Source organism: Arvicanthis niloticus, chromosome 7 (assembly GCF_011762505.2).
Source record: "Arvicanthis niloticus isolate mArvNil1 chromosome 7, mArvNil1.pat.X, whole genome shotgun sequence".
Classification (NCBI taxonomy): domain Eukaryota; kingdom Metazoa; phylum Chordata; class Mammalia; order Rodentia; family Muridae; genus Arvicanthis; species Arvicanthis niloticus.
In genome coordinates this window covers 4,412,494-4,542,974 of record NC_047664.1, presented here as the reverse complement: position 1 = coordinate 4,542,974, position 130,481 = coordinate 4,412,494, and the positions used below count along the sequence as shown (strand labels likewise).

Below are 130,481 nucleotides of genomic sequence, written 5' to 3'. Positions count from 1 at the left end.
TCTAATAAAGAGCTGCAAAAGATGTTTGAGTGACAAGCCTCCAAGGTAGCTAGTTGAATAAGAACACACCAAACTATGTGTATAGGTTCTGGTATAGCTGTTAAAATACAGACATTAGTTTACAATCATATCTTGGTTATAGAATTTCATCAATATACCACAGTGTTAGAGTTAGGAATAAAATTATTACTAACTTCTTTCATTTTTGGGTTTAACAACTTTACATTAAGCTCACCTCTCAGATTTCATACAAAATGTTTCATACAAAATTCAAGGATGAAGTTGCTGTTTAGAGTGATTTCAAGCATTACCCAAGAGAAGTTATAACTGCCAATCACTAGAGCAAATATACTGACTATGTTTCCCATTTCTGTTAAACCAATTAACCTTAAACTGATGTGTACATGACTACTGGGATGTGTTTTGTTTGCATGACTTGATTGTGTGCAATTTTTATTTTGAGTTGGGGTTAAAAAACAAAGGTAAGTGGCTTCAATTTTAACTAAAAGTTAGAGCTTCCAGTGATGTAACTGAGCAGTCCAGCACATCACATAAAGAATGAGAACATTAGGAAAACTGTACTCTAAAATAGTTCAATGAGTCTTAGATGCTCTTAAATCATGTAAGCCTTTTAAACTTTGTTTACAAAGTTTGAGGAAGCAAAACTCGTGGTGCTGTGAAGAAGGGATAAGCTGCAGAAAGTTGTCTGATTCCTAACATTCTACTTCCTTGGTAGCATAGATTTGCCGTTGGTATAAATTAAAAAAAAAAAAAAAAAAAACCCACAGTTTTTCGCTCTTTAATAGTAATACTCCTTGAGTTTTTTATAACCAGGAAATAATAGGTTACATTTGAACGATCACTAAATGTTTATAGTGATCCTGCACATTGGCAAAGTTGAACAGAGTACCTGTAATGATCAATAATCAATAACAAAAAAAACGGCATAAACGGAGGAAAAGAAAACTCTACCGTGGTTAGTGCTCATGGGGTTTGCTGTCAAAGTAACCCCACAGTTAACATTTCCCAGTACTTGGTCCATGGAAATACAACCCTGACAACCACTTGGCAAACCCAAAACAGTCACATCTGAGTTTGACTTTTCCAATTACTCCAGTTTTAGGGAACACTTGGCTTTCTAGAACTCTCTTTAACTTTCTGTTGACTATTTAGAGGTCACATAACACCTGCCTGCCTTACTTCTTAAGAACCACAAAACAAGAGGGCACCCTCCTCCTTCCTATATAGGGGGCTGTTGTGAGTAGTTTGATAAATACGTACAAAATTGTAAATGTTCCTATTTCATTCAACATTTTGAAAGATGTCAACCAAGCACAAAATATTTTAAGTGTGTGAATTAAAATGCCTTTTACCGATAGCCTCAGATGTTTCCTTACGAGATACTGTGCCAAGAACAGGTTTATGTATTATCGGTCTTTCCGGAACGCACAGATATCACATTTCATAATAGCTTGGTATGATGGTTGCTGTCAAAGTCGCCATAGAAACATCCCTGTCCTAGAGTGACATACTGTATTAGCGTGACAGAAGACTAAAAACAACAGAACAAAACTGGGCACTTGAGGAGAGAGCCGGTTTGGGACACACTGGCCGACTGAGGGACAGCCAACCGAGCTGAAGGGACTCGTTCCTTCTAGCGGAGCGTCCCTTGGGCGAGGCGGGGGACCTTCGAGCGCTCGCGAGACGCCGAGGACAGCAATTTTGCCCAATCCAACCCCATCCAGCTGCTCGGCCTTTGGGTCCATCTGCTCCGCCGTCCACAGACCCGCACACACGTGAGCTGGGATGGCCCGGTGGCGACCCCGCAGTGGGCAGGGGCAAGGGCCTCATACCCAGGGGTGGCCCGGGCCAAGCACCCGAGGCTCGGGGGCAGTAGCTCCGGCCGTGCGGACCCGGGTGAGTCCCGAGGCGGCTGAGGGCCCGGCGCAACCCCGAGGCTGCGCTCGCCCCGCACCGCCTTCCCGCCCGTGACAACTCTGCTCCCCCCGACCGCACGCGGGGCTGAGCACCCGCCCCAAGCAGGGTCCCGGGGGCTACGCTCACCTCCGAGGCCCGGAGCCGCCGCCTGCAGCGGGAGACAGCGGCCGGGGAACCTCGCGCCGGGTCGGCTTCGCGCCGACCTCTCCGGGTAGCCGAGCAGCCTGCGCCGCCTCCGCGGAAGGGAGGCCTCTACTGTCCGGCCGCGGAGCTGCAGCGCGTGCGCCGCCGCCACCAGGCCCCGCCCTCACGACGACTACGCCCCCACGTTGGCTCCGCCCCAGGACCGGCCTCTCACTGCTCAAGCTCCACCCACCGGCCGCCTCCACGCGGGTCCCTCTCCTTCCCCGCCTCCCAGCCCGCCGGGTGTAATCGGCCCTCTTCCGGAGATGAACGCGAAGCGACGTGGAAACCCTTCCACCAAAATGAGCTGTGATATCCTTTTGATGGCTATAATTTATTCCAAATCGTCCCTGAACTGAAACGATCAATTAGCAGCCCGAAACGCACTGTGAAGTAAATTGTCACACTCTCTATTACAGGATGGTTATCATATATTTATAAGGTGTGTTTTCTGCAATCAGAACCAACAAGGTGTTGAGCGATCAGTCATAAACGCACTTCTTCAAAAAAAAAAAAAGAGAGAGAGAGGAAGAGAAGCTTCAGCATTGTATGGCAGGGGAGAAAAATCCTTATGACAGTTATCCCTCCCTCCCTCCCTAGTGATGCTTCCTCTGGCAACTGGGAAGAGCAGCGAAGGCTCTGCACCGACTTCTCTCAGACACTCACCGCCCCCGGAGCACTGGGGGCTGTGAACTAGGAGAAGAATGGTAGTCCTCAGAGGAGAGGTTTCCCTACTGTATACGCACAGACTGGACAGAAGGATTACTCTTCATATTCCCTCCATGCCCTAGACTCTTTCCAAGTGTCCAGTCTTTCCAAGCAACAGAATGGTTTCGTTCCAACCACAATGTCCCTTCTTCCTCAGGCCTCAAGGTCTTGTCCCCTCTCTGTTTAAGTGCTGGTGTTCTATAGAGGTAGGTGCTGGGGCCATGTCGAATACACACTGTATTCTGAATTGGAACCTACCAGAACTTCATCATCACTCATAAATAACCATGGCAAACAGAAAATCATAAAATAATGGCCCAATCTGGACCAAACCATGGAGACATTGCTGTTTTCTTTATCTTTGTTCCAAATTTTCAGATCTATCTAGATTCCACAAATTCTGGATTTCCCTTAATAAATTTTTCAGTTATGATCATTTTTTGCAAGGGTCCTGCTTTGCATCCAACTAATGTTCTTTTTGCTTGAAAAACAACCCTAGAGACACTTAGATTTCTTACAAATCCTGGGTTTCCTTTCTCAATGCACCAATTTAGAAGGTTGAGAAGGCTTAGGTACCCAGAAGTCTACCTCTGTGGTCACAAATGTGATAATGCACAGTAAGTCAGCGACTGTAAGGGGGAGAGGCAGAGTAACTGCCACCTTCCCTGCAACTGATGAAGAAAGACTACCTAGAAAGGAAAGCCAACAGGGCATTTGGATTGCAGGGTACCTGGAACTGTTAGGCCACCCCTGGCATAAAAGGGGTTTCCATAGTCCTCTCTCAGAAAACAGTGTGACCAGGGACTCTTGTTTCCTTTGAAGATTGGCACAGCGAGAAGCCAGCCCATTACCTTTCCCCCTGTGCTGGTCACTGTTACTAACTTCGTATGCGTTAACTCCTCACTAATATTATTGAGCACTTAGTCCCTGCCAGGCAAGCTGGGAGGCTGAGGCAGGAGGAACACCAAGTTAGTAGTCAGTCTGGACAACACAGTGAGTTTCAGGCCAGCCTGGGATGACTTTCTTCTGTGTTGGGCTGGGGGCCTGAGAATGAATTGATAAACAATTAAACAGCTACTTGCAAGAGAAAGCTTCAGTGGAAATCCCCTGACCTGGCAATGTCTCTTCTACTTTCTAAGTTCTAAGATTTCTTTTACTGAGTTGTCACCTGCTATACACCCACATCGCTTTAGCAAAGGTCTGTAACAGCTACTAAGCTGGGGAGAGGGGGAGAGCCTATAGGATGCAAAGAAGAGCATTCTGGGAAGCAGCCGCAGTGGAAGGCAGCATGGGCCACAGGCCCTTGTCCCAGACACCCAGCTCTGAGAGTGAGACTCGGCTTCCTGATGAACACTAAATTACCACCATCGCTAAACTCTCCCTTAATAGACTTGTAAAGATCTGCTCACTACCTTCCCCCTTCATGTAGAATTTGTAATCAAGAGCCCAATTTTGTCATTTGGAAATACTAATTATCTAATCACGGAATGCCGCATAACGCACTTGTCTGCCCAATTAGCTAGGACAATTATTAAAATTCAGAGGCCTAATTATGTCTCAATTTAATGCTGGCAAACTTGCATACAGAGCAGTAATTAAAATCCTCTCTTTTCCACTGCCTTTAGGGCACAGGATGATTAGGCCCTGTCAGGGGGTGTACTGAACCAAACCAGTGAAGCGCATTGTGCGGCGTGACCCTGCATTGTTAAGTGTGTCAACATATTAACCTGAATTCCCTTCAGCCCCCACATAATCACATTTGGTGCAGGAATAAAGGAGCTAAAACATGAAGCATTTTATTAAAAAAACATAAATTCTTTTTAATTAATGCTATGAGGGTTCTGGTGAATTCCAAGCTTCGAAAGTGCTGGAAGACATGACTGGCTCATCTAATTACTACCAAATTTGCTCTCGTTATAACTCCTTAAAAAGAGAAAGAGAGAGAGAGAGAGAGAGAGAGAGAGAGAGAGAGAGAGAGAGAGGAAAAACCTCGTTTAATGAAAATGATTTGGGGGTATTAGAATATATTGGGGGGACCAAGCTCTCCGGCTACCAGCAATATAGTGGAATGCTAGCTTTGCTTAGAGAACACAAGTGAATTGTCAGCTTCCAAACGGTTCCACCCAAGACCGTAGGAATCGAGGAGGTATAGACTTTAATGCTTGAAAAACGTTAACCAGAGTGGGAAATTAAAAATCATAATATTGAAACAAATTCAAAGTGTTTATCTTTGGAGTTCCTAAAGTTTGATGTCTGAAAGCCAAGCAGCGTGAGGAGACCTTCATCCTGGAAAACTCCATGATGCGTTGGGTGCCCCTCAGCATGCTGAACCCCGGCAGCCTGTCACCTCCACTGCCTTTTAAGTCCTCTCCTCTGTGAATTAAGGAGAGGTACAAACCCCACTGAGACTTCCGAGCTGTGTTCTGAATTCTACGTTTCATTCACTGTGGCCTTTTGAGCGCATTGATACATTAAATCAATGGTTCTCAACCTGTGGGCCTCGACCCTCTTGAGGTCAAATGACTCTTTCACTGGGGTCATTTATCAGATATTTACACTATGACTCATAACAGTAGCAAAATTACATTTATGAAGTAGCAATAAGACGATTTTACGGCTGGGGGTCACCACAACATGAGGGACTCTATGAAAGAGTCACTGCATTATGAACATGGAGAACCACTGCATTAAATGAACAAGGGACAATGTTCAATCTAGCCTCTAAATAGCTTATTTATAACAAGGTTTGGTACATTTGCTTCCAACCTTTTCATCACAAGATAGAGAGCAACACACACATACACACTCACATGCACAGATACACACATAGACACACACATACATATACATACACATACATACACCCAGATGCATACAAACACATGCAGACACACATACTGTGGTGCTTTGAATATGTATGGCCCAGGGAATGGCACTATTAGGAGATATGGCCTTGTTGGAGTAGGTGTGTCACTGTGGGCGTGGGCTTTAAGACCCTCATCCTAGCTGACTGGAAGTCAGTATTCTGCTAGCAGCCTTCAGATGAAGGTGTAGCCAGGCGGTGGTGGCGCACGCCTTTAATACCAACAATTGAGAGGCAGAGGCAGGCAGATTTCTGAGTTTGAGGCCAGCCTGGTCTACAGAATGAGTTCCAGGACAGCCAGGGCTACACAGAGAAACCCTGTCTCAGAAAAACAAAAACAAAAAAAAACAAAAAAATATGTAGAACTAAAAGCTCCTCCTGCACTGTGCCTGCCTGGATGCTGTCATGTTTCCCACTTGATGATAATGGACTGAACCTCTGAACCTGTAAGCCAGCCCCAGTTAAATGTTGTCTAGGAGTTGCCTTGGTCTTGGTGTCTGTTCACAGCAGTAAAACCTTAACTAAAACACACACACACACACACAAACACAGACACACACAGATGCACACAGATACACGCACATGCACAAGCACAGACACACACAAGCACACAGACACACAAAAGCACACATACACACGCAGACACACAAGCACACATATAGACACAAACACACACACACTCACACACACATATACACACATACACACTGTGGCAGATTGAATGAGAAACACCCCATCATCTCAGGCATTTGGACAGTTGGTCCCCAGTTGGTGGCACCATTTGGGGAAGTACAGTATTGAGAGAGGCAGCACGCCACTCTGAGATAAAAGCCCCTGGTTCCACCTCCAGTTCACTCTGTCTGCATCATGCTGGTTGACATGTGAGCACTCAGCCACCACACCTTCTCCTTGCTGCCATCCTCCTTTGACATGACAGACTCACTCCCTGGGAACTGTAAGCCCAAAATAGCTGCTTTTTTTTCAGGGTGTTTTACCACAGCAACAGAACTGTAACTAGCACACACCCTTGCATCCCCAGAGTTCTCTCACTTGATCTTGCATCTCATGACAACCTTGGGACATAGCAGGCCTCCTTTTGGTTATATAAAGCTATTGAGATAGCTGTTCCAGGATCACCAGTCCATGTCCCAGTTCCCCATAACAGGCAAGGCAAGACTGACCTAGCCACAAACACACACCTCTTCAGACCTAGGGCTGTGGACGAGAAGTTAGGCAGAGCTGCTTAGTTTGGTTACTCTCACACTGAGACCATGGGTGATGTTATATTATCTGATAAGAGAGAGCCTGTGCAACACGCTAGAGGACCCTCTATCCTCAGTCAGTAAGCATGCAATGTGCTTAGTCAGATTGGCCAGATTGGCCCATTTTCTCCCTCTTTTACCTTTTAAAAACATTATGTGTGTGCATGTGGTGTGTGCATACGTATTCTCATGTTTACACATGGGCATGTGTGTGTGAGAGCCAGGCTTCAGGTGTCTTCCTTTGTCAGTCTCTACTCTATTTGTTGAGACAAAGGTCTTCCATTGGACCTGCTGTTTTTGGATCCGTCATGCATAGCTTGGGGCTGGAAAGATGGCTCAGCAGTAAAAGCACTGGCTGCTCTTGCAGAGGACCCATGTTCAGTTTCCCACACCCACATGGAACCTCACGACCATCTGAAATTCCAGTTCCAGGGGGGGTTGCCACCATTTTCTGGGCTCCTTGTGTATTACATACACGTACAAGCAGGCAAAACACTCAGACATGTGCAATAAAATTAAATCAATCTTTATTAATAAGGAAAGGAAAGCAGGGCAGTGAGTTCCCAGAATCCTCCTGTCTTTGCCTCTCCAGCACTAGAACTGCAGGTGAGCAGAGCACGCCTGGCTTTTCACGCAGGTGCTGGGGATCATTGTCCTCATGATGGCCTAGTAAGCAGTTCCTTTACCCACTGGGCCATCTCTCTAGCTTTCTTTCAGTGTTTATATTCTGAAATTATGTATCGCTTCATCTGAGTCAGCAGCAGAAGGTTCCTTCCCCGGCCTTGCTCGGGATACCATGAGGTCTGTTTAAGGACAGCTCTGGCTGGTCCCCTCACCTTCAAACAGGTGCAGACTACAGATAAGTCTCTACAGAAGCTGCTTGTCTAGAGCCAGGGCAGGCCTTTAGGTGCTTGTGCAATGAAACCATGGGGCTCAGGCTGCCCCAACCTCCTGAGGAGTGTGCCCTATGCCCTATGTCTTGAAAATGGCTTTGCTCTGAATCTCCTCGGATGGCAGACTGAAGTGCAAATCTGTGTTCTGACTTGTCCCCGTTCCTGTCAGCATGTTTTCCTCTTGTCAGCAGCAATTGACTGGTCAGGCTCACCCCTGTACAGCAATTGTAACAGCTCATTGACAGACCAGTGACCCAGCTGGACCTGATAATGGAAAACTATTGATTTTTGTGGGTTCCACGGATCTCAAATGAACGACCGATGTAATGTCATCAATTGTCTCAGACTCTTGATAACCCAGGGGGAAAAGTTTCAGGGTTGCCTGGATTTTCTGACAATAGTGTTTCAAAATCTCACAGAGCGTCAGGAAGCAGCAGCCCGTTTCCTGGGTGGTTTCCTTAGATGATCCCTCTTCGTCCACCAGGCTTATGAATATATTGTCAAACTGGGGGGTTAGCAGTTAAGTAGTTAAACTGAAATGTTATACATCACCAAGTAAAGAAACTTATGGGGAGAGCTAGGGAGGGCAGTGTTTAAAATTTGTTTTTGCAATGTTAAGTGTAAAACCCGGGACCTTCCACTCAGTAGACATCTTACCAATGAGCTACACCACCTGCCCCTCCCATGTGTTACAAATCTGACACAGGAAAAAGGAGGAATTGAGAGAAACCCAAAATATATTGGTTCTCCAACATCCTGATGAGTGAAATTGTGACAGAACCATTCCTTCTGCTTGCCTTTGTTAATTTGCTTGGGGTAGAAAGAAAAGCATACAGCCGTGCAGTTAGATGTCTTGTATGGGGTCTGGAAACCATCATTTATTTAGTTTTGATTTTCAAAACTTCCTTTCATCTTATAAAAGCCATCAAACAGGAGCTGGAGAGATGCCTCAGCTGTTAAGAGGCCATTGTTCTGGCAGAAAAGAACCCTTGTTCAATTCCCAGCATGGTGGTTCTCGACCATCCATAACTCTAGTTCCAGGGGATCCCACACCCTCCTCTGACCCCCCTCAGGCAGCAGGCACGCATGCAGTGCACAGACATACATGTGAGCAAAATGCTTATACCTGTAAAATAAAATAAATAAATCTTTAAAAATTTTTAAAAAAAGTAAAAATAAATCCATCAAGCATTGCTTTGTGCATTTGAAATGGTTATTTCTTTTTAAGCCAAATTAGCAGATTTTTCCCAGTAGAAAAATGGAGAAAACTCCATCTTCTGTGCTGAGTTCTCACAGACAGAATGTCCGATAATGGCCTTTGTCAAAAGGAGTGCCCCTTACAAAACGAAAGGAGGGAAAGCTATTGATCCCCAGTGTGGACCCCGTGCGTTTAGTTTTCAATCACTTGTTGTGAGAACATAATCACCTCATGTTCCGATCACATCCAGACACTGTAGGAAGATGGTTCTCAGGGAGCTATCAGAGCAGATCACAACCTGCAGAGATAACAGACTCACCTCGGAGGCTGTGGCTCAGAGGGGGGTGGAGAGAGAAGTCTCAGTGGGGAGCCAGAAGACACGGACCTCAGGGTGATAAGCCAGTGTGGCAAGGCCTCATTCACAGGGTTCTGCTGTCTTCACACTCTCTCCTAATGGTCTCTTTATGGCCTGTGATTACTTCACCCCTAAAACACTATACCTGATCTTCCAGGGCCACCAAAGCCAACAACACTCACTGTCTGTCACTTTGTGAAGAAATACAAGATGGAGGCTTAAAAAGAAAGGAAGCCGAAGCCGGACTGAAGACAAATTCAACAGTATTCGTACTTTTATAAACCATCCGGCACTTGGTAGAGAGAGCTCGCAATTATCTGATACTGCCAAGTAGCTTACAACAGTAGGTCAGAGGTCGGGTCTAGGTAATCCAGGCTCTGGGGCTCTCTGGGGCAGTACAGAGTATAGACGATCCGACAGCAGAGAAGACCTTTTTCACTTGTTTACATCTACTGCATTTGTTCTTTGGAAATTTCACACACATACAACGCATTTAGGGGAGTCCTTTTGATGAGACTTCTTCTTTTTTTTTTTTTTTTTTTGCCTTAGGAAACAGTTTTCAAGAAGCTGTCCCAACTCTACTCCCAGTTTTATCTGGAGCTGTGTCCCAAGTCTATTCCTGAAGGTAGTTGCTGTCAGGTGAAACATAGGGTAAGTCTGACTTGGGTATTGAGTGAATCTCTACTCATCCTCTGGCAATAGACACAGTTTCCCCAGAGTGCACCATGCCTACAGATCAACTATCTGCTGGGGTCTCTGTGGACAAGGAAGCAAATGGGACACATGAACTCAGGATAACTGTGACTTACAATGGCTCTAAGAAGACACTCGGCGTCTAAGAAATTTAGGGCACCATATGATAAGCAAGCCTGAGCCATATGGACAATTGTGGACCAAGGTACCAGTGAACTGCATTGAGACCTGACTGGACCGCCCATCTCTGTTACAGATGGAAAGGCACACCAGTGACCCACAAAAAAGGACCAGAACTGCTCCCCTGATCACTGCCAACACTTTTAACCAAAGAGTCTTAAGAGAGAAGGTTGGACATGGTGGTATACACCTCTAATTCCAGCACTTGAGAGGCAGAGGCAGGCGGATCTCTGTGAGTTCACCGTCAATTCCAGGAGAATCAGGGCTAAACAAATAAATAAATAAATAAATAATAAAAAAGATCTTAAGAGATGGATAGTTGTTTTAAGTCTGTAAGATTTGGGGTAGTTTATTACACCGCAATAGACTAAAGCATACTAGTGTAAGTCAAGACAATTTAACTATAAAGGCACCAATAGGTTTAGAGTCTGAACCCTCCTAATGCTGAAACCCTTTAATACAGTTCCTCACGTTGTGGTGAACACCCCCCCCCATATAATTATTTCTGTTGTTACTTCATAACTCTGATTTTGATACTGTTGTGAATCATTATGTAAATATCTGATATGAGACGGTCTTAGGTGACTCCCACGAAAGGGCCACTCAACCTCAAATGGGTTGCAACCCACAGGTTGAGAACCACTGCTTCAAACTAAAAGAAGGTGAAAGGTAGATTATACAAACAGCAAGCACATGACAAGTGGGATTTGTAGACTAATATCAGACTAAAACAAACTCTCAACAAACTCCATTGTGTCTTCACAACAATAGAAGGGCCAGTTCATCAGAAAAGTTTTACAACTGTGTATCAAAATTAGAGTTTCGAATTACACTATGCAATAACTGCTAAAACTAAAGAGAAATAGAATATTTGGAATTTTAATTGGAGATTTAATATCCTCTTACAAGTAGGCCTTGCCCAAGTCATTAAGAACACAGAAGTGAATGGCACAGTCAAGCCATGTTGACACACACCATTGGACTGCATGTGACAACAGTACCCCCTGAGGTAGAGTCTGCATTGCCTTCAAGGGCACGTGGAGGACTCACCGTGGAAGATCGTATGCTAGAACATAAAAGATGTCTCAATAAATCTGAATAGACTGAAATCACACAAAGTGAGTTTCTTAAGTAAAATAAGATGCTTTGTAAAGGTCCCAATATTTAGAAATTAAGTGACAAACAGCCGATCCTTTGTATTAGGGCTTATGTGTCTTGGATTCAACCAACTGAGATTTAAAAACCATTTGAAATGACATTGTATCTGTGCTGAACGGACACAGGGAGGGGCTGGGATGTAGCTCAGTCGCTAAAGTCCTTGCTTGGCATCTGTGAAGCCACAGGCTCTGTCCTTAGCTTCCGTGTTCTGGGTGTGCTGACACAGTGCACATCTACAGTACCAGCACCTGGAAATCTGAGGAAGAGGGTCAGAAGTTCGGAGTCATCCTTATCTACAAGACACCCAGAATCAAAAAAAAAATCAAAAAAGGCATATGGGATTATGTGCATATACTACATGCAAATACTATAGCAGTCTATGTTTTGAGCAAATAAATGATGTATTATGTCTTCTGCTTTTGTAGAGTAACTTAGTTTTATTAATGTGTGTACTTGAATTGTGCCACGTGAGTACAGTTTCTTTAGAGCCGAAGAGGCACTGGCTCCCCCAGAGTCACAGTTAGTGTGTGAGAGGCCTTAGGTGCTGGTGACTGAGCACTGAACTCTTTAACCACTGAGTCATCTCTCCAGCCCCAGTTACTTGTGTCTCAACAGTAGCCCAAATGAACGGTTGAGACTACGCTGATAGAAAACAAGAAAACACAACAGCAGCTTGTAAGGAGCCAGGTCATGCAGGACAGTAATTTTAAACAAGAGGTTAAAGGTCAAGGCAGTAGGGAAGAACTGGGTCTGAAAGCACGCCTCCTTCACTTCACTGAGATGGAGTTTACACACAACGCAACCCAGTTACCCACATACAGGAGTTTCTGGATTAACCCGTGTCCCACTTTCATACTCAAGGTACAGAATGCTTATTGTGCAAAACTTCCCTTCATCTCTCTGCAGTTGGTGCCCCCACCTCGCCCCTGACACACACCCACATGCTTTATGTCATTAGTTTTCTCTATTCGGTACTCTCGAATAAACTGGAACTATTGTTTAGGGTGTGTGTGTGTGTGTGTGTGTGTGTGTGTGTGTGTGTGAAAGAGAGAGAGAGAGAGCATGTATGTGAATGTGTGTTGTGTGAGTGTATGTGTGTGTGACTGTGTATGTGTAAGTGTGTGTAAGAGTGTCTGTATGTGCATGTAGCTGTGTGTATGAATGTGTGTTGTGTGAGTGTGAGAGTGTGTATGTGTGTGAGTGTAAGAGTATGAGTGTGTATACGAATGTAAGGGTGTGTGTGAGTCTGCATGTGTGTGAATGTGTTGTATGAATGTATGTGTGTGTGAGAGTGTGAGTATGTGTGATTGTAAGAGTGTGAGTGTGCGTATGGGCAGATAGGTATGTATGTGTTTGTGAATGTGTGTTGTGTGAGTGTGTATGTGTGTGAGTGTAAGAGTGTGTATGTAAGTGTGTATATGTGAGTAAATGTGTGTTGTGCAAGTGTATGTGTGTGTGAGTGTAAATGTGTGTGTGTAAGAGTGTTAGTGTTATGTACATGTAATTGTATGTGTCCATGTGATGTGCATGTGCATGTAAGTGTGTGTGAGTGTGCATGTGTGTGATGTGTTGTGAGTATGTTTGTGTGAGGGTATGTGTATGTGAGAGTGTTCAGTGTGTGCTCCTCTACTTGTTTGAAATTTCCATTTTTGCATGTATTAGTAGTCTACTTTTTCCAAATACTGTTCCATTGTTTGTATAAGCCAAATTTTGTTTATTTCTTGCTGTTAGTGGACATCTAGGTGATTAACAGCTTTGAATTTTCATGAACAAACCATCATATGCGTGCACAAATGTTTGTGCAGACATGTTTTGTTCCTTTTTATGTCATGCTCATAGGAGCATGACTGTCATGGAATGTCGTGAATCATGGTTAGATGCTTAAAATAAGTTGACAAAATGTTTTAGCAAGTGGCTGTGTTGTTTCACATTCTTGTCATCAATGGGGGTTCAGCTGTTCTGTACCTTGTTTATTTCAGCCACCCTGATGTGTGTGGTTTGGAATTACCTGCCCAGGACATTCTCTAACATATCCATCTGCCTTTCAAAGCCAGCTGGCTAAACGGACTCACTTTAAGCTTTCATCTCTGCCATCTTTTACACACCCAGGATGCTCGTGGATATTATTTTGCTATAATGATGGGTGTCTATTAGGCTGCTTCTAGTTTGGGGCCATTATAAGAAATACCAACTGTAAGATTCATCTACACAACTTTGTGGGTTGATGTTTTCAGTTCTTTCTTTTCAAGGAACCAACAGAGTCTTTGCTGCAGAGGAAGCTTTTTGTTTCACTCCTACCAGCAATATATGAGGTTTCTAGTTTGCCAAGATTCTTTATTGTCTTTTTAAAAATTTTTAATTTTAAAATTTCAACCTGTGCATTACCTCACTGCACAAACAGGACTTGCTCATGGCGGAATGTTTGGGGAGTTGGTTCTCTCCTTCTACTATTTTTTGTCCTAGGGAGTAAACTCAGGTGGTTGGCTTGGCAGCCAGTGCTTCTACCCATGGAACAATTGCACACTGATTTTTCATACTTTTAACCCACTTTCTGTCATAGTGTATACTCTTCCTTATATATTGCTCAATTTTGCAACATTTGGCTAAGATTTTCATGTGTATACAAGAGGTATTCAAGAGTAATTTTTATATTGTTTATTTGAATGAATTATAAAGCGTTTCTCTTCTTCCTCCTCTTCTATCTCCTTACTAAGATTGAGGATTACATCAATATTCTTCAAATGTTTGGAAGAATTTACCAGTAAAGCCATCTGGCCCAGGACTTCCCTTGTTGAAACTTGTTTTGCTTACTAATTGTTAACATAAACAAATATATTTAATTTACTCAGAAGTGCAACTAGAAACAGGATTGTGAGCATTGTGGTAAATTGTGTTCTCAGGTATGCAACAGGAGAGGAGAGGTTTTTTTTTTTTTTTTTTTTAAAAGAATTGTTTGTTTTATTTATATGAATACACTGTAGCTGTCATCAGACACACCAGAAAAGTGTACCAGATCCCATTACAAATGGTTTTGAGCCACCATGTGGTTGCTGGGAATTGAACTCAGGACCTCTGGAAGTGCTCTTAACCACTGAGCCATCTCTCCAGCCTGATGGGAGAGATTTTAAGGTCAAATGAAGAGGATGGCAGAAGCTGTTTGCAGCAGTGACCCATCCAGCAAGGATGGGTATCTTGGATGACATCACTGAAGGACTGACAGACAATCTCCAGGCAGATATTCTCACAGAAGCAACTATTGTGCAAGGCCATGGTCTGCCAGTCCCCTGACAGTTACCGCCAGACCCGTTCCTAAGCCTTTGTGCAGGAACAGTATCAAGGATCTTTCTCTGGTCTCTCGAGGTTGTAACTGAGCCTTCTTTACTCTCTTTTGACCAGTTGTTGATTTAACTGTTACGCGTGTTGACTTTCTTTGAGTTTCTATGAGTTACTAGAGGTGTATTGATTTTCACATATTTGTGAATTTCCCCAATTTTCTATTGTTACTGACTTCTAATTTTATTGTAGGAGAATATGCTTTCTATGATTTTAATGTGCATATTTTTGAGGCCTGTTTTCTGCCCTAACATTTGGTCTGACTATTCTGGAGGGTGTTTAATGTGCCCTTAAAACGTGTATTCTATTGTTGAACAAAGCACCTTTGAGCCAAGTAGCATTTTGGTTTTTGAGAGCAGTTCTCACTGTGTAGTTCTGGCTGGTCTAGAACTCACTATGTAGACCAGGCTGGCTTCTAACTCACAAAGATCCACTCACCGTTGCCTCCTGAGTCCTGGGATTAAATGCATGTGTCACCATGTTTGTCTTCAATGGAACATTCTATAGACCTGTCAGATCTGATCAGTATTACTCAAATCTCCTCTCTCCTCACTGATGTTCTGTCTTGCTGTTTTATTTATTTTGGAATGTGAGGTATTAATAGTTTACCAACACTACTTTGAATTCTTTATTGCTCCCTTTAATTCTATTCAGTTTCTTCTTGAAATCTGAGATCCTGTTAGATATACCATATGCTGTTTATATTCATAAGTGTTATTCTTGATGGCTTGATCTTTTTTCCTGCTTTGCCTCTAATAACAAGTTTCTGTCTTCAAGTTTAACATGTCTGACATTAGTGACATTAGTGTACACTCCCCTGTAGCTGGTTTTTTCTACTTGGCTAGTTTCTTCTTTCTTCCACCTTTCTCCACCACTTTTCTTCCATGGTTTCAAGCCCCTAACACTAGATAGGAGAGAAAAAAAGACAGAGGGGTAAGAAAAGAGATCCCTGAATAAAGTCAAGGGTCAGAAAGGGGGCGATGCTATCGGTAGACTACTTCCTGCTGAGTTTCTTGAGGCAAGTTTGATCTTTGCCATCAAGAGATGTAATTTCTTCTTCCTCTTCTTCTTCTTCTTCTTCTTCTTCTTCTTCTTCTTCTTCTTCTTCTTCTTCTTCTTCTTCCTCCTCCTCCTCCTCCTCCCCTCCTCCTTCCTCCTTCCTCCTTCCTCCTTCTCCTTCCCCCTTCTTCCCCCTTCCCCCTTCTTCCCCCTTCCCCCTTCGTCCCCCTTCCCCCTTCCCCCTTCCCCCTTCCCCCTTCCCCCTTCCCCCTTCCCCCTTCCCCCTTCCCCCTTCCCCCTTCCCCCTTCCCCCTTCCCCCTTCCCCCTTCCCCCTTCCCCCTTCCTTCCCCCTTCCCCCTTCCCCCTTCCTTCCCCCTCCCCCCTTCCTTCCCCCTTCCCCCTTCCCCCTTCCCCCTTTCCCCTTCCCCTTCTTCTCCCTTCCCCCTTCTTCCCCCTTCCCCTTCCCCCTTCTTCCCCCTTCCCCCTTCTTCCCCCTTCTTCCCCCTTCCCCCTTCCCCCTTCTTCCCCCTTCCCCCTTCCCCCTTCTTCCCCCTTCCCCCTTCCCCCTTCCCCCTTCCCCTTCCCCCTTCCCCCTTCTTCCCCCCTTCGTCCCCCTTCCCCCTTCCCCCTTCTTCCCCCTTCCCCCTTCTTCCCCCTTCCCCCTTCCCCCTTCCCCCTTCCTCCCCCTTCCCCCTTCCCCCTTCTTCCCCCTTCCCCCTTCTTCCCCCTTCTTCCCCCTTCCCCCTTCCCCCTTCTTCCCCCTTCCCCCTTCCCCCTTCTTCCCCCTTCCCCCTTCCCCCTTCCCCCTTCCCCCTTCTTCCCCCTTCCCCCTTCTTCCCCCTTCCCCCTTCCCCTTCTTCCCCCTTCCCCCTTCCCCCTTCCCCCTTCTTCCCCCTTCCCCCTTCCCCCTTCTTCCCCCTTCCCCCTTCCCCCTTCCCCCTTCTTCCCCCTTCCCCCTTCCCCCTTCTTCCCCCTTCCCCCTTCCCCCTTCCCCCTTCCCCCTTCCCCCTTCTTCTTCCCCCTTCCTCTTCCCCCTTCCTCCCCCTTCCCCCTTCCCCCTTCTTCCCCCTTCCCCCTTCTTCCCCCTTCCCCCTTCTTCCCCCTTCCACCTTCCCCCTTCTTCCCCCTTCTTCCCCCTTCCCCCTTCCCCCTTCCCTCTTCTTCCCCCTTCCCCCTTCCCCCTTCCCCCTTCCCCCTTCCCCCTTCCTCCTTCTTCTTCCCCCTTCCCCCTTCCCCCTTCCCCCTTCCCCCTTCCCCCTTCCCCCTTCCCCCTTCCCCCTTCTTCCCCCTTCCCCCTTCCCCCTTCCCCCTTCCCCCTTCTTCCCCCTTCCCCCTTCCCCCTTCTTCCCCCTTCCCCCTTCCCCCTTCTTCCCCCTTCCCCCTTCCCCCTTCCCCCTTCCCCCTTCCCCCTTGCCCCTTCCCCCTTCTTCTTCTTCTTCTTCTTCTTCTTCTTCTTCTTCTTCTTCTTCTTCTTCTTCTTCTTCTTCTTCTTCTTCTTCTTCTTCTTCTTCTTCTTTCTCCCCCTCCTCTTCCTCCTCCTCACACAGCTTCACCCCTCAGATCAGTGGCATGCTAATCGGTGCCCTTCAGATCTCCAAGGTTCCTTTCACTTCATTTTTAGATATAATTTTCTTTCCCAGTTTTCCCAACTGATCTTTTCACCAATTATTTTTCCTGCCACCTCAATTCAATTTTTTTTTTTTTTTTTGGTTACTGTATCTTTCAAGTATAGTATCTCTGTGTTTACTTTTAATTTATTCCTTTCAGCAATACACCGTCTCTAAGACATCATTCTCACACCTCTAAAACATCCTTTAGAAATGGTTACCTGTGAACATATTTAAAGTAACTGATAAGAAATTTCTGACCAGAAAGTCCAATGTCTGAGCTTCTTGGGACATTTCCTGTTGTTAATTTTTTTTCTACGCACAAGTCATCTCTTTCCTGTTTCTTTGCATGCTTTGGAAATTTGTTGCTGGAAACTGGACAAGTTGGTAAACGTAAGTTAGAAAATCTAGTTCTCCCTTTTCTTACAGTCTGTTGATTATGGTGGCAGGTGTTTAGTGACTTTCTTAATTAAGCCATGAAGCTGCATCTCTAATATTGGAAATAGCTGTAGTATTTTCTTAGTTTGGTGGTCAGTCCTGAGACTCTTAAATCGGTGGAACAAAAGCCACCTGTGTTTGCTGAAGGGGTTGTGATTGTGTTTGTGTCTATGTTTATTTCATGTTTAGGTACAACCTCTAAGCTGTCAGGTAGTTACAAATTCTCCCTTAGTGGGCTAGAGAGATGGCTCAACAGTTAAGAGCACAGGCTGCTTTCCCAGAGGACCAGGGTTCAGTTACCAACATGACATGAGGCAACTCACAGCTTCCGTAACTACAATTCCATTTAATTAAATAAAACTTTTAGATCCTTCTTAGGCCAGGAAGTTGACCCAGACACACTCAGCAGTTCCTCTTTCTGTTGCTGTAATAAAACATCCTGCAAGGAAGAAGGGATCTGTTTTGGCTTACAGTTCAAGGGTTCAGTCCTTCATGGTGCAGAAGCCATGGTGAGGATCCTGAAGCAGGGGGTCACATGACTCCACAGTCAGGAGCATGAAGCAGCGGGTTTCGTGGCTTCACAGTCAGGCAGAAGGTCATGGGCCTCCCCAGTCAGGAACAGGAAGCAGTAGGTCATGTGTCTCCACAGTCAGGAGTATGATGCAGTGGGTCACATGGTGCTACAGTTGGGTACAGTCAGAAGCAGAGTGGATGTCAGTTCAGCCCACTTGTTTGTACTCATTTGGCAGGTAAAGTGGGTCTTCCCACCTCAATTAGTCTACTCTAGATAATCCCTGTCTCCTAGGTGATCCCAGATCCTGTCAGGTTGACCATATTAACAACTACACTCACCTTCTCTTATGTGCAAGAAAAAAATGAATCCTGAATTCAAGAAAAAAATGACAAAGAGCCCGGGAGGAGCCAGGAACTGGACTAATTCCCACATAATAACAGTGGGCTCTAATTTAGGCCATGGTAACACGTGTGTGCTGGATTTCAGAGTGGACGGGACAACGGCTTTTGTGATCTCCTGTCTCTCTCTCTGAATAACATATTCTAGGGTGTCATCCCATCCCACGGCTGTGTGGAGGTGAGGAGAGAGAATCAGTTTTAGTTCATAGGTCTTCAGATGACTTGTTTCTGTTTGGAGGGCACCCTCTGTGCCCAACTCAGATGGTACATTCTTTGAGCCTGACCCTGATGTTGAAAACTATAGGGTCTTAGGAGAGGTGTGTGGGGGGTGGGGGTTAATGAGTGTATTTCGGGGTGCAAATAACTTGTGGCAGATGTAGCTGCTTTTAAGGCTTTGATATGAATCCCTCCCTTTGTAGACAGACCATCCTCAGTGACTGACTTCAAATGCAGAATAAGACATTATATGTCCTCTAGGGCAGGAGTGGAGCAGCTTCTAACTGGTCTTGACCCTTGGGGTGCTTTGCTCTTGGAACCTAGCAGTGTTGACGAGAATCTTGGGTTTCTGGAAGGGCGATGTGAAAGTGTTCAAACTGTTTTAGCTATCATCTCAGCTAACAGATACCACCAACTGCCAAACAGAGCGAATGGGTCTGCAGACAGTCCCAGCCCCGAATCCAAGAAGGCTGAGCCAGTGCCAAGCGACAGAGGTGAGTTGTCCCTTAGGCTGTCCCAGTTGGCAGAGATATGTGTAGAAAACATATTGTCGTTTTAAGCTACCACTTTTGAGGCTGGCTTGTCACATAACACTAGATAATTGGAACAAGATGGTAGTTTTTAATTTGCATTTCCCTGATGACTGATGCTGTTACTTTTTCACATGCCAATTGGCCCTTTAAAATCTTCTCTGGTAAAGTAGCTATTCACATTTTTGCACATTTTAATTAAACACTTTATTTTTTAGTTAGTTGTAAGAATTCCTTATTATTCTGGATTCAAGTAATTTAAAACCGTCCAATTTTCTTCCTCCCTACCTGCCCTTTTTCTTTTATTTTTCTTTCCTCCTCCTCCTCCTCCTCTTCCTCATCCTCCTCCTCCTCTTCCTCTTCCTCCTCTTCCTCCTCCTCCTCCTTCTCTTCCTCTTCCTCCTCTTCCTCCTCTTCCTCTTCCTCCTCTTCCTCCTCTTCCTCCTCTTCCTCTTCCTCCTCTTCTTCCTCTTCCTCCTCTTCCTCCTCCTCCTTTCCCTCCCCTCTCCTCTGCTTCCTCCTTCATGACAGGGAATCACTATGTCATCTATGCTGGCTTCAAATTTCCAGTCCCCCTCCTGACTCCACCACCTTCATTGTGCTGGGATTATAGAACCATGTTACTTGGCTTAGAAGATCATCCATTTGTCTGTCTGTCTGTTTGTCTGTCTATTTTTAACATTATCTTTCAAAATAACAAATTTTAATACATATTTTAATAGAATTTTGGCTGATTCTCCTCTCCCTGTCCCTGTCCCTGCTCTAGTCTTTCATCTGCAAGCCCCCCTCCTACTTTGCCCTATTGTCCTCTCATCTGCTCCCTAACAGTCTTTTTTTTCTCCAATTTCATGGCCTCTTCTAGTTTCCTGGGCTCCATACGTGCTTTCTACCACCTGGCTATTTAACAGTTAGAGGTTAGGATCCACATGTAAGTGAAAACATATAGTACTTGTGTTTCTGAGCACATGTTACCTTGCTTAAAATAGTTTTCCAGTTCCACGCATTAACCTCAAATCTTGATAATTTCATTTTCTTTACAGCTGAATAAAATTCCACTGTATATATTACCACCACATTTTCATTATCCTTGCTATTATGAAAGGAACCATGTGATGTTTAGTTTTGATTCTTGGCACAAATGTAAAATCACTCAGAAAGGGAATATCAGTGTGGAACTGTCTAGATCAAGTTTGCCTTAGTGCATACCTGTGGAGGATTATATGGATTATGTTAATCAAAGTAGGAAGGCCTGCCCATCGTGGGTAGGAAGGCCTGCCCATCGTGGGTAGGAAGGGCTGCCCATCGTGGGTAGGAAGGCCTGCCCATCGTGGGTAGGAAGGCCTGCCCATTGTGGGTAGCTCTATTCCCTAGGCAAGGCATCCTGAATTGTATAGGAGTAAGTAAAGCATGCTGATGGTGAGCCTGCATGCCCCGACCTGCTCCTGTTTGTAGCTGTGATGTTCTCTTACACTCCTGGACTTGGAGTTCTCCACCATGACAGACTTTAACTTGGAACTGTGAACCAAAATAAAGACCTTCTCTCTTTTTGTTATGATATTTGATCATAGCAAGAGGAAATAAAATTAATATAAGCAAAGATAAACATGGACATGCAACTGTCTTTACAGCAGAATACAGAATCCTTCAGATATGTCCAGGAGTCATACAGCTAAATTACCATGTAATTTGAGCGCTCTCTCATTCTCTCTCTCTCCCCCTTCCCTCTTCTCTCTCTCTCTCTCTCTCTCTCTCTCTCTCTCTCTCTCTCTCTCTCTCTCACACACACACACACACACACACACCAGTGGCTCACTTCTCCCACATCCTTATCCACATTTGTTTCCTTAGTGGCCCACCCTTACTGAGGCAAGATGGAATCTTAAAGTCGTTATTTGCATTTCTCTGATGAGTATAGACACTGAAGACTTTTGAAAGCATGCATGGCCATTTGTATTCCTTCTTCTGACAACTGTTCAGATTTTTGGCCCATTTGTTGACTGGAAGATTTGATGCCTTGGTGTTTATGTCTGCAGTTCTTTATATATGGTAGATACTGACCCATCTGAGATATGCCTGGTGAAGATTCTCTCCCACTCTGTAGGCTGCCTGTATATTCTGTTGATATCTTCTGTTTCTGGGCAGGGGCTTTTACATTTCACATAGTCTACTTGGGGCTGTTTCCTGCACTGGAGTTTGAGTCAGAAATCTGCCTACTTTTATGCCCCGAGTGTGGGGTTCATCATGAATTGATGTTTGTGCCAGTGACAATATGGATAGAACCCCACTCTTCTGCAGGGCCCAGTTTGCCAGCAGCACTCATTTAAAAGGCCTTTTCCCCCAGTATTGTTTTTGGGTGCATATTCTTAATGTTGAGTCTACAAAGGCAGACGACTTAATGTTTTTATAAAGCACAATTTACCAACTTTTGAGTACCTACGATGCCCCGTGTATTTTATTTTGAATTCACAGAAGTGTTCCAAATGAAGAATTTTCAAGACTGTAATGCAACTGAAAGTCAGGGGGATGAAACTGGTTAAGTGTTAAGAACTGAAGTAAGATTATAACAAGCAGCACTAGGCATCAATCCACGCATGCCTGATGCCAGGGCACAGATTTTCTTTTCCCATGGAATAAACTTCAACAGAACCCACACTTGAACCTCAACTCTTTATCTCATTAATTAATCTATTATCTGGAGATGGGACTGAACCTCTAGGTCTCTAGATCTCTTCCCTATACATGGACCTGGGCTGGCAGCCTGAGCGCAAATGTACAGCTTTTTTCTTGTGTTCTCCAGACTTGAACTCAGGTCCTCCCACTCACAAGCACTACTGCCCACTGACCTCTCTCCCCAGCCTAGAAATCGTGTAATTTTGTTCGGTAATCTTTCCAAACACTAAGCCTACTTTCTTCCAGTGTTTATAACCAAAAAGTACTCTTTTTATTATCTTCTATGGCCTTTTAATATGTTAGTAAACACAGAAAAATGGTCACATGACATAGCTGACATGAGAGAACGAGGGAAGGACAGACACAAGAACGGACAGACACATTCTGAAAAGCTGGGACTGACCTGGTATGCTTTGAGCTCTGTTGTGGACACACCAACACCAGCCTCAGTCCAGAAACACAGCATGCTCACTGAATGCATCTGAATCAAGGAAGCGGGTTTACTGTACACAGCTGAAGAGGGGGCAGACTAGTTAATCTCAGTTTTTATAGGAGAGCAGTTCCAGGCTGCAGTAATTGAGAGGAGGAAGCCCTGGCTGGTGCTTAATGTACACTCATTCAACATTCACACAGGGACAAGGAAAAAGCCTTGCTAGTTCTATGGGTCTGAGGCATTAGGATCCTCCACATGTGTTGGAAGCCTACTCCTAGCAGAAAGCGTCTATCATCTTTACAGCCATCTCAAGCCATATACCCTGACAAGAGACTTGTTTTTCAACAGCCTACAACAGCTGAGCACACTGACAAACATCTTGTTTTTCTCAAGTATCTTGTTTTGCTGTTTAATGCCTCCAGCTGCAAGGCACATGTGTCAAAATGCCTTCAGCTGTGTTCCTCTGACTGTCCACAGCTGCAAGGCACATGGTAAAGTGTATAAATACCCAGGATTTCCTTTCAATAAGGGGGACTTGATCAGACTCTCTGTCTTGTCTCCATTCTTTGAGTCTCTTGCCCCTCCTTCCCCACTCTCTCTCTCTTGCTAGACCCTGTTGACTGACCCTTGGACCAAAGCACTTGGCCCCCAAACATGGGAAAGAGTGGAGCAGCACAGACGGGAACATCTGGCGCCCAACATGGGCATGGGCCAGGTTCTCAAGAGGTATCGAGCATGAGAGACCAGTGAGGGATGTTACTGAAAGAAGGACTGACTGAGAATTCAGAAGGTGATCGTAGCAGGAAACTGCTGCTTCAAGACCAGTAAATCAGTAATGAAAATGGGGCAAGAAATAAATCAGCCTGAACTCAACTCTCTGTTTTTGTTTTGTTGTTTGCTGTTCATGTGTGTCATTTGATTGCTTTTGTTTCGTTGTTTGAATGCTGTGTTTCATGTTGAAAAGAAAAAGAAACACATATATGCAAAATTAGAATCCAAAATATGACCAAAGGTTGATGATGATTTGTTGGAGTCAGACTGGGGCAACCTAGAGGAAGAGGCAGCCAAATATTATGACCCTGAATGGCCCTCTTCCCAAAGGCCCTCTCCCTATGCACCACCACCTCCAGGTGGCCTGCTATGGGAATGGTGGTTGTAGATCCCAGAAAGGAGTTACGGGACAAAATGTTTCTCTTTAAACAACAAATTTCTCTTCTTAAGCAACAAATAGAGTTAGAGAAAGACTGTCAGGATTTAATTAATCAGCTACAAAAATTAAAGACAGGGAAGAGGTCTCGAGAGGGCAAGGCCACCCAAGAAAATCCCCCGGGGTTCTTGTGTTCCTCAACCTGGAGTTCAAAGATGGTCCCTGTCCTTTGGTTTTAGTTCACCCACAGATCAGCCAGAGGAGGAAGAGGCTGGGGATTTCCCTGTATCAGAAACCAGAGATGCTCAAGGGATTGCTTGGAGACATCACACAGGGTTTAATTTTCAAATTATTAAGAATTAAAAAATGTAGTGTCACAATATGGTGCCACTGCTTCTTTTGCAATCTTAGAGTTTGTTGCAGAGGAGTGGCTGACTCCTGGCAATCGGGATACTTTAGTGAGAGCGGTTCTTAGCAGTGGAGATCATCTTATTTTGAAATCGGAGTATCATAAGAATTGTAAAGAGACAGCTAGGAGGAACATTTAGGCAGGCAATGGTTGGCCCTTTTATGTCTTAGTAGGAAGGAGAAGGGCAATTTGCTTCTAGTAATAACCAGATGCAATATGACCTAGGCTTATTCACTCAAATTCAAAATGCAGCCATGAAGGCTTGGCGTGAACTCTTGGCAAAGGGAGACCCTGGTGCATCTTTGACAGCAGTCAGACAAGGGCCTGATGAACAATTTTCTGATTTTGTCCATCGATTAATGACAACAACAGAGAGGATTTTTGGTAATGCAGAGGCAGGTATAGATTATGTGAAACAGCTTCCATATGAAAATGCCAATCCTGCCTGCCAAGCAGTCATTAGACCCTACAGGAAGAAAGACAGACCTTACTGGGTATATCTGACTATGTTCCAACATAGGGCCCTACCAACAGGGCTTAGCTATGGTGGCTGCCATGCAAGGACAATCAGTATGAGATTTCTTGGCAAGTAGAGATAAAAAGGCTTGTTTTAAGTGTGGCAAGCCTGGACACTGCAAAATATTGCAAAGCAAAAAATGAGTTAACCCAGAGACAACCCAGCAAACAGCCTGGGCTATGCCCACATTGCAAACATGGAAGGCATTGGGCTAATGAATGTAGGTCCAAGACAGATGCACAAGGAAACACCCTTTCCCATAATCAGGGAAATGGGAACAGGGGCCATCCCCAGGCCCCGAACCAATGCAAGCCAAAACAGGCTTATGGGGTGGTCAGTTTCATACCAGTAAACAACAACAACCGCTTTCAGAACTTAGTCGAGCAACCCCAGGAAGCGCAGGACTGGACCTTAGTTCTGCCACCCACACCGTATTTACCCCAGAAATGGGACATCAGGCCTTACCCACCAGAGTGTTTGGACCACTCTATCCAAATGGGTTTGGCCTGCTAGTGGAAAGAAGCAGTGCTACTATGCAGGAACTACAGATTTTTCCTGGAGTCATAGACAATGATTATCAAGGTGAGATTAAAGTAATGGCCAAAACAATTCACAATATAGTCACCATTCCTACAGGAAGGAGGATCGCTCAACTATTGTTACTTCCATTGTTTCCTACTAATCATAAATATAAGAGTCCTAAGAGAGGGGATCAAGGCTTTGGTTCTTCTGACACATACTGGGTACAGCCTATAGTTAAACAAAAACCTATAATGACAATATGGCTTAATGGAAAGGCATTCCAAGGCTTAGTTGGTACAGGGGCTGATGTGACTATCTTAAAACAAAGTGATTGGCCTGCTACCTGGCCTCTGACCCCAAAGTCAAAACCCACAACAAAGCTCTAAAGTGCTGACGTGGAAAGATAAAGAAGGAAATACAGGAAACATACAACCCTATGTCATCCCAGGCCTTCCCATTAATCTCTGGTGCTGAGATCTGTTATCCCAGTTGGGATTGATTATGTACAGCCCTAATGAAGTAATCACAGCTCAAATGATAAACTCTGGATTCTCCCCAGGGAAAGGATTAGGAAAAAGTGAAGATGGGATTACTCATCCTATTGAGGTCCATGGCAACACTGGAAGAAGAGGCTTGGGGTATTTTTGATGGGGGCTATTGATTCAGCTGCACCCTCAGGTTGTTGTTCAGATCCCATCACCTAGAAAGGGGACTCGACCATCTGGTCCCTCACCACCAAAAAATTACAAGCTTCTCAGTTGCTAGTGAAAAATTAATTTGAAAAAATTAAAAAGGGGGAATGGTACCCTACCAAGGGATCACCCAGAAATTTTAAATTTTTTAACTTTGGATTCTGAAGGAAAATCTGCTGCAGATAGATTTTGGCATCCTGATACCAAAAAGAACTTTGCAACAGTCCTCTGGAAAGACCCATTAACTGGAACCTGGAATGGGCCAGATCCAGTGCTTATCTTGGGAAGATGCTCTGTCTCCATATATTCCCAAACTTCAGATGCTGCACGCTGGCTGCCAGAGAGACTGATTAAACAAATAGGCAACAATAATAAATCCAGGGAAGAGAACCCCCCTGAGAAGCGTAACTTTTTTTGTTTTGTTTTGTTTTTGCAGGAAACATGAAGATGCTTCACAGTTGCCTTCCAACTGGGACAGATCAACCAGCAAATCTGACTTGGGAAGTTCTCAATGCGAAAGGAGACATCACCACCCGCACCTCCAGGGTGGCTCTATTGGACTCCTGGTTCTCTGACTCATAATTTAGTGGGGTACATTGTTTAGACCCAAGAGAGAACCCATTACCACAGTTATTATAGTTGGTTTTTGGGGGTTGAGATTGACTGGGGCAGGGACGAGGATTTCCTCATTTGTTTTGTTAAGATCAAAGCTATGATCAGTTCTGTACTTCTATAGATTTAGATTTAGAAAGAATGGAATCTGCTATAATGCATTTGTAAAATTCATTTTCCCCTGTAGCTGAAATAGTGCTACAGATTAGAAGAGGCTTATATTTTTTTACTCCTCTGACAGAGGGGGTTGTGTGTTGCTGTTAAAAAAGAGTGTTGCTTTTATACCGACCATTCAGGCATTGTTAAGTCTCTTGTCTCTCAGGTTCATGCTGTTCAACAAACTGATGGCTTTTGTACGAAAACAGATACACACTATTCAAATGAAACCCATAGAGGTCCGTTATCACAGGCTGAAAGTAGGGACTCTAAAACCTTTGTCATCAAGACTGACAAAGATTAATCCCTAACTTATACACTAAGCCGGATAGTCAATGACAGGTAAGAGAACACCTAAAGACCCTAACTGAGAGGCCTCATCATCCTAAGAGAGGAGCTCAACCAAACGGCTATTGAGTATCCAAAGATGGGAAAGAGAGGCTAGGGTCCTTTGTTCCAAACTAAGACAGGCATGGTTTTCATAAGCTTTCTCAGCCTTCCCTTTTGAAAATAATTTTAAAAGAGGGACCTGTTGGGAGCAGAAAGTGGCTATCATCTTTGTAGCCATCTCAACTCATATACCCTGACAAGAGACTTGTTTTCAACAGCCTACAACAGCTAAGCACACTCTGATAAACATCTTGTTTTTCTCAAGTATCTTGTTTTGCTGTTTAATGCCTCCAGCTGCAAGGCACATGTGTCAAAGTGCCTTTAGCTGTGTTCCCCTGCTTGTCCATTCAGTAAGGGGAACTTGATCAGACCCTCTGTCTTGTCTCCATTCTTTGTGTCTCTTGCCCCTCCATCCCTACTCTCTCTCTCTTGCTAGACCCTGTTGACTGACCAGAGGACCAGAGCACTTGGCCCCCAAACGTGGGGCAGTGTAGAGCATCACAGGCCGGGACAGACATGGCTGTGCACATGTCAACAATGCACAGCCATTCAGGGCTTTGTCCATGCCTCCCAGTCTCACAGGTCCTAGCAACTAAAGATGAGCCCTGCGCAGATAATATGCTAATGCACTGCTCAGGCAAAGTGCAGAGCTGTGAGGTGGTTGTTATGGATCCCCTCATGTGCCGGGTAGCATTGTACACAGCTGAAGGTCGGAACCATCCATTCAGTAAGACTGACACTAGTGCAGGATCCCTCCTAGGGTCAGCTTTCTCCAGATTCTGAGTAGGCAACTCTGTGTTGGGGCAAGTTCCTTTTTGATTACTAGGAAATGCCTGCTTAACTAAGCTTGCTTGCTTTCTGAACTTTTGCTTCTCAAACTGTTCCTACGTATATGGGTAGTGATTTGAATGAAAGATTATAGGCTTTGAGGTTAACGAGTTGACTATATAATTTAATCTTTTTTCTTTAACATTATCATCATCATGTGTGCACATAATCTACTTGTGGTTATGAATACCACAGTGCAAGTGTGGAGGTCAGAGGTCACCATCATAGAGTTAGTTCTCTCTTTCCACATTACAAGGATTCAGGAATCCAATTCAGGTTGTCGTACTTGGGGGGCAAGCATGCATACCCATTAACTCATTACCATGTGCGGTGGCTGGAATATGCTTGGCCCAGGGAGTGGTACTCTTAGGAGGTGTTGTAGTGGGTGTGGTCTTATTGGAGGAAGTACATCACTGTGGGGGTGGATTTTGAGACCCTTCTCCCAGCTGCCTGAAGATAGTCTGCTCCTGGCTTCCTTTGGATGAAGATGTAGAACTCTCAGCTCCTCCTGCACCATGCCTGCCTGGATGCTGCCATGTTCTTGCCTTGATGATAATGAACTGAACCTCTGAACCTGTAAGCCAGCCCCAATTAAATGTTGTCCTTTATAAGAGTTGCTTTGGTCGTGGTGTCTGTTCACAGCAATGGAAACCCTAAGATAACCTGTTAGCACTGCAGTGGTTTAAAAACTTTTTAAAAATATTTTGTTTTATTTAGTTTGATTTCATGTGTATGAGTGTTCTGTGTGCACATATGTATGTGCACCACCTGTGGCAAAGATGGAGGTGAGAGGAGGGCTTAAGAGTCCTTGGAAATGGAGCTCTGTCTACTGCAAGCCACTGTGTGGGTGCTGTGTTTTTGTTGTTGTTGTCATCGTTGTTTTGGTTTGGTTGGTTGGGTTGGTTTGAGAAATAGGGTCTTACTTTCTCTGTGATGCTGGCTGCCCTCAGGCTTACAGAGATCCATCAGTGCCTCCCTCCCGAGTTCTGCTTTTTCCAGGAACTGAACTGCCCTTTGAGTTCATCTTTTGAGAGCTACTCATTTGCTCGCCCACTTGCTGGTCTGGTGAAAGCTCACAATGTACCGTTCTTGTGCATTCTCTGTGCTCTGCCGTCTTGGGTAAATAATCTTTGTTACCAGCTTGTCTTGCCGGGATTCAGAGTGACATGAAGCCCACCTCTGGATGTGTCCACGGAGACCAGGATCTGGTTCTAAACCAAAGGAGAAAGTGAGCTCCAGGCAAGGGTCATTTCCCATTGCTTCCTGACAGGGGACAAAGTATGACCAGGCCCCCTGGAGTCCTGAACCACACTGCCCCCACCATGAACTGCATCCTCAAACCATGGGATAAAATAAATCCTTCTTCTATTAGAAGTTGCTTTTTAGTCAGGGATTTCATCAAAACAAGGAAATGAACAAATGAGTACTGGAGTTATCAGTTTAATATTTTTCATTCCAATTTCCCCTGGTCTCCTTCCCCATGGCAACTTAATGATTACTTACTTCAGTCTCTCTTTGAAATCACTTAAAGTATCATAGTTTCTAGAAGATCCAGCCATGAGCTGGATCACACTTGCCAACCCTACAATGACTTTATCCACCATGCACCCTCAGGCTATTTCAAAAAGCATCCTCTGTGGGCTTGGGAGATAGCTATAGTGTTTGCTTGCAAGTGTCAAGGATATGGACCCCAAGATCTCACAGGAAAAGAAGGGTGGTGGCTACCTATAATCCAGCACTCAGAAGGCACAGACAGCATCCAGGACAAGCCTTGGGTTCAATAGGAGACACTGCCTCAATAAGGTGGAAAGAGATTGAAGATCTCTGACATAAACTGTGGACTTATACACACACACACACACACACACACACACACACAGAGAGAGAGAGAGAGAGAGAGAGAGAGAGAGAGAGACATACAGAGATAGAAATACATACATACAGAAAGAACAAGACAGAGCATATGCCAAAAAGAAAAGAAGAGAAGAGAAGAGAAGAGAAAAGAAAAGGAGAGGAAAACATCTTTTGTGAACTAAGAAGGAACACTCACCATGCAGAGGCTATGTGCTCTATTCGTCCACACATACTGCCATCTGGTGGTTCCACACCCAACCATGGCCTCCATCTGTAAAACTTGGATATTAGAAACAGAATTACAGCTCCAGACTTGGCTGTATCATGTTTGGAAACTATATACCTATATATAACTACTTACCCTGGCAGTGGCCCACCTAACCACACATTCTAGAATTGAGGGAAACTGCTTGTTCTGAAACACCTTCAGGCAGGCAATGCCTTTGTGTGGCTTTAAAAATACATATATGATGTACATGTGTTTGCCTGCATGACTCTATGTGCACCACATGCAAGTAAGAACCCTTAGAGACCAGAAAGGGGGAAACTGGGCCCACTAGAAATGGAGTTACAGGTATATGTAAATATCTCTCTCTCTCTCTCTCTCTCTCTCTCTCTCTCTCTCTCTCTCTCTGTGTGTGTGTGTGTTTGCAGATGCCAAGAATTGATCTTGAGTACTCTACAAAGGCAGTCAGCCCTCTTAACTGCTGAGCCTTCTCTTTATCCCATAGCTTGACTTGATAGAACAATATCCGCTAAGGATCAAGAGAGGACAAGCACTCAGTGCTGCCAAGATCATCAATACAACCCTCGACACCAAGGAAGGCCAAAGAATGACTAAAATCACCCAAACCTAACATCAAAATTGCATGTGGACCATGGTGGTAATTTTATTTGCACATATATTCTGTCCGTGGAATAGACAAGAATTTCATGTAGTCTGATGTGTGTTTCTAACTCCTGCCCTGCCCAAATCAAATAGACCCCACCAATGGGAAGCACTGGTCATTTACGTATATATCACATAAGGGCATCTGAACAATGGCAGAATCTGAGTCTGGGCAAGGCTGTTGTTATTCAGTACTATATGGCAGTGGGAAGACATATCTTTAAGAGTCAGGGGATACAGAAGAAAATCCAGGATGAATGAACATTGGGCTGGGACCTTTGCTTTCCTAAAGCCTCCCAAGCCTCTCTCATGATCTGAAAATGTCACCTGAGGACTGTTCTCAAAATCGGTGCACAAAAGTGGAATGCGTTACTATCAACATTATCAATAACTTAATGTATCAGCGTAGATATGCCGGTGATCATGTTCTCAAAATCCATTGCTTTCTCCTCCTGTAAAGTTGGGGTAGGTTTTTGCAGATACCGAATGATTTTATCATTTAACTACAGAAAGCAGGAGTTCAGAAGTAAATGGACGTGCTGGCATGTTTTACTTCAACTTGAACACAGGACAGTCATTTCAGAAGAGGGAACCTCAACAGAGACAACTCTCCTACCAACCTAGCACGTGGGGGGGGGGGGGGAGCCAGTGATGCATTTTCTTGACTGATAATGTGGGTGGGTCCATGCCACAGTGGGTGGTTGGTTCCACCCCAGGCCCGTGCTCCTAGATGTGGTAAGAAGGCTGGCTGACCAGAGCCATTAGCACCACGCCTCTGCATCAATTGCTGCCTTGAGTTCTTCCTGAGTCTTCCCTGCGGATTACAAACTGTGAGCTGAAATAAACCCTCTCCTTTCAGGGAGTAAGACAATGAAGAAGCAACTGGAAGTCCCAGTCCTTACGTGAATGATTTGTAGAAGCCACTTCTGGGCAATTGAGAGATACACCTCTGCAGTACCAAAGCTACGTGCAGGCTTAAAAATGAAGACACAGAGTGCCCTGTAAACGATAACCAGTTCTACCATGCTAAACACAGACAAGCATTCCAGACCTGCCGCAGCTAATGTGTTTCCAGGCCGGCTTTTATTCAGGGCACTGTTGGTCAGTGTGTTACGGCTCTTTTTAAACACCAACATTTTATAAATCCAAATAAAACGTGTTTCCAAGCCTTTTGTTGTTGAAATGGGGTCTCCCTATGTTGTTTACACTGGCCTCATTTTGGGGATCCAAGCAATTCCCCTGCCTCAGCATCTCATGCTTTCTGCTCCTGAGCATTGGATCTTTTGATGTGTAAGTCCATGGTTTCACTTTCTGCAGACACTGGAAGGGCATGGGTGATTTCACCACAAACAGCAATATGAAGGAACATCCCCTCAATAGAGCTGGTAGGGTTTAAAGAGCAGATCTCTCAGAGGAGCCGTGCGTTTGTAGTTTTGTCACCAGTCAGGAAGACGCTCCACTCAGTATGGACCAAAGCAGCTGCTGCTAAGGTCGCCACTCTGTATACATTGTATACATGACAAAGGACACCTGTATACATTGTATACATGACAAAGGACACCAGTGAACTTTAGCAAAGACAGGTGAACCTACCCAACTTCCCAACTCCCCTGGTTTCATTTTCCTATCTTGTAATCAGACACAGTGGGAAAGTACATGACTAAAATCCGAAAATGCTACAGACAGGGTACCTGTAGCCACATCAGAGCACCAGATGGGAGGAAAACCACACATTAAATATTTACTAGCACACTACGGCATGGGACTGGTTTCCTGATATTGCTAGTCTCTAATTAGTGACTCTTAAGATAGAAGATGGTAATAGATTGCTTGTTTGACACCCAAAAATTCTAACACAAATATCTCCCTGGATCCAAAGCAGCAGAAACTGCCTCCTTGCCGGGCGGTGGTGGCGCACGCCTTTAATCCCAGCACTTGGGAGGCAGAGACAGGCGGATTTCTGAGTTCGAGGCCAGCCTGGTCTACAGAGTGAGTTCCAGGACAGCCAGGACTAAACAGAGAAACCCTGTCTCAAAAAACCAAAAAAACCAAAAAAAAAAAAAAAAAAAAAAAAGAAAGAAACTGCCTCCTCTTGGGCATCAGAGAGATCCAACGTCCTGAGGCCCCAAGGCCTCAAAGCTACACCCCTGGCCCTGGCTGCAAGGCTTACAGTTCTTGGTCCCGAAAACTGTGGTTCTTATGGAGTCAGTGGGCATCCTGGGAAAAGTATACAGTTCAGGGCAGGGCAGGGTGGGAGAGGGGCGGAATCCAGAAAAAAAAAAAAAAAGAAGAAAGAAAGAAACTTGTAGAGGTGTAAGTGCAGTTTTCATCTCTCATCAAAGCAGCTATATGCAGTGGGTGAGATCACCACAGAATGTTGAACTAACCATGAGGTGCCCATCCCCCAGTGGGTACATCTACAGCACAGTGCATACACCTGAGGCTCAGGGAACATCATGGAAACGGAGGTGGAGGATGAGGATGTCTTCTGGAGAGCCACACCCGTGAAATCAAACAATGCGGGTGTCCTAAACAAGCCAGCACCAGTTGACACAATGTGGACTGAGAAAATCTCACACAGCCTGGTCTCTAAGGGAAGCACTATAGGCAGCCAACAGCTGAGGGAGAATCAGTTTCCCTCAGGGATGAGCCCCCTACTAGTTACCCAATACCACATGTCATCCCTAAACATGTATTCAGATGAGCAACACTGAGTGGGCCTAGCAGGTTGTTTTTACACATTTATATGTGTGGGTCTTGGTACCAATTCTCAAAATTAAGAGGTCATCAGTTTGAGAGAGAGTAGGGGCACAGGAGAAATTAGCAGAGGAGGGGAAATTAAAATAACTCTTAAACCCAGATTCTATCGATATCAAATGTTTGTCTAGAAATAACAGGCAGGAGGAAGCTGCTCAAAACTGTACACTAGGAGATGTCAACAAGAACTAGATTTCATTCAAAACTGTCAACCAAGAAAGGCAAAACCGAAGACTCTGGAGCTCTCCAAAAGCAGTCTCCTGAGAAGTGAATTAGCTAAATGCAAGTCGTGAGGCTGACCCCTTGTTCCCCTCCCTTCGCCCTGATGTGGGCGTCTGTACTGACTGCCCGTACGACAGATTTCCCAACTCCATGTAACTCAGCATCCCTCCTGTAAGACTTTGAGGGAGAGAGTCTTTTTTTAAAGATTTCAACAGAAACTTCAGTCACTAATAGTCTCATTCTTGGCCCAAATCACTGATAGTAAGCACACACGCAGTCCTTATTGTTTGGAACTCAGGGGAGATGGAGAACAGCTGGTCACCCTCCTCTGCCTAATGCCCTTCACATTTGTGAGGTTTACAGGCACAGTAGAAGCCTCGGGGCTAAGATCGTCTGGCCAAGGCTTTATTCAGAACTGCTATTACACAGTCTCCTTGCTCCTGAATTTCAAGTGTGTTATGAATCCCCCGCCCTCACCAAAGTCAGTGGCACTGCATGAGGACCCCCTTTGCCACCTCCATCCACCCCATCAGCTCTGTTATCATTTGGCTCCGGTTATTTGGGTTAGTTCTGTGAACGTAGTAGATGAAGCAAGCTATCCGTGCCTGTAGCTCCAAAGCAGGCCAGCATATGCAGGCTTTCTCCATGATACTGGTCCATTGACTTTATTAGTCATGGGCTCTAATGACACTGTCTCGTAATCAGCGAGTCACATAGAGTAAATGACAGTAAACCTTGTTAAAAGTTGTTTTTCCTCAGATTGCTTCTTGCCTCTTGCGACAGTTTTCTTTATGTCTGCTGCACTTACAAAAAATCCTTTTTTTTTTTTTCCTTTGCTTCTATTAATGGCAGCTCGGCTCCCAAATAAGGTTTCCTTGTACCCCAACAAAGGGTCACAGTTTCACATTACATTATACAATAAAATGGTTCATCTTTCCCTTCAATGTGCACATATTACTATTTCTACGACATCTATCATAACAGGAAGAGCATAACAGACAGACAGGAGAGAGCATGACTCAAAGGCTTTTTAAGAACTATCTAGGGATCCTTAGACTTGGGGTGCTCCCTAAATAATATTGATAATATAATTCCACTCCTTTAAGCAGTCAAGTCAGTAAGGTCTTCAGCAGCTGAAGGAAGAACACTTTCCATGCAGCAGATCACACTGCTGCTTCTAGAACACAGAAGGAAGCCCAGAGGAGTACATCTTAGGGACTGCAGGAGTCTCCCAAAGCCAGTTGAAGGTGTTTAGGGACAGGCTTGGCACTGTTTCCTGGAAGTTGTCTCAGTGAACCGAAGACTGAGTTCTTGAATCCTCTGTTTAACCTCTGATGTTTGAATGGTCAGACTGCCTGGTCTGAAATGGTTTTGTAAACAACCTTTTCTATATTTGACCTCATAAAGGACACATTTTAAAGCACGTGTAAGACCAAGGGGTGCCCACAGGTCTACCAGAAGTCCCCCATTGTCAGTGTTGTCTTAGTAATTCCCACAACAAAGCTTCCACAAAGCTGGGGTAATACTCAGACCTTGTAATGAGAGGAAGACAAGCCTATGTTTAAGCGACTTTGGTGCATCCCACTGGGGTCCAGCCACTCGGTGAGCCATGTTCCCTGAATGGGAGACAGATGGTGGCCGCAGTAGTCTTTTGCTGGAATATATCTCCATAGAGGATGATGTCGCTTTCAACCCCATGATTGGGCTGACGCTGACTGCAACTCAGTCACGGTATCTAAATCACATTAAGGCCTCTTCTGTCCCTGGCTTGCCTCGTGATTTTGTCTGGCTTTTTAATATCTAACTGTGGGCCTCCATGTGGGGATTATGTTGTGCTACTGGCTCTGTGTGCTGTGCTATCAGCTCTGCTTTTTAAATTTTTGCCAAAATGAGCTTCTGAGCCTCTTTCAGAATAACCACGCCCCCCCAAACGCATTACACAAACCAATTATAATTAAATGCAAACAATTACAATTAGGCCTGAGATCAGTGAAAAGATACTTTGCTTTTCGTAAGCCATTTTAAATACTCCTGATGCTGTTTTAATGGCCTAATTTTGGAGGAGGAAAGGCAGGAAGACGTCTTGGACAGTCCTAGTGTGAGAGGAACTAACAGCAGCACGGATCTGAGACTCTGGCTAACACAGGAGTGACACAAACGTACGAACCAGGTTATGACACCTGATTTAGTAACCCGCCTCTCCTTGCAGGCTTTCTCCCAGCAACTGCCATCAGACTTCCCAATCCTCCACCAACAGAACCACAGTCACCTTGTCATCTTCTCAGCAGCAGCAGACCACAGCTATGTGTATTAACTCTGCTTTACGCTGCCTCACATAAGAAGGGATGGGGGTCCCCATATACCCTGAGGGAGGGCTGCCTGCAGGAGTCCTCTACTCCACTTGTTCACCCTTTAAAGCAAACGGAAAACAGGAACTAGAAATAAGACTTCAACACAGGATGAGAGAGATACTGGAGAACTGGCTAGAATTGCATTTAAATGCAGGATTTTGCTGGGGCGTGGTCACACTCACCGCTAGTGCCAGCATTCATGGAGGCAGAAGCAGAGCCTGGCCTAGATAGCAGAATCCAGTCCAGCCAGGGATACAGAGTGAGAAACAGCCTCAAAGACACAGGAACAAACAAGCAAACATTGACAGCATTTCTCAGGATTATGGAAACAGTGTCTTAGGACTTTAAAACAGAAGGGAGTGAGGTCACTGTCACGATAGCACCATGAACAGATGCTGGGGGTATGTTAGACAGAGGGTAGTAAAGTTATTGAGTCTGTCTGTCTTGCCAGTTATGAAACTATAACAAAATGATGGCAGAGTAAAGGGGAGGTGGTACTGCCAACTGTTCCCTGGGAAGGAGACAGGCGTGGACTCCTGTGCCGTAGGGTAAGCAACGCACTGCAGGCCACTAAGGATCTCAGGAACTTTAGAAAGCATGCATCTCAGATGAGACTAGAGGTGTTTCTAACTGTGTGGCAGGAACAAGCAAGCCCAGCTAAGTCTCAATATAAATGGGAATGTGCTTTGTCTCAAAGGGAGGGAAACAGTAAAATCAACATATGTGTCCATGATATAAGGCAAGCCTAGAAGACACACAACAGGAGGGAGAAAAAGACAGCTTTTTCTTTTGGTATCTGAAATATCAAGCAATCTACCAAGTAGATTAAATACTTATCAAATTCTATACACTTAAAACAAAGTCTGGAAATGTTAGCAGTAACGCTGAGGCAAGGGGGAAACAAAGCAAGCAGCACCAATACCGAGGCCCTAACCAATCTTTCAGAATCTAACAGGTAAAGCGAAAACTTTAGGACATAGTAGGGGCAATTTTAATGGCTTCCCTTAAATCCTGAATATGCATGACATGAATCAGAAACAAGCATGTATATAATGTGTGTGTGTGTGTAAAATTCAGTAATCTAAAACCTAGAGTTTGTTTTCAAATATAATATTACTAACAGATACATATGCATCTTAAACCCTGAGAAAATTTTTACAAACGCCCCTGTATTGGCTATTTTTATGTCAGCTTGACTCAAGCTATGGTCATCTGAGACGAGGGAATGGCCATACAATCCAGCTGTAAGGCATTTTCTGAATTAGTGAATGATGGGGGAAGGCCCAGCAGATTGTGGGTTGGTGGTCCTGGGTTCTACAAAAAAGCAGGTGAGCAAGCTATGAGAACAGGTCAGGAAACAGCACCCTCCGTGGCCTGTGCATCAGCCCTGGCCTCCAGGGTCCTGTCCTGCTATAGTTCCGGTCCTTGCTTCCTTCAGTGACAGACTGCAACATGGAAGTGTGAGCCAAATAACTCCCTTCTGGTCATGGTGTTTCATAACAGCAACAGAAACCCTAACTAGGACACCTCTCAAGTAGAAATCAATTAAAGACGAAATTAATGCTGAGCTATCATGTAATAAATGAATGACATCTCTAGTGCATCTAAAACTGCAGTACGGTCAAACGGATACCCATGGGAAACAACTCCCCGTATGTTTACCAGGAATTAAAAAAATCCAGAAATGATAAAAGCAGAGCTGATAAGTACAATTCCAATAGTGGGTTTTCTTGGAAAACTAATGAAAGTAGAAAAAAGTTTAATGACCCATGATTTTAGAAGGAACAGTTCCTGGGTGAGAAGCAAGTCCTTAGAGAGGCAGTAAGCTGCAGGGGGTGAAGACCTTCAAACCCTGGATAAGGTCAAACCTCCCAACATCTTCTGAGGCAAGCCCAACTTAGTTTAACTCAAAATCCAGACAAGTAAAAGATAAGTACAGATCAAATTTACCCATAAACATATATAAAAATGTTCAGTAAAATAGGTGTACATCAAGCTCACAGTATTAAGGTAGGGAGAAATTTAGAGACATTGAATTACTCGCATTTTATTAATATCAGCAAGTTAAAAACCACAAACAAAAACTCCATGGCAATCTAAAAACCGCGGAGAAACACTTGCTGAAGCTTTCTTCACCACAAAGGGCAAAATCCGCAGGCAGAGGGAACCACGTATAAACATCACCTGTCAATAAAAAAGCCAGTGGCCAATGAGCTGAGGCAAGAAGTAGGAGGTGGGACACTGGCAGGAAGAGAGGATTCTGGGAAATAGTGAGCTGCCGCAGAGGCCGGGGAGCTAGAGGTCAGAAGCCTACCAGAGGTGACCAGCCACAAAGATGAACTCAGGATAGAATGAAGGTGAGATTCGGCTGGAGGGCTAAGGAGACGGACAGACGGACGGGCAGAAGCCAACAGGGAGCTGAACTCAGTACAGAATAAAGCGGATTCGCCCCTGACTTGGACACACGAAGCTGAGGACAGGTAACTAACCATGTGGAAGAATAGTTTGAACGGGTTAAGTTACTAACTAGTCGAGAAAGAAGCCGAAGCTATTAGAATCACAGGCTTTTAAAAGAGTGACGGAGCTGTCCCCTTGATGACGTACACACAAGACAACATGAAAACTATAAACCAACAGGCACTGCCACGATTTTCCCGAAGAGACAACTGACAAGTTTCAAGGGAATTAAGTGAAATATACAAGAGTTCAGCAAGACAAAGGGACACAGAAATCGACACAGACAAATACTGCCACACAAGAGAATCAGCCACACAGCCTGTGAGAACATTTAGGGAGGAAATCTTATTTAAATAGTAAGAAATCTAAAACATACAAAGATAACTTCAAAGAAAGCCTGCTATTCTCTGTGAAGAAAACATAAGACTTTCCTGCCACACACAAACATAAAGCAAGATGCTACCAGGTTCTTATGCAAGACGGTGCCGTCGTCATCCCTGGAGTACAGCGTCCTTCCAAGTGTCTCCTCGGGGCTCCATAGCCATTTGTCAGGACAGAACAAGGAGAAATGCATTTTATTGTTCTTTAAATTTCCCTTTATGTTTCTGGCTCGCTCTATCATTGGGTGTTTTACTAGATCTTCAAAGAGAACAGAAATGAAAAAAACATTATAAAATCCCCCCACTCGTTAAAATTATATAAGGATTTCCTAAAATGCTCAATTAATACGGGCGGAAGAGACAAGCATGTCCATTCTTCAACAGGACCTGCGGGGTTCCCAGAACCTAAAACTACTTGTAACTCCAGCTCTAGGGAATATGGCGCCCTCTTCTGGTCTCTAAAGGCACCCACACTCAAGTTCACATAAACAAAAATAAAGCTTTTTTAAAATGCAGGATTAATGAACATAAGCATTAAAACAAGACAGTGAAGAAACACTGAGGCAAAATCTAAAGAAGAGAAACCCATGGTCACAGGGGACCAATCAAGACAAAACCAAACAGCACATAAACCAGGTTTGCTACCATAGAGATCTTACTGCCTAACCCTGAGCTATCTGATTAGGCCAAATAAACTCAAAAGATACCTGGACGTATTCTAAAGCAGTAATGCCTGAACACTTAGCAGAAGTGCATAAAAATCTTAAAGGTAAAGACGATCTTAGGGGCCAGGCAGATGGCTCAGTGGTTAGCGCTCTTATAGCTCTTGCTGAAGACTCAGACTTGATACCCAGTACTGACATGGTGGCTCACACCCACCCCTAACTCCAGTTCTAGGGGATCTGCCACTCTCTTTTAACCTCCGCTGTTACCAGGCACATGTGTGATACGCATTCACATATGCAGACAAAACATTCAAACATATAACTCTTTCCTTAAAAGATGCTATCTTAGGCCTCAGGATAGCTAAACAGTTTTCAAGTATTTGTTCAGCTTCTAGACAAGCATCTCGGCACAGAGAAGAAAGACCACTACACATAGTGCACAGCTTGGACACGGGTCAGGAAAGGCAACTGGCAATAGAATCTGATCCACAGCTTTTCAAATTCCAGACATATCTGACCCAGAGGTGGGGAGGGGGGGCGGGGGACTAAAACAGTAAAGTGTATCTCAAGAGAGAACCAACAGATATTCTAGGCCTCCAGAACATTACAAAATTAGGATGTCGGTGGTCGAGCTTAACTGTAGCTGTGAAATGAGTAAATCAGGAGGTCAACTGGTAAACTGACAAAAATGCTGACTGTCAGCTCCCCTCTGCAGTCTGAGTGCACCACACAAGTCACGCATGTAAAAACATTTAAAAGCAAGGTTATGAACATCCCGCAGAGTGTTACGAGGACTTAGCATCTATTTAATTGGAATCTCAAAAGAACAAGAGGCAAAAAAAAAAAAAAAAAAAAAAAAAAGTTTAGAGATAAGAAATTTCCAGACTTCAAAAGAAATCCCAAACTTGACAAAAACAAAACAAAACAAAACAAAACAAAAAACAAAAAACTCCTCACTTACATAGAGAATACGAAATTCAAACAACTAGCATTAAGCATAAGTATCTTATGAGGGCCAGGGAAATTAGGCAAGCTTATATTTCTTTCTTTGTTTTTAGAGACAGGGTTTCTCTGTGTAGTCCTGGCTCCATATGTAGGCCAGGACGACCTCACAGAGATCTGCTTGCCTCTGCTTTTCTAACAATGGGATTAAAGGCATGGGCCACCACACCTGGACCTATAGCTTATTGGAAGGAGCAGGTGGAAAATGGCAGAGAAACAAGAGCACTGCAGAGTGTGTGTTGCCAGGCTGTAATTCCACAGTCAAGGGTTAAGCTGGGCGCCCTGGCGTTCACCCAGCACTCAGGAGGCAGACAGGTCTCTACACAGAGACCCAGTCTCAAACAAACAAAATCCCACACCAATCCACAACAAACAAGAATTAGTGCAGGGGCTGGAGAGATGTCGAAGAGTGCTCACTGCTCTTGCAAAGGATCAGAGTTTGGGTTCAAGCACTGTCATAGCTAGGGTTTTACTGTTGTAAACAGATGCCATGCCCAAGGCAGCTTTTATAAAGACAACATTCAATTGGGGCTGGCTTACAGGTTCAGAGGTTCAGTCCATTATCATCAAGGTGGGAACATGGGAGCATCCAGGCAGGCATGGTGCAGGAGGAGCTGAGAGTTCTACATCTTGTTCTGAAGGCAAACAGGAGAAGACTGGCTTCCAGGCAGCTAGGACAAGGGTCTTAAAGCCCACACCTACAGTGACACACCTACTCCAACAAGGCCACACCTCCTAATAATGTCACTCCCTGGGCCGAGCATATTCAACCACCAGGATCTACCTGGAAAAGCCATGTAGAGAGTCTTACAGGCCAACTTTCAAGTGCCGCTGACATACAGCAAGACCTTACCATGCAAAGTCACACACTGTTTCATCCATCTCTCAAAACCAAGCAAGACAGCAAAAATTACAGCTGTTAAGAAAGCAGATGTCAGAACAGAGCCCCATAAACCATCTCCGGACACTGTAGGATGTGACTAGGTGAGCTTTCTGAAAAGCTGGAGTCCCAGTGTAAAGCCTCCACTGTGAGGGCACCCCCAGCTCTTTGATGTACCAAGTAGAGTACTAGAAATTCTCCCTAGAAAGTAACCCGGGCTGTTCTTAGCTTATTTACGCGCTTGTGCTGTCATGGACAAACCCGCACTTACACACAGGTGGGTAGCACCAACTAAACTCAATGGGTTATAAGAAAGAAAGAAAAGGGAAAAAAAAAATAAAGACATGAATTTGGGAGAAACACGTTAGAGGGGTCTGGGAGGCGTTGAGGGAAGGGAGTGGGGTGGATATGTTCAGCACACATCACGAGCATGTATAAAATTCTCAAAAACCACCTACACACGTTTATCCAACGCATTTTATAAGCTAAAACCCAGGACAGTAGACAAGGCCACCAGGTAACTAGGCTCGGTTTGATGGAACACTGTGAAGTTAGTGTACACAAAAACCATGAGGATATTTGGGAGAGTGAGTGGCTCAGTAGCCACCAGTGTGATGGAATGCTAATGTCATCAGCTTGGTGATGGGAGCCAGCAAATAATGGAGTGCCTACTATTCAAAAAAAAAAAAAAAAAAATACTAGGGCTTGCCCGTAAGGGGATAGGCCTGTGTAGAGTCAGAACAGGAAACAAAATTCTAAAGAGAGTGGGAAGGGCACAGATATCCACGGGATAGATGGGATACCTGCAACGTGCAGAAAGCAGGGACTCATGGGAGTCCAAGTGGAACATGGGTATAAAGCTCTGCAGATCCATGTGGAGGGTGGGGGGAAGCTCAAGGCTTCTTCACAGGGCAAGCCAAAGCCTCCAAGTCACTCTTCCTGTGTATGACTCAAAGGGCAAGCAGGGCCTTTTTAAGAAAGGGCCTAGTGTTTAAAACTGAGCTCCCCTGGTAGCCTAAGGGAGACCATTATGAGACTGGAATTCTGGATTCAATCTGACACAGCCCCAACGTCAAGGAAAGCCATGGGCGGCAGATGGTGGAGAACAGAAAAGCAAGACAGTCAAATGAATATAGACCAGTGCCTTAACCCAGGCTCCGCTCAGGCAGTGCTTAGGGAAAGACCCTGTTAGCTGAGACCACCCGGGGCTGAAGAACCTTTACCTCAGTGAATGCCAACTCTGGAGCCACGCATCTTTTGCTCAGTGCTGTGCCCTCAACGCTCTCAAGCTCTTCAGCCTAACCTGACCTCAGAGATGACTCCCTCCAGCAGTAACCAAGGCTCTTGAACTTCAAAGTACAAAAGGGCAGCCAGGTGTGGTAGCACACACCTTTAATCCCAGTGTTGAGGAGGCAGGGGCAGGTGGATCAAGGCCAGCCTGGTCTACAGAGTGAGTTCCAGGATAGTCAGAGCTACACAGAGAAACCCTGTTTTTTGTTTGTTTTGTGTGTGTGTGTGTGTGTGTGTGTGTGTGTGTGTGTGTGAAATTATGCAATGTGAATAAGTAAGTGTGGAGGCTGCTTCTTAATCTCCCAATCAATTTGGAAGCTTCATTTCAACATTAATCAAAGCCGGGGATAAAAACTGTTAAGGACCTGCCCAGCTCCTCACTGACTGCCACGCTAAATGTCACAAAGTAGAAAATCCCACGAAACTAAGGCAAAGACAGATCTGGCAGATAACAACTTGTCTACTATGGACTCAAAATCAGCATTTAGGAAAGACAGAAATCTCCAAGATCAATGAAAAGCAGCAGGCTCCAATTTTCTAGGACCCAGATCAATAGGTTATAAAAAGGAGAAAAGGGAAAAGACACAACGGGCAAGCTGTGTTAGGGTTGCCTGTTGAAAACGGGAGGTGGGAGCCCGGTGGTTATGGTCAAGACACACTGTTGACATATGTCAAAGAATAAAATATTCTATTAGAAATCAAGGGACAGCGAAATGGCTATCCAGATACAACAGGCATTCAGACTGCCAAACAGACATGGCCAGGGCACAGTCTATCCATAGCATACTACATCAAAATGTCAACCTGAGAGGCAAACACATCAGCTCACATCGGATCTCTTACTAGTGATCCTTAAAGCCATCAAAACTTGGAATGAGTATTTCAAGCAATGAAGGAAATAACTACCAAGGAAGATTGCCATGCCCGGCAAATTTGTCTTTTAAAATTGACAGAGAAAGTCATGTCACTGCTAGACAAGTACGAACTAAGACAGTTGGAAAATACCAACCAGGTGACACTTATTGGAGTACCATATACATGGAAGACAGCTACAATCACAGTAAGTTCCATAGGAACAGTGCATTAACACAGGCAGCCAGCCCCACTCCAAAGCAATCCTGAGCTGTGTCCTTTCACCACAGTTTGACTTCTACCTCGCTGAGCTTTGCTGTGCAGAAGGGCAAGCTCCTGCATCTCTCCCCACCCCCCCACCCCCATGCCTCCACTGGGGCAGGGAGCAGGGACACCAAGATGACTGACCCTAACCCACCCCCTGACCCCAGTGTATGGGCATAGCCCCTTCCTGTCACCCCAACCACCATGACACTTAAAAAGGGGCCCTTCCTACAGGTTGAGGTTGCATCCAAGTACTGAGAGCAGAGGAAAAATCTATGCAACTGGATAGAAGAGACAACAGGCATGGCCATTGGCACCAACCTTCAGCTGGGCCTGAGGGATAGCATAAAACTCTGCAAACTCCTACACAAGCTACAGTAAATCCTCACTAAACTGGCCTCAGTTGGAGACTACTGGCAACCTTATTAAAGCTATCCAGGCTTACAGTATGAAGCCCCATGAGATATTTGAAGCAAATGATCTGTTTAAAAATGGCAACACAACCCAGGTTCAGACTGTGCTGTGGCTCTAGCAGATCTGGTGAAAGCGAAGGATTCCATACAATCACTGACACTGGAATTAAGCATGCAGAAAAAACAAATGTGATGTTTTGATGAAGGCAAATTAAAGGCTGGCCATAGTGTAATTGGTTTACAGACAGGAACCAACAAACGTACCAGCCAGGCTGGAATTTTAGCACCAGGTACCAAAAGAAACATTTGCTTCTAGAAGCTAACATTACAGCCACTGGACAAGTCAACTCTTTCTCTACAGATGGGTACCAACAAAGTTGCTTCCCAGAAATGAATGCGCATGTATATGTATAGGCTTGAGTGACAAGTGTAGGTCACCAAGTGCTGTGCTTCCCCGCACAGATCCTATTCACAATAGGCCAGAAATCAGTGACACTACATTTATGAATATCATGGTGGGAAGCATGGCAGCGGGCAGGCAGACATGGTGCTGGAGAGGGAGCTGAGAGTTCTACATTTAATCCAAAGGCAGCCAAGAGGAGACTAGATTCCACACTGGTGGAACTTGAGTGTAGGAGACCTCAAAGAGCACCCCCATCCCCGCTGACAAACTTTCTCCAACAAGGCTCCACCTACCTCAACAAGGCCACACCTCCTAATTGTGCCACTCTTCATGGGCCAAGCATTCAAACATATGAATCTATGGGGGCCATACCTATTCAAACCACCACATAGGCCCCATAGGCTGGTAGCCATAACATGTATAAATACATTTAGTCCAACTTCAGAAGTCCTCATAGTCCATCACAGTCTCAACAATGTTTTAAAGTCCAAAGTTCAAATCTCTTCTGAGATTTATGCAATCTAACTGTAATCCCCTATAAAATCAAAAAGCAGGTCACAATACTTCCAACATACAATGGCATAGGGTATATATTATCATTCCAAAACATAGGAACGGGAGCATAGTGAGGAAACACTGAGTCAAAGCAAGACTGAAAGCCAGCAGAACAAACTCTAAGCTGCATTTCAGTGTCTGATGTCAACACACCCTGCAGATATCCAACTCCTTTCAGTTCTGTTGACTGCCTCACAGACCCTTGAGCTGGCTCCGCTCTGTTAGCAGCTTCTCTTGACAGGAATCCCATGACTCTGGCATCTCCAGCATCTTCAGGCTCCATCCTCACAGTGTCACACAATGGCCTTGTCGTTTCACACAATGGTCTCTCAGGGCCTCTATACAGAGACACCCCTGCCACATGCCTGGCCTCGGTGGCTTTACTAAGTCGCAGTGAGAAACTCTGTCCTTGATTCTAAAGCCAGAACCACGCAGCCAGAGCTGCCAAGTTCTGCTGCTTGCTGGGGCTGGAAGATGGCCTTGCATTCAATGACATCTTCACCAGCATTGTTTCCCATGGTTTCCTTCACTGCTTAAGCTACGCTGTCATGGAACTTGCACTGTAGGACAGTCTGGCCTTGAACTTCTAGATCTGCATGCCTGTCTTGTCTCCCGAGCAGTGGGATAAAAAGTGTGTACCACCATGTCTGGACCTAATCTTTTCTTTAAGCATGGCCACTATGCCTCAAGATCTGGATTAAAAGCATGTGTTATCCCACCTCAAGATCTGGATCACAGTTGTGACCTCCATTTCTGAATTGTAGTTCATTCTAGATATTGCTGACAAAAAGAGAAGAGCCATTACAATCCACCCCTTGACTCACAATCATATATCCTTATGTCCAAATGAAAAGAACGAGGTCATAATAATGCCTGACATGACATAACTATCCCTCATACAACTACAAATGCATTGTAAATTTAGAATGGGTGGTAATGTTCCTTGGGGAACATCCATTTCACAAGATGCAAGCTTAGCTGGGTGAGATCTTACCCCGTGGTCACCACTCACTTAATTCCATTTACTATTTTCAATCTGTGTATCTCCTTGAACACAGGATTTAACTCCATTCTCCTTCGGGTGCCCATTTATCTTTAAACATACATTTTTGTATTTGTCCTTTCTCAGCATGCTACACTTGATCAAAGTACTTGCTCTTCTTAGGAGTGAACCACAAGACAGTCTGCACTGGGCTGTTCTGAGACTTCCTTTGCTAATGCAATTCATCTGAATCTCTTCACCTTAGCCTCCTCAGGCAGACTCTTCAGGCAAGGGCAAAAAGCAGCCACAGTCTTCACCGAAATACCACAAGAAAAATCTCTAGGCAACATTGAAATTTTTCTCCTCAGAAATCTCTTGAGTCAAACCTCCACGGTTCCAATCACCCTCAGGACCAGTGTCTTCCGAGTGTCTACTAGGATGGCTCACTAGGCCTCACTTAAAGCATCCACTGTCAGGACTATCTTAGCAATCAATTCCTAAGTCCCTGGAACCGACTTGTCTCACTGTGGGTTTCTATGGCTGTAAAAAGACATCATGACCACAGCAACTCTTAAAAAGGACATTAAGTTGGGTCTGGCATACAGTTTTGGAGGATCAGTCCACTGGGAAGCATGGCAGCATGCAGGCAGATATGGTTCTGGAGAAGGAGCTGATAATTCTACATCTTGTTCCAAAGGCAGCCAGGAGTCTGGATTCCACACTAGCTGGAGCTTGAGCACAGACCTCAAAGTCCACCCCCATGGTGGCATACTCTCTTCAACAAGGTCACACCTACTCCAACAAGGTCACCCCTCCCAATAGTGTCCCTCCCTATGGGCCAACCATTTAAAACACATCAATCTAAGGGGGGCGAGGCACACATATTCAAACCACCACAGAGCTATGAAGAAACCAAACATCGGCAGTATAGCAACCTACCCTACTCCTCATACTAACAGGTGGGGAAGAAAAAAGAGTAATACCCCCCCCCCCAAAAAAAAAAAAAAACAGTAAGATCACACAAAACAAATAGGAAGCCTCTCTCAGCAAATAGTTTAAAATGTAACAAAACAAACAAATTCACAAAAAGATGAGGGGAGCTGAAGATTAAAAAGTGAAAACCAGTGGCCAATGCAATGACTCTGTGGGTAAGGCCACTGGCTGCCAGACTGGATAAGCCGAGTTAGACCCTAGAATCTACGTGGTGGAAGGAGAGACCCGACAGATATAAGCTCTCCCTTTACCACATATGTCTTGGTACACACTGCACCCCACAACAATTAGAAAAATACATCTTTAAAAAGTTTAAATTCAACTATCTGCTGTTTCCAAGAAAACACAACTGATGGATACTGACCCTAGGAATCAAAGGATAAAAGTCAATGAAGGAAACTAAAATAAGTTGCTGTACCTACTCTTATCTAGTAAAGACCAGTTTTGTTTTGTTTTTTAAATCAGGAGAAAAGGGTAGCACATCTGAATAAAGACAGACACACAGACAGAATGCTGAGGATTATGCTTTCATAACACACGTAAATGGGCTTTAAGGGTCCTGGAACCCAACAGTGGGCACAGTGCTTTGAATGAGAATGGCCCCACAGGTTTGAATGCTTAGTCACCAAGGAGTGGAACTATTTGAGGACTAAGGTGTGGTGGCCTTGTTGAAGGTGTGTTACTAGGAGTGACCTTTGAGGTTTAAAAAGCTATCCCCAGTCTCTCTCTCTATGCTGCTGGATTGTCTGATCAAGAGACACTAGTGCGGACCTGGAAAACTTCACCCAGGTACTTACTCAAGTGTCCAACCTACATGGCTGGCCTACCATGACATTTGACTGACTGCTCAACACTCTGATGCCACAAGCCCTAGGCAGTGACCTCCATCTCTGGGGCAACAACAGACTCAGGAAGTGAATCATCTTTGTCTCTGTCCCTTTTCTCCTAACTTGTCTCCTGATTGATCGGGATGTAAAAATATTCCAACACCATACCTGCCTACTTCCCACCATTATGAACAAAGCTAACCCTCTAAAACTATAAGCAAGCCCCTGATTAAATGCTTTAAAAGTTGCCTTGATCATGTGTTCTCAGCAATACAAATGTAACTAAGACAGGGTGAGTTTAATGTCCTGTGCTCATCCTTAGACAAATCATCTAAACAAAACAACAGAAACGTGAGGGTTAACTACACACTGGTCACATGGTCTAACCGCCTACAGAATACAACTTTGAACAGATTTGGAGTACAGAGTTTTCTTAGCAGCCTTAGAACCACATTCTAAGTCACAAGACAGCAACTCTTAACAAATGCAAAAATCAAATTATTCCCCTTTCCTCAGCAGATCATAATGGTATAAAGCAGAAACCAATAGCAAGTAAAAACCACAAAATGCTAGGGAAACTCAGTATTTTCCTTAAAAAAAAAAAGACTGTGTGTGTCTGTATGCATGTCTGTCTGTGGGCATGATGAAGTCTGCAAAATGGAAGGGGAACTGCTCTTAAACTCAAGTTAGGAGACTAAGGCCAGATAAGGACACAACATAAGATTAATTAAGAATAGTGTCCCTGATGAAGTGGTGAACACGTCGGTTTCCTTTCTGTGTTGTGATATGATGAAGACCATGACCAAAAGCAACTTGGAGAAAAGGTTATTGCATCTTCTAAGTCTCAAGTCAAACCCTTATCATTGAGGGTTTCATGGCGGGAGATCAATTAGGAGGCAACTAAGACACAGACCACGGAGGGACACTGGGCTTCCTGGCTTGCTTCCCCTGGCTTTCTTGTACAGCACAGGCTCACCAGTTTAGAGATAGTACTACCCAGAGTAGGCTGGGTTCCCTAATATTAAGAAGATGCCCACAGACAAGCCCACAGACCAATCTGATGGAGACGACTCCTAAACTCAAGCTGCTTTTTACAGTGTGTCAAGCCGACAACAAGAGAGGCATCACAGCACAAAAACTCAATAAAATCCATGCAAACCATTTGGCAGTCAAAGAACATAGCAGTAAGAACAGACACATACCTTGACCAATCTGATTCCATCACAGGCTTACATCGTGATTGGTGCAACACGGGAAAGTTAATGTTAACTACAACGTAAAGACTTAAAAGCAGATAGCACACAACTAGAGAAATGGACTTTGACAAACTTCAAAACTCCTGAAAAATAAGCCAGGCACAGAGGAATGTTAACAAAGATGTTTACACAAACCTATACCCAACATTATAAATATTGAAAAACTGCGTGTTTCCTTTTTGAACCAAGAGTGAGGCAAATGTGCCCATTCTAATCACTCTCATCCAATACAATGTTCGAAATCTTGGCTAGAGCAGTAAGACAAGATCAAGAAATGGATGAGTGTGTTTGGCTCAGCAGAGTGCATGTATAAGACAAGCAACCACTAAACCCACATAGTGCACGAACTCACTCTAGCAAGCATCTTCTGATTCTTCACGTATGTCCTGTGCCCTCCTGACAAAAATAAGAGATGGTTCCTAAAAAGTAAATGAAGGGAAGGGAAGGGACAGGGATGGGGAGAGGAAGGTAAGAGCCCGAGCATCCTGATTTGCAAAGGACATGATTCTACACTGTGTAGTAAGATCTTGGGTTTAATTTTGAACTATGTGGCTATACTAATTCTACCTGCATTCCTACATGTTGATAGCTGTCATGATTAGAAAAAAGATCATAATTAAATCTAAGAGGCTCTAAAAATTCCAAGTCTTCCAATTAAGAATCCTGTCATATTTTTTTTTCCCTAAGCTTCTGAATTCTATTTGTTTTTTAAGCATATGGTTCAGCTTCAAAAATTATATTGCGCCAGGGACAGTGCCACACTAGTGAAGTCAGTCTCAGGAAGGCCAGAGGTTGAGATGGAGGATTTCCAGTTCAAATCCAGCCCAGGGAAATCAGTGAGACCCTCCCCAAACAGACAAAAGGCACATACACAAATTGAAATATACATATGAAATTCAGTGGGACATCCTCAGTAAAAGGGCCTCAATATTAACATGGACTTGGCATACTCTCAGTCAAAAGCAATGCTGTTTTAAATGGGATGTGTTAGTTCACCTCATCATTTGAGACAAACGCAGTTTCCTTCTGGCCTTTTCAAGAGTTCAAAAGTCCTTCCATTATTATCTCATTCCTTAGGATTTGGGGACCCTTGGCTTAGATAAAAGGGAGCCGGACCTCTGATGATGTTACACATTAATTAGTGCCTAATTAATAACAGGACGTTCGGTAAGACATTCTCGTAACAGGGGAGACTATTTCTTCACATAAAATATTGACCCATGAAGTGTTTCTAGAAAACAAAAATAACTTGGCAAATATAAACAATCTAACTAAATAAAACAACCTCATGGACTATTTCCCATGAAATAAAAATAAAAATAAAAATAAAAGTTTCACATTAGAGGCACTGTAATTCTTGAAGTCTTTTTATTTAGTGATTTCTGGCAAGGAGATATACCATAGGAAAGTAATTTCACTGGCAGTGAGGTATGTATAGACTCTACCAAAGCACTCCTCCGTTTAACTCTTTTTTATTTACAAATGATGATGAGTATCAATTATCAATGCATATACTTGGTTCCACTCTATCAGCAACTCCATGAAACGATGTGGAATGGTGCTTGCATACAAACTACTGTTTGTAAACGACGCTCATTTTGGATGAAAGGAACTAAGTTGTTTTTGGAAAGTGTTTAAAAGAATCATCACAGTTTATCATGACCAAGACACCTGCACTGCACTGTCCGTTCCCCACAGCACATTTATTTCAGTAATTCTGTTATGGCGGTTCTTAGCATGAGCATAGTGTTACACAATTTTCATACATATAATCACATCCAAAACAAGTTCTAAAATGGAAACTGTAAACATTCTCATCATATGTAGAAATATTTTGTGTATTAATAGTTTTGCTAAATGATCAAATTTGGAAGATAATATAAATGAGAAAGCCTATTCTAAATTGTGTAGTGAGTCTTGTTTATTAATTACATTTCTACAATGTTAAATAAAGAGACAACCCTGTCCTGTAAGCATGTCAAACTGTACGTAAAACGTTACAAAGAAACAAATCTGTTAACAAAAGTATGTCTTGCAATAAAGAACATTAGATTTTTAAAAATCTATTATGATACAAATGGAAAGGGTAAGTAAGCATCTTTGTTGACAAAGCAGGAGGTAGCATGGACGCACCACTTCATTGTCTGAGAAATGCAACTGGAGTAAAGAATATTTCCTTACCACAAATAATTTCCAGGACTATGTACAATATTTCTTTTAGAAATACTTGTTTAAACAAATCTCCCTCCAACTTTTTAGTATATATATTTTATATATATATAAAAAAAAAACCGTTCCATTATGATTTAAAAAAAACACTTACACATCTAGATAGAATAGTACTCTGCCCTATTTGGGGGAACAGTCTCAAACTATGAAGTAACATGATATTTAATGCCCTAAGTTGAGTAAATTTAGTTAGCAGTTCCTGGTATTATACAAAACACTAAATACATACCAACAAAATATAATATCTTATTTTTCTATGTTAAGTGTGGGGAAAAAAAACCAGAGCCTTGATTCTGGTAACACTGCAGAGAACATATCTTTCAGCAAGTCTGTCTGTAAGGATTCATGTGCAACACTTTACAAATGGCTCTCAGACGTAGGACGTAGGTTGAGTTAACTCAGCCAACAAAACTTAGTAAACCTTAAAAACACATTTCCACCCTATATAAAATATATGACCACGTACTGTCTGTCTGAAGTATTGTTTGCTCTGATGCCACTCTACGGTCCCCCACTGTTCCTACTTTAGTATTTATAATGGATAATTTCACGTGGCTTTTTAAAAAAAAAAAAGACAGAAATTTTAACTTTACATCCAATTAAATTTGCTATTGAAAAGGATTCCTGGTTCTATGATGCTGCTTCTGCCATTAGTAAAGAAAATGACGTTTCTGTGATAGAGGCAGGCTTTTTAAGTAGTGATGTGACTTCCACCATGCCAGCTCCAGTCCGTGGAAGATTAGCGTTTACAATGTGACGTTGTAAGTGCTTAATCCAGTCTTCCTGAACAGACAATGGTCCCCGAAAAACTAGGCCGCAAAACCTGTAAGAGAAGTAGATAATAATAGTTCTCTTAATAAAACTAACTCTATTTAAAACTAACTTATATAAAGCCCACAATTTAAGAAATAAATCTCACCATATACCACATGGAACACACCTACGTTTAAAACAATGGTTTTCAACCTGTGGATCACAACCCCCTTGTAGTTCAAATGACCCTTTCACAGGAATTACCACAGACCGTCCTGCATGTCAGGTGGCAAGATTCCAGTGATGAAGTAGCAACAATAGTCTTATGGCTGGGGTCACCTCAACACAAGGAACTCTACTAAAGGGTCTCAGCATAAGGAAAGCCAAGAACCACGGGTTTAAATTCATTTGAAACAATCAATTTACACCTTTATTAACAGATTTAGGAAATATCTAATAATTTTAATAGAGATTGGAATAGTATTTAAGATTAATAAGCTTCTAAAAATATATGTATATAATGGGTATTTTGCCTGCCTGGATTGTCTGTGTACCAAATGTGCATGCCTGTGTTCTTGTAGGCCAGAAAAGGGTGTAGGATCCCAAGATTGGAGTTACAGATAGTTACAAGGCACCATGTGGGTGCTGGGAGTCAAGCATGGGTTCTCTGAAAGAACAGCCAGGGCTCTCAGCTACTAAGCCATCTCTCCTGCCCCACTTAATACTTTTAGACCATCTAAATTCATTCACAAGAATTATTCCAAAGTCTGTCTCTTGAAAGACCCTTCTCTGATTCAGAAGTACGTGATGTCTATGCTTCTATCTGTAAAAGTGCATGAAGGGAGTGTTATGAAGGAAAAGAAAAATGTGTGAATGTGTTCTCAATAAGCAGGAACTTCAGACAGTAGAAATGAGCTGGACCAAGTCAATCAAGTATGTAACACACAACAATCAACATACCACTCTATCAGTTACAGCATAGTAAGACATCTGGCTAATGTACAAACCTAATTTTATTAGTTGTTGAAGCAAACATATGTATATGATAAATTGAGATTCTAAGCCTGTCTCTGAAAAATCATTTATCACTTTATTGTTGAGCACTCCACAAAATAAAAAATGCCAACTACTGTGTCTCAAAGGACACCTAAAAACAGGACCACAGCGCATGTGGCAGGCGAGGCATATACCTGCATCGGAGAATGTAAACCTCGTCAGCACCATGAGGCAACGTCAGCATCTTCTTCTTGCTTCCAGATCTTGACCTTGATTTCTTCTGCTTACAATCTATGGCTAAAAAAGGAAAAGAAAAAAAAAATTCCTTAAAATTCCTCATATATTTAAAACATACCTACATAACAGAGAGATGACAACAGCTCGATTACACCGGCTCTGTTTTCAGGGCACGCACTAACTCTCAGTGGCTCTGAGAGCAGCTTCTTCTAGAGCAGGGTCTTAGCTGCACACATCTGCTGTGTGCCGCTCTCTTCCAAGTACAGCTCCACGACTCAGTACAACTGAGAAAATGTGGCTAAATAACTGGGCACTCAGTTGGTCAATAATTACAATAGAGAATCTTTACTTCTGATCATACATAATGCTAAACATCTTATCTCTAGGATTGCAACTTTTTAATGTTATTTCATTAAATATGCGCTTGATTATTATTTCTATTAAGTAACCCTAGCAAAGTGAGCAATGGAACATCAACAATGTAATACAAAGCTCAACAAAAACCGATTTCCACTGAAATTCAAGAGCAAACATAGCCCAGTTTTCCTTTTTAAACAACCTATTACATGTACAATCATGCAGTATTAGAAAGTAACTATAAATTTACATTATTTAAGTTCACAGCTGGATCCAATGTTTGATGCCAACTATTCTTTATAGTTTTTCACACTATATTTCTCCAGTAGTTTGTTCTTAAAATGTGATTTAAACAGAAAGGTTTTTTTTTTTAAGGGTTGACCAAATATTTTAGTGTTGATTTTGACAATTTCCCATTAGTTTTTCCTTAATTATTTATTCCAATATATGAGTCACTGAAAGAAAATACTTTTATCGTTGAACTAGTGGATAGGACAGTGTTCTAGAGTCCTTGATCCTCTGGACAAAGGGATGACAGTGACTGAAGACTCTGCTTGTCAAGAAGCAGGAAGAAAAGTAAGAGTTCATCCCTAGGGTTTCAAGTGGAGAATCCAAATGGAACAAGAATCATTCAAATGGCTTCTCTTGTCCACGAAATATCCTGAAACAATTCCAAGTAAGAGAACAGGCATGAGCTGCTCAATGAACCTGTGATGTGGGCTGTTCCAAGTCCAGATTCCAAAAGAACAGGTGCTGCTATTACAGCATGAGAGATCACAGTTCCTCACAGCGGCAGACAAGTGGAAGGTGACAGAAGTGCACATAACAAACTAAAAATTGTAGGAAATGGAAGAGCTCAGTCATGATGGCCAGCTTCTTGTCACCTGTTTATTTAAAAGTAAAATCTAAGACTCACAGGGTTTTTTTCTATTTCTCATTAAAACAAGAGACCAATAATAAGCAAAGTATGACTAACAGTCAGGTATTGAAGAATAAGTACTTCAAAGACAACCCAGCTCTGGAAAATTCTAATGTTGTCATTAGTTATGTCAGTCAAGAGCCTGGTACATAGCAGAGACTCAACTAATTCTTCTGGAGTAAAAAAAAAATCAAACAAAACCTAATAATTTAACCATTAGCATTTAGATGGTGTGCGACTAGAAATCTCCCGCAATGCAGTATGGGCAACACTCCTTCCTAATATGGCCACACCATGTGCACTGCTGAAACCGTGAGCTGTGCATTACATGTATTACAGAGCAGTCTAATGTATACACATTAGGTTCTTCATCACAACGTGAACAACCAAATACCAGACACCTCTTTTCCACAGCTGCTGCAGGGGGGATTAGAATTTGAATGACTTCTAAGTGATTCATACTCTGGAAAGAATTCAGAGAAATACTAGAGATCAGTTACCCCTCCACCTCTGAGGTAAAACACATAACGTCTGCCTCTGATATAGGACCCAGCAAGAGTTGGTGTCAGATCGCAGGGACAATCTTTCTTTGGAGAGCTTACTGGTTGTTAAACTTGCCACATCACAAGAATAAATAAGTAAGTAAGTAAGTAAATAAATAAATAACTCGTTGCAGGCTGAAAGTAAATTACTGGGGATACAAATAGAATGCAGACAATCCTTACAAACGATCTTCACATAGCGCCACTGTCAGCAAATGGGGAGAGGAATAGTAAGAAGTCAATGACATGTCACATGCTACCAAACTCAGTGGCAGAAACACGCTGTGATGTTTGAGATACGCAACTGGACAGTCTGCACTTAGAAGACGGGAAAATCTACACGAATGAGGAAGAACAATAGTTTCTGAATTCTGATGCTGTATGACTCTAAAAGCTGTTTTATGAGTGATCACATCTAAAATTGTAAATAAAGCCATCAAAATTCCAGTGTTAGTATTTGAAGGTGTCATGACACCAGAAAATAGGGCAACTGTCATTATGTAGCTGATAAACTCTGGTAACTAGGTTTCCAAGTCATGTTACAGAAGTTCTTAGAAATTCACTCCTTTCCTAAGGTTAAAATATTTTAAATCTCAGGATCCTGCGAATAAAACCCGAATGTCTAAGTGTCTAGTCTTTTTGTTATTTTTAAAATCCCTTGGTTCCTGAAACATTGTTGTGTAGGTGAAATGAGTATGCTGAACAAGAAGATTAACTACTGGCATCCAGCCCACCCCTGTAATGCTGTCCATACATTTAGAAAAGTGGGTTAAAAACCCGAGTAACATAAACATGTACGCAAGGAAGACATTCAGACGGCACCTGCTGCATCAGAGACAACGGTCACAAGATGTTCCCTTGAATGCAAAGAATAGTGTACAAACATGTTTGTAACAGAAGCATTCCAGATCAACTGACTTTCACCATTTTAAGTCTAACTGTGCATGTTCCTGTTTGATGAGGGTGGGTTCAGAAGCCCGTGTTTCCTGGCTCTGTTAACTATGCTGCTGCTGTAGGACAGAAGCAGGCCCGGGAGTCAGGCCCTCACGTGCCACTCAGAGTGCAGAGTATGTGCAGTGAACCAGGTGTCCAAAGGACTGGGCCAAAAATCTCAGAGGTTATCTGATGTTACAGAAGACTTTACCTGCTACTGCAAAATTACTGGCAAACAGTGAATTGAGCTGCAAAGTCATATACAAAGGCTTGACAATCTTTTAGTAAAGCAGCTGTGTTTTACTAAATATGGAAGAACCTCAAAAAGACCCCACAGTGTTGTGCTAAGTGCTAACCAGGTGATAAGCATGCCATTAGATGACAACACACCCAGCATCAAGTCTGTTCTGAACCATTACTTCATTTTATACACAAGAAACACAGGTTACTTTGGGCACTGATGGCGTGGCATGAGATCTTCTGTGCTTTCCTCTGTTCCCCTCACTGTGTACCAATAACTGCTTTGGAGACTGTTTTTTTTTTTTTTCCTTCTTTGTACAAATGACTTAGGAGGATGAGGACTTATTCAGTGCTACTTAAAGCCTCTGTGATCAAGAAGTACACCATGACTAAATTAAAATTCACCACTAACCTTTTTAATTACTCTCATTCATTCCCTACTCAATTACTTAAGAGCTCCATTTCCTCATGTTCAACTGACTTCTGGTGTATCTGTGTCTCAGTGTGCTGTCTGCTGCTCTAACAGGGTGCCACAGACTGAGTGAATGGAAACCACCAACGTGGATGGGACTCCTGCTCAGCAACAACATGGCAGTAGGATGGTATACACACAGGAAACCAAGGACACTGGACAAACTCAGGATTCTCATCACTCCTATAGTAACCAGTCCATTTCCACAGTAACAGCATTAATCCCTTCATGAGAACAGAGCTCCGTAGCAATACGGTTTCTGAAGACTCTTTTAAAAAACAAAAATAATAAACAATACTGAAATAAATCAGTATTGACTGATTTATTTGACTGAAATAAATCAGTCAATGACTGCACATCAGTTAAAACTCATACCTTGGCAATAAAACAGTTTTAGAGGGAACATTTAAAACCAGACTTAGACTTCTATCCTCCTAAAAACTTTGATCTTCCTTAACCCAACAGACACCTCCACTCTATCCTGAGAGCTTCAGCACCAGCTCCAGGCCCAGGAGTGGGTGAGACTGGAGCCATGACTCACCTACAGGCATCTCTCCAGAAGCAGTTCTGGGGCCTCAAACAAGCACTCTCCTTCCCCACACAGCACAGAGATACTCTACACAAACCCACTGCTAGGAAGAACAACAGTCTGCCTTTCTCCACGTGCCTCCTGGACGCACTGAAGAGTCTGGTCCTCAGGCATCTGGACAGTGTGACACCTCCAGCTCTGCTCTACTCTTAGGTGGAAGCCTGCAGCCCGTGGTTGTCCCAGGCTCATGCTCCCACAGACCCAAGGTCTCAGAAGACTCTCAAGCCAACAACTCTACACTTCGTTAGGATAGGTAGGTTCTCTGCAGCAGTTTGGTCCCTGACCCTCCTTTCTACTGGGTGCTACCCTCTTGGGGACACACTGCTCTTCCCTACGGAACTGCTCTAGCAGTTCTTAGGTTCTGGGGGCTTGCAGGCTTAATGCCACTTAGTGCCTAACATAAGCAGCAAAGCTTCCCACGTGTGCCTTTTGGAGCAATGGGTCTAATAGACCACATAAAACACTAAGGTGTGAGCCCATGGGCCCACCCACAGACTTACTACACTGTAAAAAAACTGTCAGGATTCTTCCTATCTAAAACTCCTTCCAGCAAAGGGTCTCTTGACACATTCAGTATTTTCTCCCAAACACGTCCCTACTCTGCGCATGCCATCCTGCCTCACGTTAGTGACAAGAGCTGCAGCTTCAGGCAGTGGCTGTCCTCTTACGGCTCATAGCCACTAAGGTGGACACTCAGCTGCCTAACACTGCTGTCAGGAGCTGTTAGCACTGGACAGCCTAGCCACAAAGTCCCAACAGCGCACAGACTTGGGGCCAATTCTTCACAGAAGTATAACAAAGATGACCGCTACACTTAGCTTCTAATACCTTGTTTCTCATTTTTGTCTGAGCCTTCAACAGAATGACCTTTTCTGTCCATATTTCTACCAATGTTCCAATCACAAGCACTTATGAACTCTGGCTTTCTTCTCGCCCTTCATCAGAACCTCTAGTGTTCCACACATAGCAACACAAGCTTTTTTGTGAGCATGGCTGCCTAAATCTTCCAGCCTCAGAGGATCATGTAGCTCTAAAGGTGTTTTCCATTTCCAGTTCTTTGTAACAACAGCCTTGCTTCTTGGCAACAATTCAAATCTTCAAATAAATAGACGCTAATTCTGGAGGGTAGGAAGTCCTCCATTAACACCTGGTGAGGGCCTTTGTGTTAAAGTGCATCATGCTACAGGTGAGCACATGAGAGGCAGAGAAGACTGGACAAAGTCATCCTTTCTACAAGAGACTCCTTCAACAGACTGCTCCACTAACAAGGGCCTGTGTGCAGGTACAGCCTCGAGAGCCTAACCCTCTTACGGCTTCCACCTCTCAATGCCTACAACAGCACCTAAGCTTCAAGCCAAGTTCTACAGGGGAATCTTCAAGCTCTACAGTGCTGGGTTACAATGAAGCACAATGGCCACATTACACAGAGTCCAAATAGAACCATCCTAGAGCCCAGCTAGGATGAAGAAATTATTGTTCTCTATGCAGTTAGCATGTTCAAGTTGGGAAAGCAAAAGCAACTAGCAGTTTATTTGGAAAAAATAGCATGAATTAAGTTATCAAAAGGAGGTAAACACTGTTCTAGCACCATTGAAAAGCTTGTGGTAAAGTCTGTGAGGTGGGAAAAAAGATACATGTCCCAAGGTGTCCTTAAGTGTGAGTCTGATTAACTCAGTTCTAACTCCTGCCAAGGTTCAAGACTCAACCAAGTAAAAGACTGCTCAAATAAGCATTTGATTTTTCTTCATTTCAACTTAAAAACAAACCAACCAACTCACCCACCCACTCCTAGGTTTTGGGAGGGTAGTTATTTTTAAAGAAACATGTTAGCTGGCATAAGACAAGCATTAAGGGAAGGAGGGGTTTTATTTTAAAAGTAACCTGTTTTTTTTTTTTTTTTTCACTTAAGCTTTCTATCTGCATAGAGTCCACAAGACGAACTTTACAGATGTGCAGTTGCACAGGGCTCCACATACATATTTAAGGCTCTGCTGCAGTCTTGAAACATTTCATAACTTTCAAAGGCCGCTACATAATCATTTTGCATGGGACCATACAAATGTATCCAGTGCCATGTCTTGAGTACCTAGTGCCATAATGAGGAGATGAGGTGTGTCGTGGAGTGCCCATGCAAAGGAAGCGACTAAGAACAATGACGCCCATACTCGCTCCCTTCCACCAGCGTGGATCCTCTGCACATTTCTCCACCACATTTCTCTTCTATCCAGGAAACTAAACATAAAGACAGATAGTACAGTGTATCATCTTCTGTTTGTTTCGTCTTTCCAGACAGGGTTTCTTTGTGTAGCCCCGGCTATGCTAGAACTCATAGAGATCCTTGCCTCTGCCTCCTGAGTGCTGGCACTGAAAAGAAGGTTGTGCCAGCACCACTTCCCCTTGATATTTTCACTCTTGAGATTGGGGAGATTTTTCCTTAGCATCCTAAATTGCCCATAACATTTTTAATACTTTATTTTCAATGACTATAAAATAGTAGCTGACCCCAAATCAAAATAAACAACCAGGGGCAAATATACCTAAAAATATTTTAATATTTCACCTGGAAAGGATGATCTGTAAATGACTTGGAAAGTATCATTTTTGTTACGCTTAAAGTCAATGTGGTAGAAGAGGGGGAGTACAATCTATAGATGTACCCACTGTTTCAAAGTACAAATATATCCAGATATATGAAGGAGAACTAGACATAAATGATAAAAATGCAACAACAAACATATTATTTCCTTGTGTTAATAAGGAAACAAGTTAAAATTTTCTTTCTAAGGTGAGTTGGGGTTCTATGCTGTTTTACTCAACAGTACTGGCAAGGCGAGTATTTGCCAAGAAGAGTGACTACTGTTCTTAGACTAAGGCACATATAAAATACAGAACAACAAAACAATAATAATGAATCTGTTTGAGTCACCTTTTAAAACAGAAATAGTTAAACATTTTAATCAAATTCCTGCCTTTTAGAATAAGCTTTTGTATTTCTAGGACACCAGTGTAGCAACAATTAAACAAGTGTTCAGTAAGAAAGTCAAATTCACCTCCCATACAGTCACAGTCAAGTTCAACAAGACAGATAGATCTTAATGCTGCACACTGTTGCTTTCAAGGCATTTGATTTGGCTTTTAATCATTTTTAAGTCTTTACATATTCCAACAAAGTTCCAAAGTGAAAGCAGATATGGTGTTTTCTTTTGAAAGAGTTTTTTCCATCTAAGGCCATGTGCATGTTTGTGTGTGTGCGTGAGCATTAAATACCACCCTGAATAGCAGCGGTAGCATTATTCTTCAACCCCTACATAAGCCAAAAAATAAAATAAATAAAAAATAAATAAATAAATAAATAAATAAATAAAGTCAATCCTACTCTTGCACTTCTAAGTGAGGAGTGAAGTCTCCGATGAGCTGGCCTGACCTCACAAGAGGCAGTCCAAGTCCACATGTATGATACCTGTCTTAGGGTGTCTGTTGCTGTGATAAGACACTATGACCAAAAGAACTTGGGGAGGAAAGGTTTATTTAAACTTCCAACTCTTAGGTCATCACTGAGGGAATCTGGGACCAGGAACTGAAGCAGCAGCCAGAGAGGAAAGCTGCTTACTGGCTGGCTCCTCACCTTTGTTTAGCTTGCTTTCTCATACCATCCAGAACCGTGGCCCAGACCCTTCTACATCAATCATTCATCAGAAACTGTCACACTGGCCAATCTAGGCATTTCAATCGGGACATTTCTCAACTGAGGTTCCGTCTTCTCAAACAGCCGTAGCTTGCTTCAAGCTGACAAAAATATGAACCAGGATAATACCCATAAAGTCAATGGTAGCAAAACACCTACCTTTAGTTCTAGTTAACAATGTATTTTGTAAGTGTACCTTAATTCAGATCATAAACAGCATTCAAGAATTTATGTTAGATGAGAAATCACAGCACATTAAAAAAATTATAATATATAAGAAGTAAATACTAGAAAAATGTTATAAAACTAGTAGGGATAGTAGACAAACTGACAAGACTGAAGCCAGGCAGCTGTGGGGAAGAACCCAATCAAACAGAATTAAACTCTAATCGGAAACAAGCAAACGGAGGCATCACAAAACTGAATTTCTCATCTGTGGTGTTCTGGTGGTCACCTGGTGAGGTGGCTGTTGACAGATGCACCGCCCAGCCTCCAGCTGGCCGACTCCTGCAGGACTCTCCTAACATATCAGCCACACTCTGTTTACGTCACTGCCGCCACACTAGCCGTCTACCTGCTGGCCCTACCTCTCATTCCTACTGTCATTACTCTTAGTGACTCATGTATTAAAATTACTCTTAATTTAAGTCTTAATTGAATTTCTCCTTCTCCTAACAAAATCTTTTATTCAAAAAATAGTTTCCAAAGCATCACATAAGTCCTTTTAAGAAGGACTTAGAAGGGACTTTGAGCTTGGCGTGGTGGCACATGCTTTTAATCCTAGGACTCACGAGGCAGAGGCACAGAGATCTCGAGCTACAGCTGCCTGGTCTACAGAATGTGTTCTAGGAGTAGAAGAACTGCATGGTAGAGACCAAAGACACAAAGGACTTTGCTTCATTATAAAGTAAGTTCCAGCATTTGATTATCCCTGTCTTCCACTTGACTTACTCACCATCTAAGTTATTACCTCCTCACTCCCAGTACTCTTACTAAACATTTCATTTTCCCACAATACTCCCTTCTTTTGCAAGTATGGTTCCTTTCCTCTCTAGACCCTAATTTTCTGTTTCAACCAGCTAACTTTGAGGTTCAAATCAAACAACACATTCTGGGAGAGGGTGCAGCTTCTTTTTGATACATGTTTTTAGCATACCAAAAAAAAAAAAAAAAAGAAAAAAAAGATCAGCCCAACCCAACCAAACACACAAACAGCAACAACAACAAACCGAAACCACACTGGGTTAAAATTCCAGCATCTAGAGAGCCAATGACAACAAACCCATCCAGGGCAGGTGCACAGCCCGCCTGCCTATCAGAGCCTCCCTAGTCCTGCTCTAAGCCCACCATGCATCCTTCCTCCCTCTCCCTCTACTCATCCATGGCACTTGCCCATCTGTCTTATTATCACAGTCATGTTTACATGTGTTTCTACCACATGTAAAATTCAACCTGCCTCTGTGGTACTCAGCACACTGCTTGGGCCACTGAATGAGCTGTGGGAACGCCTGCTCATCAGTGAGCGATCTGCCAAGCATCTCTGGGTGTTGTTCCTGGCATAATAAAACAATGACTGTGTCTCCTTGTAGGTCATTCTGAAGGGGATAAGGTTACATTTACCCATCCATTTTACAAGGCAAAAATAACATCAAATATATCCTTGGCACCAAAGAACTAATTTTAGAAAATATACTCAACCGGAACAACTCCTTATGTTGCCCAAATCTGAATAAGTGACACATTACTGCCATATAAACACAGATTACGTTCTTATTCCTTATACTGAGTGAGCTGTACTGAGACAAGTTATAGCTACGATATGGACACTTTAAAAACAAGTTTGAATACACCATGTGATCCTCTTTTATGTGTACATGAGTACATGTGCATGTTCGTTTGTGTGCAGGTCAAACAAACAAGGTCAAAGGGAAGCAGGGGTAAACAAATGCCCTTCACTCCTGGGTCTGCTCAAAGGTAGCCTGGCCTGAGCAAGCACCAGAATTATTGAGATGTTATTATAAGGCACTAAGCTGTGCGCTAACCTTAAACAGCTCTAATTTTGAGGGTTACGGTTGCTGATAGCCCTTAAACTCTGATAGCAAATAGTTCTTATTCATTTCAAAGCCAACCCAGTCAAGAATTATCAAGGCTTTGAGTTTAAATGCCAATCAACATTTTCTGTTTATACTCCAGAGGACACACAGCCTTCAGCACTCTGGGAACAGCGGACATCTGTGAATGTGCAAATCAGTGATGCATAATGAAGAGCTTCAACAATGTGCTGGCAGAAAGCTCGCTCGCTGCCCACAGCATTCCTAGAGCACAGGAGTTGACTATCCTAAAGGTCTGGGAGCCCACTCAGCACCTGGCTGAGGCCATTAGCACTTGTAGGAGGAGCATTATATCACTAAAGCTGAAAACAGAAAAAAACAAATAAAATGACCCATTAGTAAGATCCAACCTTTAAAAGTGGATGATTTGAAAAGTAAACTATTTTTTTTTAAATAGTTTAAAAGTAAAATAGTTTAAAAGTAAACTATTTTTTAAAGCAGGCATAGTATACTAGTGGCACTGATTAAGAACTAATGCTAATTTCGAAGCCCCTTTCCTCACTTCTTTAATTATGGTGGGCTGGCACTTTGGGTAACCAGTAGGTACCACTTCTAAAAGTGTTATGGAAAATGTACTCTGGAGATGGACAAATAAAATCCTTCCTCAACATACTTTTAGGATAAAAACTATTTCCTCCATTAATTTTAAAAAAGTAACTAGAAATTTCCACTTTACATTAGTTTCCAACTTATAAACAAAGTAGCAGGTAGGTAAAAACATGAACAGGCTGAAAGAAATAATACTGCTGCCGCTGCCACAGTGTCAGCGTTCTAAGATAACTGCTTCTAACCCATACCAGTCCCTAAACAGAAAGAAACTTAGTGCACAGTACTCAATGTTGAGTAGACCAGCTTCCTGGGTCATACTATGCACTAGTTTTCTAATGAGAAAGAATAAATCAAAAGCACTAGAGTGCATCAGATGGACAGATGAGCAGGGATAGGCTGCAGGTATAAATGTGAATTCATACATGCAAGTCAAGATGTTAGAGTAGAGAAACACCGTATTACGAGTATTTGAATCATCACCAAATTGATATTTTAGGAAGCAGACTTTTCAGTCTAAAGCTAGCTGGAAAGACCTAAGTTAGAAGGAGTATTTCAATCTCTGGAATACCACTGGATTGCACAGAAGATGCCAGAAGCTGACAGCTTCTAAAAGCTCTTTCTACCACAGGTACCACAGAACTATCAGTCTTGAGAATGTCTAAGCTTGAGTTTGTATTGTGTGCATTCACCTGTCCATGTAATATGAAGCCAGAGGCTAAAACTGGATGCTTCTCTTAGTTGTGTCTTTACCCTATTTACCTGTTTACTCTAAGATGTTCTCTCACTGAGTCTAAAGCCTGCAGTTTAACTGCACATGGTGTCAGCATCTCTCTGCTTCCCACACTGGGGGTGCAGGGGAGGTTGCCACATTCAACTTACTTACATGGACACCAGGATCCAATCTCTGCTCCTTGCATATGCAGAAAGCACTTTAGGCACTCAGTCACCTTCCTAGCCCCTATTGAAGCTTCTTCTTCAAGACTGGACCACACAGTCCAATAAAACTATTCATCAATGAAAGCTCATCTAGGAAGAAATACAGTCTAGTCTGGAGAGGCTTCATTCCTACCATTTTTCTTTTTCATTGTCCCAACTGTGTGATGTGCTTGTACGGGGTATGGTTTATAAATAAATGATCTGTCTGTCTGTCTGTCTCTCTCTCTCTCTCTCTTTCTTTCTATTTTTTTTTTAACCAAGTTAAGCCTGTTTCTCATGAACCAATGAGTCCTTTATAATAATCTAGAACCCTCTAGGGCCCTTGTGATACAGACCCTGGGAAATAAACAGCCATGTAGAGGTTATAGATACTAATAGGATTTTCTGTCTGGGAAACAAAAGCATTAATAAAGCCGAATAAACATATCTGAAGTTGGCAAGAGAACGCAGGAAGTTAACTCTAAACTGGGACACATTATTTCAGTGTCTAAGGAAGGGAAGTGGCTGTGGACAGCACCATCCTAGAGTCTTCACAGCGGGGTTCTCCCTTCTTTACGCCTACACATAACACACACTTGATTTTCTAACACTTCTGACACGGTGGTTAGTATTTAACTGCAATGTCTTCCTTTTCCTTGATGGCCTAGACTTTACCCAGTTCATTTTATGTTCTTTTTATTAATGAAGGGTTTTGATTTTTGTTGTTGTTTTCATGAGAGGTAATATCAATTACCAGTGCCTTATACTACTACTGTGTTTTGAAAAGTTTTAAGATGAGACAAAAGTATTGAGCAACAATCAAGTGGAGAAATACTTCACCCATTAAATATCAGAACAGAGAATGTTGCTCAGTACTCTGTGAGACACTCTCAGAGACCCTCCAAAGTCTAAAGAAGGCCTGGTCAATTTTCTTGGTCCTTGCTGTCTCTAATTAGACTCACCAGAATATTCCCCACTTTAAACCCACTTTCATTTTAGAATTATCCAACAGAAATCCAAGAATACAGAATAGTAATTATGGGAAAAAGCCAAGGTCAGACAGTCTTGGTTTGAACTCTAGCGTTGCTATGAAGTAACTCTCCAAGTGCAGACAAATGACCAATCTCTGGAGCACAACTTCCTTATACAATGAGAAGAGAAGGACAGCCCTATGTCTGTCCCAGCGTTGTCCCTCAGCATCTCCTGAGGGGAGCAGAGCATGGCTCACTGTGCTCATCTGCCATGTCAGCAGCTTCTTTTGTTGCTTCCTGTCTTCCATGTCTACAACTGCATGCCTAACCAAACATAGGTAAAAGAAACCTAAAACCTTAGTCAGACATCTATACCAGTAAACGAAAACTGTTTTTCTTCTTCGTATAGAACGGTGTCCCTGTCATCTGTATCTCAATCCAAGGGACAAAGTGAAGAAGCAGAAGAGGGAGCCCAGTATGAACATACGTGTCTCTTCAGCAGCAAGGACACAGATGGAAGCTGTAGGCACAAGGAAGAACATAAAGGCCAGGCGAACAGCCACTTGAGGACGCACACGGTCAGGACTTCAAAGGATCAAGAGCAACAAAAATATTACAAAGAAGTTTTAAAAAAAAAAAGATTTGTGCAGTTCAATTTAGGAAAAGAAGTTTAAGGTTCACGAGAAAGGGGATTTGGTAAAGCAGGCAGCTTGAAAGAGCACAGATCAAAGACAAAGCATTTTGCAAGGTGTCAGAAGCATGCTATGTGAGTAAGCTGAGAACACCCGCAAGAGACATACATTATCTGAATTAGGCATTAAAAGAAAACTCTATACAGTGGTCAAAAGGGGCCATTATTAAGATCTGTCCCCCTTTGAAGATTCAATTTATAGACTAATGAATTATTCTATACATTTGAAGTTTTATTGTGATTTTCTTTTGTTGTTTTTTTGTGCGTGTGTATGATTTCCTTTTGTAATAAAGCACCTTTTTCCAAAGCAGCATTACTGTAATCTTTTTCATGTTTGTTAAGCAAGGAGATGACTTTACTAGATCTACTCATAGAAAAGTAAATTCAAAAATCAAAAATAGTATACTTTTTAAAAGAGTGGAATACAGACTCAAAAGTTCACTTCAAATGGGCTATCTTCTCCCAAAATCAAATCAGTATGAGCCAGACAGAAATAATCATTTATTGAAATACTATCTAATAGTTTTCAAGTTGCTGAAATTTAATGTGTATTCAATTGCTGCTTACGAAAAGGAGCTAGAGATATCATCTAACTTATTGGCACCACTGTGGTGAGCAGTTAAAAGGAAAAAACAAAAATAGAGAGTACTGTATCAAACAGATTTGCTGTGATATCTGTTCAGACATACCTGTACCAGTCAAAAGTCCAGCACTCTTCCTTCGTGCACAAGCGCGTAAGTGGTTGGACAGGCTAACAGCACTTGTAAACGTCGTATTGCAATGCACACATGTAAGCTTCACAGGCATACCTATCATTCAAAAGAAAACTATAATCCAGTTCTCACTTCAAAAAGGGAAAATTTTTCTTAGCTTAGTGTGTGTAGAAAAGTACCTTGATAAAAATGGCTCTTAATTGCTCACTGAGTTAGCTTAGCTTAAATTAAGGAAAGGGAGTTAACTCTTAGTAGCTGGCAGTTAGTATGGAGGGCCAGCCTATGCTCCTTGGGAAAGTGCAAGGGGAGTGGCCTGGACCTCCAAGCCCTGCTAGGTTGAACCCACTACCACTTCCCTGCAGAGCTCTGTGTCACACAGATCCTTTTGTACACATGCTAAAATCCAGTCCTGGGATTTGAATAGCACAGTTCTGTTGGGAAGGTTCAAAGCGTTTTACCAATAAAAAGAATTAAAAAGTAGTTGAGAAAGTGGTAATTAACGTGTTTTACCTACAAAACTGTAAAAGGCTCGATTCTAAATGAGGCTCTGCGGTGAAGGCTGGAGGAGGCGGTGACACCACGGAGCAGCTGCTAGACACAGCGCTTCATTCAGGGCATTTTACGTTCATTACTCTGAATGCGCCATCAATAATGAAAGCTAATGATTTCAAGTTTTTTTTTTTTTTCTAAAATCTTTGCGCTAAATAAATGATCAACAAGTCAATACCATTACAGGAAAGGAAACATGTAGAAAATAAACTCTAAACTTTCAAACAACGCTCACTACCCCACAACATTTCAATAGGTGTCTCAACAGTATTATGATGGCCACAAGAAATAACACATCACGATCAACACAGCCAACATGATTGCTCAACTTTATCCTTCTTAAAAAGAAAAAAGATTACTACTAACTTCAAAAGACCCTTTATATGGAAGAGAGCACCCTACTAGCCAGAATCCTAAATCAGAGAAAGTATTTTTTTCATACTACTAACATTCCTCTAAATTAAAATGGCAATACAAATATTGAGATATTCAGTGCTTGCCAAGAAGCAAACCAGTAATTTGATCCTTTATTAAGACACTGTCCAATTTCTATTTGGCTAAGAACACAGTCAACATAGGCTCACATATATAAAACTTCAACATCCTTAGCTTCAAAACAAACAAACCAACCCCAACACCCTTCTAATGTTTAAGTATAAACCAGACCTGAAAAGACCAAACCAGCTCTTCACCTGCCAATCAGTTCCCAATACATTCAAAGCACCCCTTCAATGGGGAGCGGCAGCACCAAGCCGAGCACCTGCTCCGCTGCAGTAGCACACAACAGTGAACCTCAGAAGGCCAAGCAAACATTTGTATTCACTTTAGTTCTCTAAAGTCACACAACAAGGCTTCAGGGAGGAGACTCCTGTTTGGAGTATCAAACAATAGGTACCATCCTTTGGTCTAAAGAAGCTGTTCTGTTCTGTACTGTACTGCACTGCCTTGCCTTGCCTTGCCTTGCCTAAGCAGAGGGACACCAGCAGTTCTGAATACATCACTTGGTAGCACTGGCAGAAACACGTCAGGTCTTCCAATACTGCTGTGCTGCTAAACGTGAGTTTCACGGGTCAGTTGGCTTGATGTAGGGGTAGGGGAAGGGTATGTGTGCACACATGCACACGCATGTGTTTTGCTTTTGTTCTCAACTTACATTCAGATCAAGAATGAGGCAAACACTCAGTGCTAACGGGCATCCTCTGATGAACACAGCAGAGCCAGTGTGCCCTGCCAGTGTAGCAGTTGGAACAGGAAGATGCTCAGAAGGCACTTCACATGGATGCTCCACCTCACAACGCACAACTCAACTGTGTTGACAGACTCGCAAGCATCCTTACCTGAGTGCATAGTCAAGTCCACTTTTTGTGGCTGATAGTTCAACGGACTGTCTTCGTTTAATGGAAGAACACATTTCTGAACAAATCTCTTTCTTGCTGTCTGGTTATGGATCTTGTGAGGAGAAATAGCAGAATTCCTTTCTTCACCTAGCCTTCTACTTTTAAGAAGTTCTATCAGTGTAAGAGACTGGCTCTTTTTCCCACTGGGCAGTTCAGGTTTTGTTTCGTCACACTCACTTAAGAAATTCAGCCCTTCTTCCTCTGATGCAGACACTGAGAGAGCCTCTGTCTTTAGGCCATTGTGGTATTCATCAAGAGGTAAGACACTGTGAGATAGGAAGTCATCGCCTGAGGAGAGTTTCTGAGCTACAAACGGTCTGGGGATTATGCGGCGACTGTTGAGCGCCTTCAGGATCTTTTCATACTTCTCTTCATTCTGCATCATCTCGTTCAGAACACAGATTGGAGATTTGTGAGCATCCCATTTAGTTTTCCCAAGTCTTTTCAGATGGCCTCTGACATGATTTGATAACCCAATCTTTGTGTCAAACCAACCACCACAGAGCTGACAAGTATGTTCGGAAGTAGTTTCAGACTTCTCTATAGCTAAAAAAAGATTTTTAAGAGTAGTATCAGACTCTTACAAATCAGGGTAAATGAATAAACTCATAAATGGAAATTGTGTGATTCTAAAAAGGACCAAATTCAAACACAATTTTCAACTCCTCTGAATCTGAACAGATTTATTAGGCCCCACCTATCTCCAGAGTGAACTTACCTTTTCTAACTCGTTTCACAGGTGTCCCTGTACCAGTTCTTTTGAAATGCTGCATCTTGTCACTTGTGGCTATTTGTTCTGGTGATACAACATGACGGGCTTCATAGCTTAATCCTGCTCTGTGAAGATGTCCTCGGACGTGATTTGACAGCCCAACACCAGTTTCAAATGTTGCTGGGCAATAAGGACATGACTTCTTCTCAAGAGACAAATCAGTCCAATGAAAAACAGAACTATGCTTTGACAAAGGCATTTCTGCATTTTCCAGATGCTGAGGATCATGCATATCCTGTAAGAAGCTGTTAGTGCCACCGTCTTCATAATACTCAAAGTAGAAGCCATCATTCTGATCGTAACTCAGGGCAGCACTGTCTCCAGGGCCCTGGCCTTCCATCTTGCTTTTAAACAGGGGCAATAAGTTTACATGTTCTTGACTAAGGTCACTGTAGGCTTCCTCTTCCATGGCCTGTGTAGTGTAGTCACCTAGCTCAACATTATCCCAAGAGCTGTCATCTTCTGTTTCGTAACTATCTTTCTTATCAGAATGAAGCTTTTGCAGAACCACAACAGTCATTTTATGCAGGAAGTCGGGGTAGCTATCTAAGTCCTCCGCACCAGAGCTCTCCTTCTGTGAAGCCTTAATTACTCTTTTTACAGCTATACGCTTGTAGTCTTTCTCGTTTTCTGGCCTTTTGGTGTCTGAGTTATGAGGGTCTGAAATAAAATTATTATGAGAATTACTTGATGAAAACAGATGTAAAGAGTTTAATGAATTAACCTCTTTTTTGAAAGGAAGTGGGTATGATTCACCTGATTTTCTGATCGTCCGGTAGTGGTCATACTTGTGGCTATATAAATAACCGTCTGCCTTGGCGTTAGGTTTTTCTCTTGGGGCCTGGTGGAAATACTTTGGGTTTTGGTCAGTGCTGCTTTTAACCGTAACATTCTTGTTAGGAGACTTGTTTTGATTACATGTATTTACACCAGATTGGGCAATGCTTTTCCGGGCTTTTTGTATTCTATGTGGCCGCTTCTGAAATTTTGAAAAATTACTTGACTGTGAGCTCGATCCAAATGTCCGTTTAGCATCCTGTTTTAAAGCAGAGTTCTTTGGAAACGTACTTGACTGCTGTTTAGCTAATGACTTGGTGCTCTCGACATCTACAGGCTCCTCAAGGCTGTCACTTTTTCTTTTGTCAAGTCCAAGAGGACTGCCAAAGGAATCGCCACACGATGGGGAATGCAAATACTCCATGTGCTTCTTCAGAATACTTCTGCCTGAAGTAGTGAAGGGACACATCTTACATAGGTATGTAGCTGGTTTTTTGGATGATCCTATAACAGAGTCTTTCATCGAAGTCTTTTTTTGTGTTTTCCTCTGGGTGACTTCTGAAGTGACGACAGGACACTTGACTGCTGCTCCATGGGCGGTGCCCCGATGGCACTCCAGCTCACTCTCGGTCACTGCCATGAAGTTACACTCCTCACAGCAGTAGTACCTTTTGTCCTTCTCATGGGTTTTAGCGTGTTGCACAAATGTCTTGGGGCAATTGGTACCAAACACACACTGAGGGCACTGTAGTCGAGCACTTCGGCCTTCATCCTGGAGCTCTTTCAATTCCCGGATTTCTTCCATCAGCTTCTGCCGTCTTTCCTGGTGAATGATCATATGTTTCAGCAGTGAATTTCGATCTCGAAATGTTCGTCCACATTCTCTACAAGCATATGGCCTGGGGACATTAAGGTGGCGAAAGTGACTATTCCCATCTAAATGATACATCATATGCCTGTGGAGATGCTTTTTCTCCCTAAAATTCACATTGCACTTTGTACAGGGGTAGAATGATGGCTCTTCAGTACTGAAAGTAACAGGTGACTCAGAATCACTCTCTTCACATTTCTTTTTTAAGGTATTTGAAATTAAAGTGCGAGTATGAACAGGTGAATTATCTTTTCCACATTTATCTGAGTTATAAACTAGATGCTGAAAGCTGTCCGCAGACTCCAAGTCTCCATCAGCTGACTCGGGTTTCACTTTTGATAACGTGTAGTTCTGTGAGTCTACTGTTTGTATCTCCTTACTTTGCCCTAGAAAGTCGACTTGTAGAACTTTGGATTTCCCAGGTGCACAGCCTGAGTCACTGAAGCAGTCCTCTGTGTAGCGAGTGATCTTGCTCACATCCATCTTTCTCTTTCTCTTTTTGTCTAGACCTACTACTTTAGAACGAGCTGGGGGTTTGTCCACTGTCTCTTCACTAGTCATAAGAAACTGAATGAACTCTTTTTGGGGATCCCAGTTTGTATCATTTTCTGACCTAAATTCGTCTGTACCTGAGGAAATCACTGCTACCGCGTTGACACAGTCATCTCTGACCACTGTGTCATCACCCTGACCCACCTCTGCTTGACTTAGTAAAGTGCTCTCTGACTTCATGCTATTCCCTAGTGAATTCTGAACATCACAACCAACTAAAGCAGAGGTAGGTACTTTTTTAATGGAATGGGTTGGATTCTTTGTATGTGCTACATCTGATAACAAAAACAGAACTTGGTGTTGACTTGCTTTTTGTGGTGTAGACAGCTGATGATCAGCTGCTGCCTTCAAAGTGGAGCAAGATTCTGTTGTTAGCTGATCTGTGGGCTGTCCAGTGGTTAATGAAACACTACCTTCATTCATACTGGAAGTCTTTGTTGAGGAGGAGCGTGAGACTGGTCCATTAACAACAGCTCCTGTGGGCAAGGTAAAGTTCTCACTAGGAACAGCAGGAGTGCCGGCAGGGATGAACAAAGCAGACTGGCCTCCACTTAAGGGTTTCTCTGATGGATCCTCTAACGATTCTTCAGATAGAGTCAATGAACTATTTTTCTGAAATGATGTCTGACAATCTTTTGGTTTAAGAACTCCACTGTCTTTCTCAGAGATGAAAGTCTTGTCATCTTCAAGTTCTTCTTTAGCACCAGTAACGTCGGTGTTTATCTTCAAATCATCCATATTGTTGGCAAGATCATGTAACACATTTAGTCTAGAAAATGGAAAACAAAAATTTAGATTTGCTTCAAAGAAATGCTATTGGAATGTATGGAAAATTGGAAGTATACATTTTCACTGGTTTATTTTCTACTCTTTATATATTGAGATATTAATAACTTTATAGGAAATAGAAAACACTTAAAAAAAAGAACCACTTTAAAAATATTTTTGAAGCAAATACTGCTACTTGTGCTTTCTAGAAATTAAGTATCATACATATACAAACTGCCTAAGGAAATACAGCATATATTTATATACAATATAAATGAATGCATTACACACTGAAAAAAGTTTAAAATATCATGCATAATTTTATAATAAAAAGAATTCTCTGGCTTGAACAGATTTCCGAAGGATAATTACTCCATACAGTGGAAGAACTGAAATTATCAAATGTTGTAAAGAAAAACTATTTTATCACCTGAAGCTCATTCCTGAAAAAAAGGTAACAAAACACTTCAGGGTAAACAATGTGGGTCAGTTATAGTAATTGCAATCAACATCACTGGCTTACTTACATATAAATAGTAATTTTTACTTCTAAAATATTTAAAACTGTTTTGCTCAAGATAGTGTTCTATCAAAATTCTACAAAACTGCCTTATTCATAATGTTCTAGTCATTCTTTATCCAAGTTATTCTTAATTATAAGTTACTAATGTTAAAATTTTATATTAAAATTTCATACTCTGAGATCCCAAACTCTCAGCATTTCTGATCTATATCTAACAGTAGTGTAGAAGCCTAGAATCTAACAGTAGTGTAGAGGCCTAGAACTTTCTTATGTCATAAATAGTGTATTTCATACATAATGTAGATTAACATGGCAAAGTGCTTTTGATCATATATTGATCTGTTGTAAGAAGACAAAAGAATCTTAAAAGAAAGGAGCCATATGAGGAGGAGAGGAGCCATATGAGGCTGCCCTGTGAGGCAACCATCACTCCCCTACCTCACAGGGCGCTCACTCTTCCACGAGGCTCTTTAGAAAAGTAGACACTGCACTGCAACCGCTTGACTCTTTAAAGGAAAGAGACACAACCTGGTCACCATCAGGTTTTGCTGAACCATGAGGCAAAGGTGCGAGGCAGCATTTGTTGAATAAAGGGCTAAGTGTTAAATAAGTAAAACTGTAACTGCAAAATCAAAAGAAAAAGAACTTTCAATCTTTAAATCTCAACGTTCCATTGGAATACAAATGCTACAACCATGGTTCTGGACTCTTGAGTCAGCAACTGCAATGGTGCCTAACATGCACTGGTGTAACTTCAGCGGATGCAAGCACAGCTCACTCATGCTCTCTGTGCTTACTAAGCTCTTGGCTAGACAGTGCTTAGTAAGGACAGGACAGACTTAGTTTCTGCTTTGAAGATAAAAATATATCCTTCACATTATCTTTGCAGTATTTTTAATTTGTATAGTGAACAATATTATTTAAGACAGTAGGGCTCTAAAATTCAATTCAGAAATTAAGATATTTTAAATAATTTTCACTTGGAGTACAAATTTCATGTTCTGTAAAACATTAACTCCAGAAACAAAAAGAAAGGATGTGAATAACTATGTCTCATTTCATAACTTACAGAAACACATTCTTCTTTCAACAAAATGCTTAATAAGTGCATCAAAGATTACAAACACGTTATCATAAAGCTCTTTCCCTGGCATTATTTATACCAACAATCATTATTCCTTCCCTCACACATTTTAAAATTCTGCTTGGAAGCTGGCAAACTTCCACAGTAATAAAAATAGACTTCCAGTAAGATCATATTCAACGTATCACCCCAAAATGGTGCTAATGTAGCACCCAGCAGGAGTCTACATCACAAACCCAAGTTAAAAATGGGCAGCACATAAACATGTGTGAGGAGACAGTGGGGCTGATGTTGTCCTGGTACCAAACCCTGGTATTTCAGGCCAAGTTCAGGAAAGCAGTAGCCCGCCTCAGTACTAACAACCTCATAACGCTGTGATGGATGACAGGTTTTTAACTAGCCTGAAAGACACTTTCTGTTTCTATTTATTATAATCACAGAGGTAGTCAAATATATGCTCAGTCAATTTGAAGCCTGTATTAGCTTTTCTCAACAGGAAGCAGCGTTGCTAACGAAGTGGTAAATTCAGTGTTAATGAGTGGCTTCACTGTTACCACCTCAGAGGTAAAGCCTTCCATGTTCTGTGTTCTACCCATCTGTTCTGGTGTTAGAGGTTGAAGGATGAACAGACGTCTTCCATTTAAAGCAACTTCACTGGTGCCCCCTGAACAGCAGGGTGACAAACTAGGAGAATATCATGTTGATTTGAAGGCTGCATCCTTGTTACCAGAATAGCTTAATAAGATCTCCTAACTTCACATTCAGAAGACACCAAGCCATTTTGCCCAAAAACATATTAAAAATACATGTGTAAAACCTATTTGGTCCACAAAACGTATCTATAGTAAACAAAGGAAACTAAATCACACTGCTGAAACATGAAATCAGGTCTTTACCAGCCAGTTTTTCTTCATGTCCACATAATGAAATGTGACTAACTATCCACTAATTCGTAATCTTCTCTACTCAGGAGAAATTATAAGGCTTTCTTAGACCATTGAAAATGGCAATTTATTTCATCAAATGGAAAACATGCCGTAAAAAATGGAGTCTGCAAGTTGGTGTTTACAAATAGCTAACATTTTTTTTTCTGGGTTTAATTTTCCTAATACATTCTGACTATAAAATGCTTCAAGTATTTTATACAAATTTCAGGGCACAATGAAAAACAATACATCATTACATTATGAATGATCTATATCATTACATTATGAATAATCTATAATTTTCATCTACTTCCTTGGATTAAAAGAGGACTGTGTTCATCCAGATAAAAAAGCATTTGCCTTATAAACTAATTTAACATTTTTCAGTTTCGACTACCTCTATATAGACAAGCACATACAGCTGAGGCACTCACACCAGTTTGTTGCTGTAACAAAAGAAACATATTTGTAGGTAAGTATTACTCAGTGAATTTAAGGAAGCTAACCAGGGCTAAAGGGATAGCTCAATAAGCTTTATTCCAGAGGGCCCAGGTTCAATTCCCAGCACCCATATGGCAGCTTACAACTATTTGTAACTCCAGTTCCAAGGGATCCAATGCCCTCACACAGAGAAACATGCAAGCAAAAGCCAAAGTACATAAAAAATAAATCATTAAAAATGTATTTTAAAAATAAATATAACAGAAGCTAACAAATTTTAAACATACTATAATGGTATAATGTTTTAAAATTTTTCAATGTTTAAGAGAACTTGAATTTGATTAATTCAAAGTACTACTTAAGATTCTTTAAAATACTGTTTAGATAGCACTATTAAAATCCTTCGATAATCATAGAACCACAGAATCTTCCTCTTAACTGAATTTAAACATGTTCTTTAAAAAATGCATACACTTTTTTTTAAAAGCTGCAAATGGGGGTTTAAAATCTACATAAAGCGCACTGCAGCTTCTAGAAGCATAATGAGTTCTGCAGCTATAGCTGCCTCTAGTCATACACAGTGAGCGCTACACAGCACAGAGGTCAGGTCTGTCTTCAAGATGACAGACCATCACTTACACGCCTCAAGCTAGTCTTATTGTCTCAGAAATCTCAAACATCAGTATTTTTGCAAACTATCAGCACTTGCTATAACACCCTCACTACACTGCATCTTGAGGTTACTACAGAAGAAATGAGGTGATAATTGCATATTAACATAATTATTCTGTAATCCCTCTGAGCAAGCTTCCTAGGTCACTCAGTAATTCAGATTAGATACAACCTTCTTGTCATCAAATCTATGCTGTCCACTTTCTGTTCATGAATAATTCTTTTTTGATAAAAATTATCTTAATTTCATTCTTTTATGTACATTATTAATTGTATTTATTGCAAGTAGGTTAACATTTTGTAGATACTTATTACATAATGCCAACCTTTGTCATATAGTATAATTTCACATAAAATGTAGTATAATTTTGTCCTCATTCTAAGTTCATTAGTTAATTGTATTACACTGCTATAAATAAATTATGATGTTGCCCACTAGCTGAGTTCTAGTCAGGTTTTAACAAACCCTATGTTCATTTACATTATCGTTAGAACACATGACAACTTCAGCTAGTAAGGTATGAGACTGGGTCAAAGAGAGAAAATCATTCACAAACTGTCAACTGCAAAACAAATCCCAATCAACTACATGTAAGTCACTTTCGTATTTAAGCCTGTAAGTACTATACACAATGCAACAACATACAAAGCCAATTCTCACCCAGAAGACAAAGTATTACTACATAATCCTATCAACCGGGTAGTATCTTAATGTGGATGGGGTGTCACACTGATTGGAAATACTATAAAAAATAAACTACTTACAAAAATAGAGGCTAACACTAACTACCATGTCATCTGATAAAGCAAAGAAGCAAGTTAGTATGCTTAGCTTTACAACCCACAGGGTTAATAATCTATAAACTATTGAAAGCTTGTCATAGAAAGCAGAACACATAGTCAATATGTTCAGATTATAAGGATAAAATTTCACCTTAAAATTAAGAAACGTAAGGAACAGGAACCTTGATACTGAAGATGGCTGTCTTACCTAACAAGCAACTCAAACAGCTCAGCAGGTAGCTATTTGCCAGAAACACTGGAGACCAGAACTAGAGGTTGAAGATCGAGTAACGGGATCCTTTCCAGTATGTATGATACGTGTTAATTCAATTTAATTTAACTGCATCACTAACCAGCAACACTGTTTGAAACTAAGAGGAGAATTTAACTACAGGACCTTAAACACCCTGTAATTTCAAGACTATTGGAAACAATCTTTTAATAACAACTGTAACACACTGATATGATGGCCCTCAGGCAGTAAGAGAGAACTCGGTGCTAAGTGAGGAACACAGGAAAACCACAGAGCTGCCTGCCTCTGACCGTGAACACTTTAAGAATCCCAAGGCCAAATGGTGAACACATGTAGAGGACTACAAAAATGCCGAAGTGTAATGGGGGCATAGCATGAAACATAAACAAATGTCGTACATAGGCAGATTAGACATAGTCTTGCTTTCATTGAAAATAGCTCAAGGTGAGACTTCAAGGAGTCTCTGTGCTGCTCACAAAACACATGTGCAGGTGACAGAACTCACAGGAGCCCTATCTGTCCTTCCACCATGTGGCCCTAGGGACAGAAGTGAGATCTTTAGCTGGTAGCAAGCACATTTACTCACTGAACTACCTCACCAACTCCTTTCCTACACAGTTATCTTACTACTCCCTGGTCTTAGACTTAAAACTCAGAGATCAGAAATTCAGCAGTGCTGTATGTACTGGGAAATACTCATCAGGTTCTGTAAATCTGACCAAGAACTCACGGTTAGGGGAGATCCTAACTACTGTCGTTTTGCTAGATGGACATAATATCAAACTGTCCTCTAAATACCCACAAATTAGAACAGATCTCAGAGCCAACCAGAGATGCTTATACAGTGGACGAGGTTAGCATGCACACTCAGCCAGACAGAACACCTGCACTACCACCCAGTCCTGCCAAGAGTCAGGGAGAGAGGGAAGTCTAAGAGCTGGGGGCCAGGAAGGACCATCAGAGCAACACACTGTCCTCTGGTCAGGACTGCCACAATCATCAACTCTCAGCAGCTGGCTACCTGAGTGTGGCCTGTACAAGACAAGCCAGGCAGCATTTGAGCTGAGGAGCTCTTGACAAATGATGGCTTCCGTGAAGACAGTCAAGTTATTTTTTTTTTTTTAAGCAGGTGGCCTCTGGTAGGTTGATATGGTAAATACATGTCGTCACACTCTTGAATAGATGGACAGCACAAACCAAACTCAGTAAGGGTGGATCTAGGAGTTGAGAGGAGGAGGTCACTATGATCAAAACGCATTACATATGTATATGTAATGTATCAAATAACCAATACAAATATTTTGTAAATTTAAAAATCCTAAAGGTTTTATAAAAATGTTCCCCTTTCAACTCATCTTTAATTCATGTGAAATTTCAAAAAGCCCTTAAATAGCAAAACTAGTATTAAAAAAGACAAGCCAAGTCATTCTGATTTCAGGTTGCTACAAAGCTACAGTAGATAAGTGGCAATGGTAGAGAGGCAGGATGCAGACTGATGGAATCTATCTCAGAGTCCAGAAATCAAACAATACATCAACCATCCGTGGCAAACTCATTTTCACCAAGGTATTAAAAACACTGAACATGAAAAGAACTGTCTTTTGAGCCATCAGATATTAAAACAAAACTGGTCAACACTCTGAATACCTGGCACTCAGAGAAGAGGTAGGAGGATCTCTATGAGTCTTTGGCCAGCCTGGTCTACACAGTGAGTTTTAGGCCAATAGCGGTATTCAGTGAACTCATGTCTCTAAAAACAAAAACAAGCAAACAAAACAAAAAAAGGATTCTGAATATAAGAGTCCAATTTGCAAAAAACTCCTAGAAGATGGCATGAAATATGGATTCTTTGGCATCAAAAGTATAGGTGGAGGAAAAAACTAATATGGACTTTATCAATATAAAGGACCTATGTAGGGCATAGTGGTGCTTACTTTTAATCCGAACACTTAGGAGGCAGAGGTAGACAGATCTGAGTTCAAGGATAGTCTGGGCTACAAAGCAAGTTCCAGAATAGCTACACAGAGAAACTCATCTTGAATGAATGAATGAATGAATGAATGAATGAATGAATGAAAAACCTTTTTATCAAAGGGCATTAAATGTATTAGATAAATGTTAAATAGTAAAGATATATAAACAGATTAACAAAAAGGACAAACAACAGACTTGATCAAATTGTCTGTTTAAAGAAGGTCTACAAATAGCCAACAAGCCAATGAATAAATGTTTCATTTTATGGTCACTGAGGAAGCAAAAATCAAAGCCTCAAAAAGATAAATGCTTCTTACCCATAAGATCCTTAGCTTTAACAAACACTACACTAAAAACAACCAGTATAGAGACAGATGTGAGTCAGAGACTCTCACACATGAATGATGAGAAAGTGAAGTGTCCATCTGCAGAAAGAAAGTTAGGAGATTCGGAAATGGCTGAATGAAAGAGCGTGGTTCAGTTGTTTAACATTTAGATAATCGATAATCTCAGCAAAAATGAGAATTTGTGTTCAGAGAGATTTGTTTTCCAGTACTTACAGTAAACCTGGAGCCAGTACTCACAGGGAAAACTTACACTGAACTATGTACAGCTTGTATTTACAAAAGCCAAAAGAATGCTATTCAACCTCAAGTAAGTAGCTAATTATAAAAGGTCATCAGAGACAGAAGTAACACACCAAGTGAAGATGAAAGGGAGAATTGCAAATGGTCATGTAATAGGCTGTGTATTTTATGACGCGACCAAATGACTCAAACCATACAAGCTGATGCTTACCTACAAATGCAAATACACCGTACATCAAAGAACCATACACTAAAAATTGTTAATTGTATATCATGTGAATTCTTTCAATTTTTAAAGAGAACACTCATAAAATGTGGTACATTCTGTCAATATCTAGCAATGTGAAAGAAATTTTTGTTTCCTAAATCTCTCCAAAACCACCCAGACAATCCCCAAGTCACATAATGGGTTCTTTGTAAAATTAAATTAAAAAGGTGTCCCACAGTGCATGGTTTTTCTAGTTGGAACAAGGGAAAAACTTTTTCAGTTGTGCTTTGCCAAGTCTTTCTGACTGGAGAGCACTCAACAGCAACAACAGAAGCCAGGACAAAGAACTAGCAGCCTAGCGCAAACAATACCAGTAACAGGAGGAGCAGTGGGCAGAGAGCTCAAGGGCAAAGTGTCTCCCCTCAGTTCATGTGTCAGACAATAGGATTGGGAGGCAGGCATGAAGAGATAATTAAGCTGTGAGGAGAGTTGTCTTGGGATGAGTTATTGGGGGTGGGGGGTGGTGTCAGGGTTCTGCTCTCCCAATTGCCCATGTGATACTTCAGCTGCACCTCAAGAAGGCACTCAACAGGAGCAACCTGAGTTCTGGCCTTCCTAGTCTATGCTGCCAAAGAGACCTCTGTTCCTCATAAATGAACCAATCTGGGATATTCTGTTACAGCAGCACAAAAGCTGGATAAAGAGAAATGAATGACTGTGGAATTAAAGATGACTGTAATACAAAACTGAGTAAAAGAGGAAAGAGAATACAAGTGGTATTCAAGTATTTTAGATCTCTGCATTCTCTAAAAAGATTAAAATGACTTAATTAAATTAAAATCTTACAGACAAGAATGCAGTTGTAATCCTCAAGGGTAAATCTCAAAAGTGTGCTCTGAGAACCACTGGGGATCCCTGAGGCTCTGCACAGGAGTCCTCAAAATTAAAGCAATTTTCATACTAACACCTTCCTTGCCTTTTTTACTCTCCTTTCTCCTAAGTGTATAATGGAATTTTCCAGAGGCTGGATGACTTGTGACATCCCAACATATTAAAAAAAAAAAGGCAGGTATAAGAATACAGGTCTTCAATTAAGACATTTAAGAGATTTCTTATATGTAAAGTAATGCTAGTCTCACTAAATTTCTACCAGAAAGTGTATTTTATAAAACTTCATTATACATGCAAACATGTTTTGAAATACTATCTTAAGTGTTTATATACCTTCTGCTCACATTCAAATACAACAGCTATCATTCTCAACTGCCTGGGAACACCCTGGACTGTCACACTTGGTGAGCAGGGTAAGGGTGGCTATGTCGCTAAGCATCTGTGAGGCATAAATGCCCCCATGATACCTGGCCTGCTCCTAGATAACTGCACTGAGGTGAAGAGACACTGATAGACTCATTTAGACAAATCAGAGTTTTAGAAAGGGTCAACAAATAATTTGAGACTCACTGACTTAAACCAAGATAACATTCATAAAAACTGAAAAACTTAAGACCATATCATGAAGATACTGATTCTATATCACATTAAAAAATACATTTAATTTTATAAAACCTAACATATAACAAACATTGCTGGAAGTGCAAACAACAGAGAGCGCTTGTACTTCTTGTATACAGACTTACATGTTACATAAGTCAAGGCACTGGGGCACTGATACCAGAGTAAGCTGACCAAAGGTAAAACAGAGAAAGAGGAACAAGTCCATGTGTGTAGGTGCAATCACCTTTTTTATGACAAAGTAACACATAAACAGCACGTCATTTTTAATACATAAAAAACGTATATTCATATGAAATGGTGACACAGTTTGTAAAAATCAATTCTAGCCAAACAGTAAAGCTCCTAGGCTAGTTTTCCAACCATATTGCCAATGGTGTTGGCTAGATGACTGTTCTCTGTGTACTGGAGATGCTTAGCATGTGGTAGACTGTATACTCCTGGTAGCATCCCTAACCCAGTATACGGGATGCCAAAGTATTCTATCCATTTGCTTGTGAAAGCAGTGCCAAAGCAGAGATGTGGGACCAAAGAGAAGAGAACTGCCTGCAGTTGAGAACCACCATTGTACAACATAAGACACTACAGATCTTCACATTCTTAGAACAGGAAAGAAACACAACACAAGAAACACTGCCTAGAAAGCAAAATGAAGACCTACTGGACTACACTAGAATGAAGGCCTCTGTTTCACAAGACAGCAAGACAAAGTCTGGCCTAAGTAGGCTTTGGGTATGTTTTTGTCATAAGTGTAACTATCAGTTTCTATCTAGAAGTAAGCACACTCATAAAGGAGTGGAGGATCCTAATGAGGAGAAAAGAGAAGATTAATTGTAACTATCACACAAGCACACAAGCAAAGAGGTCTGGAGAAATGCCTCAGTGTACGGTGCTCCTGCCGAGTGTCTGAATCTAGTTCCCAGCACCCACACAGGGCAGCTCACAGCTGTTTATTAACTCCAGCTCCAGGAGACCAGTCACCTCTTTTGGCCTCTCTGAGTACTTGTGCAGTACCCAGTATATATATATTTACCCAGTATATACACTAATAGATACTAGTGTATACACTAGAATTAAAGAGATGGAGTGCCCAGCACTGGTAAGGAACTGGGGAGTCACTACAGACAGCTGGTAAGACCATACACTGGGGAACAGTTCTTATTTTACATCCAATTCCAGCCTTCACGCACCAACAATCCAACAAACAGCACACTCTGCAGCATGTTCAACAGAATAACTCAATCCAGCCGGGCGGTGGTGGCGCACGCCTTTATTCCCAGCACTTGGGAGGCAGAGGCAGGTGGATTTCTGAGTTCCAGGCCAGCCTGGTCTACAGAGTGAGTTCCAGGACAGCCAGGGCTATACAGAGAAACCCTGTCTCGAAAAGCAAAAACAAAAACAACAAAAAAAAGAATAACTCAATCCAAAGGTTCTGTAGTTTTTTAAAAAAAAACCCACTAATTAAGAAGTAAAAGTGGACCACTACTCCTGACTTCCCCAACATACTGTTGAGACAAAATACTATATAATTCTATTTACATGAAAGCTAGGCAAGGCTACTCTGAAAGAAAGGCCTAGTGACTGGGAACGTAGTCATGGGGTACCCCAGGCTGGTGGCATCTGTCCCATGACCTGTGGTCAACGAGCTGTGTCCTAACAGTCTGTGCACTGTATCCGTGTGTGTGCATTGTGTGCAGTCCTTTACTAGAGCTGTGCATCTGTGTCCTAACAGTCTGTGCACTGTATCCGTGTGTGTGCATTGTGTGCAGTCCTTTACTAGAGCTGTGCATCTGGAAACACAATTCACTTCTTACACTTCAACTACACTTTGTACATGACAAATAAAAATGCATAAAATATTTTAGAAATTATTGTTGGATCCCTCAATATGCTGTAGGGAGACTTAATTAAGAATATTTAATTATCTTTGTTTTCCAAATATGTGTACCTTGATTACCTAAACACAACTGTTTCTTAGATTCATAAGAAAATATAAAATGCTCACCTTAAAAAATACTGCTAATAAAAAAAAAAACTTGAAAGAGGTTTCTAATACTAAAGTTATTTTTTTATATTTAGACTAAGAAAGAGACTTAAGGCTAGATGACAGACAGCATCTGAACTAACGGAGGTTTCCTGTAGAAGACCTGCACACTTCCCTACCCACTAAACTAAGCCTAGGCTTGGACTTTATATTTTATGGCATTTTCATAAACCTTACTTTAGGGTACCAGTAATTATTTATAAATCAGAATCAAACACAACATCAAGTTTCTCATCTTAGTTTCTTCCCTGAATGTACTCATGTGTAGCAGCATACAGTTAACATGACAATCTAACTCATTTTTAAGCCATGTAGTGCCACCAAGTGGCAACAGTTATTTTTTTCTAAAAATACATCAAGTTAACTACAGAATTTATCAAAATGGGGGAGAGGATCAATCTTACAATTCTAGTCAAAGTTGAGAAATCAAACTTTTATCTCTAAAGAAGTACATGGCACCGTCTAAGAGTTATAAGCTCACAACTCTCCTGAAGTCGAGTCCTACTTAATGTGTCAGCTCTGACCACTCACTATGCTCTCACCCACATTTCCATAACCTACTTTACAGACTAACGACACACAATAAAACAATCAGAAGCTTTCCTACCAACCTCTTACCCTTGTTTAAGTCTGGGGAAACAATCAGGAGAAACAGGGTTAACTGACTTCTGACATTAGTAACCTAGGACTGCTACAACCAAGTCTTCCAGACTAGGTAGCTTCAAACAAACAAAAGCAAAAACAAATGCATTGTGTCACAGATCTTAGGAATGCACAAGGTGTGGAAAGGGTTGAACAAACTTCCACACTTCAAAACCCACCAGCCACAACTTATCAGACCCACTCTGATAATCTACTTTAATGTGATGACATCTGTAAAGGCCTCTCTCAATAAGGCCATACTCCAGGTGCTAGGAGATTAGAGTTTAACGTGTAGCCTTTAGAGAAAATCCACAAGTTAATCCAAAACGACACCTTCTGCATTTGACTCTTTTTTTGTATGTTTTCTTACTTAAAAGAACAAAAACTAATTTAAATCACAGAATGCTATTTTAAATTATTAAATTTTACTAGCTTATTAACTTATTAATTTAACTGGAAATTTGTTGCATAAAATCATATGAAGTATGAAAGCAGTGACTATCCTAAAGCTCACGCTCAGTTTACTTCTGGTATACTCAGTAATAAACTTCAAACCACTTTACTCATTACTTACTTTAGTTTAGCCTTTCTGTTGTTCTTTAGCCATGCTCCAGGTATTCTGTCCTCAAGTTCTGCCTCCAAATACACGTACAGATCCCCCTTGTGCCTAGCTATCTCCAGCTTTCCCTAGAGCGTCCTGCATAAAGTATAACAGCACTCTTAGTAACTGTCTCCGCTAACACATGGTGCTCTAACACTGGACATACCGTGTCCTTATAGCTGATCATATGTTATTCTCCTCTAACTACAAAGTAAGCTTCTGGGGAACATGTTTCTTCTCCACAGATGGATAGATGCTCCAACATTTTAGAGATACCACAGATTATCCAGGCAACCAGCTATCTCTACAAACTATAAAAGATTTGGAAGCTATGTCTCTGTACTTTCTACATATTAAGGTAATTCCTTCTCAGATCTCTGAGGGGTTGTGATTAATGTAAAGTATCTTATCACTTACATATTTCCCCAAACATCAGAGTAGAATACAGTTTATGGTACATCATGGATTCATTCATGAAGTCATCTGTGAGCCTTCATTTATTCAGATAGAAAGAAACCAAGAACCTGAAATGAATTACCAGCAAAGATAATTTAGCAGTAGACTAAAATGGTTAAGTCCTGACCAACTGGAATTTACTGCTGAAATTTAAGGATAGTTTAACATAAAAAAAAACTAATATAACATATCACATCAACTTAACAGAGTATATGGCAATATTCAACATCCCTTTTCATGATAAACACACTCTAAATCAGAAACGAACCAATGAAGAAACCACAGCTAACTCCATCCCCAACAGCTTTCTCCCCAAGAACAGGGACAAAGCACACAGCTGTTTGTCACTTGTACTTTAGCTAGAGAGCAAAGGAGGAATGGACCAGGGACAACAGGAAAGACAAAAAGGGCTGAGAGGGAAGGCAGCCAATGGGCAAAGTCACAAGGAAAATTATGTTTACACATGATACGATCTTAACAGGTAGAAAACCAAAACATATCCAAAACCTGTTAGAATAAAGAATTTAGCAAAGATCTACTACACAAAAATCAAAGACAAGCAGTTTCTATTATAAAGTAGCAATGAACAAACTAAAAAGAAAATTAACAAAACAATTCTACTTCCTATAAGTATTCCAGAGACAGAAATACTCAGGAATAAACCTAACCAAGAGACTGACAGCTTGCAGACTGAAAATGACAGAACAGAACTAAAAGAAATTAAAGAAAATGAAAACAGAGATTGTAATACTAAGAAGTTGTATTGCTTAGGGTTCTCTATAGAAACACAATTTATAAAATGAGTATATATAGGAATATATATCTGAAGATATATATATATGAATATATATGAATAAAATTTATTACAGTGGCTTACAGGCTATGATCTAGCCAGTCCAACAATGGCTGCCTACCAGTAGAAAGCCCAAGTATCCAGTAATTGTTCGGTTCACAAAACTGGATGTCTCAGCTGGTCTTCAGTATGTCAAAATCCCAAAGACGTGGGCTTCAATGCCAGTGAAGAAATAAACTTGTGAGAGAGAGTGAAAGCAAGCAGGCAGTAAGCAGGAACTTCCTTCTTCCGTGTCCCTTATACAGGCTGCCAGCAGAAGGTGTGGCCCAGGTAGGAGGTGGATCTTCCCATATCAAAAGTGGGTTCTTCCCACTTCAAATAATTTGATCAAGGACAATCGCTCATGGATTTACCCTGGTTTAGTTAAGTCCACATGTAGTCAATTTGACAGACAAAAAATAACCATCACAGAAGTCAACACTGTATAAAGAAACCTACAGATTCAATGCCATTCCCCCAATGACATTTATGACAAGAATATAAGAACCCATCCTGAAATTCATATACAAATCTCAAAGGACAGGGTCTGGAGAGAAGGGTCAGTGACTGAGAGCACTTGCTGCTCTTCTAGAGGATCTGGGTTCAATTCTCAGCACCCACATGGCAGGCAGCTGACAACTGTAACTCCAGTTCCAGGGAATCAGCAAACCACTAAAACAACATTAAAATGAGTAAGATCAAACATACAAAAACTAAAAAAGTAGGGCTGGGGACATACATCAAAGCCCTGGTTCAATCACAGACTCCGCATAAGCCAAGTATGGTGATACCAGGTGAGAGGCAGATGGACCAATCACAAGGTTAAACCTCAGCTACATAGCAAGTGCAAGACCACCTTAAGACAAAACTACAAAATTCTTAGAGGAAAATAAATGCTTAGGGAAAGCATCGAGACACAGGCTTGGCAACAGTTTCCTGGATAGGATTCCAAAAGCAAGACACACGTGAGCAGAGAGACTGCAGGAATCCTTTTCCTCAACAAAACAAACAGTCTCAGTGAAGTGATCTTAGTGAAGCGAGAAAACATTTTCAGGTCTTATACATGACAAGAGGTTTACACCCATAATATAAAAACTTCCACAACCTGGAAGCAACACTCGCTCCAATAATCTGGTTTTTTTTAAATGAGCAAGGAATTTGAATGGACATTTCTCCAATACAAATGCCAGCAAGCACATGAAAAGATGTTCAGAATCATTATCATCAATAAGATCCAGCTTGGCAGCTCAACACTATAGAGGCTACCACAGAAAATTCTCTCGAACCCAGGAGTCTTGAGACCAACTTGAAATTACAAGACTTCTTCTGAAATAAGCAAAAGTACAAAGAGGCACCACTTCACCATCATCAGGACAGCTGCTACCAAAATGCAACAAAAGTTAACTACATACACACACACACACACACACACACACACACACACACACACACGGAGAACATAAAGAAGGAACAAAGACAGAAAACGAACCATCTGTACAGTGTTAGAGGCAACGTCAAGTGGTGCAGCTCCCATAGGAAACTGAGTGCAGAGTTTACACTCAGAATATGTGTATTATTCACAAGCTGTAGACTGAGGGCAGCCTACATGCTCACTGGTAAACAAGCTTGATAAAATGTAGTACACACACACAACAGCCTTAAAAGGAGGTTGGTAAAATATCACAACATGGAAAACCTTAAGCATAAAGAGAAATAAGTCAGCTATAAAAAGGAAAATATTTAATGATTCTATTGAAATGATAATTAAAATCAGTAAAAAAATTTGCCAATTTATGTGAGTGGAAACCAATACCATATCTGTGTTTTCAAAAATAACCTAGGGAAGGTGCATATGCATGTAGATGGAATTAGCAATTTTAATTGTGTATAGTTTTTGTGAGTTTTTTGTTTGTTTGTTTGTTTTGTTGTGTTTTGTTTTCTGAGACAAGGTAGCTATGTAGCTCTGGCTATCCTAAAACACAATATAGACCAGGCTGTCCAAATGACCCACCTGCCTCTGTCTCCCAAATGCTGAGACTAAAGGTGAGTAGCACCAAGCCCAGAGTGCTGGCTATTCCTGATTGTCAACTTGACTACATATGGAATGAGCTCCAATCCAGAAATGGAGGCCACAGCTGGGATCCAGATCTTGAGGCATAGCAGCCATGAAAAGCTTAGACCAGGGCAAGGATACACACCTTCAATCCCAGGAGGCAGAGGCCAGCAGGTATCTAAGTACAAAGCCAGCCTGGTACAGAACAAGTTCCAAATCCAGGAGTGGTGGTACACACCTCTACTCTGGGCCATACCTTCTGCTGGAGACCTACACAGGGACAATGGAAGAAGGAGGGCTTACTCTTCTTGCACTTGCTTGCCAGCACATCTGTTGCCTACTTCTTCAGGATTCCAGCTTATACAGAAGACCAGCTGAAACACCTAACCTCATGGGACTGAGCAACTACTCGATTCTTGGACTTCCCATTCACAGATGCCCATTGTTGCATTAGTTGGACTGCAGACTATAAGGTATTCCAATAAATTCCCTTAATATATAGAGACATCCTATAAGTTCTGTGACTCTAGAGAACTCTGACTAATACACCCACCCCATTTTAAAAATTTTATTTTGCCGGGCAGTGGTGGCACACGCCTTTAATCCCAGCCCTTGGGAGGCAGAGGCAGGCGGATTTCTGAGTTCGAGGCCAGCCTGGTCTACAGAGTGAGTTCCAGGACAGCCAGGGCTACACAGAAAAACCCTGTCTCTCGAAAAACCAAAAACCAAAACAAAACAAAAACCCTTTATTTCACATCTATTTATACTGCTTTAAGAGTGGTATAACAATTTTAATCTATTATTATTTTAATTAATATTTATTTTAATAATTATTTTAATATTTAATAACTATTATTTAATGTTTATTTTAATAATTATTTTAATTATTTTAATTAATTACAAAACAATGAATTAATATTTATAAAATATTAGTAACAATGTCTGGTACTGAATAAATGTTAAATGAAATAAACCTGGATATCATGGTTTTGCTAAACCAGGCAAAAAAAAGTCTAAAAGTTCTCAAGTTTAAAACACACACACACACACACACACACACACACACACACACACACACACACACACAAATTTCTGTTAAACATGTAGCTCTGGGGGTTGCTGTTGGGGTGGGCAGTGGGAAACAACGGAGTCTGGGACAATGGCTGTGGTTCCAGGCTACTGTGTACCCAGGTACCACTGGCATAGCGCTGGGAGTTGGGAATGGAGTCCCCATCCACGGGTCAGACAGGAAGGGGGAAGGCAGAGCCCAGTATGGGGGTGGAACCCTGTTTGATTCCAAGTGAGTGCTCAGTACAGAGGGGCTGGGCTGGAAGAGAGAAGCCACCTAGGAGAGATGCAGGCACAGCTTTAGAATGCAGCAAGTTCCAGGTTAACCAGGGTTACAGAGACTGTCTCAGAAATATAAAATAAAAATGAAAATCAAAAAAATAAATCCATCTAAGGGCTGAAGAGATGGCACAGCAGCTAAGAGCCCTGGCTGGCTCTCGCAGAGGACAAAGTACCCATGGGGTGGCTTACAACCATACATAACTGAAGGGAGAATTTTGGTTTCTTTTTTTAAAAAGCTATGTTATATGAATATGTTTTTGTTTTAAACCAGGTGTGGGATATGGATTTGCTTCAGATTGTGCACAGCAGCAGATTGTCTTGTGCTCTGGCAGGGGTGTGATTATCCCAGCTGAAGACAGTTCACGTCTGGAATTCTGGGGACCCCTGAGAAGGTATAAAATGAGCAAAGTTCCTTCTGCTGCATTTGCAGTTCTGCTGCTTTTCCTAAATTCCTGGTTTGCTGGTTGGAGATATCCTGACAATGAAGACTGGACTTGCCATAGGAATTCAACGCCTCTAATCAATAGGTAGTTGTCTAAAGAGATACACACCTCCTGTCCCCTCTTAACCTCTTCTCTCAGGCTAGTGTTGTGAGGTTGGAAGGGAATGGGGTGGAGAAGGGTAGTAGGTAAAAGAATCCAATCAAGTAGCCAAAAAGTACAGTTACACATAAATCTTATTCCGGGGATTGCATGCCCTCTTCTGGCCTCTGTGGGCACTAGCCATACGTGTGGTATGCAAACATAAATATAGGCAAAATAGTCATATGCATAAAATAAAATCTTTTAAAAAATAGTAAAAACTTACCATAGTCTTACATTTTAATCAAAAAATGCAAACCATAAACATCTGTGAAGCTACAAAGGGTGCTACAGGAGGTATCAATATTTTGTACCTTTTCTTCTGGCCATGTGTCCTGTGGTTTACTGTTCCATTGCTGTGAAGAGACTCACCATGACCACAGCAACCCCTATAAAGGAAAGCACTTAACTAGGGCTTGCTTAATTTCAGAGATTATTAGTCCATTACCATTACAGCAGGCAGCAGGAAGAGAGACATTGGGCCTGTCTTGGGCTTTGGAAACCTAAAAGTCCACTCCGTGGCACACTTCCTCAGACAGGCCCACACCTCTTAATCCTTCTCAAGTAGTGCCACTCACTAATGTCTTAGTGTTCAAATGTATGAGCCTCTGGGGCACATTCTTATTCAAACCATTATCCCATGTTTTTAAGTCATTTAGTTAATCAGGAGCTTGGCATATGTACCACAAATATTTTGAAAAAGTGATTTTCTGGGAATTAGATGCAAGGAATCTTAACACTCTCATGTGGCACCCCGGCCTTTCCAGAAACCAGAGGCAGGCCCTGATACATGGGAAGGTCATTCTTTGACTTTCTCCTGTCTTCCCCAAAGAACTTCTTGCGCCAGGTACCTTACCTTATAAGAAAATATCAAAAGAAACAAAGCCTAGCCAAAGCTACAAGTTGTAAGTCTATCTCCAAAAAAATGTCTACACAGAAGTCTAACCAAAACAGAAGTAAATCCGTTTTCAACAATTTTTAGGTCAAATACTAAGAAACAAAAATGAGTGTATGAGAGAGAAAGGCATTGATAACCCTCAGGTCTCTCTTAAGAGCTTCACGTTACCTAGTACTTCAGCTCACCTGGCTCAGGCTGTTTCAAGCTCAATTTAACTAAAACTTAGTTCTTGTCTGTTCCAAACACTCAGCAGCCCCATGGTTCCAATCTATGAATGCAGTTCCACTGCCAAAGCTAGAAACATAAAGCATCCTAACTGCTGCCTTAACTTCCATAGCCCCAGCTCTATTGTGAGTAAATACCAAAGCTGATCTATTGTGCTGTCAAAATCTCTCAAATCTGACCACATGTTCGTAACTGCACTTTACTATTGTAAGGACAGTCCATCCTCAGTACAATCTAGCATCCCTGTGATCTGTTCTCTAGTTTTTCACTGGGTTCTTTTGCCAGAGACATTTAAGGTAAAGTTTAGCAGAAGGGTCTGGGATCAAAACCAAAACAACAGCAGCAGCAGCAACAACAGCAACAGCAGCTGCAGCAACAACTGCAACAGCAACAACAACAACAACAAGCACAACTGCAGCAACATCTCCTCAGATATATTCCCATCACTTCCACATAAGCTCCTTCAACTGCTTATTATTATTCTGTTAACCTAAACTCTTTAAATGGTTTATATGATCCGTAAAAAAAAATGGCCCCAGTCTTATTCTCTAGTCCCTGGCACCAAGCACTACCCCTCCTTCTTACCTCATGATGAGCTCTACTCTGAAAGCGATGTGGCTCTCTGGGTCCCACCAAGTCTCCCTTTTCTTACCTCACTTCTTAGGCTGACTCTTCTGCCACAGATCCTCAATTTTATCTGATAAATCACGAACAGTTTTTCTACATTTCAATTTGTCACTTCTCTGGGAGGCTCTGAAGTATGTCTGTGGGGAGCCAACGGAAGGCGGCTATCATCCTTGAAGCCATCTTGAGCCATATACCCTGACAAGAGACTTGTTTACAATAGCCTACAACAGCTGAGCACACTCTGATAACATCTTGTTTTAGATACCCAGGATTTTCCCTTGGGTGTGTGAGACTTAAAAGATGTGATTTAGAGATAAGACCTAAGGGCGTGACTTAAAGGTGTGGCTTAGAAGTGAGACATATAAAAGGCGAGAGGCAGACAGAAGAAAGGAGTAGGCAATTGAGACTCAAGACAGGCAACTAGGATTAGACACTTGTACTTGGATGAGACTCGAGACTAGAACTTAGAACTTGGAACTTGGAGGCACTACAGACTAGGGACTAGGAACTCAAGACTTGGGACTTGGACTAGAGAGACTTGAGAATAAATGGGACTGAATCACACTCTGTCTGGTCTCCATTCTTCGCGTCCCTCCTCACTCTCCCTCTTGCTGAACCCCGACCCGCTGACCAGAGCATCTTGGGGCAGTGCAGGCTCTAACAATTTAGCCCCCAAGGCTTTCGGCAGTGCGGGTTCCAACTCTGATAGAGCGGTCCCTGACATCTTGGCCCCCAAGCGTGGAATAGTGCAGCTCTCAACATATGTCTACTTCGTCTGAGCAGAATTCAGAATAATTCCAGAAATTCCAAGGCTAAGACAGGATGATCTTACATTTTAGGTCAGCCTGGGATATATAGTGAAGTTCTAGGCCAGCCTGGATTTTGGGGCAAACAAACCATCTCAAACAAACAAACACATAAACAAACAAACATCTACTATGAGTAGAAGCAGCAATAGCAGCAACAAACTGCTATATTTAATCTATATGAAATGCTTGAATATAGATTGAAGTGTGTTGTAAAGCCCATTGACCTTGGCTTTCAGGAATTCAAGACTGTAGCACATATCCAATCATCTTTCTCCCTAAGTTTAAGAACTATTATCAAGGATAGACTAAAAACAACTAAACTACAATAACAAATTCAGATGTCATTAAATGAATCAACTGGTATGTAAAAACATTTTACAGATCAATAGTCATGTAATAGGGAGACTCCATAATCCTCAGACTAGTTAGAAGGTTTACTGGTTTTCTCAAAAGAATAGTATGGAAGAAGTCAAAAGACCTGGGTTCTAGCTTTGCAATTACCCACCTGGCCTTAAGCTAGCCATCACTACTTCTGTACCTCATGACGGTAGGGAGAGTACCCTGGTGTGTGGGAGCCAAGGAATGCTGCAAAGAGCACATCATACAATAGACCTCACACAAGAGACTTACTGGGGAGGGGGAAAGGCTGCCTCTGAGCAGGGACAAGAAAGGGAGAGAGAGGGCGACAGTCAGACAAACAGACAGACAGACGGACAGACAGGATATGTGTGATGACGGGAGGTTTTATAAAGACTATGTAACTGATGAGTACAGTGAACATGTGTCATATTTGGCAGCTGGAGATGACATGCCTGCTGAAGGCAGGCTTGAGCATCTGGTTCATAACAATAACATTAGCTGTAAAACTGAAATAATTATGTATCAATATGAAAATATTCACCACATTATTTTTTGTCAAACTCAGACTTGTTTAAATGATTTGAAAAAAATTAACAATTCAAATTTCTACACTTAGTACAATATAAACACAACATCTGAGAATCTGTTAGTAAGCTAGATGAGGTAGAGCATGCCTGCAATCTTCCAAGCACTCAGGCAGCTGAGGCAGGAAGACAGCAGCAAGTCTGAGACCATCCTAGGCTACACAGTGAGACCTATTCAAAACCATGAAGAAATAAAATGCCAATAAACTTGGCAACATGAATGTCCAATTAAGTGAAATCTTTATAAAATATCTTCTGACATTAAAATTTTAGTGCAAGCCTCCCTCTGCTCATTATTTTCCATCTAACCAATGAAAACAATTCTTTTATCCGGGGCTGTATTCAAACAGGAAAAATATGAAATTGAGGTACATCTAAAGACCTCTGAAGAGGAAATCAAGTCTCAACTCTCTAGACATGCAAATCAAGGAGTTAAGAGATATGCAAATCAAACAATGTAACAAGACCACACACTTTATACCCAGAAAAAACACAAGTTAATCAAGGTTATATATTCAACACTAACAATAAAAATACTTCAGGAAGACAGAACAGCAGTAGAAGGGGTCTGTAGCTAACTCTGTATTCAGCCTTTATTGCCAAAGCCGCAATGAAGAAAAGACAAATTGATCCCAGTGGGGAAGAACCTCTTCTTGCTTTGGACTTGCCACAAGGCAGTCTAGTTTCAGGCATAAAAACCCCAGGCGACTGACTGTGATAGCCAACCCAACCAGCCAAGTTTTAAATATTAAGAAAAAACACTGTCAAAATACTTTAACTTTTTAAATAAGTCATTCATTAATAGATTATATATAGAGAGATTATATATATATATAAAATCATGTTTATAATGATAAAATAAAAGCATCCACAATTCTAGATCATGGTGCTTTGGTCTTTACTCATTTCCACCTGCGGGGACAATGAGGGAGCTCTCTTCATCTCTAACTTATGTGACCAACTCTCCCACTCTCTTTACTTACATTAGTAATACATTTTTTAAAATGTTCAACTTAAAGAAATAACTAGTAAAACAACCTGAGGTGAATACTCTACTAGAAAATAATACTTCAATTTTTACAAAACAGATGAAAAACTTTTGCATGGAAACTGTAATCAAAATCAGTGATATTTAAGTTAGCTAAATATCACTAAAAGTAAGATTATTGACTTCAACTGATCAAAAGACTGAAGACACACCCTCACTCCAAAGTGTCTCTATGCTGCCCTAAGTGGCTCTTTCCTATGGCCACGCAACAGCCGAACTGTGCCCAGGCCCACTCTAACACAATTCTGAAATCCTGCTTGAGAAAGAATGGTTACTGACCCAAGCTGAACAAATACTCGCTGAGCCATGTAAGATGAGTGAGACATGGTTGGGGTCTACCTTCAACTGGACCACAGTGTGACCACAGGCACAGGGCCGCTGTGTGGTCTGAATGAGAATGACCTCCACAGGTTCCTGTATTTGAATGCTGGTCCACAGTTGGTGGGACTGTTTGGGAAGGATTGATTGTGGTCTTGTTGGAAGTGGGTGGGCTTTGAGGTTTTAAAAAGCCCAGCCCATTCTCAGCTCCCTTTCCCTCTTCCTCTCTCTCTCTCTCTCCCCCCCTCTGTCTCAATGTCTCAACATGTAAGCACTCAGTCACTGCTCCCACAACACGCCTGCCTGCCTCCTGCCATGCTCCCCACCATGATGGTGATAAACTCACCTTCTGGAATTGTGTGCCCCAAATTAAATGCTTACTTTCATATGTTGCCTTGATCATGGTGTCACTTAACAGCAACAGAAACAACAACTCAGACAACAATGTACTGCATAAGGCCAGGCCCGGCTCTAGGTTTGAGACAACAAAAGAAATAATGAATGACCACTACAGAAGAAAAGCTGTCACTACTGGACAGGATTCCGGCCAGCAGTGCCTCTGACCTAGGCATGTGGGCACAGATGAGTAGCTGCCTGTCACAACACAGACAGCTTACATTTTCTTCTGCTATTGATGGGGTAAAAGGAAATGAGCCTAGGAGGGGGAGAAGGAGTAAGAATTGGAACTGAGAACAAAGGGTTACAGAACACCCAAGATAAATAATGGCATTCTAACAACACGAATAAAACGAAAATATCAAAATAAAACTTTAAAAAAAGGCACAAGCTATATAATTCTATATATATGAAGTTCAAAAACAGCTAAAACCGGGCTGGAGAGATGGCTCAGCAGTTAAGAGCACTGACTGCTCTTCCAGAGGTACTAAGTTCAATTCCCAGCAACCACATGGTGGCTCACATCTATAAAAAGATCCGATGCCCTCTTCTGGTGTGTCTAAAGACCACTATAGTATACTTACATAAAAATAATAACTCTTCCCACAAAACAGCTAAAACTAAACCAGGCTAAAGAAATTTAACAAGGCTATTAGAAATTTTCTATATATACATGAGTGGGTCAATATAAATTACAATATAGTCATTCAATTCTGTACTTTAAAGTTCACACATTGCTAAAAGTTAATTATAACATGACAAAAAAGGAAAGTCCATATCCAATGTTGCAGAATCCCAAGTAAGGCAGATATGTATCCCTGCAGATGTATATAACCAGAGGAAGGTTCTTATAGGTACTGCGTATTCACCCACAAGACCTTAAATACAGTGTAAGCCTCCTCTTCTCTACTTCAAGACGCTTGGCAGCTTCACCATCTGTAGTTCTTTTTTAGTCTCTATTTTAAGGCCATGTTTACTGACTGATGGAGTTTTATCATTTCAAAAGCTTTACATTTCTACAAAGCATTCTTCAGACACAAATATCAGCAAAATTACCTTTATAAAAGTCAACAGTCCTTAGAAGGCCAGCAGAGTTATATGAGAAAAGCCACGACAGAGCCGGGGAGAAGGGCCGTAGACTAAGTGCTGGCTGTGCAAGTGTGAAGACCCAGGTTCACATCCCAGCACCCACAGACAGCCAGCATGGTGGCCTGCCTGTAATTCCAGTGCTCAGAAGACAGAGACAGCTGTTCCTTTGGTGAGCTGGCTATCTAAGCAAGGTTCAGAGAGAGCCTTTCTTCCCTAAATAAAATGCAGAGTAACCTCTGGCCTCCAAACTCATGTACACATATTACTAAACATGCCAGTTCTCACCAGTTTTCACATTACAGTAACAGGAAGTAGTCATGGCTTAAATGTTTGTTTTGTTAAGGAAATAAAGTAAAATCAAGAGAAGAGTACTATATTCTCTCCACTACAGGGAAAAAAAAAAAAAGTTAACACATCTTGTACTACCTAGTGGGAGATCACCAGCAGTGGCTAAAGCAACACCAACCACATTTTCTGACATGCTACCATGCTAGGGCCCCGTAAACGTCAGGAGACTCAGTACTAAGGAGGACACTAAGACTGCTCCAGTGCTCACTCTGTGCCTGTTCACTCCTATTCATCAACTCAATCAAGGTGGTCAAAGAGTTAAAAGCATACTGTAAAATTTTACTGAAATTCTTTAATTCTAGACTTGTAGGCACGTTTTAAAGTTATAAACTCTTTTTTTTATTAATCCAACTTTAATATGTAACATTTAATAAAGTGTTCTACTTACCTAAATTTTGGCTTATTAACATCTCGATGCAAGAATAATCTCATCCAAAATTAAATCAAGCCTGAAACAATACATGTAAAAAAACAATCGCTTAGGTTTTTCTTGCTTCATTTCAGGTAGGAAAAACACTGTACCTATAATACACTATTTTAAATTTAAAATTAAAAGTTTCTTTTTTCATAAAATATCTAAAAGTGTTCAACAATTAACATGACTAATTTAATATTCAATGGATTGTTAAGTTCCTTTTCAAGGGGAACAATAACCTATCCCAGCAAAAAACTTAAAAGTCTAGAGGGCAGGAGAAGTGGCTCAGTAATTCCCAGCACCTGCTGCTCTCGCAGAGGACCAAGGTTCAGGTCCCAGCATCCACAGGGCAGCAACAACTATCTGTAACACCAGGACCTCTGATGCCCACTTCTGACCTCTGTGGCCACTGCACACACCTGGTACACAGACATACATGCAAAAAGAACACTTGTACACATAAAATATTTTTAAAAGAAACATAATTTGCAGTTCTTAAAAATGTTTATTTTATATCAATTACTTTCATTAATTTTAATACTATTAATATTTATAGTATATTTACTATATTATTAAATATTATTTTTTAAGTATGTTGTTAAATATATTAAATAATATATCAATTGTATATTTAATAATACTATTAATAATATTATTAATAATAAAATAGCAATGGTAATACTGGTCCTCAAACTATGGGCAATTAGTTCTGACCCTACATGGATATTAAAGTCTGCAGATGGTCAGATCTATTATATATAATGGCATAGTCTTTGTGTGCAACCCATGTATACTCTTCCATGTACTTTTACACCATTGCTTCAGTACTTCTAAAAATGAATACCATGTGAATTCTATAGACATGAGACTGACAGTAAGAAAGACAAGTCTGTATGTACTTGGTACAAACACAAACTCTCCCCTCCCCCCACAAATATTTTTAATACGGGGTTTGTTAAATCCATGGATGTAGAGCCCAGGTATGAGGAGAGTTGAGTGTTCATGAATAAAACATACTTCTAAGTGACTCACTCTGTAGACCAGGCTAGCCTCAAACTCAAGAGATCTACCTGCCTCTGCTTCCCAAGGGCTAAGATCAAAGGTGTGTTCCATCATGCCCATATGGCACAGTTTCAATGGCACCGTAGTAATAATGCAGACTAAATAAGAGATTTAAATTTTCTAATTCCAATATGTATTTGATTTAAAATAATCAAGTAAAACTCAGGATAATAAATTTAGTTCACAGTTTCAAGAAATAAGGGAAAGTTTACTTCTATTTCTGGATACACCAACACTAAGAAATAACCACATTTACTCACAATGACAGCTGATAATAAACAGCCCAGAGGTATCTTCTATTGAATCGCTCTATTCATCAGGACCAGGAATTAGTTATTAAGGGTTTCTATCTCTACAGAAAGTTTGTGAACCAGAAATCCCAAACTCATGTTAGTATTTAGCAGGCAACCCTGGAGAGACCAACAAATATAGTTTGGGCACAGATGATGCCAGTACTTTAGAAAAGAAAAAGACCACCTGGAGGTTTCTTGTACAGCCTGCTCTGCCACTGTCCTGTTGATTTCTGTAGGGTCTGTAATGAGACCTGCAGTTTTGCCTTTCTGAGAAGTGGTGCATTTCCTGAGGTGATGCTGTTCCGGGGACTACACTGAGAAACCACAGACCTGCATACCCTGTGCTGTCTGCATGAGAACACTCCTCCCCAGTGCCAGGGCTACTCTATTTGCCTAGAACTGCACACCATCACTGTCACAAACAAAACAATGCTATTCAAGGTCCACTAGACATTTCTGTGTGATAGGCTAAAGCATGTCTCCATAAAAGACACTACCCTCATCTCCTCAACCTCTGCATGCTGTCTCCCATAGGAAAAACAGTCTTTGCAGATAAGACTGATAATCGGTTTGGAATGTTACAAGAAGACTCTGACAAGGATGGAAGGAGTCCTTGGGCCTGACAACACACACAATTAAGGTGCTGCCACCTGCCTTGTGCCATCCCACAGTAAGTTTTTACTTACTGTTGTGACCTGAGAATGTTGATTTGAAGATGGGAAGCAGAAACTGCAAGACATTTCCAGACCCAGATGCACAAACTCACGGGAATGATTTCTATGCAGTGAGGTGTACTGTGTAACCAGTGCATTTGGTTATGGAGAGGGAGGTTGATAGTGGATTATCCTGGATTATCTGACTGTCTGAGGAGGCAGGAAGAAAACAGAACACACAGACAAGGAGAATATACGGCCTTGATGACAGGGGAGTATGGGCACAGCAGGAACACCACCAGCAGCCTCATGAAGAAGCAAGAGATGGGTATGACTTCAGCTCTCTTCTCTCTGCATCACTAGGCTATGAACACACAACCCAACACCCCCCCTCCCCACAGAACTACAACCTCACGCATACAGCAAATGCTCTGAGCTACAATCCCCAGCTGGTCTGGGTTTATTTTGTTGATTCTTCATACCCTCACCCCAGGCTTTTCGCTTGGTAGCTCAGCCAGGCCTTGAACTTACCATCTTGCCCCAGCCTCCTGAAAAGCTGTAATGCCTGACTCCTAGCCTCCACAACTGGCCATCTATTCATTCCTTCAAATGTCCTACATGGAAGCCCTGACCCCTGACTACGTGTGGAGGAAGAGCACTTCAGGAGGCAAATAATGAGCCAGGCCCCAAGAATGAATCCATAATCAAGTACTGGGTGTGTCTGCAGAAAATAAACAACGTTGTGAGCTGGAGGAAAGGCTCCCTGCAAACGCCCCAGCAGAGAAACCTGTACACTCATCATCAACTGCATCACGGTGAGGCGTTATGTCACAAACTGCACTGCCATGACCTGAAAGCACCTATCTGACTTTAATACAATGAAACAAAAACCAATAGCAGACAGGAAGCAGAAAATGTATACATCAATACATCAGTGGCAGGTTAGCTTCTTATTCTCTCAGTAAATCTATGAAAGGTACCTCTGAGACAAGCTCTGGGTAAGTATGTAGCCTAGGCTACCTCAAGTCCTAGAATTCACAGGGATTTGCTGTACCAGTGACCTAAAACCTCACTCTTAATCACTGCATCAAAATAGACATCACTAGGGAACTTAGTAACCATGCCAAGGAACTAGAAAATGAACTATGCTAAAACAAATTAGAAAGAAGGACATGAAAAAAACTAAGACACAGATAAATGAAAAAGACATGTAAAACTAAAAACCAAGACAACTCTACTAGAAACAGAAACGAAAGAGGACACTGCAAACAAAGCAGAAGGCTGTGGGCAACAGTGGCCAACAGATTGGAACACCCAGAAGTGAGCACACACTTAAAATGTAACTATAAGGGGTAAGAAATAGCAGTTAACAGAATTTTTGCCTTTCCAGCAGAGCCAAGTACAGCTCCTGTTTCCAGGAGCTGATTCACAACCTGTAACTCCAGCTCCAAGGGATACAATGCCCTTTTCTAGCCTCTGTAGGCTTCTATATTCAAATGTACATACACAGAGACACAGTATATATGCATACTTAAAAATAAACCATATATATATAGCTCATCTACTCACTCCAATAGCACATTAGTTCAATTTCCTCAGCCACCAAGGTACTGTACAGTAATACCTCATCTAAGTTTCTTCACATTAACATGGCCTACCTACAAGAATGACATGCAAATTGTAAAACTTTCCTATTCACAACAAGCATATACCAGGCAGTGGTGGTACATGCCTCTAATCCCAGCACCCAGGAAGCAGAGGCAGGTGGATCTCTGTGAGTCTGAGGCCAGCCTGGTCTACAGAGTGAGTTCCAAGATAGCCAAGGCTACACAGAGAAACTATGTCTCAACAAACCAAAAAATAAGAACATGAACTGCCAAAACTGACTCAATATATAAGGACTCTCTGAACAGACAAACAGGCTCAGGTGATTTCTCTAAGGTCTACATCTATGCCAGATAACTGAAGAATTAGCATTACTCTTCAAAGTTCAAAAAAGTAGAATATTCCCAAACTCTGCTAGACAATACAAGTCACACAACAAAAGCAGACAACCACTTAAAAAAATTCAAATACCCCTTACAAATGTAAGCCACAAAATCTCACTCTACAAACACCCCTAATCCAAAAATCTGAAACCTAAAGCTCCTAAATCCGAGATTTTTGGGGATCTGATGGTCTACTAGTATTTCCCATTTAAATATTTAAAATAAAAAACACCTCTGGTATCTACAACAGTTCTGGTTCCAGGGGCTGGAAAGGGCTCAACCAGAGTTTTGTTTACCACCAAACCATGTAGAGCTGTTTATCCTCCTGCCCCAGTGTGAACTGGTGGTCCTCGGTTCTCCCTGTACCGCCATTGCAGGCTTCTATGCACTCATGTCTATAATGGGATCATTTCTCTTTGCAGTTCACCCAATCATTTCTTATCTAACATGTGCCTTTTAGTAACCTCTTGAGGCATACTGCATCTGAACTAAAAACCCCAACCAGGTTTTGGCGTTATACCTGCTCCATCCCACACTTGACAAGTTAATAGAGTGCAAAAGGAGTTAACACTCTGGCAGTCTGGAAAGCGTTATCCCATTACCAACTGCTTTCTGGTGCTGATTTGTAATCCTTTTTGTGATAAAAGGGAAAACACTTTTATTTCTGGTTGTCTAAAACTTCAACATGGACATGTTTTCAAACACTATGCTAAACATTCTGTAAGGCATCTGTGTTTTCCTGGGGAATGAAGCCAAAGCCCTGAGCGTGCTAGGCAAGTGCTCCATCACTGAGCTACAGCCCAGCCTGACCTTAACCCTCACCCCCACTTTTTCTTTTTTTTTTTTTTTTCTCTTTTTTTAGAGATATTGTCGTTTCACCAGCCAGGCTGAACCTGAACGAGTTCCATATCCCACTCAGTTCTCAAACTGCAATTCTGCTTCGGGTACATATGTACCATTGCCAGGCTCCAGTGAACCCTGTTGTTATATAAAACTCATCTCTTGCCCAATCACTTAGTTCTTCCATCCATTTCTCCTAGTCTGTAATTGTTCTTCCCATGTTGAACCTCCAATTGTGCTCTAATTTTACCTTCTCCACTGTGTCCCCGTTCTACCATTTGTGGAAGACTTAACTCTACCATCCAAGCTTCTATTAAGATTCTGAACGCCCTCTTCTATTAGGTCTGTAGTGTGCTCAACCTCCCATCCTGTTACTCCAGTCTACATCTCTATGACTCTTCCTTAACTCCTAACAGTTAACCATCTTCTTGCAGTGTTTCTACTTCCTTTTCTACCATTTTTGGCCTATTCTCAAATATCTGGTGATCCTCAGTTCTAAGAGTAAATACTTTTTAAAAAGTTGCTCAGAAGCTGTGTGTGGGTGGATGCCACTACAGTATGGCCAATCTGCACAATTCACCTGGGTCTTCTGTTATCAGCTGATACTCGGTTTTCCTTTGTCACATCAGTGTGCTGTAGAAGGATACATTTTCCAGTCTTCATTTGGGATAGAATTCTGACAGTCACAACTGAGAGGAGAGAACAGCTGGTGTTGATTCCTAGTGAAGCGTATAGCTATCTGGTCTACCCTCTTGGAGTTCAGGTATGATACCCTTACCCTGAGCTATGCCTAGTAATTCTCATCTACATAGATCTTCCAGCTCAGAGTAAGAAATTTGAAGGTAAAAGATTCATGAGTGTTGTCTGTTTTGCAGACTTACCAGACCCTGCACCCACCAACTCACGACCAACTGTAGGCTTCTTCCACTGAGCATTAGCAGGTTTCTCTACAAAGGTAGTCACCACTTGTTGCCAGGGTGTACTTTAGTGATCACTCTCTTAATCTCACATTATAATGCTAGTGGGATGCTGATACTAAATGGCCCTTTAATTTACCATGTTCAAATAAAGGATAATACTGTTTTCATGTTCAAGCAAAGGATAGTAGTTACTCTGGTTACTATTACTTTACATTGAGTTCTACTACACTAAAGTAACAGTCTATAGAATTTCTCTTGTATAAAATTAAAACCCTCTTTGAGGCCAATGCACAACCTTCTTTAAAAGATTTCTGTGCAGGAGCAAAAAGTGCTCATAACCCACAAGTCATCTCTCTTCAGACCCCAATGTAAAACTTTCTAAAACATTTTTTAATAAAACAGAAAGAATCATAGGAATTTGAGAAACTATGTACTCTCCTGGGAACATTAGGAATATTTTATTAAGTAAAATATTTATATTCAAATCGGTCCAGTCTTTAGTTATGGTTTACTTGATTTATAAAATTCTAAAGATAAATTAAAATTAAACCCTGAGGTTATCAACTTGAGAAATATTATTGTTCTTGTCTCAAAACTATTTTTTAATCACAAATTTAAGCCTAATACTGTGTTTAATACACTGAATAATGAAACAATTACATTCTTCTTTTACTCTATTGGTTTAGCACAGAAGTATCATCTGTTTGCTTTAGTGTTTTTACCGTTTTTTGTTTTCATCATTAGTTATCACTTGTTATAATCACAAAGGCCAGGCAGAGTGGCACCAGCCTTTAATTCCAGCTCAGGGAGCAGGTGGGTCTGAGTTTGCAGCCAAGCCAGCCTAGTTTACAGAGTGAGATTCTGCCTTAAACAAAGAATAGAGGGGGAGGGGAGGGGAGGGGAAGGGAGGGGAGGGGAGGGGAGGGGAGGGGAGGGGAGGGGAGGGGAGGGGAGGGGAGGGGAAAAGGAAAAAAAGAAAAGGGACATGAAAGAAAAAACAAAACAAACAAAACCCAACAAATTTTTAACAGGTAAGGAACTTCAGAAATCAATTCTGGTTAAGTCTCAGGTAATTATATTTGAAAAGAAAACTGGTGAACCAGGCTTAGAGAAACAAGATAACCAGGAGGCAGCCAGAAAAGCAATACCCCCAGCAAGGGTGTCTACCTAGACACCAAGAACAGCACTGGCAGCCTAAGGACTTCTGAAATTGACCCTGTCTTACACCTCTCCTATGCTAAGTGCTTCTACAGATAGGGAGTATCTGATGGTTACTTAATGTCCTGGTGCCCCTCACATGGCACCGTGCTCCCATGGGTACCCTTTTTTCACTACTACTCACCTTACAAGCACCCACGGCCACAGCAAGCATGCCAGTGGTCCGCTATTCCCACAGCTCAGGAGCCAGAGTGGTAGGAGTGGGACCTGAGGAAAGCTTTGCCTCCTGTGCCTACGCACACTATCAGAAAGTGGTTTTCTGCCGCCTTTCCTCGCCCATCCTACCTATATGAAAAATACACATGAAACCTCCAATTCCCACTTGACAGCAAGGAAAATGTCTTTCCTTTAGCAGATTTGGGGGACAACAGGTAACTCGGAGTCAAATTTAACTATTTCCCCACGTTTCTAAAAGCTATTATCATGTTTCTGTAAGCTAATACTATTATGGCTAAAATAGAAATTTATTTCAAAACTAACACATTACTAACTTAAAACTGTCAAGACTCCATTTACTCCAAAATTTTTGAATTCTTTAAATTCTTTTAAAAAGCAAAATATTTAAATGTTACTATTGCTGTAACTTTCATGTTTTCCCTAATTCTATTCTAAGAATGATATTCTACACATGTCTTCTAGACTTTATAAAGCATAATATACATTCAACTCAGGAGCTTTCAGAAATTCAAGTAAAGATAAATTAGCTGAACTGTGAAAGCATACACCAGTCATGGAACTAAATGTGTGAGCATCTCCTGCTAGTGCTGAGCCCAGGCGTCACGCAGAGGCAGAGCACCTGACCAAGCGTGAGGCCTGACGGCTTCCCACCTCGAATGCAGGGCAAAGTTTTCAAAATAGGTACCTAACTAGTAACAGAAGCTGATAGTCCAGATCATTTTTATTGCTTGGTTTTCTATCAGCTCTTCTATCAATTATCTCTTACATTATGACTAAGTGCTATTTTAATTAAAATTCAGTATCACATTCCATTGAACTGAAATATTTCATTCAAAATTCAACCATTACATACAGTAAAACTTTCTTGGGTTTTAATGTGGGTTTTGTTTTGGGGCAAAGGTCTGTGTAGCCCTGACTGTCCTGGAGCTCACTATGTAGACCAGGCTAGTCTCAAGTGTTTTTACACCAAACTTAACAAAAACTCAAGTCACTGAATCTTTTATGGAAGAAGACATATGTACCTTAAAATGTATAACTCAGGGCTAGAAGGATGGATGGCTCAGTAGTTAAAAACACTCACTGCTCTTCCAAAGGTCCCAAGTTCAATTCCCAGCACCCGCATGGCAGCTCACAATTGCCTGATGCTGTCTTCTGGTGTGCAGATGTACATGCAGAAAAGTACCCATATCTATATAAATACATAAATTTTAAAAATTTGTAACTTAAATGTAAACTTTATCACCAACTAAATGGTTGAACAGCAGAAAATAGTAACATTGTTCCAGTCTGTGACTAGTACCCAGGCATATCTATGTTCCTGGGAGTGCATGTGTTCATGTGTATTTAGTCACATGTGAGCCTGCCTATGGAGGCTGGAGATATCCTGAAGCTTGTCAACTCAGCTAGACTTACTCGGGACTGTGACCCACCTGTATCCTCAACCACCCTCCCCCCCAACACACACACCTCTCTCCCTCTCACACACCACACCTCTCTCTCTCTCTCATATACACACACACACACACACCCCTCTCAAACTCACACACACACCTCTCACTCACATTCCCCCACACACACAGATACCCCCCTTTCCCTCTCTGCCCCCCACACAGGAACTTGAGACTACAAACGCACAAGTCTCTGCTCAGCTTTTATCAAACTCAAACCCTCACACTTGCATTACTCACTAAGCCATTTCTCCAGCACCAAGTGGCTTAATTTTTATTTATTTTAATCCGTACTACATGATTAGGAGCTTCAGTATTTCATATTATCAATTTTTTAAATCCATCTTCTGCTGGATGTGGTGATGCACAGCTTTAATCCCAGCCTTTGGGAAGCAGAGGCAAGGCCATATCTGTGCGTTGTGAAGTTGGCTTCATCTACAGAGTTTGAGACAGCACTTTGAAAACTAGTCTCAGAAACATACCCACCACCCATCCTCTCTCTTAGTGTCTCCTCTGCTCTTCCTGGCCCTTCAACTTCACTCACATCCCCAAGCATATTCTAGCTATTTTTTTTTTCTTTTTCATGGAATTCTGGTCAATCAATGATTAGTGAAACCTTTTACTTCAAATCTCCAAGGAAAACTTCAGATCCCTCCAGTTCATGCTACAATTTATCAAATTTATTTGTGTTACCTTTGTTTTAAAATTAACTCTAGTCAAGACATCCTACAATCCCCACCTGACTTTCTCTGAAGTGCCATTTCTCCCTAAGTCCCCAAATCTATTCCCAGCACTTCTTCAAACTGTAGGTACCTTACAAAGCAGCTTTCCTAAACAATCCATGCACATTTACGCACTAGGAGCTCTGCAGAGCGCCCTGAGCTGCTAGTGTCTGCAGAGACACTGAGCCAACTCTACAGCCATCCTAGATGAAGCCAGCACAGGACAGCTACAGCACGGCTGTGTTTTCTGGTTTTGTTAATTACATCAGGTCTTCAACAGTTCATTGAAGAAACTGTTGAATTTTGGTTTTCCGTAGAGAAAATTATTTCTTAGTCTGGATTTCCGCCCTGATTCTATTTTTTAAAGTATAATAAGCATAAATTGCCAATTCCGTTTGATGTAAACAAAACTTTTTAAACATAATAAGTAACGTATACATAACTTATTCTATCACTCCAGGTTCAAATACATCTGTAGTAGGCAGATTTCCCCTGTAAACCATATCACTTTTACTGATATTATAATTTTCAACTCTCTAATGTTTACAGATGTGTTCTGCATTTAACCTGCCTGGCTCCTATTTTGATTTTTGTTGCATCTCCCACCTACTTGTCAAGGTAGGCTGCTCGGGCTTAGGTACAATTCCAAGTGTGACATACTGAGCTTCAATGAAAAATGCAACAAAACACATTGCAGTAAAAACTATTTTTGCAATAAAGAGTTTCAAACAGTTAAACAATAAGAATATGAAAAGTGGGGCATGCCATAATACAAACAGTATTTCTAAAAACAAAATCAAATTTCTCAAAACCAAAGTCACAAATGTTTATCAAACACAGTAACATAAAACATGTTCTTCAGGTTTTCTATACACAAAAGCTTCAATGGCGTTCCAATTATTTTGTGACTTTCCAAATCTAGTACAAAAAGACCCCCACTTTTATAATATTTTGAAGTCAAAGCATGTACTTTTTTTAATGTCTGATCTACCCAATTGTACATTAGCCTTACCCTAAGAAAATACAGCAGATAGTCAATCATCTCTTCAAGACAACTATGCAAATTCTCAAGAACAGCAATATGTTAAATACATTTATTCCAGAAAAAGAAAAACAAAATTCTTTACATGAAATACAAATTTTTATTCATTAGCTCAAATACATTCATAATCTAAATATTAATAAAATCTCTTATGGCAATTTCTACAGAATATACAAAACATATCCATTCTTCAAAACTAAGTATCATAAAACATAAAGCTGCATATTTTCTTTACTATATACCTTTACAACTCTAAGTCGTCTAGATTTCAGGGAAAAAGAGATTCTCTCCAAAGCACCAGCTGAATAGTATACCACAACAAAGCTCCCACTGCTCAGAATTACTGAGTAACAGTCATGTAGTTACTGCTTCCAACTGAAGAGAAAACTCAAACACTGTAAGCAAAAACCAGGATAAACATTTCATGATAAACATGGAGAAGTACATTTCTCCATTTCTTTCTTCTTTCTGTGGAGATGAGGGGTGGGGAAGAGGGTTGAGACAGGCTCATGGAGCCTAAAATGGCCTCAAATTAACCTTGCAGCCAGAAGATGACCTTCAACTCCCAATCCCTGGGTTCCACTTCCCACTCGAGGATAACGGGCCACCATCACCATCACCCTGGCCAGCAATCCCATCACAACACTCATTTGGGAAAGCCTCCTTTACAGGCAGCAGCCTATAGGTTCCAGTTATTCATAGGTTAACAACAAATGGCAGACTCCTCTTACTTAAGAGGTGGATACTTAGTGTAAAAACAAGTACAATTTATTACTACCGCCACAATTACTGTAAGAAATTGTCAAATACCTTACTAAGCTCCCTGAAAAACCTCGCAGTTAATCGAGAAGCAACTATTAAAAAGGCTCCAAAAGGCATTCATTAAGGGGACAATCCACATAATTCTTGTCTATATGCATAAATAATACTATAATGAAAAGACAGCTGTTATCTGTGGGGGCAATTCAAATCTTTAAATTCTTCCAGGTCATAATACTAACCACTAACGGGTTACTGCCAATAAAAACTGAGATGTTCCTCTGCAATCTTGGCATAAACCACAATGGGGTTAGTAAAAAGTCATCATACCAAGTATCATCTGACTTATGTCTAAATTCATACAACGGCAAGCAAGAATGTAAGACTCATTAACTCTTCGAAAGAAAGCCAGGTATGCCCTCAATAAGTTCAGAAACAAAAGCAACCTAGGGTGATAAAAGGTCAGAACACTGGCTACCTCTGACAGGGAATTACCACAAAGCAACACAAAACATCTTTTTCAGTGCAGAAATGTTATTATGTTTTGAAATACATAGTCTAGTCTTGAACCCAGAGATCTGCCTGCCTCTATAAGAGTGCTAGAATTAGAGAAAAAAAAAAAGTTGAAAGATTGTATTTGTACGTACGTACACACACACACCTCAAGTACAGTACCCAGAGTCCAGAAGAGGGGATATAATCCTCTGGAGCTTGAGTTAGGCAGTTGTGAATCTCCTGGTATTGGTACTGGGAACTGAACCCAGAACCTCTGGAAGAACAGCAAGTGCTCTTAGCCATTGAGTCACCTCCCCAGCCCCTAGTAAAAAATGTTCATTCTCATGATCTAAATTTTAGGAAAAAAGCTACCTGTGTATACTCTTTAGTACTCCATAGATTTGTGTTAAGCTTTGCCTAAATAAAGCATTTAAAAACAAATCACTATAAGTCACTAAAATCCATTCCTCGTTTTTCTATCTTCTTGATCAATCACCATCACACATTGTCCCCCTACATGGGAAATCTTGGAAGAGCCACAATCCTTTGGTATTTTTTCAGCATTTTTCGTACTCTACACTGGTATTAACTCTTCTAAGTATCAGTTCAATATTCATAACGTACTAAGAGACTATGCACATGCACATTCTACTATACAATCAGCCTGTATCCTACACCTTTCACATCCTAAGCCATAATTCCAATCTGTCAGTTAGGTTCATGTGTATCTGCTTTAATTTTCATCCTGGTTTTTTTAAGTAATATTCTTCTCACGCATTCCTTTTTCTCAACCATCATTTAATTAAATTTCAACTTTACACTTTCTCCAGACCCTAGCAAGGACTTTCTATACCCACACTGTCTAATTTAGGAACAGTATGTGTCCAGTCTAAATCGAAATGTACTTAATGTCTGTAAGTAGTATGTGATTTTAACGATTTCATATAGATAATGTGAATATTTCAGTTACATTTATATATTAGAATAGCATTTTTGGATATAATGGGTTGAAATAGTTATATTTTGACCTACTTCTTTCAGTGTGGCTACAATTTAAATTTAGTCTTATAACTCACCTCTATTGTGCAGTACTGACCTGACTACTAATGTAACTACAGACTAACTGTGGTGTCTTATACACTTGCATATATACATTTTTAGAGTCACATGGAAACCAGAAGCTGGAGTGTCCCCTCAACTGCTCTACCCCTTGCTCTTTGAAGACAAGGTCTCTCACTAACCAGGAGCTTACAGACCCAGATAGACTGGCTGCTCACAAGCCCTGGGAATTAACCTGTCTATACCACCCTAGCCCTGGAATTGTGGGTATACACTGTCATGCCTTTTCTTTTTCAAATTGACAGAAATTGCCTGTATGTGTATGTGTTCATGTGTATGTGTTCATACACACACACATACACACACATATATATGAAATATATACACTGTAGACTAGCTAAACTGTGCTTAAGGTATATAATACCTCACATATTTATAACAGTAAGAGCATCTAAAATGTGCAACTTCCAGGAATATAATATTAGCCACAATTATAATACCTTACAGATTATCTTTGAAAATATAAACTTTTCCTCCAAATGAGAGGGTAAAAGTAAATATAGCTATTGTTTGTAAAACAAATTCCTTAGAAATAGAAAAATAATAATCTAATGTCCATTTGATTTTTAAAATTACAGATATTTGTTATTTCGTTTTGTTGTTGAGATAAGGGTTAACTGTGTAACCCAGGATAGCCCTGAACTATGTAACCAAACACTTAACCTTGCTGTCCTCTCACCTTGACTTACTAAGCTCTGGAATTAGAGGCATATGTCTATACTTGCCTATTTTTAATATTAACTTAATGAATTTTAACAAAAGTTATAGCACTTTATAGTATAGAGATATAAGAAACTAATTTCAGATGGCTACATTCAGTATGCCATGTACAATTTACCTATATCTATTTTCTAATTCAATGTCCCCCACAGAACACGACAGCATGATTAAACTTGTAGCAATCCCAGTCTACTGAGATTTTGTTCATCACTCAGCAAAGAAAAGAAAAAGCAGCTTCAATTTGGCCAATATCATCATACCAATGTCCAGCTACTGAGACAAAGAACCTTTAGACAATGGACATAATTAACAATGTGGGCAACAAGATACTACTTAAATAAGAATAGGCAGAAAATGCTCCTTATACTGCTGAGTTTTAGAACACCAGGAGATAAGTACTGTACAAAAGGGTAAAGGGATGAACACACACACAAGCTGAGAAGATAAAAATGTTTCATCTCTAGGATTAAACTCAAACCCAGTGATCTGTTAACTACAATGCTTTAACTCTGAGTTATTTCCTTATGCGTAAAATGGAAATATGTACCTTGTTAGCATCATAAAAACATATAATGACAAATTAACTTTATATGAATGTCATTACTATATGACGGTGCTAGGATCAGAGGAAACTCTTCAGGCCAGGAGTGATGATGGAAGACTTGTGCCCAGCACGTGACAGGCAGCAGGAAGGTCAAGATCGCCCTTAGCTACGTGATAAAGTGGGATCCAGCATGGACGACATGAGACCCTGTCTAGAAAAAGATTATTCGAGACTTTCCTTTATTCTTTGTTGAATTGCTGAAAACAACTTTTAAACATAAATAAAACATATTTCATGTTTATCCATCTCCTTGTGTAAAATAAAACTTTTACTAGCTTGAACAATTTTGTTTAGCTTAAGAATGTGTGTCTGTGATGGGGAAAGAGAAGAATATTAAAGAGGGGAAAAGATAGCATTGTATCAAATATGTGCAGAGGGGAACACAGGGGGAAAAAATAGGAAAATGAGGAAAGAAAATGCTCTATTCAGAGAAATTTAAAATTCTACTTAAGACTCCAATGGAAAGATCCCATCTCCTGCCTCACCTGTTTTACTGAGTTTGTTTTTAGGTGGTGGCACTATATACATGTTCGTAGAGGTCTTCAATAGCTCTCCATCTTCACTTTTTGAGACAGGATCGCTCCTGAACCTAAAACTCAAGATCCACAGTTTCTGGGAATAGATCTTTACCAGCCTACTATAGGGGCTGACTCACAGGCACACGCCTCAGCTGGCTTTTACACTGGTACTGAGAATCTAATTCAGAATTCTCATGCTTGCACAGCAGGGACCAACTGAGCCATCTTCCTAGCCCCCTCTTACCTAGGGTGTGTGTGCGTGTTTATGTGTTACATTCAACACACATAACCAACTTAGCCTTTTCTCTCCTCTAAGGGTCCCAGCCACATGATCCAAACATTAAAAGACAGCGATGAGGTTCAGAATGTCGTAAACAGGGGCGTCAACACAAAAAAAGCACTCACTCCCAAGTCTCTCTGCTCGTCCACTTTAGTGAGATATCATGAATTTTTTAACCTGGTTACAGATTTTACTCTGTGATCAGAGAAGGTACACTTAGAGCATAAGACTGCTCTAAGAGTCTATTATTAACATTCTCAGTTTTGTAAATATAGCCCCAAAATGGGACCTTTACAATGACAGGAACTACTGTTATTAGGAAAGCTAACTTTATGTAACTTCTGGAGATGGGGATGCTATCAGATCTACTCAGTGCTCACAGTGCGGATGTGAACATAGCCAGTTTCACCTGAAGGCTCACATTTCTAAACTTTTCTCTCTCTCACCTCAACTGATTCTGTATACCTGCTTACAAACACTCTGTATCTGTCAGTATTAGCAAAAGCCACCAGTTCCCACTCCAGCACCTTCATAAACCATTTGCAAACAAATTGGGAACCACCTTCCCTCTTCAATTAATGGTGGTCTGATACTAAAAACTAAAAAAGCATGTGTATGTGTGTTGGCAAATAAATGCCATGGAGGAAGACTAAAAGACTGAAATAACTAAACAAGGAGTGGTACTGTACATCTGGAGTCCCGGCACCTGTGTCATACACCTTTAACCCCAGGCAAAGAGGATATCACTGTGAGTTCTAGGCCAGCCTGGTCTACATACTGAGTTACAGAGACAAACAAAAAAATTTTTAATTCAATAATTGATAGAATATAGGTAAGCACATTTGGTAAATGGTACTTTAATCCAAAGACTCACCCACCTTAGGTTTTTCTAACGCTGCACATTAAATGAATGGTGTACATGCTGAGAAAGGCACACTACATGAAATCTGTCTGGACCACTCTAATCAACTTCAATTCTACCACAATCTACATTAATAGAACTAAATTTCATAGAATAAATCACTTATCTACACTTTTACTTATGAAACTACAGACCCAAGAATCCTCAACAATTCCCTACAAAAAGTCTGTCAAAGATTAGCAGAGGCAATTTCTCAAGACAAGCTAGCCTAATCTAGCCTCCTTCCCAATCTCAAGAAAGTCACTATTTTCCTCTTGAAATCTCAGCATTTCTTCTAAGAGAGCAACAGTTCTTATTAATATCACTCAACTGGGAGGGGATTTGGGGGTGGAAATCAAGAAGATGGGACCAGAAAGGCCACAGGTCTTTATATCCCAGGTAGGCCTCAAATTTACAATTCTGCCTTAGCTACACCAGTGAAAGGAGTGGTGTAGTGTGGGCTTCCAAGCCTGGCAAGTCTCTAATCTCAAGAGATCTTCAATTTAAAAAACACATGTGCATACAAACCCCATCATCACCTAAGAGTTTCAGGTTAAACTCAAACACGCAACTCCACAGGTCACCTTTGGAGAGCTGAGAAAAACCAAAGAGCAGAGAAACCGAGGCCTTAAAACACAAGAAAAGACCTTTCCACAGACTCCATTCCCTGATGAAACATTCAACTAAATGTGGTGTTCCACCCTCTAGATCTCATGAGGTACTTGTTTGTGTGAAAGAAGAGAGATACTTTAGCCAACCAGCAGGGTGAGCTATCGCTAGACTCAGTCATTTTCAAAACCTCCAAATTTTAATGGCATAAATGGTAGTATTAACCCTAGTCACAAACAGCCCCTTTAGGACTGCACCTCACAAAGTGTCCAACGTTTACACATACAAAATACACCTATACACCAGATAAATGCAGAAAAAACAAACACCTCATGAATATCCAAATTCACTCTCATGTTTGATTTACAAAGCCACTAATTTTAAACCTTTCTTTTTAATTTGTAACAGGACTGCTAAGCACTCAGAATGCTCTATAAACTCAACTGGACAACTCAATAAGCCAACATTTACTGCATGCCAAGTCTCCTGTGTGACTGACACACTTAGCAAGTAACCCTTTTCCTCCCAGAGTCACACTGAGAGAAGAGTCCAAATTGCTAATCCTATACTATAAAGGTGTCTTCGGCATGACAGACCTTCCACTAGTCTGTATCTCTCAAGCTTTTCTTCTGCTACCCAAACTCTCCTAGAACTTGAACAAACTGAAAAACCTGGAAGGCAATTAAGGCATACAGGTGACACTTATAATTACAAATAACCTCAAAGTAACCCTAATTAGCACAAGACTAAGTGTAATTAAATACATTCAGTGTTGAAAATTGTGACCTAGCCTTTTAACCTTAGAAGAAAAAAAAAGGCAGTAAACTAAAAAGCACTTTAAATGACCCAAAGCCTCACACCAAGCAGCACTGTGAACCCCATAACGCATGACCTCACCACTTGCTGCATTTCCTAAGACTGTACTAGCAGTAGCTGGTCTTTAAAAGTCACTTTAATAGCAGTCTGAGAGGCAGGTTTGTTTATCCAACAAAATGACATTAGAATGTGAGAGGTACTAACACGGCCTTCAACACCTCATATATTCCTTGGCTTTTCCTAGCAGTAACAGCAGTTATCTCCAACTTTTCAAGATTAGTTATCAAGCACGTTCTTTGTTGTTAATTTTTACATTTCTGGGGCATGTCAGTGTTGGAAAGTTCTCAAAATCTACACATAAGCAACACTGCTACAAAATTACATAACACTAGATGTATTGTCTCAGGTCTCACCGGCTTTAATTAACAGGTATGTTCAGTAATGCCCCTTGTTTTTAAAAGCACTACGAAGTGCTAACAAAACTAGGACTAGGGTAGGAGTTAAATAGAGTGCGGCTTCCATCACACCACTAACCTACTCAATGCACGGCTAAGGCGATGGGTAAGAACAGTAACTCTTCCAGACACCTTCCTTTATAAAACTGTATGATCCAGAGAACACATCTGACTGTTAGTATCTCTCCTGCCTGCTAATACAAAACTGCTCGAAAAAAAAGTTAACAAAGGGAAATTACATACCCGGAAAGAAACAAGGGAAACTCAAGTTTTAAGTAATGTTAAGAAGTTCAAAGATCTAAAGGTATTTTAATATTCCATGTAATTATATTAATGACACATACAAAACACCAGCTCTTTTGAAATTCACACTTCAGTATTAGTTACTTGCAATACAATGCATGATGCAAACACAATATAAAGTATTTAAAACTTTTACAGCCATATTTTCAACAGCAACATACAGACCACTGCATTAGTACCAGGTCAGACACTCAGGTTTCACCAATCTAGAGGTCTACACTGAGTTATAACTTCATCATAGAGTCTCCATTTCTTTCTTACCAAACCTACCCGAAATAAGGTAGGGCTGTACTTACTGCTGACACCTAGTTCCTAGATACTTACACATGGCCCTTAAGTAGGTTTCCTTGATCTGGGGAAGTTTAGTTGTTTAGGTTCTGAAATACTTTCCCTCCTGGGGCCAAAATGAACTAAACTACAATGTGATTAGGGCAAATCCAACACATCTCCCAGATGCAGTAAACTTGCCATCAATCAGGACTGGCCACAACAGGTGATGGTGTTTGGGTACTTCTGTGGAAATTAACTCGTGCACAGAACAGGACCATCATTTCAGGGCCACAAGACGTGGGTATCCCTTCTCGTTGAGTTTATCACATAAATGTGAAACCTAATATGAAAGTTTTGTAACAACTACATTTAAGTCAGTATTACTTAAACAGTTGAAGAAAACTTTTCCACTAATGTCGCTAAACCATGGATGGATCCCAACACGAGAGTCGTCTGTGGAAGTCTCGCAACAAGAAACCACCTAAGTTTCCAATCACGGGGTAGGGTCTGGGACAACTCATCTTCATGTTCTCGGGAGGAGTGGATGGAGCACACCTGCTTTCCTCTGGCAGAGATTAAGCTCCCAGGGACACAAAGGCCAGGGAATCAGACCTGGAGAGGCAAAAAGCTTTAGCTGGATACCCACCGAGCCCCTTGGCCACCCAAACACTTCGAGCGATTTTTTTTTTCCTTTTTCCTTTTTTTTTTTTTTTTTTTTTTTTTTTTTTTACCTCTTGGAGTTACTTCCCAGGCACTTAACGGCACAAGATGCTGCAGACCAGTGGGAAGAAGGGGAAGGCTACGTGCTCTAGTCCCAAAGTCAGGGGAGGGGGTGCAGACAGCGCCGGGGCCGGAGCCCCAGGCCGGGACCGAGCAGCCGCGCACGGAGCGCCGGCTGACTGCTCTCGGACCGCCCCGTTACTCCGGGCGTTACAATGGCGACCGCAGGGCTCCCCGGACCTCCGGATCTCGGCCCCCTTCCCCCTACCGCTCACTGGCTGCTCCGCTACATGTGACTAAACAAAACCCCCCATGTCCGAAGCCCGGCTCAGCCCCTTTGTGTCCGCCACCGGATCCTCCGCCACCGCAGCGGAAAGGCCCCCCGCCCGCCGCCGAGTCCCGCCCCGCGGCGGCCACCGCCGCTCACCTAAGGTTCCGCGGCCCCCCGCGACCGCCGCCTCCCGAACCCCGCGGCCCGGGCTCCTTGTGCAGCAGCAACTCCGCCTCCTCGGCAGCGGCCGCCATCTTAGCCTGTGCGGCAAAACGCGTCCTTTCGGAGGGTTGGGAGCCAGCCTAGGGCGTAGCTCCCCGGGCCCGAGCGCCGCGGGCCGGGTCCCCCCACAACTTCTTCCGCCACCCTCAGTCCCGCCACCGCCTCAGCCCGGACGTCCGAAACGCGGCCGGGGCCTGGGCTAATCCGACCATATAAGACCCCCGAAACTCACAGTTTGGTGCCGTGTGCGTCAAACCGGGGCGACGTTGGGAGCGCGCGGCGTCCCCGCGTCACACGCCGCTCTGTACGCTACTCGGCTCCAACGGCCCCCTCCGCTCCCCGCTTCTCGCCTCCGGCCTCGGTTCCCACGGCGCAGGCGCGCGGCTTTCCCGCCTCTGCCTGGCCGCGGGCCGCCGGGGGAGGCCAGCGAGGCGCGCCCGTGCGCTCGGGCCGCCGGAGCTCCTGTGCCAATCAGACCCGCGGGGGGCGGCAGAAACACTGCACCGCAGCCCTCCCGTGCCAAAACCTACCAAGGTCACCTCCCCCAGCGGTGACCTAACCACTCCTGAGGAGGTTCCCGCCCCAAAGTAGGCACGCTCCAAATATGGTGGCGACCAAACTCCGCAAGACCCAAGTACCAGGAATGCCTAGGCCCTTTAAGGTGGAATAGGCCCATCTCTGGTGTCTGCAATCGCTAGTGTGCCAGAATCCCGTTCCTTTTTCCTGCTGTTGAAAGAACCAGCCACATATAACCAGGCCTACCTTGGAGCACTGGCACAGACAGGTTTTATGATGTTAAACAGCCCAGGTGGCCAAAGCATCAGGGGTAGAAACTCAGTTACCCAAGCAAGACACCGGAGGAAGAAGAAGCAGCCCCGGATTCGGGTTTTTTGGACTCGACGAGGGCAGATTCTTCACTGAGGAACATGCCTTGGTTGTCCAAATTGAAGTCATGCAAAGAGACTCTGAAATGCTGGTTAACTCTTCAGGTAATCAATAGATTCCCCAGAGGATCTCTAAATCTCTCTTTTAACAAGCATTCAGCCATAGGCTTCTGGGGGAAGTAGCACACTCATTAGAGGTATTCGCTTTGCTTTTGAACCGAGACAACAAGTTCCTAACCTGTTGAAGGTGAACTAAACGTTCTAGAATACTCTCATGGGCCTGCCTTACTAAATTCTTTGGTTTCGCTGAAATGTTTTCTCATGAAAAACTTTAAAAAGTTTTTATTAGTTAAGCAGTAATCACCTCCAAGTCTTCAAGGTATTATTAACATTCAGAGGGATACACTGTAATTGCATTTATTTGACAAGAACGAGAGTATCTTTCCTGAAAAATGGTGTCTTCAGGAGCAGCAAACGTATCCCAAAGAACAGATATTTGACTATCCACTCTAATTCTTTCACTTGCTAATAACTGCTGACACTAGAGTGTTTGCTGGGTGTACAAACAGCATTCTGTAACCTGTTCAAGTTCACTACAACCTAAAGTGGCAAGGAGAGATTAGACTGTTTTCTCACAACTACAAGACTGCTGGGCTGTTTCAAAATGTAAGCTTGCCTTCATAAACACAAATAGATATATGACAAATAAATGTGTGCCTGTTGTCAGCCAATTACTTGGGAGAGATGCACTTTAGAGACTGATTTTCATTTCATGAATATGGGTTTTGATTGAATGTTTGGCTGTGCACCACATGCTTCGTGCCCGGGACCGTGGAGTTCAAACGAGCCTCTGGAAGGCCCTGAAACTGGAGCTACAGATGACAAGCCACCTTGTAGAAGGTGGGACCCCAACTGAGTCCTCAACAAGCACTTGAAGTAGTCTTAACCAATGAGCCATGTCTCTAGACCACGAGGTCTGGTAACCTGCAGAATTCAAAGGCCTACCACCTGGAACTAAGCCTTTTACACATGAGTCTTCAGGGCACATTTCAGATATATAAAATATACTGATTCCTAGGATCTCCAGATAGTGGTGTGGGGGTGTGTGTGTGTGTGTTCAGATTATATAAAATGTTGAATTAGTGAGTTTTCATAGTTCTAACAGAAGTTGATTTTTAAAATAATCACCTTTCAATTTAGTAGAGAGTGGGGAGATGAAAAAAAAAAAACATAAAGCTTTTAAAATTATAAACAAAATCTCTCATGAGAGCCAGGCATGGTGGTGAGTACCTTTATTACCAGCACTATGGAGGCAGAGGTGGGTAGATCTCTAATTTGAGGCTAGCCTAGTCTATAAAAAGATTTCCAGAATAGCTAAGGCTACACAAAGAAATACTGTTGAGAAAAATTAATAACAATAAATGAATAAATAACCTCATAAAACAGTAGAAAATAGATTCAGTATGCAAATACTTGCTATAAAATATATCTAAAATTTAATGTGAACTGGGGAGATGGCCCAGGAGGCAAAGCACACTGTTCAATGTGAAGACTAGATGGGAGTTCAGATCCCAGAACTCTTGTAAAAGCTGGATGGACATAGCATCAGGTCTGTAACTGCAACCTATGAGACTCCCTAGTAAGTTCCAAAACATGAATGATTCATTCCGATGTGCTGGTTTGAAGAAGAGTGGCACCCATAGGCTCATATATTTGTATGCTTGGCCTTCAGGAAGTGGCCCTGCCTGAGAGGGATTGGGAGGTGTGGCCTTGTTGAAGTAGGCGTGGCCTTGTTAGAGGAAGTGTGTCACTTGGCATGGGCTTTGTGGTTTCAGAAGCCCGAGCCAGTCACAATGTCTCTCTTCCTGCTGCCTGTGGACGGATCTGGATGTAGATCTCAGCTCCTTCTCCAGCACCATGTCTAACGGCGCTGCCATACTTCTTGCCATGCTACCCATCATGACGATGATGGACTAAGACTTGGAAACTGTAAGCAAGGCCCAGTTAAGTGCATTGCTTTATAAGAGCTGCAGTGGTCATGGTATCCCTTCACAGTAATAGAACCTTGGCTAAGGCAGTGGATAAGATCAAACGATTGACTCACACAACTGAGAGACAAATAGAAAGTTAAAGGTAAATACCCAGAGGTTCTCTACGTCTAAGTGGCCAGGCTTCTCCTGGTTAAGAGCCACCCCCAGAACACTTTCATCAAATTTCCACACACATAGAACTTGACAAGTGACTTTGGGTTTTTTTTTTTTTTTCAGTCAAAGATTCCAAACATTCTATAATGACATCTGTCAAGGGGGGGAAAAAAGCATCTGTAATTTCAGCTATCACATCTACTTTATTAAGAAAACGTGTAAAATATTATGCCAGTGAATTAGATCACATGAGCTGATTTTCCTTATAATCCAAAGTAGGGAGATACTGTTGAACAAATGTATATTTTTAACTACATGACAATAACCCCAGGTTGGGGTTAAATATAGATGAAATGAAATCACTTCCAAAGGAACGTGAACTCTCTTATCATTTTTATACTTGTTTATTTGTTTATTTATTTTTGGACACAGGGTCTTATTACTAGAGAATGGACTCAAAGTCTCTTTGTAGTCAAAGATGACCTCGAACTTCAGATCCTCCTGCCCCAACCTCCTAAGTGCTAGGATAATATCGTTTATCAACATCTGTTTATACAGTGCTGGGACTTGAACCCAGGGCTTTGTGCGTGCTAGGCAAATACTCAAATAGCTGAGGTACGTATTTAATTAAAATTCTATAACTATGTTGAAAGAAAGAAAAGAGTGATAGTTGTGGCCTTCTGTCCCAGTGTTGCTATTGCTGTGATGAAACACTATGACCAGAACAGCTTGGGGAGGAGAGGGTTTATTCAGCTTACATTTCCACATTGCTGTTCATCACCAAAGGATGTCAGGACAGGAACTCAAGCAGAGCAGGAACCTGGAGGCAGGAGCTGATGCAGACCATGGAGAGGTGCTGCTTACACTTACACCCCATGACTTGCTCAACCTGCTTTCTTATAGAAACCAGGATCATCTGCCCAGGGGTGGCTCCTCCCACAATGGGCTGCTCTGCTCTGTAAAGAAAGTGCTTTACAGCTAGATCTTATGGTTGCATTTTCTCAATTAAGACTCCCTCCCAAGCCGGGCAGTGGTGGCACACACCTTTAATCCCAGCACTTGGGAGGCAGAGGCAGGAGGATTTCTGAGTTTGAGGCCAGCCTGGTCTACAGAATGAGTTCCAGGACAGCCAGGGCTACACAGAGAAACCCTGTCTCAAAAAACAAACAAAAACAAACAAACAAAAAAAGACTTCCTCTCTGAGAATGACTTTAGCTTATGTAAAGCTGACCTAAAACCAGCCAGCACAACTGACCCCTTGTCAACATGACGCACAAACACATCACTGTTAAGCCTCAATCTTTTCTTTCTTGCTCACCCCCAAGAATCACACATTAATAAAGACATCATAATATGAAACATTTTGCAAACTTTAAAAAGTCCCACAATCTTTAAAGTTCAAACATTTAAAAATTCAGTCTCTTTTAAAATCCAAAGTCTCTAACTATATAATCTCTCTCAGCTATGGGCTGCTATAAAATAAAAATTAAAAAAAAAAAATGTTAAATACTTTCTTACTTTAAGAGGGAGGAACCAGACACAGTCACAAAAAATGAAAGCAAACCCAAACTCGCAACTGTGTAAACAACACAATGGTCAGTGTCTAGGATCCTGTCACGATCTTCTGGGCTTCTCAGGAATCACTTCTCTGTCCCCTCCCTCTGCAGCACACACAGCTTGTCTTCCAGGCCCAGCTGGCTCCACTCCACCACTGTCCTTGGTGGTCATCCCATGGTACTGGCATCTCCACAGTGCTGGGGTCTCTGCTGTAACTGGGCTGCACTTTCACCAATAGCTTCTCTTGGAGTCCCTGAAGAGACTCCATTCATATTCAATGCCAAGCCTCTAGCTGCCCTCCATGACCCCTTTATACCTTCAAAATCAGTATTACCTGGGTGACTCTTACTCTACCAGGTATGGCTGCCAGCACAACGCACAACCTTGACTATTTCTGGAACACGGCTTCTGCGTGCCGACCCTGAGGAAACACTCCAGATTTACCTCAGTGATGCGTCTGTTCCCTTAATCACCACCAATTTCACAACTCCAGCTGAACAGCATCCATTGCCCCAGTAACTCAAAGGTTATACTTACTGGTTTTGGTCTCTTGTTAATCACAGCTGATTCTTCAGCCCCATCTGACCAGAATCACAGAGTCTCAACTCAAAATAGCAAATGGCCCTGGTAAACTTCCCTTTAAAACTTCACAAGCCAGGCTTCCATCCTCTGCACTGATCTCAGCTGTCTTATCTTCCAATCTCCTACAGAACATTCCACTAAGCTGTCAACACTCAATGGCTTTTCTAGCCTAAAGTTCCAAAGTCCTTCCTCAATCCACCCAAAAACATGGTCAGTTTATCAATCAATACCCTATTTCTGATAGCAAAATCTATATTATTCTGGGTCCTCAAGAGTAACAGAACTTATAGAATATATGTGTAAATATATACACATATATTTATTTATAGATTATATTTACATATTTATATTACATATATTTATTAGAATGATTTGCAGGTTATGGTCCAGCTAACCCAACATTGACCACCTATGAACAGAAGGTCCAAGAATCTAGTAGTTGTTCAGTTCACGAGGCTGGATGTCTCAGCTGGTCTTCAGTAGATGCTTAAATCTCAAAGAAGTAGGCTCTAATGTCAGCGAAGGAACAGACTTGGCAGTGAGAGCAAGCAGACAAAGCAAAAGCATCCTTCTTTCATGGCCTTTATTCAGGCTTTCAGCAGAAGGTGTGGCCCTTAGTGGTGAGTATTCATGCCTCAAAAGATCTGGATTAAAGGCGTGTCTTCCCACCTCAAAGATCTAGAAGTACACTTCAAATGACATAATTAAGCGAGAGTCCTTCAGGTGTGCCCAGCCATTCTGGGGTTTTAGTTAATTCCAGATGTGGTCAGGTCGACAGCCAAAATAGCCACCTCACCTACGAAAAATACTTTTAGGAAACGAAGCCAGAAATATAAGAGTAGCTGACCTGCTATTGTGATATTAACTGTTTTACATCCATTTCTCTCTTTATTTATATCAGTCGTCTTCCTGAGTGTTCAATCACTTCATCTCAAATGAAGATTCTTTACAGCATGGTCCCCATACAGCTGACGGCCTGACTCTGTTCCAGCCCACTCTCTCTTCTATTATTTGGTGTCTGTGAATCTGTACACAGCTCAGCACTACATCACCATAGGGAAGACTAGATCAAAACAATATGCTTACAACACCACCGGCGTTCTAAAGGTAATGGAGAGCTGCTTGCTAGATATAATTATTGTCTTGCTGATGCTAGGGTTTGGATAAGGAATGTTTTCCCAAGTCTCATGTGTTGAAGGCATTAGTCCAACTTAGTGCTGTTGAGAGCTAGCTGCTCCAAATGGTAAGTATAAGCCCACCGAGGACTCCTCCAATTACAATCCTTCTGCCCTTCAAAGCCATGGTGGAGCCTTAGATTTCCTCTTGGTTTCCCAGCTGTCTAGTGAGATCTTTGTCTCACGACACGCTCCACAGGCCCCAGAGCAATAGAACCAACCCATGAGCAAAAAAAGAATGATTTTCTTTCCTCTTTTTTTTTAATTGGATATTTTATTTACATTTCAGATGCCATCTCCTTTCCCAATTTCTCCTGCCTAGAAAACCCCTATCCCATGCCCCCTTTTCCTTTTTGCTTTTATACAATTTTCTTAAAATGTTGGTCAAAGGCTTTATAAGTTTGGCAATGCCCTTTCCTCTTTTCAGTTGATTGACTCCTGTGTTACATTACAGTATCCGCAAGCTGAGTAATGCATCATGCTGAGAGCTGGTTTACCCAGGATCTGACTCTTTGCAGCTGAGAATCAGTTCAATCAGAATTTATCAAGTTTGGGTAGATAAAATCCTTTAAGGAGTAATGCATAAAACACATGCTAAATTGGGTATAAGACCCTTCTCTACAGGCAGGAGGTATTTGACCAGGCTGATTGAGTATTTCATCCTAATTGTCAGTCAGGACACTTGATTCTTTCAGATTTATTTTTACCTTCTTGTATATAAACATTTGTCTGCATCTGTCTGCCACATGCATGCCTGGTGCCTGTGGCGGTCAGAAGAGGGTGTTGGATCCCCAGGAACTGGAGTTAGAGATTACTGTGAGCCACTATGTGGGTGCTGGGAACTAAACCTGGCTCTTCTGCAAGAGCAGCAAGCGGTCTTGCTGATGAGTCACCTCCACAACCCCTCCCTCCTGTAGCCAAGGATGGCCTTGAACATCTTATCCTGTTTCCACCTCTGGAGTTCTACAGAAGAGGCATGGACCACTACACCTACACAGTGCTGACGATCCCGCCCAGGACTTCCTGCATGCCAGGACGCACTCTGCCAACTGGACTACAACCTCAGTCCCAGGACAGTTTATACTTGCCCTAAGAAATAAGTCTTCCACATGACACATTCCTAAATCAAAACTCATTAATTAAGAACCTTTCCCAAAGTTTTACAATGTAGCCTCAAGCTGAGGAATTCTGACACAAAAGATCATTTTTCTTTGGCATTTTATCGTCAAGACTCTTTATAAATATCCATAAAGACAAGTGATGAGACACAGGCAAAGTAGGGCCAAATACAGTCAGACTGGGAAGTCCAGTCAAGCTGGGCAGGGATTTCACTGGGACACTCTGAAGGCGTAAGGGGATCAGAAACACGGAGCATGACCTCAGAGAAGGGAGAAAGGAGATAAGTAAGCACAGGGCATTGGGCCAAGGAGACAAACCACTGACCTTCACCAGCTGCCTAGGATAAGTTCTAATCAGAGACCAATCCTCCACCAATACATAGAGTTGACGTGGACACCACTGTCTTCAGGGAAGAAGAAGCTAACAGGGACAAACACTGGCTTTGTGCATTTTAAAAACTCGTCGCCTCCTCTCAAGTGTCTTTCTGTCACTGTCTGCTGGCAGCATTACCAGACTGAATGATTATACTGGTTATTCATCACAGGTATGGTAAGCGAAATGTGCTGATGACAGCCTGTCTGCTTCCCAAATCATGGGCTTTGAACCATCTGGATTGCTAGAGAAAGCAGGCTGATTACCAACTGATGTAAGCACACACACACACACACACACACACACACACACACACGGGATGTGCTGGAAGCACTCTGATTTCTTGGTGTGCTCACTACTTCCATCTATCTATCTATCATCTATCATCTGTCTGTCTATGGTCTATCTATCAGCTCTATCTATCATCTATGTATCATCTATCTGTCATCTGTGTTTAATCTGTCTGTTGGTTAGTCTGTCTATCATCTATCTGTCTGTATATCATCTATGTATAATCTATGTCTGTCAATCTATCATCTATCTATCTCTCTATCATCTATTATCTGCCCATAATCTATCATCTATCTAGCATGTTTCATCTGTCAGTCTATCTATCTGTCAATCTATCATTTATCTATGTCTCTGTCTATCATCTATTTGTTGGTTAGTCAGTCTATCTGTCTGTCTATTGTCTGTCTGTCTGTCTATGAGTCTGTGTGTCTATGTGTCTGTTTGTCTGTCTGTCTACCATATCTCTTTCTCTACTCAGGACCTCATGCAAACATTTTATCACTGAGGTACATCCTACCCTTTAATTTTATGTTTAAATGACATGTAAATGATATGTTTAAATGATATGTAGAAAACTTTAAAACTATGCATATTAATAAAGTGTCATGTGATGTTTTGATATATGAATGCATCACGTAATGCTTATATCAAATTAATCGCCTCAGGACTGGTGAGATGGCTTACCAATTAAGAGTGTTTGCTTCTCAATCATGAGGACCAGAGTTCAGATACCAGCACCCTTGTGACAAGCTAGGCATCTTGACACATGCCTTTAATGGTAGCTCCTATGACCCCAGAAGAATTGCTGGCACTCGCTAGCTTGGCTGAGAAAAATGTGAACTGCAGGTTTAGGAAGAGACTCGGACTCAAATGACTAAGTGGAGAGTAATTGACAGGGACACTTGACACCCACTTCTGGTTTTTATGTGGGCATAGGCACACGTGTGCACATACTGTCACACAGAGACCTATGCAAAACATGATCATTAATAGGTAAATTCCGCATCTATCACCTTCACAGCACATTAGTATCTACAACCATTTTGCTGTGTGATGGCACAGCAGAGCTTCTGAGTCCTAAGTTAGTGTCTCTCCATCGACCTTCCGCCATGCTTCCTACCTCACTACTCCATCTCAGACAATCACCTTGACAGCATCCTGCTCCTAACTTCTGTGGCATTAACTCATTTGTATTCACGTCTGTGGCATTTGGCCATATCAGTAAGACAGTGCAATGCTTGTCTTTCTGAGCCTGGCTGCAATATGAGAATACAGATGTTTGTTCAGTACTTTGAATTTCCCTGTGTTGTAGTGCAGACCTGAGAGGTCATGGTAACATTAGGAGATGGGGCTTTTCAAAAGAAGCAGATTATTGGGGGCATGTACTTGAGGGCTATCTTGGGACCCCGGGATGGACGTTTGCTGTATTTGTATGGTGAAGTAAGCAGTCTTCTTCTGCCTACTCCTGCCTCTGACATGCTATGTCCACAACTGAGCCGAGCCACCTCGGACTGAGAACCCTGAAGCCATCAACCAAAACAAGTCTTTCTTCCTTTCTCCTCTTTGTAAGTCTCTGTTGCTTTGTTTATGAGCAGTTTATTGAGTACACTACAAAAGGGTGGGGTGGGGGGCTGGGCGGTAGCTCAGATGCTGCCGGCAGCCAGTCCTTTCTATTTTAAAGATGACTTTCTTAGGCATTTGTCACAGCAATAGGAACCTAATGAGATTTCCTTTGGAGACATAACCAATATTTACTGAGTTTTTTCCTGTGGCTCCATACAAATGTTAGGAGATTTTACTGGTTCTTGTGAAAGCTTGGTGTTTTAGTGGGAATCGTATAGTCAGTGTTGAAATTGCTGGTCATCAGACCTGCTCCCAAGAACACCGTCTACCGTGCCAGCTTTCTGTTGTTCATCAGACCTGCTCCCAAGAACACCGTCTACCGTGCCAGCTTTCTGTTGTTCTTTGTTTTTGCTTTGTTTTGCTTTTCTTGCTTTAAGATAAGGTGTCACTATATAGCCCTGGCTGGTCTGGAAATTACAGAGATTTCTCTGCCTCTCCCTCCTGAGTCCTGGGATGAAATGTGTGCGCTGCCATGCCCAATCTATATTGACTTGTCTTTCTTTCTTTTTTTTCTTTCTTTTTTTCTTTCTTTCTTTCTTCTCTCTCTCTCTCTCTCTCTCTCTCTCTCTCTCTCTCTCTCTCTCTCTCTCTCTCTTTCTTTGAGACAGGGTTTCTCCGAGTAGCCCTGGCTGTCCTGGAACTCACTCTGAAGACCAGGCTGGCTTTGAACTCACAGAGATCCTCCTGCCCCTCACTTCTGAGTTCTGAGATTAAAAGCTGCACTGTCTTGCCTAGCCTTTTGAGTCTCCATTTTTTAACTTTCGGCACTTAAAACCCCTCTCAGTCTCTTAAGACACACAGGAAACAGTCCTGTTAATTGTCTTATCCCACCCCCGAAGGCTCTATGCAGTGGCCAAGGTGAGTCTTTGCTGCATCACTAAAACAGTACCATCATTGTTTGCCAGAAACCTGCACAGCCTCAGCTCACGGCCCAAGCCCAAGCTGGGCCCCTAGACCAAGTGTTTCTTTTCACACACTATTCTATAAATGTTTGCACATGAAGTACTAGGGCCCACTATTTTAACTAAACATTCCTTCCTCAGAGAGGTTTTCTCTTGACCACACACACAGCATTCTGTGCTTCTGGTTGCATTTACTCACCTCATGTGACATTCAATCCCAGAATACTTGAAAAAAAAAAAAATGGGCTCCAGGAATTCAATTTCAGAAAGTATGAAGTCATTCTATTGTGAGATTAATGATGCGGCTGGAGTAAGCCTGCATAGCTGCAAAGTGAGTTCTAAATACTACACCTACATCCATAGACAAAACCACCTCACAGCTCCAGTTAGCAAAGCCTCTTCTAATGGTCACAGTGGTGAGTCTGGAGACTCATGGCTGCCCAGAATACAGAAACCGAGTGACGGAAGTGGGCCCCAAACGAGAAACTTATGCTACCTCCTCCAAGACTCAGGGAACACGGTGGGAAAAAGGGCAGAAGTGTGTAAGGGCCAGAGGATAGGCTGAAGGTTTTGCAAGACTACTGTCTAGATTTCAAGCAAGTACTGAAATCATTAACTCACAGCAACGGCTGTTGTCTACCTGTGCCAATACTAGACAGTTTGGGACGGGGGTGGGGGGGTGGGGGGTGCTACACAGAGCCCTTTACAGCTGAACTAGTAGCAATCGATAGATTCTAGGAGTGGAGGAATCAATATGTAGTTGTGTATTCTCTGATGAACCCACCAGGCTGCAACAGATGGCTCCAAAGCCCCCAATTACAGAAATGGACCTGGTTAATCTTCAGGGAAGAGTGTCACAGAATGAAACAGACAGACATGAACGTGCTGGAGAGGGTTAGGCAGGGAGAGGGCCAACACGTGGTCAGTATGTAGGGTGCATGTGTATAAAATCGAATATATATATATATATATGAATTAGAAGTGGGTTTTACAAATTAAAGTGAAGCTTAAGTTTTTTTTTTTCTTTTAAGCTTGTTTTAGGACAGAATTTCATGTTCTTCAGACTGGGCCTGGACCCCCTGGACCCCCTGGACTCCCTAGACCCCCTGGCCCCCCGAGCCAGCATGCCTGGTTTATGTGGTTCTGAGGGTTAGATTCAGGGATCTGTGCAAGCTACAGAAGCACTCTACCAGCTGCGTTACATCCCTAGCCTTTGGTTAAAGATGGATGCTAGGGCTGGAGAGATGGCTCAGTGGTGAGGGGCTCATACTGCTCCTGCAGAGGACCAGAGTTCAATTCCCAGCGCCTGTGTCAGGTGATTCACAACTGCTTGTAGCTCCAGTCCCGGGGTCCGAGCCCTTCCTCTGGCTTCTGTACGCACTGCACTTACATGTACAAACTCACACTCAGACAGACATATATGCAAATATTTTTTAAATGCTATTTTTTTTTATTTCACCCACAGTTTGAATAACAGATTGTTAGAAGGCCTGCATATTACACAATTCATTATTACGTATCAAATGAAGGACTAATTTATTCCTTTATCTTCTCAAAGATAAAGAGAGATGTCAGGGGCTGAAACTACTCAGCTACTGAAGTTCCTGGGTTCAATCCCAGTGATAGCCACAGAGAACAAATAACAAGTGTGTTTGGAGCACAGTAGGAAGTCCTGCACGAGATGACTCTGCGTGGGAATCTAGTGTCTATGGTCACCTAATTGACTGTCAATTTGCTGTCTACAAAGGTACAGCAGAAGTGAATTAGAAGCCATCACATAAGGACAAAGATGTATGTTCATATTCTACAGGCCTGTCCTCTCCGGAGCAGGGCAACCTCCATCCTCATGAGCTCAGCTGTGCCTGCTTGCAAATGATCACCACCGCTGGACTGTGGTGTTCACTGTGAGCTCTTATAAGAAGGGCCAGCGTAATTCTGCCCCAATTGCTGGGTGGCCTTGGCTTTAGGGACGAGCTACAGTATATAGTAGGCAGGGAAGAGTAGAGGGAAGTCTCTCCCTGCACCTATGGGAGGAAGCCACCGTGCTGGGTGCTGACCTCCTAGTGTTAGCTACTTAGATAAGCACCCGCTCCTTCCACAATCTCTCACTGGCTCCCAAAAGGGGACCAGTTTGGTTTCAACCTGGGGACAAGAAACCCAGGTGTATATTTTACATATCAAAGCAGACCTGGCCTCCAGGTTTTCCCAGCATCCCTCAGTCCCTACCTGGCACACCCTGCCCCCAACCCTAAACTTTCCAGGCTAGGGGCTGAGCTGCCCTTCCCCCAGAGGCTCTTGACACTTTGCTCTCCTCTTCTCTTCTTTTCTCTTCTCTTAAGCGCCCCTTTCTCTCTCTCTTTTTCCCTCTCCTGCCACCCCCCCTTTCCTCATGACGACTTCCCCGGCCTTGGTCCTTGTGGCTGGTGAATTCTGGAGACCAGCTTCCCAACAGACCTGCCTTTAATATAATCTAATCTGGTTTAAATTGGCTCATGTCCCCAGTAACCTATCTGGAACTTTGGCGGAATCAAACAGTGTTTTGTTGTTAGGGTCTTATAGGTGGGAGACAGTCAGTGGTTAGTGACTGTCCTCCTACGGCACCCGTACCCTGAGAGAAAAATCCTTGAGAGGGAAGGAATGAAGGAAAAAGAAAAAAAAAAAAGCTCAAACGCATAAAAACACATAAGGGATGATTCCTTTAGTAAGGAGGCAATTACGGCATATCCCTGAGGGTGGAGAAGAGAAATTGAGGAGTTTGGCAGCCGGCTTTGGAAATGAGCAGCCGATCTAGCTAATATGAGAAGAATGTTGGGAGGAACTAAGAAAAGCAACATAGTTTCGAATTGCTTAGGAGTGAAGAGGTCTTGTGACAGACAGCTCTGCCCCAAGCTTTGACTAAGGAACAGCACAGGAGGGGGAGATAAAGCGCTGGCTCTGCTGGCTCTCAACCTTCCTAGGCTGCTACCCTTTGATACAGTTCTTCATGCATTGGTGACTCCCAACCATAAGTTCTTTTCCTCTGTACTTCAGAACTTTAATTCCGCT

The 130,481-nt window shown here is 42.0% G+C and overlaps 1 protein-coding gene, 2 long non-coding RNA genes and 2 pseudogenes across 32 annotated transcripts in view; 3 read left to right on the top strand and 2 right to left on the bottom strand.

Moving 5' to 3' along the window:
* LOC117713080 (uncharacterized) overlaps positions 1-2,279 on the bottom strand; it is a 17,924-nt gene extending 15,645 nt beyond the window's left edge. The window contains exon 1 of the long non-coding RNA XR_004607362.2: positions 2,065-2,279. This is a non-coding gene — a long non-coding RNA (uncharacterized LOC117713080). The remainder of the gene's footprint in view (positions 1-2,064) is intronic.
* Positions 2,280-43,940: 41,661 nt separating this feature from the next.
* On the top strand, positions 43,941-44,513 carry LOC117713153 (calponin-3 pseudogene; annotated as a pseudogene).
* Positions 44,514-50,486: 5,973 nt separating this feature from the next.
* On the bottom strand, positions 50,487-117,249 carry Znf644 (zinc finger protein 644). 30 transcript variants are annotated; one of them, XM_076937810.1, is made up of 9 exons: positions 117,020-117,249; positions 115,629-116,186; positions 97,336-97,396; positions 90,560-90,634; positions 69,702-72,724; positions 68,924-69,529; positions 67,014-67,133; positions 53,308-53,410; positions 50,487-52,187 (listed from the first exon to the last, which is right to left on the bottom strand). In XM_076937810.1, exons 3-9 carry the CDS (start codon positions 97,377-97,379, stop codon positions 51,995-51,997), a joined length of 4,164 nt encoding a protein of 1,387 aa, XP_076793925.1. In that variant the 5' UTR covers positions 97,380-97,396; positions 115,629-116,186; positions 117,020-117,249; the 3' UTR covers positions 50,487-51,994. The 30 variants fall into 30 exon arrangements, with proteins under 30 accessions (XP_076793925.1, XP_076793927.1, XP_076793934.1 ...); XM_076937812.1 differs by lacking the exon at positions 115,629-116,186 and adding an exon at positions 97,665-97,781; XM_076937819.1 differs by lacking the exons at positions 115,629-116,186; positions 117,020-117,249 and adding an exon at positions 97,665-97,781 and having other exon boundaries at positions 69,702-70,415; positions 70,512-72,724.
* Positions 99,293-99,397, top strand: LOC117713240 (U6atac minor spliceosomal RNA; annotated as a pseudogene).
* A 159-nt stretch (positions 117,250-117,408) lies between the features above and the next one.
* Positions 117,409-127,055, top strand: LOC143443001 (uncharacterized). Its single transcript, XR_013111651.1, has 3 exons — positions 117,409-117,776; positions 122,856-123,061; positions 124,047-127,055. It is a non-coding gene; the product is annotated as an uncharacterized LOC143443001 (long non-coding RNA).
* The last annotated feature ends 3,426 nt before the right edge of the window (positions 127,056-130,481 follow it).

Bases quoted from the DNA above. Each gene is read 5' to 3' on its own strand.
- Znf644 (XM_076937810.1), bottom strand. From the start codon at position 97,379: ATGAGATTATTCTTGCATCGAGATGTTAATAAGCCAAAATTTAG. The intron at 53,411-67,013 runs GTATGTCTGAAC...TTCCTTTTTTAG, and splicing joins TGGACTTTTGACTGGTACAG to CCATAGATTGTAAGCAGAAG. The intron at 52,188-53,307 runs GTATATGCCTCG...CTTCTCTTACAG, and splicing joins GTTTACATTCTCCGATGCAG to GTTTTGCGGCCTAGTTTTTC.